The following is a 144,179-nucleotide window of genomic DNA, read 5'->3' on the forward strand; positions in this document are numbered from 1 at the left end:
ACAGTGTCCACATGAGAAGCAAAAACATTCACACATTTGCCGTAGCTTACAGGGGACACTCCTGACACTTGCACACGGAGTCTTCTGTTGGATGAGCTTCATCAATTATTCATCCCCACTTTACAGATGTCACACAAGACCTGTCCTTTCTCCGAGCGCAAACAGTGTCATCATAATTATTCACATGGGTTTGCAGAGAAAAGGCATCGATGTTTCACCCTCACCGGCCAGGAGCCCATATCCACTCTCACCTTCTGAAGTATTGTGTGATGATTCATAAAATGTTAGTCATTTTCTAACAAGCTCATTTCATTCTCTCCCCTCTCTCTATCTTCTGTTTTTTTCCCCCTCTCTTTTCATGTGCAGCATGGAGCCAGCTGAAAGCTCTGCCCCTAAAAGTCCTTTAGGACTTGGGGCAGGATTCTTCGATTCAACGCATCTCCTTGGTAAGTTTGAAAAGAAAAGATCCATACAATCTGTAGACAAGCTAGCAGTTTATGTACACTGTATATGCTTCCACAGAAGAGGGTGGCAATGATTTGATTTGATCACTCATTATTGCATTCTCCAGATTTGTCTGTAAAGTGTTATGATAAGTTTGCCACAGTAATTATGCTGTTCTCTTAACCAAGTGTTAGTCTCTTGGATGTGACCATTCATAGAGAACTTGCATACTGTATTGGTCAGTGAGAGAAGTAAATCAGGAAAAGAAATGTTTTCATATCAGCAGCTACTACACATAATCAGAGTGTGATCTCCATGGCCTGAAAATGAGCATGTACTTCAGGGGGGTATTTCATGAATCGTTTGGTCTGACAAATCTGTTGGAAAAATTAACTGTCAGCCAATCAGACTCAAGAATTTCTGTAGCTTATAACAGTTTGTCAGAAAAAATACCTAGGAAATCGCTTCATGAAATGTCCCCCAGATGCACTATGATATTACATGAAAGTTCAATTACACATTGTACATATATCGGTTTGGCCTGGTGCTGTATCTAGCTATCTGATGGCATACTATTTTTTTTCTTTTTTGTGTGTGGAGAATTTAATGAAATTTACAAAGAGAACCTACACTGTATGAGTGTACTGGTAGTTAAAAACATAGAAAAATCACAGTGCACTTCAGAAATGTTGTTCCAATTAGAAATTGCTATGAAACAGTCTGAAAGAAAGAAAAAATCTCTGTACAAATTAACTGGAAATTCAAATCATGCCTTACTGCTGTAAAATGAGTGAACAATAAAATGTTTTGTCAGTGAGATATTGCATGTTCCTTTCAGATTATTTTGTTATTGAAGTTGCTAATCTCTCATGTTTGTTTTATTGTATCTTTATGTATATTCTCCCAAAGTGTTTTCACTCAATGACATTTCGGTGGATAGATTCCAGAGTGTGTTATATTATATTGCATACTAAGTCAGCCATGCAATAATCATATTGGCCGTTAGAATGGAGTATTTGCTTTCAAGAAATAACACACGAGGTACATTGTATGTGTACATGCTCCATGGGATTTAAACTGCACAAACACAGCTCAGTGCATTTGACAAACCTTCAGTTCAGTTGCACATCAATTATTCTAATCTGCTGTCATCGGGAGTGTGCAGCCAAGAGCATATGTTCTTGACAGCTGTGACGCTGCAGTAATATTCCACGAGCAAGGTTACTTTGCTGGCTGACAGAATGATACCTCCTGTCTAATGAAATAAATTACACCCAAAAACCGCAGTGAATAGATATGATAGGCAGAGATGTGAACAGTGGCATAAAAAGCTCATAAGCCTGCCATTGCTATATGCAATGTTAATTGAAGTGGAAAGTGTATCAGCATACTGAATATACTGCTGCAGTAGCATACATGGTGTAGCACAACATAACACACACACACACACACACATCCACACACACCATACCACACACTCACATATACTGATAATCATACACATTAACCTATAGGACAATTAAACATAGGCCTACATGGCATTATTGAGTCAAATACATGGACTCGCGTTATATGTTTGTCATACACGTATGTGTGCAGGTGTGTATGATCTGAAGCAGATGCATTTATGTTGTAATGTACATGCCATACATCCATAGGTCAGCACTAAATGAGGATGCTGTATTGTATTTAAAAAAAAAAAAATTGTTGGTTGTAAATGTCAGCAGATGTAAAGTGTGCTCTGAAGATTCTGAAAACCTCTGCGGATGGCAGTGTGATTATTTGAAAAAACAAAATGTGACAAGAGAAAAATAGATTATTGGGTATCTCTCGCAAAATACCAGAATTAGCTTTAGTTTAATGGAAATTGTAAAAATTCATCCATTTGATTCATTCATTATGTCTCAAGTGCAAGGAGATTGAATTAATGAACTCTCTTGCTTTCCAATTGTGTATTAAAAAAAAGAAGGAATTGGCAATTGTAGATTTGTAAGATATGTAGGATTTGAAGTGCATTACAGGATATTCTGGTGAAGGCATGATAAAAAAGATATATTTTGTAATGTTTATGATACCAAAGTATGTTATGTAAGTGGAAATGATTTGCATTACAGGATATTCTGGTGAAGGCATGATAAAAAAGATATATTTTGTAATGTTTATGATACCAAAGTATGTTATATGTAAGTGGAAATGATATGCGGCACTCAACCAAAATTATGTTGCAAAATATTTTTGTCTTCAGAGGGGTGCTCACAAATGTCTTACAATGCCCTTTTGAGATGGTGCCACTATTGTAAGCAATGATTGCTGATGACCAATACCATAAGTAGATACAAACATGATGTTAGAAGAATGAGACATTTTGAGTCAGATGAGTCACATCAAATGCTTCACTCGCTTGAAGGAGTGGATTGTTTGTACTAACGAAAGAATTATCGAAATCCATCGCCTTGGCTCGTCTGGGTTCTCTCTTACGCAGAAAGACCCACTCCCGCATCCACTTGCCCCATCACACACCCCTCTCTCCCCCATTGTTGGAAGTGCAGAGGTGTTGTTCACGGGCAGGAGTGTTTGGATACGCAGGAGCATCCAGCCATCTTATTCTAAATACTTGTGTGAGCATGTCAGCGCAGTCCTCATTATACTGCTGTCATCCCACACCCTTCCCCACATTGGGAGAGACACACAAAAAGAAAACGAGAAGAAGAAAAAAAAAGCGGAACAGAAGAGATGATGGCGGGTCAGACAGACATGTTGCCCAATCAAGAGTCAGATAAACCTCGGTGCAGATGCCTCCTGGGAAGGGTCGCAAAATGAAGCAATCGTCTGCTCACTGGGCGTAGGATGATTTCGGTTCAGGAGTCCCTCCTGTATGTCAGACGATCATTTCTGATAGGTTTGCTCATAGACATTGATTGCACAATAGATGAGCCCTCGCAGGCTTTAACCACGGTGGGCTTGTAGGATGCTTGGTTTTACAGTGGATTTTGATGGATAGCTGACATTGTAAAGCTATATACTTCCAGATAGATCATCACTACTAAGCTCTACACAAATCTGTCATCTGTGATTGATAGTTTGCAGATGAAAATGAATCAGGAACGCTTCCTCCAATTTGGTCTTTTGATCATGGATAAGTTTTGCTTTGCCATTGACCAAAGAATGTCAATGAGAACAAAACTAAATTAAATTGTTGCCCTTGATCCAATGATTGGTACAATTCTCAGAGGTAATACGATGCCATGTATGTCATGTGATCAAAAGGCACACACCTCTTTACCATCTTGTAAGGGAAAAAAAAAATTGTATGTAGGGTAAGAGGCTATGCTCAAAATCCTTTACATGGGTGGCTGTCATCTGCCAAATCATTGTAAAACAGAAGTCAACTGCACACACAGTGGTAACCTGAATTGATGACTAATAATGAAAACATGTTACAGCAATCCATTCAGGGATATGCAGTGACAGTAAGCTGAGAAATTCACCATTTTTTAGTCTTCAGGCAATGAGAAGTTATCATAAGAATGCAAAGAAACTGAGAGAATATCAAGTAATGCTTCCAATTATTTGTCTGCCATGCCCTATGGTAATTTGAGTTAGTATTTTGGCACGTAAAACTGTCATATTTTCTGGTTGATAAAGAGGAAATAGAACTTGGTAGAAGTAGAGAAAGAGAGAGTGCGGGGGTAGTGTTTGCAAAAGTGTGCCATCGGTTTCTAGTACCAGGTGAACATCCATTCCAGAGACAGTTCCCAATGAATGGAATGTGAGCCAAACATCTGTTGGTATCTCTCAGAGCAACTTCCAGACTGATGGCAAAGATGCAGTGAATGTTTTATTCAGACCCAGCGATGGGAGAGTCGCAGTAGAGGCATCAGATATGAAAAGAAGGGACTTGTTTCATCGTATCAACATGTACGTGGACAATACAATTGCCACCAACCAGATGGATGTCTGTGCTTATCGTATTTTGGGCAGGGAAAGGAAGAGGATGTACCAGATGTTAAAAACATAGAAGCATTAGATTTATGCAATATATTACAAAAAAAAAACAACATTTTTAAAAAATGAAATCTGAAAAATGTGTGTTTTATTGTATTCAACATCCAGTGCAGAAATAGGACTTGGATGAAATGGTCAAGGTGATTTGTCTGGTGATACATATTTTGTATGTATGTATGTATGTAGAAGAACTCAAATAAGGTTGTCTCTGTTTTCTTCTTATTTGTATGTTTTTTTAAAGATATACACTGCATGGAAAACAAACTATATTTTACATTGTATGATTATATGATTACAAAGTAATTCTCGATTACATACACTGTACGTATCATTTGGACGAAACTTCCTTGGTGATTGACATGCAGGATTTTGTTGTTATTGAGCGCAATGTAATCTTTTGTGCGCTCACTCTTCGTCCTCCCCCTTCCAATTCTTCCATCTCCACCACAGCGCATCCCTTGTTTGCAGCAGCAGCGGCTGCCCACCCCTCCACCAGCCAGGACCAGTTCTCCATGACCCACATGCCCAGTGCCTTCTCCATGTTTGGGGCACATCCAGCCTATGCCTCCAGTCTCATGGGGACAGAGTTTGGTGGGCTGGGCTCCCTCAGGGCTGCGACTGCCCCCCTTGGTGCTTCCGCTCCAGGTGAGTGCACCTTTAATCCTCAAGTTGCTTCATTTCACTTTTGCGCTGTTCCTTTTCTCTCACTGTCAGTTTGTCTGTTGTCGCATTCATGTCATTCCTGATTTGTTTGGTTGTGTGAGTCACCTTGCTAAGAAGAAAATGCTTTTGATTTAAAGGGTGTGTACAGTTCTGGTTGAGGTGTAGATTTAGCTTTTAACATTTTGCAAGATATTTAGAAACCACTCTATGAGATGTAAGGGGGAATACAGTTCTAAGGGGTATCAAAAGTTTATTAGATGAAAATCGGTTTTGAAATGGCTGAGATATCCAAAAACAAGGTGAAACAAAGAGATCCTAATAAAGTTGTGGCATGTCGCTTTTTATTATTAGCACTTTTTGGGATATCTCAGCCATTTGAAAACCAATTTTCATCATATAAACGTTGAATCCTTCTTAAAATTACACGCTCTTTCATATTTCATAAGAGGCTTTTCATTATCTCACTTAGGAATGTTCAAAACATGAATCCCCACCACAACCAGTACTGTACAGTCCCTTTAACTGCTGTAGATATATGCATCATCAGACGTTCTTGATCTTAATTTGCTTTTGAACAATTTATAATAAAATGTTTTCATGTGATTTTCAAACATTAGGTGAGAGCATGTCATTTTCCTGTACCTGAAAGTGCAAAGCTTCCCGATAGTAATTGCCAAGTCAATATTGCCAGGCTGAATGTACCCTCCATAAATTATGTAAATGATTCATTGTTGCTCCTTTGGTATTGTTTGTGATCATGATATTATAAAAGATACAAACAATGAGACGAGGAATTAGGGGGGGGGGGGGGGGGTAATAGCGGAGATACAAACAGAGAGCTCAAGATATAATAAAAGAAGATCAAGATCAAAGATTGAATCAGAATAATGCATTTGGGCAAATAGTTATACTTTGATCTTGCACTAGGTTTCTTTTTTTGAGAGTGTCGAGAAGATGGCTTAAACAGTATTTTTGAAGGATTTAGAAAAGTTAATTGCACCACCTGCTGAAAGCCTGTGATTGGTTCAAAGTTTTTTGCTAACTTGGCTGCTTCATGCATATTCAGCACACCCTGCCGTGTGATTGGCACTGAGCCACAGAGCTGGGGGACCAATTGCTGCAAATAGCTTGGCTGGGAACTATGGCAACGAGTCTCTTCCCAACCCTCCTCTCCCCCCCCCCCCCCCCCCCCCCCCTCCTCTTTCTGTCATTTAGAATTCAGCTTGGAATACATTGGTGGTGGTGTAGGAGTTAAACTGTGTCTGCGTGTGGGTGGGTTCTGAGTTCATTGAACCCACCACACTGTCATTGAGGGAGAGAGAGAACAGTAAGGGTAGCAGCAGTAGTAGTGGCTGTGCGTGGTGAATGAGAGAAGCATGAATGAAATTGACTACCGCCATTCTGCCCCCAACAAAATTTACAAGCAGTACATAGTCTCTAGTCTCAGACCCAACTGACACATTGTAGATGTGGTTTGTATAAGGCTGTGAGCTTGGTACGGTTGTGTGCTTGTTTTAAGCAGATGGCATTTAGTTAATGTAAGACATTGATTTACACCATTTTTTTTTCCAAATGCATGGTGCCATTTTTGCTAGTATAAGAATTTGGTCTTTGCAGTTAGCAGTGTTAAAGATTAATCTATTCAATACTACTTCAATAATACTTTCAATAAATCCTTTACATGTCAATAGTGCTTTAAAAAATAGAATGAAAGCACACAATTTGATATTAAAAGGCCTTAGTAGTAATGAATTTGAATCAACCATATTTTACTTTGTAGTACAATGTAAATGTCTGTATGTTTACAAGAAACCATCATCACTGGTTGAACATGAACTCTCGGAGTGCTAGAGGTGCCTCCTTATGCCCATTGCAGTGGATTTGATAGTGTATGCTCAGTAGATTGAGCTAGTAGCTCCAATAGACAAACTGTATACGTCTGCTCTCAGATATGGCTTGGATTTCTTGAATCATGGGACTGAGAAAGACCAGAGAGATCTGATGATTAATTAAGATAAAAAAAGCATTCTTGTACCATAAAAATTGCAATACTGTACTATGCCATATGCAAAACATACATGTACGTATGCTGCATTTGAATACAAATAATGAGCTGTGGCAATGAATACTCTCTTAATCAAAGTAGAATGGTGAGGCACAGAGTTTGACAGTGATTAAGGGGAAAGGACCGAAAAGGATTATTTTCAGTGTTTCTCAGAGTAACAGTACAGTGTAAATCAAACCTCAGTGGCTTGCACGTTGGGCAAAAATATTCCCAACTTTAATAGCAAGAACTGTTTAAATATGATGCTAAAAGTGCTTACAAACAAAAGAGCAAGGAAAAATGATTAGAGAGTATGCTAGTGTTATGCGTCTGTAGCTGAATACTGTATACGCTATATATTTCGCGAATTTCGCGAGTCGGGAGCTATTCGCGAAATCAACAACGCGCGAAAATATTACCTTCCAAAATGAATCCCTTGCCTTGATGATACGAACATTTCAGTACTAGAATACCATGTCACGGCTTACCGAACAGACCATACTGGCTAAGCTTGCTTACGCACGTCCACGTCTACTTACGAATACACTGTACTAGTACTGTAGAGAGCCAATCCACTATCGCAAGGGGACCACTCGTCAGAAATCTAGCGCGATGGACTTAACCACTTCAAAAATGTTGAATTCTAACTTACTAGTTTGCAGAGTTTGGCAAGTCTTTTTCATGCAGTGTATAACTAGTATCATTCTTATATGCTAGTAAGTTGAAAATTCACACTTTCTTTGCCACTTCATATTTTCTCTGGTCACCCAATCGCGAATTTAACCACTCGCGAAAATGTGTGACATCGGCAATTCGCGAAAATCTATGTACGCGAAAATTATAGCGTATACAGTATACACTGTAACTGTGTTTTATTTATCAAGCATACATGTTTGAACAGGTGTAGTAGATTCCATAAGAAAACCATGTTTGATGAAAAATTCATCTGGACTTGTGTGAATATGAGTTGGGAGGGTGGCGCCACATTGCCATGTGGTCGTCAATTATCGTCATATCATTTCATCAGATTAAATATATTGTATTAATATTGCTTTCTTTTTGCGCTAACATAACTTCCTGTTTTGGTACATAATGCAAATAGTGGTCTGTGTAATGGTATGTGTTTAAATCTATGATCATATAATTTCTGTTATCCAGTTCTTCAGCAGAACATTACATGCAAACAAAACTTTTGTAAAAGATGTTCTATGTGTGCTTTATGAATCATGTGATACCACTCATACATGGGAAAACACATGCTGTTATGCCCTTAATTTTAATGCCAGCCGCTTTTCCAACTTTTAACAATTTGTTCACGATAAGAAACCCGCACTAATAATAAATGCGTCTAACATATTTGTATTCTTGTATGCCTAACCCATTGTTCAAGCGATTCATCTTTCATCCTTTTTTTCTCCCATTTTGTATCTTTTTGTGTTACTCTCTAATCGCAGGTTGGCCGTTCGAGGCCAGTGCTCAATTGTATAACCTGGCAAATTTAGGTGATTACATACAGACGTTTTTTTTTCATTCTAGATTTCACTTGGTATTATGCACTCCTTTCTGAATGTTGTAGAAGCTGATGATTTTCCCCAGTTTGTGTCCTTTTCTGTTAAAAGTTTGCTTTGTAGACTTGTTCTGGCTTGACTGGTTTCCTCTGGAAGAGTTTTTCAAACAGGTTGATCACTCTTTTGTGTAATTCTAGATCTTTTTGGTGTGTGTTTTTTTTTTAAGGTAGCCCCTAGCTACTTTTTCATTTCTGCTCTTTCTGTTTCTGGTTTGATACAAAAGTGACATAATGTATGGAATGAAAAACAATCTTCAAAAATTTTTGCTTTTTCTATGTCAGTGTCTAGTTCTCCTGTCTGCTGCTTGTTAGATGGAATTTGAAATTGCAAGGCTTCTTGCTGTCCCTCGCTTGCCTGGCTTCTGCAGTCTTGACCGTTTTGCTCTGCCTATGCTGCTAGTATTGTAGTACACCGCTTTGATTCTGCCTCCATCGCCAGCACACACTGCTCTAATTATTATTTTCATTTTCACACAGGCTCATTCACTCGAGTCTGTAAACCGTTCCTTTGGTCTATTCCTGGTCTGTGCACTCTTATAATAAAAAACTGCCCCAAGCTATGAAGTAGAGCCTCAAACACCACCTTTAAACCTGTTGGAAGACTAGTCATGAGTATACTTGGCCAGGTGTCAGTGGGAAATGCATGTTATAGCAAAATCAGCTCATTCTCAATGGGTTAAAGGGAACTCTCCCCTAAAATGTATTTTAATTCATGGAATGCAGAAATATTCAATAGCAGAACACACACCAGTGAAGTTTGAGGAAAATTAGGCAATTCATTCAAAAGTTATGAACTTTCAGAATTTTGGTTAAATCACTGTGACATCATGGCTTGATAAGAAGGTTACTACAATTGTAATGTCTCAACTATGGAATAATTTCAAAAAATTATGAAGGGAATTTCATATTTTTCATTTTTGTTTGTTTGCATTTCTTCTGCTTCAAAGTAAAAAAAAAAATAGAATTGATTGTTGTAAAGAATTGAACAAAACATAAGCAAAAGAAAATGATCTCATGTCATAGTACATCATAACTGTAGTAAAACATGTATGGTTGTATAAATCATAAAAGGCAGTATATTTGATCCAATATTGAAGTAGGAAGCATTTTCTGGCAAATTGAAAGGGAACTTGGCTTAAATACCCCCTTGAGAAGGTAAGGGGATGGGGGATAATATTACCCTAATGTCAGTAACAGTTTGAGGTAATGTGTACTCTTCATTTAAAAGAAAAAACAACTCACTGATTTTTGTCTTATTTTACATTCACTAGATGCACATATTTGTGGTAAATTCACCCTTTCAAACATTTCAGATGCAGATGTGCACTAATTTTCTGTTTATATTACTCTCTGTGGGACTTTTTTTATCCTGGGCTATATGAACCAATTGATAATTACAAAGCTTTTGCATATATGGTGTCCACCAGTACAGCAATACATAATATCTTGTGATAATTTTAGCACATAACCCTTTATGCAGGCCTACACACATCTATACACAGTTGAACTGGTAGATTGTGACTACTGATGAAACACAAGGCACTACATGCAAACTGCACAGCTAATCTTTCACTTGAATTAAAGCTCTATTCAAAGGGAAACTTTAACCCTGATGTAAGAATTTTCCTCAAAATTTATGTGGTGTTTAGTAAAGTTTAAATAGAATTCTGCAAATTAAAAAGTTTGTAGTGATGCTCTAATTGTTGCTGATTATGATTGATGATTGATGACACATTCTGCAGGAGCCCTCTGATTATTTGTTCTATGATATTTAGTTTATGGTTACATTTGAGAAATAATAATTCATAACATTGATAGGACCCTGCCATTAATTATTATGTGCATCAGTGTTACAAATAGATAAAAATATATCACAAATTTGTCAATTTTCTTAGCTGTTGATCACTGTTTCCTTAATAATATAGCCCTGATTCAGGACCAGTGCACAGTACATTGTACTGTAAGTAGATAATATCAGCTGACTGCATGTATGATGTATAATTGTAGTGCTACATGTACTCTTTCAAGGTTTGAAGAGTATTATATACTGCAGGGTAATTGCAATATCATACAAATGGAATAAAACACTGAATGTAAAAGCATGCATCCTTCATCCCTTGCTATCCTATTAATTATATCTATTTATAAAATACATAGATAGAAAGAGAAGACATGCACATATTCACAGACACACACACCCACAAGCACATATTTGTGCACACACAAGTGCACAGTCAACATAAGTTTTCCATTAATGGGTGTCCTGTCATATCTTCTTGTATGCGCATATAACAAATTTTCAATTTTACATCTTATATTTGTAGTCTATAATAGTGTCATGAACTATTGGTTATTACTCGCTCCTTTTAGCTGTAGCTTTAAAAAGTATGACAGTCATACTGTATTTCAGTTTCTGTGTTGTGTTTTTTTATTTGTGTGTTTTGATATTTTTCTCAGTCTTTAGTTTGTCATGTCTAGCCCTCTGTTTTTTTCTTTTTGTTTTAAATTCTGTTGAAGGCATGTTCATATTTGCCCTGCTAGCAAGACACATTTGTTTTTTGTCTCTTGAGGAATGTACATTTCTTTCCCCAACTACCATTACTATTTGACCAACTGTAAAATGAAATTTGAATTTAAATGCCGCTCAATGTTTCAAGTTTGCCATTAAAAAAAAAAAGACAAGTAAAATCAAGCAACCAGAATGGTAGACGGGATGTAAAAATGGGACAGAAGTAAAGAAAGTTTTTATATTTAAAGTTGATTGAAAAATAAATTTGATTGAAAAATTGATAGGTTACTGCCTGGATGAAAATCAGTTGGGGATGATATTTGTCTGTTTTCTTTCTCTTTCTGTCATGCTCACCATACCATCAAAATTCCAATTTGAAAATGGTATCATGCATATCCCATGCACGAGTAGACATGCATTTTCGTCCTACTCTGTGGAGATCTTGTCTTCTTCATCGATGTTTTTTTTTTTCTGTTTTCCCCTATTGAATGTCAATGCAGACTTGATTTTGATTTCTTCTTTGCATGATTATTGTAGATGCGTTAATTTTTCTGTACATCTTTTGATAGGTTATTCGGTTTGCTGATGATGAAGGCATGTTGCGAAAGATTAATTGCTTGACTTTGCTCATTTCTTTCCTGCACATGTTTTTGTGCCACAATAGTTCAAATAGTACCAGTTGATGCATTTGAAGCATGTGGATGCATGTGTTGCGATTGTGGTGTTTGTGACATTTTGTTTGTGTTTATGGGAGACTAGAAAAAGTCAGGAAGTATGTACATCTGAGTCCTGTTGTGATATCATTTATATGCGTGTGGATGTTCTAAAGTTAATTATTTAGACAAATATTAAGTGCAAGAATTTCATAATGATTAATGTTGTCATTTATTGATGTATTTGGCCACATTGTTTGTGTGGGGCTGGAAGACTGGGGCAAAGAGGATAAATATTTGTGCTGAATATTGTAATTAGAAGCGGAAAACAAGATTATTCTTTGAAGTTTGAGTGTAGCCTTTTTCTTCAGCATTTGATTGACATCTGAGGAGTAAGAGGCAACCAAGGAAATTCAAATTGGTTTTTGATATAATGTGCGTACTTGTATAAGTTTGCTGTTCAGATTAATGCATCATGTTGATAGAATTGAATATCTAAAGACCATTAGCAGTGCATCATTGAATATCATGCATCTCTATCTGCATGCGTGTGTATAATTTCTGGTTCATGTATTCTGTAGATATCCAACAGAGAACATGTAAATTATACAAGGCCTCAGGTACAGATGTCAATTACATTAATATTATTGTGGTTTTTTTTTCTAAAAAGCTGTAAATAGAATGGTAAAGATAACAGACTCTGTAGTACTAGAATGCCATGCAGCAGAATGTCAGAAAGGAAAATTGCTTGAGAAAATTATATATTAAGGAGATCAGGGTGGTGTGAGATCATTGATATGTTTTGATGGATATAAAATGTTCATTTGTTCTAAGACAACCCATTTCAGTGTTCATAATGCAGTGGGACACCACAGAACACAGTAGGTGATGGGGGGGGGGGGGGTTGATGGATAGAAAAAAAGGTTTGCTGAGTACTTTTTTTACTTCTGAAATAAAGAATCAGTGCCTTTGTCAGCTCCCGAGCTGCATGATCCAGTTGTCCGCCTGAAATATGACCAAGTCTCTAGGATTGTGAGTGACACCGTACAGGAGGCAGATACTCCTCTTGCTCTCGCATGGAGCGGGAGGATGCAGGGTACAAGTGAGCGGAATACGTTTTTGACTCTCTAAAGAAAGGAAAGGAGAAGAAGGGGAAGCTGTACCATGACTCATGGTATTACTATTTCCAACTTGCCATCTGTCACAAATGAATATAAGTTCCATCCTCTTCCATTTGCTTGAGAACCAATTGATAGTAGATTCTTTCTTCCCCTCCCTTCTGTTTTTTTCCTGTCTCCTCTCTCCCTCTCTGCCTCATTTTTGAGACCATGAAATGCATCGTTGCTTGCGATGGCTTCGCAACATGATGCTGACTGTAAATCTCTTATTATTGGCGAGATTGTGAGGATCAGCCTTCGTTGGAAATGATTCTTGATGGGAGTCGTTTCTCTCCCACTGCCCTACAAATGTATGCAGCTAAATGTCAAGTCATAGCAGATACAACTAGCAGTCATTGTGAAATGAATTTAGAATTGGATGCAATTCCCCTTTGCAGAAGGAAAAAACAGTCACATAAGGTGCTAAGATATGAATTTGATGATGAATCCAGCCATGTTTTGGAATCAAAATACAACCTTTGCTTCTGCTCAGCATTGTATGATGACAAACACTCTATTCAGGCTATGAGCCAATCATGTGTAAGTTTGTGGAACACTCTACCAAAGTGTGAAAAAAAAAGCTTATTTCTCTAAAAAAGAATGTCAAGAAACAAACAGCAAAGTACAGATATGTACTGTATCGTAAAGGTAAATGTGTATAGATGATAGATCGAAAAGCATAGTGTACTTTTCCGAGATGGTCCCTTAGGTAATAGAGGATGATCCCTGATATCCATGTGTATGATATATACCACAGCATTTCCTGTGCCATTATCTCACAATCTGCGATTCTGCTTACTGCAGGAGTTCTTCCAAGCACTCATTTAGAAGGGATGTCTCGAAATAGCCATCACTTCAGCCCTCCATATCATCTCTGTTAGGCCTCGGCCCTATGTGATTCGATGAAAAGGAAAGTGTATTGCTGCCAGACTTTAATGCATATTGTGTGGAAAAGCTGCACCCTGAAATCAAGTGACCAACCCACGATGCACCCTAATTCAAAATTACCCATATCAATTGCAATGTATGAATTGTTACCTGCAAGTGTTCTAGACTCCTTCTCGCGCAGACAGTGTCTGCTGTATCATTTTTTTTTTTCTGTTGAGTTGCATGTGGATGAGGGAGTTGTCAGCGATGCCGTGAGTGAGAGATGGGATTGGGCAAGCGACGCCACCGAAAATGGAGTGAGCGCACTAAATAAACAAACAGAGAGGTTCTGCAGACGAAGGTCTTCCTCTCTTTTCCTCCTGATTTTCCCCCTCTTGCGTCTACTCAATATAGCTCTTGTAAGCCATCTATCCCAAATGATGCTACCCGGTTCCGAGCACCGGACTCCATGTTGATGAAATGAACCCAAAAGGAAGATGATGTTCATCACAGTCATTATCGCCATAGTCACCATTGTCATGACACCCAGAGATACCGCATCCGTAGCCATTTCAGAAAAATAAAGATTAATCAATCCCTTTTTAATTTTTTTCCATGTTTATCTTCTTTTTTTTTTGGGGGGGGGGTCAGATGGATATGCCAGTAGAGAATTTTCCTTTTGTCGTGACGCACCATATGGGAATATACGATTTGAAAGTCTTTTGTATAAGATTAATGAGCGATGGTTATTAGTGTGGATGTTGCCAAGTAAGGTTGGCCTCCTACAACCTTGTGTAACTCTTTAATGCGGTGTGCATCTCTACAAAAATTCCTGCCATTACTGACTGATGTAAGGCTTTCTTTCTGCGTGTATAATGCATGCCCATCCTACCATGGAATTCAACCATGGAATTCAACCGAGAGCTCTGCAGCATGTGACTATAAAATTGATCCTTCGAACTCTGCTTCTGACTTTCGTATTATTTTTTGTTTGACCCAAGGTGCCTTGGAATCATAGAGGAGCTGGGATGGTTGTTTTCTATGGGAGTCCTTGTGTAGATAGGATTGTTGACTCATGTTTTCTGAGATTCCAAACTCTTGTTTTGGAACTTCATGGTCATGTAATAAGCATGGTGTAATAAGACATCCCCCCCTAACAAAAAATAAAAGAGGAAGGGGAAGAAAGAAAGTAAAGGGGTTAAAAGATATTTGCTTGTTCAGTGGCTGTACTTGCTAGCCATTAGACTAATTCTCATTTTACGATGGTTCAAATGACTCCCAACTTTTTAACTATTGAAATAAACAGTAGGAGAAGTCCTGATTCATGGTAAATTAGACTCATTAAATATGTGGCATTTACGTACAGTATCTTCTGGATAGAATTGACATGAATCATTAGTAAATGATAACCCTCCTTCTGAAGCAGTGGGCAGAATGGGTTCAACCATATTTACTTCCCTTTCTGATGTTGATGAGCATAACTAACAACATAAAGTCATGTACCCCTCCCCCCATTGTTTAATGTAGGGATTCAACCTCAATTGTATATCAGCATGAACCAGTAGGCCTACTCATTTTCTTTAACTACTGCAAGTGATTTGAATAACTCAAAGCTCACCAGAAGATTTCCTCTGGCTTGTTTGATTCAGTACTGATTGGTGATGTCATGCAAACTGCACTCTACCTGTATAAATGCAGTCACTTGGGTACAAAAAACCCCAACAGTAACTACAAAAGTGTTGTGGGATGACTTCCTTGCTTTGCAAATTGTGAATGAATTACAGAGGTGACTTGATGAGTCAGAAAGACAAAATGAAATGTCAAATCTGACTCCTACAATGCCGTTATATTACATGCGAATAATAATCCAGTCAATGTGTCGTAACATCTTTTGAAATGCATCATAAAATACTCAGTTCGTGCTGGAACCAAAAGAGTAGAATGTCATTGTGACGCTAGTGACATTTGATGACGACTGAAGGTTGGCATTTATTTGGAAAATATCTGTTAGTTGCCATGGAAACGTGCACTCAGAAGCCAAGAATGGTGCCTGTGTGTGTGAATCTAAGCCAATATTCCTCGATATGTTATGGAGATAAGCGCTGATGCATTATGGAGCAAATATATCATGTTTTATTTTTGTGTGCAAATGGAAATGGTGATGGGTCAGTCATAACTGCTGTTGTAGCTGGCATAAGAGATAACATAAATCAGTTTACTACTTGCAGAAAGAGCTGTTACAGTTGACTCTGTATGTTGGCGATACCAGTTTATGATGTATTCCTATAGATTGGTTGTGAATCGAATAAGCACTTCCTGTGAATCTGAGATAATTTTTGAGCTCGTAGTGGTTATCGTGTTCTACTCTGGTTAATTAGGAAAATATTTAAAAAAAACACTTCCAAGGACTCCCTGCAGTCAAGCAAAGAGTACCATCACCAGGATGGTTTCTCTATCAAGCATTTAATTTTGCTTCCCTGACCACATTTAAGTTTGTTTGTTGTTGTTTTCATGTTACTTGCTTTTTATAGAATAACTCGTGAAGTACACTATTGAATTAGCTTTGATTAAATAGGCCTAGTGAACAACAAGTATTACTGTATAAGTGGCAGGTATTACTCCAACAACAGATCTGTTTTTGGAACGTATGCAAGAGGAAAGACATGTTCAAGTAGTCATGCTGGCCTACCGTGACAAACAGCCCAGAAATGCATACTGCACAGGAAGATAAAAATGATCTATGCAGACACTGCCTGCTTTGTCCTTTGGAGAGAGAGAGAAAAAAAAATAATGTAGACCTCACGATCAAGGGTCATTGAAGTTCCTCTTACAACGTTTAGTTGTATGTTATTGAAACAGTACATGCCTTGACTCTCTTTTGACTGTGCACAAGGTGTGGCCAATTTGAGGAATGGCTGTACAATTTGTACTTGTGGTGGCATATTTGCAGCAAAGATTGCTCTGCCCTACACTTGTTCAAAGTAGGTCCTCTTTCTGTTGGTTTGTTCAGCCTGGTAATAGAATGAATTTGATTGATTGATTGATTTAATTTATTTGGTAATTTTTTGCTGATTTCTGATTCCAAGTGATATTCTGTAACTCAGCAAAGACAAAAATGGTTATGGAAAATTGTTGATCAGTGGTTAGAGCAAGTTGCTGAGCACTGAAAGCTTTCAGAGCTTTTATTGATTTCTTTGAATATTATGTATCATTGTCTTGATCACTAGCTTAGACTATTTTTCGTAATTCAGTCTGATGATGATATTTCACATTGTGGGTTGGCATTCATATAGAAGGGAGAGAGGGAAAGAAGTGATGATTTACAAACTCTATGCCAAACACTGGTCAATGCCCAAACTGTACATCTGTCAAAAGAGGTTTAAAAAAGACAGTTGAAGCATTTTGTAAGAAGAAAAGATATTCTTACAACTTTCCTTTTCATTTTTTTTTCATAGCAAATGGAGATATTGTCATTATTTGTTGTTATTTTCTGCAGCCTTTTTTTTTTTTCTTCTCCCATGCACCCCTCAGCAGTGTTCACGTTTGGCAAAGAGATTGATTGGAGAGCTAAGAGAGGAGCGATCAAAGTCGGGTTAATGGAGACCTCAGGTGCAATGGCTAGGAAAAATAGGAATGAGAGATATGCCCCAGATAGAGATACACGGTGGAATAACAAACTGATATGGGGCCATCAAAAAGAAGTATATGTGGGACTTAGGCTTTATGATCCCTTGTCACTAAATGCTATGGCTCTTTGATGAACCTGCAGAAATGAAATATGCTTTATCGTGGCTTGATTATCAGCCCTCGGGGAAGTCAGATGTAAGATAAAGCGCGGGGTTAGGTACCATGGAACAAGATCTGTTGTCTGCGGCGGTGGGTACAGGAGAAGAATGAAAATGTGTAATTTTAGTTTCATGTATTCACATGGTAGTGAGGTAATGTTAAGGAGACAATGGGACAGTTCAGAACAGAAACTCACAAGAGATCTGCATACATGTACGTAAGGAAAGTTGTGATGGGTGCATATATCAGAATATTGTCAATCATGATTCATTCATTCACTAGTCTTCTAATGAAATGAGATGATGGAAGCAAGTTATTTTTTCTCTCCTGCCCAGCTATTGTAAGAAGAACATAACCTGCTGCTGTGCACTATACTTCTCAAGCATGTCACTCTTAACTGTCATCATTATCATTATCATCATCATCATCATCATCATCATCATCATCATCATCATCATCATGTTTGTGTATGTTTTGGGGATAAATTTTATTCTCTTTGAAGCAAGAAATTATGCCATGTGACAAGCCTGTGTCACAGCGCATCTGCTGTGTCATAGATCATCAGTGGAATATGGAATAGTATAGTGTGTCCTCTTTTTTTTTTTTTTTGGTTTTTGTTTCTGTTTTTGAAGGAAAAGATCAAAAGTTGCCCCACGAACAGAATATTCACAGTTGATTCTCCGGTCACGCAGACATGCATTTATGATGAAAACATGAAAGCCATAAGATCCCGATATATGTCCCGCCCACATCCTGCCTTGACTGTTTGTAACCCTTCTGTGTGACAAAGGTTCGTCTGTTTGAGTTTGACTTTTTTTTTTTACTTCACTAGTGCACAACATAACAAAATATGGGACATTTTAAGACTTTTTTAAGTCCAAAAGAAAGTCACTTCTAACCAGAACAGTAAAACAACAGCAACAGTGCAGTTATAAAGATTAAAATATCAAAAATTAGACAAACAGTGCCAATTTTATAAAATATTTTAATGTTGGTATGAAACCAACTGGGATATTGTCCTGTTGGTTTTGCTGCTTCAGTTTGTGAATGTCACCTTCATAAGACCACATATTTATTCAGTCGAGACCAATAATTTTTATTTCTTCCAGAAATTAGATATCTCACTGTGAACTGAGCTGAAGATACAAGGACATATAATTGATAGTACCCTGCATGTCTCAAAAGACTGGGCTGGTAACCACACCCATTCAACAGTGAAAAAAAAAAGAGACAAAAAACAACATCTGGTAATTAGATTTTTCATGGATCTCATCATATTTGAAGCCTGCATTCAAACAGGAACAATTTTGTCTTAGGTTTGCCCTGATTTTTGTGCAATATTGGCTGCTTTTGTAACAAGGCTAAACACAGTGTTCTGAAAGAACAACTATTCATGAAGCATCCAAGTTTACCAAATGTATCATTGCTTATTGTTAGATCAAATCTCTTGAGATATTTGAAAGGAGCAAATGGTTTGTGTGACAGTATTTTGCAGTTTTCTGCATAATTAGGGCAGTGAGAACTTACCAGCTTTGAGTCCTGAATTATAGTTTTCTCACTACAAATTCCACTGGTCTATTACAGAGATTTTTGTTCTTTATTGATGAGGAAACCAAAACACACACCAAAAAACAAAACAACAACTGAGCAATGAATCTTAACTATGTGGTACAAATGTATGTTAGACATACTCCAGTAGAATATATAATATCAGTACTCTCGTTTGATCCATATATCATTAAATAGTACAGTGACTGTATAGTTTGCTTGCCAAGCTTTGAATTGAAAAAGGGGTTATTCTACTCTCTAAAAAAAATCGAGTGAAAATTTTTACTCTGAAAAGAGTGAATACAAAAAAGAGTGAATTTCGAGTGAAATTGGAGTGAATTTTGAGTGAAAATGCTAATTTTCACTCATTTTGGAGTGACGTCAGGGATCACTCGAAGATTTTGGAGTGATCCCTGACGTCACTCCAAAATGAGTGAAAATGAACATTTTCACTCAAAATTAACTCCAATTTCACTCGAAATTCACTCTTTTTTGTATTCACTCTTTTAAGAGTGAATATTTTCACTCGATATTTTTTAGAGAGTAAACCGTTCGCTTTAATAGCCAAACCTATACTCACAGACAACGTATTGGGCCTTGCACATTGATGGGAATCGGAGCTATTATAAAATTTGAATGTCCCGTGTTGGCCTTCTTTTTCATTGATGTTTTGTAAATGTTGCACTAAGAGTATCTACAGTTTAATGCAGGAGATACCTTTCTATGTGCTAACAATCAATTTCATGGTCCACTTGATATGTTCTGACTTGACGTGGTTTGGGAAAAAGAGAAAAAAGAAAAAAAAAAACAATAATATCTGATAATTTTGTAATTGTATGTCCTTCAATAGGGGACATGCAGCTGAAAAACTCACACATACAATGTATGTGTATTTATGTAATCCAAACCTCTTTGTTTCTGAGGATGGCTTTGTGTAGGTACTCCTTTTTATCTGAAATAAGATAGACTGGACAGCTATTTTCTTGCATTCCAAATCCTGTAAAGGAGGCAAACTTCTTTTGTGCTGCTCAATTGCCTTCCGTATGCCTAGATAATCATCAAAGTTCATTGTTCTCTATGCCTGTTTAGAAAGAGCTTCAGTTGATTATGAAATGAGAGCAAGCACATACAATGATACTTCCTCAACAAAATCCTGAAATACATGTAGGCCTATCATACTGTGGCAACGATAGATAGGGTTAATGGCTGGCTATACTGCCCAATCGTAGCCATTTACTTGTTTTTGTCAACTTCATTACATATAGGCCTACTTTCATTGTTTCTCGTCTGTATAGAAAGTCCTCTAGATGCTACCTACTGTAAGAAAGGGGCTCTTTGTGAATATTGCATCACCATTGTGCATCGTGTATGCATGCAAAATGTGTCATTACAATGTATACCGATTATTCAAAACGCAGAAACAGTGAGTATGCGAATGAATCACCCTCGTTATAATTCATACCTTCCTTTCGTCTACCTTTGAGCTGTGCTTATCAATCAGTAGAACAGATCAACTCCACTTTCTGGTACGAACATTACTCGAGCCACTGTGTGGAAGCTGCTGTTTTTTTTTTCTTCCTTCATTTCTTTACCCCCGCTCCCCTCTTCTTGCCATGAGCATGGTCATGATTCTAGACAGTGGTGAAGTGTGAATTGTGAGTCATTACGATATTTTTTTTCTTCTTAGCATTACTCAGCAACAAAATTATTCTCTGTAATTCATACTCTTAAATTGTCCTTCTTATCTTAGGAAGGTTAAAATGTTATACAAAGCAGTTATGGATTTTTTATTGTTTTTTTTCAACGTAGGACTAAATAATGTGATATCTTCAGATACCCCTTACCCCCCCCCCCCCCCCAAAAAAAAAAAAAAAAAAGAGAGAAAAAAGTAGAAGACCATCCATGAAAGTCAATTGTGTGACCTTTGGGTTGAGGAACATGTAGATAGCTGTTGTACAATTCAAACCTCAGCACAAAGGGTAGAAAAACAGGGAGACAGATGGCGATATGTTTGTGCTAGGGATCAATGCATTGTTGCGTTCAAGTTTGCATGGCTCAAAATTGTAGACAGAGCTTCTTGCCCACTCTGCACACTACAGTTTGTCCCCTCCCCCCCAAAAAAAAAAAAAAAAAAAAAAAAAATTACAATCAAATTTCTGCATTAATTACTGTCAGTATAATTAAATTGTCAGAATGCTATTTCAGGGTGTAAAGATATAACATCTTACCTATATTTTTGCAGAAAACCCTATTCAATATTGGTAAGTCGCCACAGAGAAATGTGGATTGCTGTAAAGCATATCTGTTTCTTCCACGTTTAGCACTTGAATGCTCTTGGAACTGCATGCTAATGTGTGAACACAATGGACAGAACTATAGAGGGAAGGGATTCCTGACGTGCTATACGAAGATCCTCATTTCTCTTTGACTACTGAAGCAAATCGGACGGGGTTTTCTGTAAGATGTGGGTAATAGTTTCATACCCTGAAATTGTATTTGGATTGATGCGCTATCTTTAAAGTTATCGTTGCGGAAGGTGCCATTGTAATTTTTTTTTTTTTTTTTTTTTTTTTTTGGGGGGGGGGGGGGATATACGGTACTGTACATCTTTCGACTGTTGATACTGGGGCAAACAAAAATGTACGTACATTACACCACCAGCTCTAATTGAATCCTAACTCAAATACATTTCTTTCGAAGATAGTGGTAACATTTCTCATGGATCAATTGGGATTCATCTCGATACTCTTCCAAGATAGATGAATGAACCGGAATGGAACAATCCCCAGTCCAACTGGTTATTTGAATTTCACAATAGTTTGTATCTTGGAACGCGGTGTACTTTGCACAGAGCCAGAATTGCAACATGTGAGGCAAAGATAGCTTTTTTTCTCATTACCTCTGCTGTGTGATAAAATGGATGGTATGTAGAATTGTGGATTTGTGAGTTTAAAGAGCCCTCTTCAGTCTCAAACCTGAAACAGGAAGTCTTTTGTTCCAAAATATCATGCAGATTGTGAGTATAAACTGGAAGTTAGCACTGCAGTCAAAGTTTATGGTTTTATCATCAGAACACCCGCGTTCAGAGTGATGTGTTCCCTCTGTTTTTCAATCAGACTGATACATGCCCAAATGTCAGAGAATTTTTTTTGGGGGGGTCTTTATTCTTTAATTCCAACAAAGACAGATGACTCTATACCAGCTCTTTTGACAAAATATAATTGTAATTTCTTAGCGTGTTTCTTACAAGGTCGTCAGATCACAGTTACCATGAACTTTCTACCCGGTGTATAAACAAAGAAGTAAAACCAAATGTTTTCTTTCCTGTAAATGGTGTTGATGAGTAGTGGTGTAGTAAATCTTGCCACACACAGTACATGGCTATACCAGGCGCGGCATACGGTGCAATTAACTTGCCAAAAGCATTTGACCTCGAAGCCTCATTTGCATAAAGTAAACAGCTTGTGTGCGTAAAACCGCTGGGGAAGTTTTGCAGGACAATCGCAATATCTCGCCTCAGATGCCATCAAATGATAAAACCGAAACAGCAAATTGAAGGAGAAACTATTCTCTAACTGGCAATGTTAGTTATTTTTTATTTCATTGACGATAAAGCTGTGAAAATAATGTTGAAACTTAGCCTCCAAACAAGAAAATTTGGTCTTTAAAGAAGTGTTCATTTTTCACATTTTCCTTTATTGCCCAAAAATGAGACTTTGGTGTATGACTTGTGGTAGTATGTCCATACTGCATGCCAAATATCTTTTCTGTAATATTTGTCGCACGGTTATGTCGGGGAAAAAATCGAGACCACTGTCATTTGTGACCCACGCAAAATCCATAGTGTAAGCGTTACGCAGTCCGATGTATCGGTTTTCGTGCTGCATGAAACAGTTGAAGCATATTGCAGGGTTCGTCTCTCACCCACTCACCACCGTGTGGACGGAAACCGAACCCTGCTGGCGTGCGCCAAACCTGACACCGCTAATTGGCTAAGCGTACACTAACCAATAGAGAATGCGTGAAAGGAGGATGATCTAGTTGTGCCTGTCCAGTATTTTTCCTAAAATTTGGTTGTCTTTTTCCTCTGATTTTAACCTAACTACCAATTGCGCAAACACGAAACTTCGCAGTTAGTGAGTCTTGGATATACAGACTAGCAATATGTTAATTAAATGCATATTCATGCTGTAGCAGAGTTGTGTCTGGAAATAATCGTAACCCTTAAAAATACAAATATCTCGAAAGATACATCAGCATATTCGCCCGAAATTCATATGAGGGATGACATATCCATACTAGATATGTGAAGTTTCAAGAGATTTGGTGGTAAAATAAGGGAGATACGAGGAGGTTAACTTTCAAGATTTTTTGTCCTTCTCTCTGCGAGTGCTTCAATGACCGTTGTGAATTCAAAAGCTTACGCCCCTTTTCGCGGAGTTAATTGCACCGTATCGCCGGGCCTGATACGTAAAACCTTCTCATTCTTAGGATGTATGAGTAACTGTGCATTTTGTTAGCAAATTTTAATCACCAAAGAAAGTTCTTGCCAAGTTTTGAAACTTTGTTTGTAATAGTGCCTACATGGAAAGATGGCTACAGCAGTCCTGAACATATAATGACTGGAAATCAATGTGTAGAGTGATACTGTCTTGTTCCATGTATCCATGCATAAAAAAGAAGTAATTTGATTAAAATTTTGTATGAGAGTTACTTGCTTATATGCAACATATTTCACAAATTAATGTGGACTTGTAAGACAGTTTTGTATAAGTGATTGACTTTTTGACCAAGAACCAAATTGATGGAATTAGAACTATCTCTCTTCGAGAGATACAGTATTGCACCTTGCAAACATACAACATATCAGTGTTACTTCAGACAATATTATTGCAAGTTATTGATCTTTGTTGACATTGATCCACTTGAGAAAATGAAAACAAAAACAAAAAGCAAAATATGATGGATTGAAAGTGTGGTCTGAAAGGAGCAGAAAGGTCACCAATAGAGGGCCTCAACCTCTGGTGGGGAATATATTCCAGAAGAAAAGTTGCTGTGAGTGAACGCCATAAATACAGAAACTCTATTCAGTTTTAAGAACGAGATCAGTCACAGTTACAGCATCAGTATCAGCAAACATTCTTTCCCAAAGAACACATGCATAAATGCCAAAAGTTACCATTTTAGTCATATGATAGTGTGACAGGATTTGTTTGTGTTATATTTGCGATGATCAGCAATGCAATTTCTATCTTGAGTTTGTGTGGTGATGACAAAGATGAAACCCTCCGCTATAGACAATGTGTCAAATAGTGGGAATCCAAAGATGTAGCTCAAGCAGAGATATCAAGAAAGTACTTCTTTTTTGGGGAAAATACCCCAGAACAACAGCCTTCAAGAAAAGTAATTTCAGTGGCATATCGATTTTATGCTATAGTTTTGAATGTGAGGATACAGCCGCATCACTGCAGGACTGAATATGAATCTTGGCTAACTGACATTGGCAATGATGCTACCTCAAATTTTATCCAATTTCGCTCCAATTTTTATTGCACAGGTGCTCTTGTACTGATGCCATCAAAAGTAATGTTGTCTTTAGGGAGCAGTTGCTCCTATAGCAGACTGAAATAAAAAGGAAGCACAATAATTGTTTCTAACTTTCATTTTGAGATCAGAAGGGGCTGCTTGTAACAAAGGATGGATAATTGTTCTGTTTTATAGGAAAATGTGGTCTGTAAACTGTTCAAACGATAAAATGGAAAGAGAAAGGAAGGAAATTGTTTTTCTGGTATCCAGGGGGGCATTTCATCAAGTGTTTTGTCAGATATTTTTTTTTCTGACAAATTTGCTGTCAGCCAATCAGATGCAAGGATTTCAGCAGCTTATAACAGCTTGTAGGAAAAAAATAATATCTGACAAAATGCTTGATGAAATGCTCTTCAGAAAAACAGGTAGTTTTTGACGCTGCATAATGTATGGACATGTACAAATTGTATAATGGGCTATAAAAATTGGGAATTAAAAAGGAGCCTTCCCCCCTACGGACGTCTAGTAGAAACATTCAGAAAGTAAAAGTGCAGAACAGTGCCTGAGATTCAAACTATGGCGTGTGGTCTTTGTTATACTCTGTGGAAATAATATTGAGGGGAAATATATATTATACCGTGGCACTTTGCAAAACTGGCTTTATAAAGGCAGGCACGATGTCTTTGTTCTGCTGTGAGCGGGATGATATGGTACGAGAAAGGGAGTGTAAAAGATGGTGGAGCAAAAAGAGCGGCATGGAGAGAGAGAGAGAGGGGAGAATAAAAAAAAAAATACAGGAGAGCTGGAAAAACAGGAGAATTGGAGGGGAAAGGGGAAATGGAGTAGATGTCTTCAATTTCTTGTGGTGGTGTTGGTTAGGCAGGACTGTGTGTGTGTGTCAAAAGAAAGAGAGGGAGATGTTAGAAGTAGGGCTTAGGAACAAAGGCCTTACAGAGGTCAAATGTTTACGATGGCTGCCTATACTAGTATGCACCCCTTTCTTTGATGGGGTCTTAATACTGGCAGGGAGGGATGCATTATCGTTATCTCTATACTACACAGTTATCTATTGCAGCTGTAGTACTGTATGTGCACACAATTACAGCCACAAAGAGTTTGTACAGCACAATTGAGTGTAGGGGAAAGCAGTTGATTCCAACAACATACATGTACAGTTTATGCAGGATAGTTCAGCAGTGCTAATTCTTCCTATGCCATTGCATAGCCATTTCTTGTTTTTAACATCCCTCATACAAAATGTGCATGGTGCATGGTTACTGTGTTTCTTTCTGTCACTGTTTTATACATTGTTTAGAGGGAGTGAGTCCTGAGGTCGCATGGATGGTATGTTCTTGAATATCGAGTGTTTTGCAACTGCAGAACCTTCAACATGCAATGATTATTATAGTTTGAAGGTTCATCATGCATACTGAATGTATGGTAGACAAGCACAAGGCAGCATGTTTCTGCTTTGTGATGCTAATTCTATTCATGGTACCTACCGTTCATTTACTCGACATTCTCCATTTTGGTAGAAGGACACTGGTAAGAAGTTGAAAGCATGGTCCTGAAGATTGTCAAATGATCCACATTAATTATGGGACAAAATGAGCTAAAAAAGAAAAAAGAAATTGTAATTCTTTGACTTTAAATTTAGGCACTTATAGCTGTAATCTTTGAAATGCACTCACAATCTATGTCATCTCTGGCTTTAAAGGGTCGAGGTAAAAATTTAGCTTTTAACGTTTTGTGAGATATTTAGAGAGCACACTATGAGATGTCAAAGAGCATGCAATTCTAAGAGGTATCAAAAGTTGATTTGATGAAAATCCGTTTTGAAATGGCTGAGATATCCAGAAACAAGGTAAAACAAAGAGATCCTAATAAAAGGTGTGGCCTGTCGCCTTTTATTATTATCACTTTTTTTGGATATCTCAGCCATTTGAAAACCAATTTTCATCAAATAAATGTTAAATCCTTCTTAAAATTACATGCTCTTTCATATCTCATAAGAGGTTTCTCATTATCTCACTTAGGAATGTTCAAAACATGAATCCCCACCTCAACCAGTACTGTACAGTCCCTTTAACCTTGATGACACGTATATATATCAAATGCACTCAGAATCATATGCTTTTGTGTTATCGGCTTTGATATCATGGTGTTTGCTCAATGACTTTGTATGTAGTCAGGTGGAAAAGTTCTATTCATATCTTTCCTTGTGTCCTTTCAGAAAGATGCATTACCAATACCATAAAGCTCGTATGAATGCAGACATATGTGCATAGTTAGTGTGAAACTGTTTTGATGAAGCATTATTGACACACTGGCATTGAGTGACTGCAGTGAATGATATATTTAAATACAACCATCGCAATTGAAAGCAATGCACACTCCACCATGCAGTTTTGAAACAGAACCCCAGTACACAGAGACATCGTGACCCGCTGGCACGTCACATGTTTTCATTGGCATGCTAAATCTGTGGCAATGTGTGCAAACTCACAAAGACAAAGAGTGCCTGCTGAAATATGATACCAGTGCAAGTACACAGTGTAGTCACAAAGCAAAAAACAACAACACAACAACAAGTAAAAAAGGGGTGTGGTATTGCGCCCTTCCCTGAGTCCCTGTTGGCATTTAACTCCGGCTTCTCTGAAAAACGTTTTCATCACGGTGCAATATTCCGCCAGAGCTAGGCAAAGCTTATGTTGGCGTAAATCATAGGCTCTCTCAAATACCCAACATAACAGTACCGATTGAATGTTCTCAGTGAAAGACAGCTCCATGTTTCTGTTCTTCAGGAGATAGAACTCGACACTGTGCTTTGAAATTTATGAACAAGTCTTGCATCTGCTTTTACATTGTAGGTAACACAGCACTTTTTAATGTCTCAAAGAGGAGCTTCGGTTCTTCTGAATCTCGCTCAACTGTACAATTCTTCGCCTTGTGTGTAATACAGAACACAAATCCATACTGCATCTATGAAATACAGTACGCGCAATAAGAAACGCCTCCGTCAATTTCGTTTTCCAACGAAAGTTCGTTATCGATCGAGTAGCAACGAAATTTGGACGAAATTTGGACGAAATTTCGTTATCGATCCAGTAGCAACGATTCTGACGCTTTGTGGACGCATTTCACGCACGACCGCCCGCTCAATTTCGTTCGGCAAATGCGTTGCTCGTTCGGAAAATGCGTGTTCGGAGCTCGGCAGTTTCGTCCAAATTTCGTTAAAAGCGTCCGTGATCCAAGGCGCACATGGAATACAGTACACACGTGTGTGTGTAGTGGCCACATCCACAGCCGCTAGCCGGCAAGAATCACGGCAAGATTAGACTCAACAAGTATACTAGTAGTAGCACAGCGGTCGGGAATGAGGACAGTAGACAGGCGTGGAATTCACCTGATTCACATAATACTATTAAGAATGGTAACATGTATACATACATCGATGCCGTTTTCATTGAAGCAATTTGTAAAAGTTTTAGTTTCCCTTACCCTAGCTGTAAGTACGGCACCGTTAGCAGATTATTCACTGCATTTGTAAGTCACCTGATACATCACATGTTGGTATGCGGGCTGCATGTAACCAGGGAATGTGCACGTGTGGGAAAGGCGAGTGCGCCGTATGTGCGTCGCAATTGCCATGGCATGGCTCGCTCGGCTGAACGAAACAGAGATGTACGATACATGACAAGACCCAGTATAAGGCCTACTAATTGTTCACGTGTTGTTTTTTGTTTTTTTACAAGCAGAAAATAAACAACTGTTGATCATGAAATAGACTAAATTACCAATCAGAGATCATTCGGGTTCATAGTATTTAAGAGAAATCACGCAATTTTGGCGAGGGTGAACCCACAGGAACCCACAGGAACCTTATCGTAGAATGCCGACCAAAAAGAAAATGGTTTCACTAAAATTGCGTGTACGTAAAATCCATTTGAGTATAGAAAGAAAATTAACCCCCAAAAAGAGGAAAAAAGAAATTAGAAGGATTTGTTCGCCGTTATTTGGTCATTAAATATATTTTCTTTCTTCAGCAATTGCGCGTTACATTGCCCGTTTTTTTATTGAATCAGGGCCCTGTTGCATAGAACCCTTACCGCTGGACTTACCGCTCCTTTCTATGCGGTAAGTCTTAAATCAGCGGTAAATTTTATAATCATTGATGCTGACGGTAGTTACTATTGAAATTCAATGGTAAGTTTTATGCAACGGGCCCCAGAAAAGCAAAAAAAAAAGTAATATTCAAAACAAGACAATAAGTTTAATTCTTAGTTTGATATCGTTTATTTCTTTATTGGACAGAGAGATAATTCAGACGGTACGTGGAATTTTCAAAGCGACTAATTCAGACTGATTCTTAGTTTGACTTGGCTCTTTCTTTCTTTCTTTTTTTATTTTATTTTTTTTTTGGGGGGGGGGGGGGTTTGAGGTTCATGTTCGTTGTACCCATGCACCCATAAGGTTCATTAGGACGAAAATGAAACATTCAGATACACGCGACTTCCCTACACGAAAAATAGATGTTCGTAAATGTGATAGTCAAATTATGATTCATAATTCGAAAATGCACGAATGTTTGTGATTGGATAGGTGCGTTATTGTCGGATTAGCAAACCTTCGGAGTACTGTAGTATCGAGCCTGTTGTATTCAAGGATAAACGAACTTTTGAAATAATGAATTTTATATTCAGAGTAAGACAATAAGTTTAATTCTTATATACCTGTAGTTTGACATCGTTTATTTCCTAGTTGTGAAGCGGGAAGCGAGAGATAATTCTGAAAAGAAGTATATATACAGTCATGCAGACGGAACGTGAAATATTCAAAGCAGCTATGAGATTAAATCTTAAGTTGTTTATTTGTTTGTTTGATTGCTTGTTTGTTGTTATGCTCAAGCGTTGGTGTAATTATATATACATTTTTTTTTTTTTTGGGGGGGGAGGCATTTTTGTAGTACCCAATGCACGTAAAGTTCGCTGATGCGAAAGTGATAAAATGTTCCGTAACACGCAAATTCCTTACACCTTGTAGATGTTCGTACCTAGTGTGAAAATAAAATGTATTACTATTATTTTGTTTCCCCCATTGTTCGATGGGTATAGCAAACCTTCGGAGTGTCAATCCTTTCGTTTTCGGATAAACGAACTTCCTTAACTCACAACACCATGTTTCAGAGTAACAAACTAGTCATTATTTTATTCGGGCATTGGGAATAGTTCAGGAATAAAATATAGAAGGGAGGAAAATCTTTAAGGCAAGAATTACGATGGATTCTTAGTTTGAAATCATTTATTCATTTCCGTGGTGTTCATTATTCCGAAAAAAAGAAAACGGGTGCGCTATTCCGATGGTTACGGCGTTGTTTCGAATCCGAAACACGCATATTCCTTGTGCCTATCCATGTTTGTTGATTCGAAAATGTAATCATGCTGCGGGTAATTGCTATAGGGGGCCATATATTGTTTTATTTCTGTCTATTGTTATATTATTATTATTATTATTATTATTATTATTATTATTATTATTATTATTATTATCATTATTTTTATTATTATTATTATTATCGTCTTTAACATTATTAACCAATGTTTTGATTAACGAGCATTTTGTGGGCTGTTTTTTTTTTGTTTTGTTTTGTTGTTTTTTTTTTTTGGGGGGGGGGGGGGCATTGCCCGATTAGCAAACCTTCGGAGTGTCAATCCTTTTGTTTTCGGACGAACGAACTTCCTTACCTCAGAAGAAGAAATCAGTGTAACAAACTAGTCATTATTTTATTCGGGCATTGGGAATAGTTCAGGAAAGAAATATAGAAGGGAGGAATCCGAAACACGCATATTCCGTGTGCTTATACGTCATGTTTATTGATATGCTGCGGCCAAGGGCCTATTGGAGGTCGTTATACCTTTCGTTTGGTGTACGATTTCTTTCGTGTCATATCACTTTATTTGTTCCTTTCATATTCTGAAATATTTAAAGGTAATCTTTCAATTGCCTCGCACTGTGTATATATATACATGCATTTTCGTAACGGCGATTTCGCGCTTTGCTGCAGTATTTCGAAGGGTGTTTGATGCCAGCCGCTTCGGTGTGCTCTGTGGTAATGTTTATGTGGTTGTCAGGGAGGTTGTTGATACTTTGTCTGTTGACATTTATTTTCGTACAGGCATGGGCGGATCCAGGAATTCTGTACAGGAGGGGGGAGGGGCGCAACTAATATTTCTGGTGCCACTTCCGGGTTTCACTTCTATTTTTTTTTCCACGATAAATAAAGGGGGCGTGCGCCTCATGCGCCCCCTCTGGATCTGCCACTGCTACGTGTTTATCTCGAGTGATGGTGATCGTGTTTCTAAATGTTTATAAAAAAAAAGGACAAAATTATCCGAGTGATGCCTGATGATAGTGCAAGTGATGATAATCAACGATGCTGATGTAAAAGACGGCTTGCTGTGGATGCTGAGCGTACGTGCCCTTCGTTTATTTAAATAAGTTTTCCCTCTTTTACTCTTCTTTCCCCTCCCAAGAATAATAAAAAAAGAAAATACCTACACCTCACAACAAAAGGAACCACGTGTGAACAACCATCGTTAAGTTCAATCGAAATGTTCATTATTAGCAAAGAATAAGGGGAAAACACGAGTGACGGAAAATGATAGAAGCGACGAGATTGTCTTCTTGTGTATAATGCGGTCTCTTGGGATTTGAAAAACCCCACCCTCTCCCTTTGTGGAAATTTCCACAAAACCAGGTGCGTGCCAGACCCCAGGTGCCAGACGAAAGAATGCGCGCATTTGGTGTAGTATATCGATCGAAGAACTCGCGGGTGAGTTGAGTTAAAGGAATCATTGCAAAGATGTTCTGATGTTCTGGTTCCCGAACTGTAAAAAGGAATTGATTAATCACTCAAAAATGCAATCACAGATTTATATGAAAAGTCTCATATGCCTAGACAAATTCACTGAGATGTCCTATGTGATGCAGCCACCACCCGATTAAACGGCAAAATCATGACAATAAAATTTCACGCTCATCAAAACTGCCTATTACTTTTCATATGAATTTTGGTTATCAACACTCGTTCGTGGATTTGTTTGTTTGCATGTTTTGTGTGTATTATTCCTCGATCCTGAAAGACGTAATAATTATTCGCATCGAACGTAAACTGTTTACCGTAACTAAGCCTATGGCGCATTCGATCCATTCAACTTGCAGTAACCTTTAAGGCAGTACAACTGTAAGTAGCACATGGTGCATTCTTTTGAACCACGTGTTTCGCATATCGGCACATCCAAACACATTAGCGATCGTCCTTATGGCAAACTTTCCGATTACAGTCAGGGGAGAAGAAATCGTAATACTGTACATGTACTTACGAAAGTGATTATGCTTAAGATCAAATAAAATGAAGAAGTTTGAAAACAACTTGGCAACACTCAATCAAGTTTTGCATTCTCTCACACAAAAGCTCTCTTGAGAAAATGAAAGCATTCCCTCTCCCCTGCTAGATAATGGAAGTTTTCATTACTAGCCCAGCAAGTTTTGGGAGTGTACATGAATGTTTTTAGGATAGAGTCAAAAGGGACCTAAGTTTTCGATCATAGCAGAATCTTCGTCAGAAGCAAAATGGCAAATAGGCAGAAAAAGCAACCACACACATGTAAAGCGACTTCACACAACAAGAACAGTCAGGAACAGGCAAGGGACAAGGAACAAAGAAAACAAAAGGAGAGGGTAGGATGTCATGGGCAAGGAGCCCAATAGGTAAAGGGAGGGGGATTAGAGCAGGAGGATGGACAGACAAAAGGCAGGGGAAGGTTAGTAATGGTCGTGAGGGCCAGGGGGCAACCATTGAAGGAAAAGGATGAATATGGAGGCAACATCAAACAAGATAAGGAACAACAGAGAGACAAAGAAAGGTAAAGAGTGAAATAGCAACAGCAAAGGGGGGGGGGGGGGTGAGCAAACAGCAAGCCCTAGAAAGGATCTGTACAAGTACCAAGAGGAGGCAACAAAATGAAAGTTAGAGTCAATCAACAAATGCAATTAACCATATCAAAGTATGGTAATATTAATACAGCAATAATGATGATATTGACAAAACAAATTAGAATAATCATTAAAGCACATAAAAAAAGGGGGGGGGACACAAAGTCCATGGGAGAGAAAATGTATACTTGCAAAGCAAGTATCAATAGGCAAATTAAATACGTTTCAAAGAGCTGGTTCATATGAAATCACCTTTGATTTATGATTTTACAAACAAGAATTTTCATCGCTTACTTATTTCTTTTATTACTTTAGTAATGTCATGATATTTCATGATGGTATGTGTTCTGTCTTTACATGGCAAGATAGGGGTTTTTTTTTCATCCAGGGTCAAAAGAAGAAAGTGATAGAAAGATAACTGAAAGGATAGAATGGAACACCTACAGAGACTCCAACTCTCCCGTTTTCGACGGGAGATCTCCCGCCGAAAACCCATTTTTGCACAATCTCCCGTTCTCCCGTTTGAGATTTGATTTCTCCCGCCCTGGCTCTGTGTCTCCCGGTGGAAATGATTTCTTACTTATTTTTATCGTATGTTGAAAAAATAAGCCTTAGATAGCACCAGAGAACATCTAGAATCCTAGGAACTTCGCGCTTCGCACAATCAACTTGGAGTCTCCCGTTTGCTAGGGGTTTCGGGCGGGAGAATCTCCAGATCAGAAGGTGCTTGGGGTTGGAGTCTCTGCACCTACTCAGCAGGCAACACTAAAACAGCCCCCAGGGCCAGGCCATGTCGTCAGTGTCACTCTCGTCTTAGATCATTACAGGCCTACATTGTACATGTATAGGCTACTCGTTTCGTACTCGTCATCGCCAACGTCATGATGGTCGGTCACACGAAATAAATTGCATCATCATAAGAGCTCTTATATCAACACCACTAGATAGTGTAGATTCATTATCATTATCACTATCATTCCAGTCGATCTCATCCACCGCGAAACCCTCAAAATCCTCAAAATCATCGTGGTTAATACTCTCACAAAACACATCTGTAAACGATTCAGACATCGCAGACCTAGCTACACATCTTGCACACAAAAATGAAATGGAGGTGGAAAACTACGATGAATACACAAAAAATATCGACGATGGCATTTTACCGTAGCAGAAAATACACAGAGTATCTTGCACCGGAAAAAAAAAATGGATGTGGAAAACTACGATGAGGAAAACTAGGGTGAAAACCCGATGCGTGAAGACGAACGATTAAGACACTTTAACGGTAAAAATACTTACACGGAAACAAACGAGTGGGTACGATATTCTCGCACACACGAAGATAATCGACACATCGTTCAATCGAAAAACTCAACAAACACTCGAACAAAAACTCACCCCAAATTGTGGCAAACACGGTAATCACTTAATAAATATGAGAAAAAATACTCTCTAAAGTATGATTGTACTCTGAAAAGAAAGGGATACAATGATACGAAAGCAAAAGAGAGAAAATGAGAGAAATGGACGGGAAACCTAGAGAACTTCGACGAAAGAAGAGCTAGCAATTCGCGATTAGAGCTAACTTTCCTGTGTGTGTGTGATCGCGTGTAAAGGGTTGAAAGCGTTGAAAGCGCTGAAAGCGTTGAATGCGTCCACAGCTTCGGAAAAGCGTTCGGGGATTTCGTTGAATTCGTTGAATTCGTCCAAAATCCGTCCATGAAGTCTGGACGCAAAAAGCGTTGAAAACGTCCCCGACGAAATCAACAACGAAAAAAGCGTTGGGACGAAATTTGGACGCACTTTCGTCGGGCGTTTTCTATTGCGCGTACTGTATGCTCAATCCATTAGATCAAGCAATTTTATATCAACTCCATTTGATATGAAAGGATGATAGGATGCTAAATGCATGTGGCATAGATTTGTTGCAGTATTTTATCACAACAAACTTGTATCAACATTTCCATTGGCTGCATGACATGATGAACAAACATATAACATGGTAAAAAAACAGTCCAGTTCATACTTGAAATATGTTGTATAGCTAATAAAGTTATTCATTTCACCCATTTGTAATCTGTCCCACCTCTCCCTTACCTCCCCCCCCCCTTAGTTTTAAGAAATAAATGATCGATGAATGAAGACAATGAAGAAAGCTTGCCAGCAATGGAAGAATGTGGAAAAGGAAGAAAAACTTAAAGAAGTTGGTCGTAAAGTCATTAGGCAGGAAATTAACAGTCATGAAAGGGAGAGAATAGAGGAAAATGTAGAGAGAAGAAGAAAAAAATCAAAATCATTGAATGTAGGCTAACTTAAGCAAAATGAGAATTTGAATGATTCGCAAAATGAAAGAAAAAAGACATACTGTCAGTACTGTTGTTCTTTGTGTCTGTAGCAGAAGTGGCGAGCGCAATCTCCGCCCAACTCTGCCCTCATTGACCCAGTAAGTACTTCCTGTATATGAATGTGACCCGCAGAATATTTCCGGCCCATCCACAGACTGGGTTTGGTCACTGAGCAGGTGCAACAGACTGTATGCAGTGCGGTTCATATGTAGCTAGTGCAGGAGATATTGTGGGGAAAAAAAAGTCTAGCGTGGCTACAGATGTACTATGTGCAGTGACTAAGCATCACAAAACTTTGTGACAAATAGAGAAAAGAAAATTATGTGTGCAAGTGCATGATTGAAATAATATGCATTTGTGTGTAACTATTATTTTGATTAGTTTTTATTACCTGCATATACATTTCCTAATCCGTAACATGGGGCCGCTATCAGTTAAGCTGGAAAGTGAAAGTATCTCTGACATAATTTGTATTGTCTCTTTCTATAGTGGTTCAATACATCTTCATGTTAAACAATTCCATTGTGAATCTTGGATTCCAAACTGCTGTCATGCTATATCATATACCTGTCCAGCTAGTATGTTATAGCCAGATATAGGATTTCACATCAGCCATGGTACAGGTTAAAAGGTTGAAGAGGTGCACACCAGGAACAACTTCTTTTAGTGCTGTAGATTAAATAAAACTCTCAAACATGGATGCTTGCAGCCTGTTGGACAAAGTTGCTGAAGGAAATGGCCTCATTTTCTTTCTTCTTTTTTTACAGTAATGAGTGGAATAAAATAAAAAAAGTAAAGAAAATATTTCATAAAAGTCAAATAAAGAAAATAAGGATGTGAGGTTTTGAAGTTTCTACATTACATTATATTCATGAAGTAGAGGTGCATGTATTGTATTCAAAATGAATATGTTACAAGTAACATGAGTACAATATAATTATTCCATGAAAGCATGTTAAATTTGAAAATTCTGTAGCCTTGGTTGATATACATACATGTATATATTTTTTTATGTGTTTAAAACTTACAAGTGCTGTTTAGTCAAGCGAAGTATGGGGTGGAGTTTTCGGGGGGGGGGGGGGGGTTAGGTTCCATGGGGCTGTATATGTCATGTTTCTGGTAAGGAGCAAAAGATAGAAAATGACGTGTGCACAAACATCTCCTCAGCTTTCATATGGCCATGGGCAGATTTGTTTCTGTGTTTTTTGTTTTGTTTTGTTTTGTTTTTTTTTTTCATTTTAGAATCATTGCTTCTATCTAATACTGAGCTGGAAGCTGAAATGACAGAAAAAATAGATTTGACTGTTTTCTACATGGTATTTTAAATTGAGAATTTGACAAGTATGGTACTGATGCTCAATGACAGCTGAAGAAGACATTTTATTGCTATATTGAAAGCTCTGAAATTGTTCTAGGAGCATAAGATGTCTCCAGACTTTCTTTATTTCTGAGATGATGTTCATCCAGGGTGCAAGGATAGTGCTCACAAAAGGTTACTAAGCTTCTCTCATCTTGAGTGAAAAAAAAAAAGAATGGTGTATTTTGGAAATCAAGACTGATTGGCATTTTAGAATATGTGCCAGAGCTACAAGGGGCTTTAGAATGAGTGCATAGTTTTTGAATAAATGTCTTGTGAGTGGTGTTCATGTGAACAGGTTATGAATCTCACATGACTGTCCCATGCTCCACTTCTTCAGACACAGTGGGTGTAATATCTTCTTCAGTTGACTGGTGATGCTCTCAAGCAAGATATAAGATAGGACAGTAACAGCTTGCAGTCATTCAGAATGTGCATTCCAACCTTGGAGAACCTTTCTAGAATTATTTTTTTATTAATCAGTAATAATATTGTCTATGCCATAAGTGCAGCAATTACTTATGGTATGATTATATCGATATAATTGGCCAAGTAAGAGTTGGCAGCACTGAAATCAGGACAAACATACTTGAGATACTTTGAACCTCAAAAATTAGTCCTTTCTACTGCTATGATGAATTGATGCAACCACATTGTGTATTACTTCTAGTATATAGTGCTGTTTCATTGTTGTTTCCTCTTCCACTAATCAAAGCTGTCACATTGTTATATCTCCTCCTAAACCCAACAAACTTAACCCTACTCAACCTCTGCATCCTATGAACCAATGATGCGGTGGTATCTTGGACAGGAGGGTCTTGGTGGCAGCAGACGGCCACCTCCCTGGACCGAGATCTCTTCGCTTCGACTCTCACAGGGGCCTCTCCCACTTTTAGCTTCAACCAAGAAGCGACGGCAGGTGTGACGGCGGGTGCACCGACGGCCCCTTCCCCGGGTGTGGCTACCTTCAATTCGCTATTTTCAGACCCTCTCAAGCAATGTACGTTGTCCTTGGTTGTCTCTGTACAGTTGTCTTAGAAGCCTCAGATCTGTCCCTCATTTATTCATATTTGTTTGTTCGTTTGTTTCTTTGTGTTCTGGCCCCTCCCATGTGAAAGTCTGTTACTACTGAGGAACATGCCTCATTGTTACAGCGCCTTGCCATCCAGTGTGTTGCAGAATATCTTCTGTCTGCATCTGATAGTTCTGCTTGATCATGTGATATGTTCCAAACCCTGCGCCCTCTGCTGATCCTTTCTATGTGTATCATTAGACCTAGCATTCATGTCTTAGTTTTCCTGATGTTTTTCGTCATGTCTGCAGGCAGACCCATGTCATGCTGTAGTTGTGGATTAATTTCAACTTAACCTTGTATGCTGCCTTGTTGTGAAGAGACTGAAATACTTCTAGGTTGAAGAAAGCTCCCTTTTCATTATGCTGTATATGTTTGTCCTCATCCGAAGCTTGCAATATCTCCCTTTACAGCCCTTTGATGTGTAACATTGTGTGTTGTTATTTTGCTTTATTTATCATTGCTCCCTGGGATTCATACTCCTTGTTGCCCAGCAAACATGCGATGTTGAATGATGCACAGTGTATCCACGAGTTATGATGTGAAAACGAACCGAAATGCGTCATTTTCAGGCATGATTTCTCAGCTGTGTTGTGAAGCGTGGCTTTTGGCTTCAGTCCTATTCAATATCTGTCGTATTCATCTTTTGCCAAATCCAAGAGGAAGTTTGGTGCTGGAGGCTCATATGAAAACCATTCAAGGCTTGATGGTTTTCCAGTATCCTACTGTTGTATCCCTGAGAACATCTATCAAGCTTTGGTGAATGCAAATCTGCATGAATGTATTCTTGCAGATGTTTGCGATGATGACAGGTTTCTTCTGTGAGCGATTGCTTGTGTAGATCGTATCCGTGTTTATCTATTGTATGTACCACTTCTGCAAGACCATTTTAGTTTTCTTTGCAGTAATTTAATTTTTTTTTTCCTGAAGGTATTTATATGAAACCAATTTGTTGATATCTTTCTTTTATTCCACAAGAATTGAAACTCGAGTCTTCCTGAATGGTGCCAAATGCAACATCACAGATTGCACTCTGCCAAAGGGAATGGATATGTGATGTTGAAATGACAAGACAAACCAGGAAAATGTTCTGCCTTTCGGAAGAATTAACCAACAACCCCTTTTTGCACAATATAAACATGCTAGCTGACATATGTACAATTAAGCAATGCCCTTATCAACCTGAGTTATCACTCAGAATTGAGCACAGTTTAAAATAAGTGATGAGCTTGATGAGGTGAAGTACAGCATAGAGTCTATCAAACAAACAAAACCATAATGTCCAAATTTGAAGTGAATCGTTGCTTGTGATCATTGTCCTGCTACAACCATGCCCTCTGTGTGCTTCTGTGTTTAGAATAGAAGTAACAGTGGATGCATTTTCATTTCATGACCAGTGTTTGGTCCTTCTCTGTAAGATATGATTTTGTCAGCATCACCTGTGATAGACAAATTCAGAGTTAATGATGAACGATATGAATCTGGTGTGGATTAGATAAAATTGCGTGTGAGTCACATAATGTCCTGCATCAGTTTGTGCCTACAGTTTCTAGAATGACAGTTTCCCCATATGCATGCTGTGTCTGTGTTGAGTGGTTCTTCATTCAAGTAAAGTGCACAAATCATCATTGATTTAGTTAGACGCAGAAGGTCATTTGCTCTGTTGTCTGAGAGTTTATGGAGGTCATACCCTTCATGCTTGCAGAGTACATGAAAGCTACATTGACTGGAAGTGACTTGTAGAACACTGGTAGATACTTGAACTCAGGGGGAAACAACACTGCCATGATACATTGCTACCTGTGTAGCCTTCTCTTTGTTGGGGTCACATTTTTCTTTTCTTTTTTAATACTCGGTAATTGATCCTTTCCTGTCCCTGCCTGCTCTCATTGTGTATAATGTATTTGAATATATATTCATATGTATTCATCAGTGTGTGTATGTGTATGCAGTGTTTCTGTCCATGTTATGCATGTGGCGTATAAGCCTATTTTCCTGACCCACAGCAAGAAATTTGTACAACACTAGAGAAAATGGTAGGAAATGAGGAAATGATAATGTAGTGCAGTGTGTGACTCACATGAAGGTGAAACTCATCGGTCTTTTTTTCCTCTCGTTTTGTTTTGTTCTTTCCTTTTGTTTGTTTGTCTGTTTTGTATGTTGCTGAGTAGCATGGATGGTTTTATGAGCTACCTCTGTGTTGTCTGGAGACTTTAGGGCTTTTTACACTTGTGTTTCTTAACCCCGGACTTTCTCTGACCCAGGACTATCGTTAGTCCCGTACCAGTTTTTTCAGCTTTTTACACTCGCCAATTAGTCCCGTACTATCTCTTGTCAGGGGCTAAGGAGAAAACTGACCTTTTTACACTCGTATTTCTTAGCCCCGGACTTTCCAAACCACATGAATATTCATAATTATGCTGTGTACTGTACACGTACACGCACGCACCGGCAGCACTTGATTACCTCGTTTCTGATTGGTCAGTGAGGGTCGGACTTCGTCTCCGTCGCTTAGCCCAGGATTATTTTTTCGTTCTGTTTACACTCACTTGCTTGGCACCGCAATTGCGGTGCTAACCCCTGCTATTTTGCAGGGCCAGATAGTACCGTACTATCGGTGGGGCTAGCCCACTTTGGCAAAAACGAGTGTAAACAGAAAGTGGGCTAAGGATAGTCCCGTACCAACGGTGGGGCTAAGGCCCCCCCTTAGCCCCACCGTTGGTCCGGGACTAAGCAAAATTTTACAAGTGTAAAAAGCCCTTATGTCCAGCTATGGACGAAGAGATCAAGTCTTGGGACTTGGCATCAGTTTATAACCCTGCATTCCTTCCATGCTTGTGTGATTACCGGCGGACTCAGGCCTTGCTCAACAATTCAGTCTGTTACAGTATAGGTTGAAATGGACTCTAGTGGCTAATCATTTCGTATCGTTTTGAAGAGTATGCAATGTAATGAAAGATCAAGTGTCATTTCATTGTTCTGCAATGTGATCTCAGTGTGGAAGTCTGAATGTCATGCATACATGTAGGTTTGTGCTTTGCATCAATATTTTCCTTTCCTTTGAGACTGCAGAGTGTTGCTGTAGTAACTTCAAGTGTGCCTTGCGTACATGAAATGATGTACCATAGTTACGTGGTAGATGTGTAAAATGTTTCTAGCATTCATGAAGTTACACTTACAGTGTACATGTTTGTAAGTTTTAGTTCTGTGCTTGCATCAGAGTTTTATTTGCATGGATTGAGCCTGTGTGCAAGTTGAATGTGCATTGCAGTGGTATTGCATGAAACCTGTCATGGTTACGGGTCAAGGGAAGCACTTCAAAACTTGGCCAAACCGATTTTTCTCTGATGACATCACAAGTATATTCTGAGCCTCATACTTTGATTTGCTTTAAAGACCCCCTGACAACCTGTTCCATGCTGACTTCTGCTGATGTACATAGGCCTTCAAATCATTGACCCTGGAACTTTTTGATCCAAATGTGTATCATAGATTTTGAATCATTTGAGTTATCTTTTTTTTTCCCCCTGTACCCACCAACTTTCTTTGCATTTCATTATGTCACTGACAGTAAAGTCAGCTAAAATAAGCATCACAATGACTGATACATACCTTATCTTTACTAATACATAAACTCATAATAGCAAGACAGGTCTCCTGAACTTTTTGATAAACAAAAAAATCATTTGATCCATATTCTTATCAAACTATTCCTGGATTTCACCTGACTGCCTAAAGTCATCATTGAGTGCCGGGATTTCACCGGAAAGCAGGAATTGCATGTCATTGGCCTTTAAGTGGTATTGGTACCCTCACTTGCTTTCTCTGTAGCATTCAGATAAAAACAAGCTGATGCAAGAATTCATTAATTTGAAAGTTGGGGACATGGGCAGCAAAAAATGGAAGAATCACTAATAAGCAGTGTTCCACACAATCCTTCACTGAAGGTCTCCGTTTTTTTTCTCCCCATGAACTCAAAAGAAAACATTAAATGTATTCCTTGCATCACGTGATTGTGGACTTATTATGTCTTGATGCATCATGGGAAGGGAAAGAAAATAATACATCCAGCACTACCTTCACTGAGGCTGCTGTATCATTTTATTGCAAGTAAAAGGGTTTAAAAATAACAGTGTGTACCAAACAGGTGTTGTTGGAGAGCGACATTAAATTTCCATACCTGCCTGAGATGGGGGCACTAGTATAATAGATGTTGCTGTCAGTGGTGCAGGAGTTTTATAATGCTGATGCGGTGAATTCCGGTCTGTCAAAAAAAGAAAAGAAAAAGAAAAAAAAAATCAGCAAGGGTACACAGATGCAGTGACGTGAAAAGCGATTCTGCTCCTCAACACTCATCAAAATTCTAATAAGTCAAAACTGATCAAAGCAAAAGGGCCTATTCTGGATATGTGATGCTCATCGTCAGCTACATCTATTTGCAATTCTCCTTTGATGAATTTCCTAGCAAGAGTTCAACACCCTGAAGTCGTAGGAAGGTTGTCGCAGCCAAGATGATTACAAGCGAATTTCCAACAGATTCTGCTTGTTGGTGTTTTTCTTCTTTTAGTTAATTATGCAAACACTGTGCAGTTATTTCTACCTGATGGAATGGATTTGACACATGAGAAAGAAAAAACTGAGAAATTACAACTGCAAGTTGAGACTTAGCTCCTTTTTATGGCACAAACAGAATAAGATAGAGAAGAGAGAAGAGAGAAAGTGAGGGGAATGGTAGAATGAGCTCAGGAGACAAACAACAAAAGTGGCTTGGGTCAAATTAATAGGCTTCCTCCTCATGAATGCTTCAAATCCTTTCCAGTTTCGTTATGATTCATAATACATGCATTTCCTTAGCATATCTCAATTTGCAGCTCTTTTGCAGATGATAAAGAAGGCGTACGGGAGGGGGAGAACAAGCACAATTTTCCATTTTTGTCTGTGCGATGTTTATTTTTAACCTCCCAAATGACACATGACAAATGCTCATATAGGTATTTGCAATCAAAGCATATTTTAAGAGATAGAGAGAGAGAAAAAAAAAGGATCATATATTGGCAATAGATTACCTGGATACCCTTAGTGTTGTGCAGTCTTCTGCAAAAACAGGAAAAAAAAGTTTATTCTGCACGGGGTATTCTCTGAACAAATATTCAAAGAAATATAAGATTCATATGAAGCCATAGTAAATGTTTCTTTTTTGTGCTTGCTTGTCAACAATTTTGGAAACTTCTGAAAAGAATAATTCAACTCTTTATGTCTTCATTTTCTAAATATATCGTTAAGAAATATGATATGTATTGCATGAGAGGGCAGGAAGGTCCTAAGCCCTCAAATTAAAGAATTGTTTAAGTGTGTCTCCCCTTGAACCAGATATGATAGAGCTAAGATGGTGCTATGAGTTTGAAGTTTGTTCATAGTGGATGGGGGGGGGGGGGGGGGGGGAGGGGGATGTCCCCCTCAGGATCTTTTTCAGGGAATTAAAAATGAGGACAAGTCACATTTTTATCTCAATATATGCTCAACATGCTTTCCATATTTTACCTGTATTATAATGGAAAATTTACCTCAAAGTGACTTTCAAAGTGACAAAGTTAAAAAAAAAATGATGACATTGAATCAACAACCCAGTGAAAATTTGAATAGAGCATTACTGAATTGTGAAAGTTACGAGAATTTGAAAGCCTGTATAGGCCATCTATTGACTTTGAAAAGAACTTAAAAAAAAAAGAAATGCTGCCATTGTGAGGCACATAACAATTACGTGGCCTAGAAATTCTCATTCATTAAAAAAACCCAAAAAGATGGTTCAATGCCTTGACTTCAAAAAACAAAATGTGGTGAAACCGACTTCCTCACTGTGTGAGGATGTGTCATTCAATCAATCAATCAATCAATCAATCAATCAATCAATCATTCATTCATTCATTCATTCATTCATTCATTCATTCATTCATTCATTCATTCATTCATTCATTCATTCATTCATTCATTCATTCATTCATTCATTCATTCATTCATTCATTCATTCATTCATTCATTCATTCATTCATTCATTCATTCATTCATTCATTCATTCATTCATTCATTCATTCATTCATTCATTCATTCATATCTTTCATTCATTCATAGTCTTTCCTTGGGGTACATTTTCCTGCCATTATAACCTGATCACGAGCGTGACTGGTTGTGTCCTGCAGGGTTTGTGCATGATGCTTAGCGAGTATGCACTGAAGCATGAGATATGATAATGATGATACAAGACTCCTGCTGTTTGAAATGGAAGAAGTGTAATCATTAGATGGAGAGCAGTTTACAAGATAGGTTTACAAAGTGTTTATTTTTTTCCATCTTTTTCTGTGCTCTTTGTTGGTCTGTTTTGCTTTCTATCGCAGTAGCTATACACACAGCTATGTAGCGGTATAAACCTGAACTAGAAATTACTTGTCATCTGCATGAAGCTACTAATTTGTGTCTACAGTGTAGGTCTTCTTCATTTGAGTGGTTTCTGCAAGCACTAATACTGTTTTTTCCTTTCTTTCTCTTTCTTAGAAGAATATGGAATGCCTCCCTTTTACATTTCATACTGCTTTAGTATCTACATGAAAGCTTCTGTAGCATTTTCTTAAGGGTTCTGATTTGATTGATTATTCCTGTCATTAAGTATCTATTCCCACAGGTAAATAAACAGGATTTGTTCTGATGGACCTGCACGTGCATGTGATTGTCACCAATTTAACCCCTCCCCCCATGCAAATACAACTCAAGTCCATCTGGCACTGTAAGGCATTTTGAAAGTATTAAATTTTGCGTGCGTGATATCCGTTCTTGCCTGTTAGTATGGATGGTTCTTATCCTCAGCTGAAACCATCCATTAAATCTGCTTTTCCCTGCATCTTCTTTGTTTTGTGTTCATTGTCACTGGGATACAGGAATGGTAGTCATAGAGACCAACCACAAAGCAAAAAGTAAAATCATTGAAGAAGTTTTTCTTTGGTGCTGATTATTTGGCCAGATGGAAAAGTACAATCTCTTAAAGTCTTCTGCTGTTATGTTGACAGGTGGAGGGAAAGTTGGCAGAGGAAGAGGCAGAGGCCGAGGAAGAGGGCGTGGCAGGGGGCGGGGTTCCTCCTCTTCCTTGCTGAGCCGGAGCAGCGCCACCACTGGCAGCAGTTCCAGCACCAGCGCCAGTGCTTCCAGTGGCCGAGGGCGGCGTGGTAGACCCAGGAGGGTGGAGTATGCGCCCCAGCACCTGTTTGGGGATCCCGCCGCCCTCATGATGGGGCTCAATGTGAACGGGTCACCCCTGTCAGCGGGAACCAGCCTGGGAACCACATCCCCACTCACCCTTCTTGGTGGCAAGGATGGTGTGTCCGTCATCAAGGAAGCACCTGTGAGTAACATTGCTGGTATCAAAGGACTTTCCAGAAAAAAAGGCTGCTGTCTTTTTGAATTTTGGTATTTGAATACTTACATCAAAATGGTCAGTGTGGATTTCAAAGGATCTGAATCAATTCTTTAAATTAGGTGTTTGGGACTCATACGAGTGACCCAATGACACATGGGCTGTCAAACCTGTTTTGTAGCAGGCTGGCCAAAATCAGCCAAGTATGGTTTTCTATTGACCAGTAATATTGGGGCATTATTAGTCAAATTGATGAGACAAACTGTCAGAGGGATCTTGTGCTGTGAGGTCAAGACTCTCTTTATATATTATATCTCCTTTCTTTTTCTGAGATGGAAGGCAGCTTTAAGCAACAGTGGCAAGACTTGTGTTTCATTCTTTATCTGAATGAGAATTGTGACCTAAACTTCACCTAGTTCTCTATTAGACTCCATTTGAACCATGTTCTGAAACCAATTCATACTTTCGCATAAGCTCATTGAACATGAGTTCTCTGTAATTTACAACATATTCTTGGATTAGTGTGCACTTGGTTTGGTGTTTAATGTTGTATGTGCAAAAAGCAATCATCTCTTTGCATTTTTAATGTCAATAAAGTTAACAAAACACTCTGTGGAGCATTACACAAAGACAGATATCTTAGTATAATGGTAGCTGAGTATCATAAAAGACATACTTCACTGAGTTCATTGCTTTTCAAGTACAATTGAGTAGGTGATTCTAGACTGCAGAGCTTTTGTTCTTAATGAAACTAAGCATGACATATTGTCAATTCTAACGCTAGATAAAGGAATAACCTTTTCAGGAAAAATTCAGCTTCTACAGAAGCATATTCGAAAGGAAAGAGAAATGATGAGCATCGCAAGTATACTGTAGCTTCTTTTTCATCTCTTCCTCCTACTTTGTACAGAGTTCGGTTCTCAAAACTCCTCCACTGACGCTAAGCCTCGAGAAGTCCAGCCCGTCTCCTTCCTCCAAGTACAGCAATAGCCACACGCTCTCCTCCTCCTCCTCTTCTTCTTTGGCGCATAAAGTCAAGCAGTCCAAAGAGACGACAGCCAGCAAGGATGGGGAGGGAGCCCTTAGCGACAGCGATGGCAGCATCCTGGATCTCGAAGGGGGCAACATCAGCTCCGGGAGTCACCTCGAGAGCAGCAGCGGGGGCTCCATGTCAGATTCCGACTCGGATGACAAGGAGATGGCAGCAATAATGGAGGTAAGTGACCTCAAGACATTGATCTTTATTTAGGGGGATGGGGAACGTGGACAGAGGGAGCAAAAAGGGGATCGAGAGTAAATTAATTGGGACTGGTGATGAAAGTGATAGAATGCCCTTTATGGAAGTAGCTTCAATGGCGATGATGATTATGCTGTGACTTTGCTGAAATGACAATTGCATCAGTTGAAACAGCATCAGCCATGTTCAGATTGTTATTCATGGTGAATTGTTGATAAAGAAAAGTGATGAATATTATATCAGCAATATTCGTTGTGGATGATCTCACCCTACAAAACTCTAGAAAATGGACAGAATATTGACAACCAACTTTTACTTTTGAGTACTATGATGTTTAAAGGAATTTCATTGTGTTAAAAACCTCTTGATTCACCTTGCTCTATCAATAGAAAATATTTCCTTCAGTATTTCAGTACGTTATATGCTGTGGATTCGGAGCATTTAAAGTCATTGTCAGTGTGTGTTTGTCTGTTCTCTCACCAGACCAAGAAGCAGCTAGAGGCCAAGCAAAGGGAACTCCTCCAACAGCAGGAGCAGCTGAAGAAACAGCAGCAGAAAGCCCAACACAAAAAACAGAAGGTGAGACCAGGAATCTGTGATAAAAGCTCCTATAATCGACACACAAACCTCCTTCATCCACACATTGGTCCTTGACTCCATATGAAGTGTAGATATGCAATCGATTAAAGAGATTGATAAAGCCAATCAACATATTTGAGCAACCTTGCAATAGTTTGAAACCCCTGTAAAGGCATTGCTCTAAAGGTAAATTATACACCTGCTGTAGAATGTCAGTATCTCGATTATACACCCCTCTCACCCACTGACTGTACTTTATAGTTCTTTGTGTGTGTAGAGATACAATTCTTGGAATGTACTTCAAAACACACTGGTAGAAGACATTCAGAAAATCTTTTGTTAGTGGAAAATTGAGCAAAGAAAATGGGATTCCATCAGGATCTGTAACACAATAATCACTCTAACAGTAATTGTGCTATCAAATTCCATTGTACCATTCCCCTTTCACGAAATACAATGCTTTCTAGGCAGTCACATTCACAGTCTTGTTTGATCAAAGAAAGAATACCGCACCTCTTCTAAAGAACTAATAAAAAAAACCCACCAAAATTATTCATGACTGTGGTGTCGAAGTGTTTGGAACAGTGTGAAATTTTTCCCATAAACACCAGAATATTGTGGATGGTATTCATGAACTACTGTATAAGAAATAATTTGGTTAATAAAGTACAACAATATTTCATTGTAAAAGAACATAAATCATGATACTACAAAACAGGAAGAAAAAAAAAACCTTTGAAAATGGCTGTGCTTTGGTAGAACTACATTTTTTCTGCATTGAAGAGAAAGACCATTTGGTGAGAGAAACAAAATGAAAAAAAAAAAAAGAATTGGCATGCTCTTTAAATAAAACTCATTTGAAATAAGGGCTTTCTGAGGTTTTGGCGAGAAATCGCTGCAATGGGTTTTGTTGGACTTGAACCTGAGGCATTCATGGACTTGAACAAATTAATAATTGTACCCTCTTAGTGCAGCCTGGCCTCTGAATGAGCTGATGCCCAGTTTATTCAGACACTATTAAGCTTTTAAAACTGTGGTGTGTTGCCGACAGATGCTCAGTAGAAAGTGAGAATTGTAGCTGCTTAATCATATTTTAGCCAGTGAATAAAGAACTGTCTGGTATTGAGGACATTGCACTATGCATATTATTCGAAGTTCTTCAATTACTGTATACGCTATAATTTTCGCGTACATAAATTTTCGCGAATTGCCGCTGTCACACATTTTCGCGAGTGGTTAAATTCGCGATGGGGGGACCAGAGAAAATATGAAGTGGCACAGAAAGTGTGAATTTTCAACTTACTTAGCAAATAAGAATGATACTAGTTATATACTGCATGAAAAAAACTTACCAAACTCTGCGAACTAGTAAGTTAGAATTCAACATTTTTGAAGTGGTTAAGTCCATCGCGCTAGATTTCTGACGAGTGGTCCCCTTACGATAATGGATTGGCTCTCTAACGTTACAGTATTCGTAAGTAGACGTGGACGTGCGTAAACAAGCTTAGCCAGTATGGTCTGTTCGGTAAGCCGTGACATGGTATACTAGTACTGAAATACAAGTTCTGTATCATCAAGGCAAGGGATTCATTTTGGAAGGTAATATTTTCGCGTGTTGTTAATTTCGCGAATAGCTCCCGACTCGCGAAATTCGCGAAAATAAAACCCCCGCGAAATATATAGCGTATACAGTATAAGGCAGTTAGATGACAATACAAGACTAGTATGTGAGAATATAAGATGCAATGGAGACAGGGTGTGGTCTAATGACACAATCAATGGGAAATATATTCGCAAACTGCTAGGAAAATTTAAAGGGATGGTATAGTTTTGGTTGAGATGGGAATTCAGATTTCAACAATGTGCAAGATGATATAAGCAACCACTTGTAAAATATGAAAGAGCATACAAATCTTAGAGGAATTCAAAGTTTATTTGATGAAATCAATTTTGAAATGGCTGAGATATCACAAAACAAAGTTAAACAAAGTGATCTTATAATAACAGGTGAATCCTACCTTTTGAGGCCCTCTGTGTTTTTTGGATATCTCAGCCATTTTAAAACCAATTTTCATCAAATAAACTATGAATTCCTCTTAGAGTTGTATGCTCTTGAATATTTCATAAGAGGCTTCTCATTATCTCACAAAAAAAGTTGGAAACCTGAAGCCCAATTTCATCCAGCACTATACCATTCCTTTAACAATCTGAAAAGAAGATGGTTATAGCATTTCATTTCCAACATCATTATACCATATTGACGGATGCACACAGATCATTGTAAGGCATGTGACAATTGACATAAAGTCTTATCCCTACATGCGTACAGCACTTTGCTGAGCATCATACAACCAATCCAGGAAAAAAAAAAGTCTGTGTTTTTTGTTGTTGTTATAATTGTATTCCTTGCCAGACAAAGTTTGAAAGGGGCAAACAAGAGTTAGTGTGTGGTTTGTCAATTACTCACAAAGCCTTACAGAGTGAACTACAGTACTTCCATAGTTTTCGAGCAGTTTGAATGTTTGTTGTGGTGCACATTGCAGCCTAAAGGTATAAGTGTGACAAGACATGTTTGTTCATGTTTATATTTTAGCTGTGTGTATTTGTGTGTGTATGTGTGTGTGTGTGTGTGTGTGTGTATGAGACCAATTCATTGTCATGGAAACCACATTTTTGTGTTTCGTTAACTGCTGAGAAGATGCAATTTGGAAGGAAGGGAAAAGGAGGATTATGCATGTTCTCTTATTCAACTGTCCAATATGTATGTACATTGTTCACATTCCATTTGGTACCCTGGGCACGTTGCTTGTTTTACATAAAACTGTGTCATAGCGGTGAATAGAGTGAGATTTGCAGAAGATGGTCTGAAGAGAGAACCTCAGGGGTAGTATTGACCTAGATGGAGGAATATTTTTACAAGTAGAATCAGCTTCTCTGGCTGCAGTCTCCCTAATCAAGAAAAGCGGTCTCCGAAATGTCAACTTTGTACCACCATCATTTAATGGGGCAGGTTCAGACATCTGCAGGGCTCTCGAATACCAGTGTGAATTAATGTGCCATAATTCCAGTACCATTGGATTTTTGTTTTAATAATTTTAATTTAACTTGCTCAAATACAAGTGCTGTACTCAGCAAATTGCATGTATACAATCAGTTGTGACATTTATGTAGTTCACCCTATCCACATAAACACGCAGCGTGCATTTAGAAAATTATGATCAAAAGAAAATTGTTAGTGCTGACATATATACTCTTACAGAAAAAGCGAATCAAAGCATGATTATGACGTAGAGCAGCACCTACATGTGTAATATGTAAGATGTATTCTGCTCTAGATTTCAATTTCAAATCATTGTCTCTCACATTTCTCAACATAAAACAGATAAAAGCATTCTAACCATGCAATAAACATATCATCACTAGTTTTTTATTGAAAAGAAAAGAGATGTGTAGGCATTATCATACAAGCGCAATATGTTGATATGTGGTAACATAGCAAGCAAATGTGTATGTGTGTGTGTGTGTGTGTGTGTGTGTGTGTGAATGTATGTGTATTTGAGAATGTGACTGTTTAAATGAGCTTGACATGAGAAATAGCACTTTTTTCTGATTTTAAGTTCTTGGTGCATACTAAACCAGGTTTTCTGAAAAGATTTATATTGCTTTTTCAAAATCACTTGTTTCTGATTAATTGGCTCTGTGGTTGACTAGTTTGCTTTATGAGAATAGATCAGGCACTTCATGAGATGTGTTTTTGTCACAGTGCAACTGAAAACCCACTCAGTTAGGATATCACTGCATCCAAACAGGGCGTTGATTTCTGTCGAAACACTTTCAAAATGTATGTGTACATGATTTGCCAGATCTTTCTTGAAGATGAAGTCTGTGATTGTTCCTCAACAGCACTTGAGGTGATCTTATTCAATATCTTCTGCTATGTAATGATCTGTACACCCACCCGTTTTCTGTTAAATCAAATTCAATGAATGAAAATGTAACCTGTGCTTCTCATGTAGATAACATGTCTTTCCTAGTGGAGCTGAACATAGTGTGCTGTAGTACATATATGTGTGTGTGATTAATGATTCCGGGAGTACTTTCAAAGCTGTTCCTCTCGCCTAATTAATCACCATCATTCCCACCTATCTCATAACAGGTGGTAGGTTGTAAGTTAACAGCAAACATGTACATGGAAGGGAAGGGTGGGGTGTGGTGTGGGGACGATGGATAGAATCGCGGAAGACGAGAGCCCAATCAAATGATACGTTGTACCCTGTCATATTCACGAGGTGATATTTTGCTATCCCAGCAGCTTAGCTTATCTGACGAGAGGTAGAAATTGATTAGGAAGTGAGAATGATTCACTTGGGAGTAGATGTAGCATAGCGTTAAGGGAAGCAAAACGCAGACAAGATAAGTTTTTATTGACGACTCACAGGCAGTAGGAAGCATCAGGCTTTAGTGCGCAGATTTGCAGCTGCAGTTTTCACTGTGAGTTCAGAAGCATGCAGCTGGAAACATGGTGGATATTTAATCCTCATATTGGCTTCAGGAAACTACTGCTTTTGAGGACAAAAAAAAAGGAGAGAAAAGAATAAACTGTTTGCTAAGCATTCAGGAACCATACTTTACAGTTGCTATAGTTTCATTAATAAAAATTCCTTGTAACACACACTTCATACACATATTACTTTATGTAGGATTGCCTGTTAGATAAATGATAGAAATGGAGAAGTTTGATATAATCTAGGTTTTGTCTTATCTGTATTATACAAATGCTATTTGATAAATTTTGGATGAAAGTGGGTTTTTCAATGCAGTGTAATGCCTTCAAACCATACCTTTACAGGTTTTCAACAATCCCAATTTCTAATCAGTCCAGAGGATTACATAATAGCTTCGACTGTTTTTTTTTCTACTTTTCAGTCACAGATAAGATCTTCTATTCTTTCAGTTTCAAATTCCTACTCATGCTACATACATGAGATCGCATGATTTTTGCTGCAAATAGGGGAGATATCATGATGCACCTTTGTGTTCATTCTTGAAACGTAAAGTGTTGCTTTTGAATTGGAAAAGCTTGGTTTGCAGATGAAGTTAAGAGTTTGACAGATGTGCTCGATAAAAGTGAGATGAAGTTATCTGTACTCTGGAAGTGTCCATAATAGTCATTTTATGGCATTGTGGGCTGACTGTCTCCTTTAATTCATCAGCATGACTCTACATTTATGGCCTGTTGACTGTGGGGAATGTAAGCAGAGGCGTCATCAGCATGTGACCTAGATTTTTTATTATGAATGATTTGATGGAAAGTAGAACGCTATTTCAGTTCTCGTATTTACATAGCAAAATATGCACAGGCAAGCCACTGTATGGTGTACACCAGCACCCTTCAGAATTGTATATGTACAGTACATGACAGTGTGGGTGTATTTGTGTGATATGTGACTTTGTGTGAATTTTATGTGACATTGAGCTGTTGTGTATTTGAAAGAGATGACAAAATGACTGCCATGACTGGAAGTCAGAGTCTGTTATTTCTGTCAATGTGTGCTTGATGCTTGGTACGTTGTACGTATGTCAACTTCAGAATAATCACAGTTTCATTGGAGTGCTGAACTGTGATGAAGATACTTCATTTTGGTTTGACTTCTTGGTGGGATCTAATGTTGCAAAGCTCTATTCTTCTTTATGATGTATTCTTTTCTGTTCTCAAGTTTGCTTTTTCAAGGGGATGGGGGGGGGGGGAATAGAGATGAGATAGAAATGAGTAAACTATGACTTGAATGGAAGCTAGTGTGGTTACGTGTCCAGGCATTTAATAGAGGCACCTTTCTGTCTCAGGCTAGTGAAATTCAATTTCAATTTCAATTTCAATTAATTTTCATATTTCTCGATGAAAAAATACATCAAATATAGTAAAATTAAATGAAATACATGATGTCCAGCTGGAGACATACATAGAATATTGTAAATATATAAAACATATAGTGGTCAATCTATGAAGTTTGGAATCTGTGAATGAATGCTAAAGAAATACGAAGGAACCAACTTAAAAGCGAGCTTGTTGAGCATAGGTCTTGATTAAAACAATGACCGAAACATAGAGAAGAACAAAATGAAATGAACTCGTCAACAAAGCCATGAAATATTTTAATTTCTTTCTGCTCAAAATGTTGTGCAGACTGAGTGGAAATTTCATTCATCCTCTTAATGATCTTTCAAATAACTATAGTCAGGAGAAATTCAAATCATATAATTTCTATTCTCAATGCTCTGTCATGTAATGCCTGTTGTTTTGCCTGTTATTTTGTTTTTCTTAAATAATAAATAAGCAAGAAATGAAAGGTGTATCTAGTGGATAAGATTGCATGTGAATTTTGAGAGATGGAAGTCTGAGCAATTCAGATGCTAGTGAATGATAGAGTACATCCCTGTTGGCCCTTGGAATTGTCATCCTAGTCTTACAAATAATGTACACCTGTTAGACAAACCAAATTAGCAATGCATACTAATCAATGGCATAGCAGGCTGTAATAGATCAATGCAAGCAGAAGTTGGTGATCCTAACGTTTCTATTAAGTCATCAAGTATCCAGTGAGCACCTAAAGGAGATTCATTGTGGTCATGTGATGACATCCCCACATATTTCATCTTAAGTTGCTTTATATTTTACATGCCAGCAACTTTTGATTTATTGAAGATGTGTTTCATGACCTATCTGAACATAATCAAGGCTGATGTAGTTTTATGTCCTTTCACCCAACAAAGAACAGGAAGTCAGTTCTTGCATTACAGATTCAAGAAATTTATGATCGCATTTCTTTGCATGTATATGAAGTGAAGATATCTCAATGCAAGTGACGTCATAGTCATTTGATATTGTCATGTTTTAGCAGGCTATGTAGAATAATTCACTGACACTCATGTTTGCTATCCTTTCACATTACTGTGTGATTTCATCTATCTTTTCTTGTTCTGTTGATTTTATCACATTGATTTCATCGAAAAGAACTGTGTATTTTGTGTGATATTCCCTCTGATGTCACTTCTGTTATTAACATCATAATGGCTCACTCATGAATTATCTAGAGGTCAAATATCCCTTTTGCAATTGTCACAAAATTTTGCATTGCTGAAGGATAATGTGTCTCCCAATTTCATGAATGAAAATCTTACAGTATTTAAATAAACCTCAGAGATTTTGAAAAAAAAAATGAAAAACTAACCCCATGTCACTTTTGAATACGCTTCCCTGTTGTACTGAGAATAATGCTAGGATTGTTTTCGGGGTCCAAATAAATGTCCTGGAAATCTATAGTGTTGTTTCCCCAACATCAGAAAGAAGTTTCTAGTGTTATCTTTCTGAAGAAAGATCCGAATTTCCTACCTCTGCAATATACCAGCTCATGAAAGGAATCTAATGGTCAGGGTTGCAAAAGGGATGCATGAACTTCAAAAGACACAAATTGAACAGAGATGTAATATTATTCCATTTCTTGTTTTTGTTGTGCGGACACCCTATCCTCTGTCTTGGCAGAAGTGATGGAATATGATATGGTTTTAATATGCGGTGGGCAAAGCAGTCCATTTGTATAAGATGTCGTTTTGGCTGACCGCCTAACATTAGAATGATGTTTGTAATTCACATATCATTTGTTGAATTTTGTTAGAGGTCTGTCGTTTGTCTCCTCTGAACATGACGCTAACGTCTCTCATCTTTCTTCGATCTAAAACGCTCATAACTCACCTTGTCATTCTATCCCAGTAAAGGCGTGCTAACGCTCTGTATCTGTGACCCGTACTGTAGAGCTCAACACTCATTCGTTGTTCGCTTTGCAGGGGAAATCACACTTGATATCAATTACCCATGTTCGTGTTTTGTCACCTGTCGATTCTTTCCCTCACCTTTCTAATCCTCCCCTATAGGACGGAGAAGATGATAATGACTCAGACACACCAGAGGTGATTCATCAATGTCTATGTGTTTTATCAAATTTTTTTTTGGTGGAAAAAAGCAAAGAAATGATGGCCCTGCTAGTAGAAATTACATGGTACTTGCATGAAATTTGAGTCCACTGCTGTTTGTGTCTGTGCATTGTTCTTTTTGCTCGTGCTAGTGAAGTATGTTTCTGTTGGTTTGATTTAGTTTGTGATGCAGTTAGACAGGACTTGCAGTTTAAGGGAAAGTAAACCCAAAGAGCAATGTGGATTGAGTGAAAGCAGTAACATTAGTAGAACACATCAGTGAAAGTTTGAAGGAAATCGGGCAATCGATGCAAAAGTTATGAATTTTTAAAGTTTTGGTGTTGGAACTGCTGGATAAGGAGACTAATAGAGGTTATGACGTATGAGAGGACTACAACATGAAGAAAATATAAAGGGAATTCAATAGAAATTCATTTTTCATGAAAATTACACATTCCATCAACTTGATACTGACATATGTTAGGGGTAGCACTTATTCCCCTGTTTTCTGAAAGCGGTTAGTCAAGTACTCTTTCATTTTGCTATAAAAGTGATTTTTTTGTGGAATTCCTTTTATATTTTCTTTGTATTGTTGTCCACTCATACGTCATAACCTCTAGTAGTCTCCTCATCCAGCGGTTCCAGCACCAAAACTTTAAAAATTCATAACTTCTGCATCGATTGTCCGATTTTCCTCAAACTTTCACTGATGTGTTCTATTAATATTAATGCTTTTACTCAATCCACATTGCTCTTTGGGTTTGCGTTCCCTTTAAGTCAAGAGATAGTTACAACGAAAGTTCATTTGGTGCCAACAACCAGAATAATGATAGTCCAACAATTTATAACACAGATACAATCAGTACTCTATTTCTACCCATTTTTGTAGATGAATTATACTTGCTCTGTTCATTACACAAATTGAACAATTTGAAAAATTTGTTTCCATGGCAACCATTGTCTTTGACAATATGATGTGTCAAAAGAACTTGAACTTTCTTCATTTTTGTTCAGAATGGAAAGAGTCAAATACTCATTATGATATATCAAGAGACAGAATGACAAACATAGTACCATATGTTTTATCCATGTATGTACATAAATCCATTTGTTGGAAGATAACATATACAAAGAAGTAATTCATATAAAAAAAAAAGGAAGCCCCAAAGCCCTGTGTTCTCACAATTGAGTCTACTCTTTGTTCAAGTGGGTCTAACAATAGAATGTAGCTATCACCAGTGTTCTCGTTGTTCGCTTCTGCACCGTGTAATTTGTGTGCATTTATGTGGCTTTCCCTGTCTGTCAAAGTGTTGTATTATGTCCATGTTGTTTTGCTATTCTGCTTTGTCATTGGATTGATATGATTCAGAGCTCGGGCAGATTGACACGTTTAGTTTATTTGCCGATAACGAGCCCCGTGTCGCGCCCTTGAGGCAGACGTATGTTTCCACAGCGTGCTACAACTGCAGAGTAGCATGCTGTGTTTTGTTTTGTTTTGTTTATTTTTTTTAGCATACAAATGTGTGCAAATGTGTATCAAACTGTAGTAGTGTGTGTGCCTATTTTGTTCCCCCACGTTGCTCATTAATCTATTTTACAGTGTACATGTGTGCCTTCGTGCATGTTCAGACCATGACCATTTCAATATATTGAGTTATGTCATGAAGTGATGCGTAGATGTGTTTACGAGTGTGCTCCCTCCATCCCTGTAGCCTTTGTGTGATAGAGCAGGAGAACGACAGATTACAAAAGCGTGAGATGAAATACAGCAGACAAGCTATTATCCCTGCGACCATCCTTTGACATTTAAAATCCACACTGCTAATAGGCTCGACGAAACTGATAAATTGGATTTGATAGGCGATCATAGATATTTGTTTTCTTCTACAGTTGCGATGTGACATCCTTGCCATTTTCGTGTACGGTACACTTTGGTTTCGTTAGAATACTTACAGGTTTTCTTTCATAGCAAAATACCCTTCACCCTTGTAGCAGTGATGTTGTTTTTTTCTTTTGAGTTCTTATATATTTCAAGTGATCAGATGCATGCGATGTGAATTGACATCTGTGGGGCATTTGAAAATGTTTGAATACTCTTAGTTATATATGGAAGCTTTATACACAAACTCTTTGTTGTTGCGACTCTGTAAACTGGGAACTTTCTTTAATAACAGTTGACAGTTATTAGATGGAATCTGGATAGAAGCTATGTATAAGCTTACAGATACATTGTATCTGTATGTGTACAGATAGGCAATTTCCAATCCAGTGTTTTCAGAGCTGCCAATTTGTGAATTTTTGTCATATTTGGCAATTTTTTTCCTTATCCACAACAAAAACAGATGTGATAAAAATGAATTTGGCTAATGTACAACATTGATTTAGCACACTTTATATAGATCTGCGATTCTCCATTCTTAAACCAAATTGTGTCTTATTTTTCTTTCAAAGTATGAGTATGCATTTGTTTGTTTGTTTGTTTGTTTGTTGTTTTTTTCTGCTACATATGTACTGTTTGTTTATAGTGGTTAGTTTTAGTTGTTTTTCCTGCAGAGGTTGACAACTTTTTTTTTCTTTTGCTTTGCTGTTGTATATGATAGAAACTTGCCAATATGTACAGGGCTTAACATTTGCGGTTGCCTGGGGCCACTAAAAATTGATGTCTGGCAACCAGATTTTCAGAAAGGCTATCTATAGTGGCCAGATCAGACACTTAAAAGTCAAATGGATTGTTATGTTTCCTTTTATTTGGGGTCACTACATTTTCTTTTTTTCTTTTTTTTTAGGCACAACAGTTTCAGTTTAAGAGATTTGAGAGATGTTCAATTTTTTTTGGTATTTTTGTATTACTTTGGATTAAGTATTGATTTTCCGGTAAACTGTGCGCTTTAATAGATATATCTGTGTTCAGCGCCTAATAAATGTATTGTATTATTATTATTTAAAGGGCCCAAATGGGCCAACAGAGAAAAACATTTAGTGTCAAGCCCTAACATAGTGCCTGGGTTATATTGAAAAGTGTTTTGTGATAACAGTGAACGTGGTTCTCAACTCTTCTTTTCCTAAACTATTAAGTTTGAATGGTCTTCATTGCAGTTTGTAGCATCCTGTTGAATACTACAACTTTAAGGCATGGGTTTCTTTGTATTTTTGTTTTTTTTAAATGATTGTAGCTTTATGTAAGATTATGGCAATATCTTCAGTTATATTTGGAAATATGAATATATTTGGAAATATGGATATAAACCTAAGACAGGCAAGTGTTATCTTGTTACTTTACCAGCATGTGCAACCTTTGCATGGCGTGTTTTTGTGGCATTGTTTTTATTCACATGTTGAGTCTATTCAGTTGTCTGCTGTTAATACTAGAATATTTAGGGATACAAAGGTGACATTTGCATTGGCTGTGCATCTGCCAGCCAATTCAGAATGCTTGCAGACATTGTATGCAAATTGAAGATAATGTTTTGATTTCATTGTGTATTTATGACTTCCCCTTTGGGAACGTGAATCCTCTTCGTATGCACAGCCGGTGTTTGTGCTGAAAGCTTGTAGCCATGCAAGGGTGGACAAATCTTGTGTGCAGAATAGAAAGATATACCTGCAGTTGAAGAGATTTGACCTTTTATACAAATTGTGCATAACAACATGCTAAAAACAGCCCAATGATAATTCCACTGCCGGTTTTTTGTCCCCTTGGATTGATGTTTATCTTCTGAAAGTAACAGACCTCAACAAGGCACAATTTGCAGGTCTAAATGTCAGCATTGAAATGCTTTTGTGGCAGTAGTTGAATGTGTAGATCAGTGTGGCGTGCAGTAGCCACTCTGCCCCCCCTTTACAGTCTTTGAGGGAATGAAATTGTTACTATGGAAACAACATCACTCTGGCTAATTCTTTGTCAAGCATGTCCTCAAAACAGTCACACTGATGAAGGTTATATTGGGAAAATGAGCAGCTGGGTGCCCATCCCAGCAGTGTTTAGTGCTTGATTCAACTATTCATGCTCACTCATTCCCTTGTAACGACAACAGCATGTAAGAATTAAAATGGATGAGGGCTCGTCAAAAGCCTCATGAATTGTAACCTCTACACAGAGCCCAGCGTAGTTAAGATATTTGAGCATGATATATTGATATGAATGGTTGATAATGCAGTCTAGGTTCATATAATATTATCATCATTATTATTCATTTATAGTGTTGGCTAGCAAACTGAGATATTAGAAATTTACACAGGGTTGTGCAATCTATAAAAAAAACCCTCATACTAATAATGATATATTATCATTCTACAGAAATCAGTATAACCACACCTCGTACTGTTACAACAATATTTCATTACAACATTATGTACTCAAATCAATTTTCAAGTTTGATGCAAATTTTCCAAACAAAAAATAAGTGTTACCTTACATATTCATGTAGAACGTACATTTGTAGGCACATAGCCACAAAAGATACAGAATGTGTGTATGAATGAATATTAAGAGTTCAAATTACATTTTGGGCTATTCCTGTTTTGTAACAGAGAAACTTCCATGTACATGTACATGAAGTACACAAATAACAAACAATCTTTGTACAAACTGCAGTGCTATATATTATTCTACTTGAAATGCTTGGGTACCATTTGAGTATTTTCTTGAAAATTCAGTTTGTACTTGGATTGCAACGCATGTCCATGTGCATACAGTTTTGAGTACTTAACATTTGCATTGCTAAACTCTGGATGTCGTAAAAATTGTATTCCTCGTTTTAAGTATCAGTGTACATGAATGTACTGTATGATGTGAAGTTTTATTGTAAGGACCAGTAACTCATCTTCTGTTGTCATGTCCTCTGTGATTGGGTCTCTCTCTCTTCTCTGGGCAGGAGCGAGCCATGAAGGAGCAAAATCTTCGTGAGCAGCACCTACGCGAGGAGGAGCAGCGGCGGAGAGTGATGGCGCTGACGGCCCAGTTCGAGCAGCAGATCAAGGCTCAGCAGCAACAGCTGCGGCTCCAGAAGCGGGCGCGGGCCGAGCGCCAGGCGGCCATGATGCAGGAGAAGGAGGCCCGCCAGACGGCCTCCAACGCGGCCGCTGCAGCCGCGGCAGCAGCAGCGGCCCGCATGGCAGCCCAGAAGGCCCAGTCGGTGACTGAGGGGTCCATTGATGGAGACTCGGACCAGCCCCAGGATCTCAGTCTGAACAGCTCAAGGAGGCATGCCAAGAATGAGGAAGAGAGGAACAAGGAGAGGAAAAAGAGGGTAGGTACCAAAAATGAAGCACACTATAACCATCGAATGTCAAAGACTGAGTGAACAGTCAGATATACTTTCGTCTATATTTCAAGGGTATTCTAGTATTTAACTTTAAAGTTATGTGCGGAACAATGGAAGACTTGTTGGATGAAGATTTTATCATCACCCCTTATTTGAAGAATGATGATTCTCACAGACATTACTAGTTTGTGAAAACATGTGGATCTTAAAAATGCCATGTGGGATATAACTTTCACTAGTCTGTTTGTTTTACAAAATCAACTGAGATACAGAGTGAAAGTTTGCTTTAATCCACCTCTTTCTTGTATTATCTTTGGCTTGAATACCTTTGGAAACTATGTATCCTGCATATGGTCTCAGTTTGTTGTCTAGAGTGTTTTTATTGGTGCCTTTAAGAGTACAAGATCCACAGGGACTTTTTTTTTAACCTCTGCCAGAATTTTATGTTTTTGTCGGCATTGATTTGTTTGTTTGTCTGTTTGCAAAAAAGTCAAAAAGTTGTGAATAAATTTGGATGAAACTTATTGGAAAAGTTGATAATGACAGAAGGAACAAATGACTGGATCTTTTTGTAGTGATCTGGGAATTTTATGAGTTTTTGAAAGATTTTTTATCTTTTGGCAAATAGGGTCAATGAACTTGGGCATTCAAGCTGCGCGTATTTGAGGTTTGCATACACGCACTAAAGCGCGTGCTGTGCTCGAGGCGCTGCGCAGCATGAAGGAAGTTGATGAGGTAAATAAACATAGGGCTTCTTCATCATTGGGAAAGTGGACGATTATCAACATGTGTGTATGGGTGGAGATGAGCTGCTTGGCGGAGATCTGCGCTGTCTGAGTGCTTTTCTGTTTTTTTATGCAAAAAACAAAGAAGGAATACATGTACCTTACATAATTGGAAAACGTTTTTTTCTTTGTTTAGCTATCCTTTCAAAGCATTCATTAATTGACATAAAAAGATTATTCATAGAGAATGAATGCAATGCAGATTCGTGTGTGTATGTGTGTATGTGCGTGTCTGTGAGTATGTGTGTGTCAAGTCATGAATCTGAAATTGCCGTTGATATTACATATATCCCAGCAAATAGCCTATACTACTGGCAGTTACTGAATAACACATCAAGTCATTAGGTTAAACAAAAGAAGTGTAATTATGCATAGGACTTTTTTCTTTGTTGAAAATGATGGAAATTATATCACCAGCCAGGTCCTTTACTTATCATTGCGACAATGCAGTGGCATATTGGAAAGCACACCCATTGTGACATGTTGTGTGTATGTTCAATTTCATTCGTGTGCAGAATCTTCTCTGTCACACTTACGACCTTATGCAGCCAGTTTAGCTGGAAGCCATGTTAGTGGGAAGCCATCTATGAAAACTGTATTTCCAATGTCTTGCAGAATGACCGAACCATTTTAAAGCTCTTTGCTTTAATATTATAGAGTGCTGTTTTATATGAGGATTTTTCTTTCCTCTACTTATAGTATGTTAGTTTTACATCTGTTTTATGCTTAATTCTATGCCAGATGATAAAGTGGTAGTTAGAAAATGTATTTGTGCTGTATGTGTTTAATCTTTATGTGGATCCTACAATGTGCTTAGTCTTTCGCGTACTTACATATTTTGACAAAGGAATGAGCACATCAATTGAGCCAAACCTACTAGGTCTTGTTACTGCAGAATTTTCACAGTGGAGAGAGTTCAAATTGTCAAGATTCTTTACGTTTTAAAGTCTCTGCAGCTCTGATACTTCAATTACCTCTGCAAGGCCAATGGGCTTGTTAGCAGGGAGGAGAGAATAGCACTAATTTAGTGCTTTGCCAGCCAGAGGTTGGAGCAACCTTTGTATGGTTGCAGGTGGCACTAAGAAATATTTTTGTGGAACACTAACCATGTCCAGCATTTGTGTGATGCGAGTTATTGACTCTTTTTCTGGTTTGTGTGTGTGTGTGTGTGTGTGTGTGTGTGTGTGTGTGTGTGTGTGTGTGTGTGTGTGTGCATGTGTTGTGTTGCTATGAATATGATGTGCATGTATGTGCGCATCCATAAATGGCTTCAAATATGAACACTTGGTGACTGTAAGTGTCCTTGGTACATTAGGTTTTCTTTGAAATGTATGAAACTGGATGGGTTTGTTTTTTACACATATAATGTACATCTCTGTATATATATTGCACAAAGGCAAGTTCAGAAAGCTCAGAAGCTTCCATGTGTGTGTGTGTGTGTGTGTGTGTGTGTTCTCTTGTGTATATGTGTATCTTTCTCTGTGTATACAGTTTTAGGCAGGAGAAAATGTATAGAAATGTTAACTTTTGTCAAAACCTGTTGCAACATTGCCAAAGGTTTTTATTTTTGCTCAGTGTTGACCATCTAAAAGAACACTTAATATCTGCTATGATAAGAGTGTAGGAAAAAGGATATTACAATTGCAATTACTGTTCTCGTGTGCAATATGTTATAGTGACTTGCAGGGGATCATTGAATCAATACAAAATTCAAACGTTTTTTATCATTTATGTGGCAAAAATGATACAAAAGCAGTAGTACTAAATGCATGCTAAAATCATATGAGACAAATGCTGCATTACTGGGGTAAACTTTCACTCTGTTATGGCAGGCAATGAGTGATCAGAAACCGTGTTGTACTGGGATGAAATACCGTGCATGCTGGTTTGAAAAGTTGGTAGGTGATATGCTGCTGAAGACTGGGCAGTGTTACTTGAAATGTGAAAAAAAAAGATACTTAGACAAGCATTTTTGGTAAATATTCCCTTCATCCCTTTACTCGGTTCTCATTAGAGTTCTATTGTCATTATGATTATTATTATTGTTGTTGTTGTTATCCTTCTCTTCCTCCTCATCATCATCATCACCCTCATCATCCTCCTAACCATCATCATCATCATTAATCCTTTCACTGTTTGCCTCTGCAGAGGAAGCTTGCAGCCATCATCTCCAACCTGTCCAGCCAGTCCAGCCAGTCCAACTTCTGCACCTCTCCCCTCTCCGCCCTGGAGGCCGTCACCCGCTCCAGTACCGTCACCTCGATGATGCAGGGCCACATGGGTGAGGGCTTTGGCGGGAGTGAGCAGGGCTCTATCAGAGATGAAAGTGAGCGAGGTACTCCCTCCTCCCTCATAAACGGCATGGAGCATGGTGAGATGGCAGGTATGAGCGTCAGCTACTGTCAAAACTGTTACTTTCGCGAGGTTACATTTTTTGTGCAGATTTCGCAAATCACTGTTGAACTGCAAATTTACTAACATGCGAAAATATTGCCATGTACAGTAAAGTGGTTTGCACTAACGATAGCCCAGCGTCGTATCATGAAAACAACATCTTGTTAGAATATCTGTAACCTCCTCATTCGCGAAAATATTTGTACGCAAAAATAACAGCTTCTACAGAACTCCAAACCAATCATGCAATACTATCACCTCATCAGGAGTGGTCCTTTTAATCTACCCTGTCTGCCTAGATTGTGCTTTTACTGATCCCCTTGCCCCCACCCCTTCCATTTATAGGACTCTGACCAAATGAATAAAAGAGACTATGATCAATGAATGCCCTGTTTCAGGGAACAGTTCTGCGTAAGTCGGAATATCATAATTATTCTGCAATTACGAGTATCGGCCAAACAAGTTTGGCACGAACCCTGATTGTGCTAGCAAAATGAAAAGGAGAACATTCCCCTATCTTGTTTCTGCCCCCACTCCACGTACAAAGCAGCTGATATCATTTGTAAGATCAACGTATATTCCTATTTGCCGTACTACAATGTGCAGTATGATTAAAGCTTGGTACATGTACAGGCTGCATTTAAATGTGGATTCTGTTGTTTTATTTCATAAAGTAGTCAATAAACTGCTTAATAGCTTCACTCATGATTGGAAAAGAATATCAAACTTAACCATATGATAATTATTAATGGTTTTGAATACTGGCCTACGTATGATAATACCAGGGCTAGAAAAACCAAGAGCTGACATGGATGTTGTAGGTAACCGTGATGTTGAGACCATGCTTGCAACATTGTACGACCTGAGATGCGTGACTTGCATTCTGTGGTTGATGCAGGTTTTTCAGAGTCTGTGGACAGCGAGCTGGAGGAGGAACGAAATGGCAACAGCAGCACCGTGGACAGTGAGTCTATGACCCTTGACTCGGGGAGCAGCACACCGGTCCCCATCCGAATGACCCTTAAGCGGCCTGCTGACATGGTCCCCCTCCTCACCCAGATGCGTGAGTGCACCTCAAAACTTGCAAAGACAAAGACAACAAGTTGTAAAGACAGGATGAAGCGAAGCAAAACAAAGAAAACAGCTAAACTCCCCCCCCAAAAAGGCATTCTTGTCATATCTTTCACATCTGTTTGTGTGTTTCAATAATATTAAGATTCAACAGAAATTACAAACAAACAAAAATTAAGAAATCAATGTATTTACCAACTCTTGTCACTTATCAAAGAGCCAACATGGTTTTAATAATGCACCAGTTCTGGGAATACATTTTAACCATAGTGGTTTTGTGGAGCTGTGTTTGTAAACTGATGTCATAAATTCTGGATTCATCCAGAAAGACCCTAGATCAAGTGAAAATTGCATTTTACTTATTGGTATAGCCATTCTCTTTTCATTCAATTCCTCTACACACACACACAGCTGCCCTAAAGCGAAAACGTCTGCGTGTCACTGACGAGAGGGCGGTGCGATGGCCTCTGGCCAACGGTTGGCGGCGGCAGACAATCATCCGTCAACTGGGGCCGGGAGATCGGCTGAAAGGAGACGTGCTCTACTATGCACCGTGCGGCAAGAAGCTCCGTACCTACCCCGAAGTGGTGCGTTACATCGACCGTCGCGGCATCCACTGCGTTGGCCGCGAGCACTTCAGCTTCAGTGCCAAGATGCGTATCGGCGAATTCCTGAATCCCAAACCCGATGGAGATGGGGTATGACACCATATTCTATACTCTTTTCATTCTTCCTATCAAGAGAAAATGCCATGGGAATGAATTTGTTATCATTTGTACGTTAAATTGCCATGACGACAATGATGATGCCGATGATGACAACATCAATTCTCACGGTTGTCCATATGTTTCCCTTCGTAATATTGTGTCTTTGTATTGTAAATAATTGATAGGTATGATATTTCATATTTTATGGTTGTAGATTCTTTGGCTGTGAGAAAGTGTAAGGAAAAATGAAGAAAGCAAGAACAAAGGCAAACATGTTGACTCATCTGTGACAATAGGCTTTGTTAAAGCAGAGAAAGAGAGATCGCGGGGAGAAGGATATATTACTAGATGCCAGCTGTTTGCGATACATTTGATGAATGCATGTTCTTCCTTTCGTTCCACACTCAGGGAATCATCTTTGAGAAGTTGACGGAGGACGAACTCTACGACCGCATGCACTACGGCCATCGGCGCAGCAAGGTGGCCCGCATGCAGCGCCAGGCGGAGAAGAGACGCATCGCCCAGGAGCTGGCCCGGCGGGCTAACGAGGCAAAGGAACGCCGTAGGCTGGAGCAGCAGGGTGAGTCACAAGGAAAAGATCTAAAAACAAAAATCCAATATTAGCACCGCATTTTAATGCAGCCTCCACAGACATTGTCCTTCATTTGTGCTCCCAAAAAAAAATATCAGACTTGATGCAAAGCTTTGGCAGTATCCGTCTTTTACTGTCCAAAAATGTCTCCTTTTTTTTGTATTTTCAAAAAAAAATTCAAGCTAAATCCACGCAGAACTGTAATACAGTCATTGCTTTGCATTCATCTTTGAAAAAACAACAACAACAGACAGACACACACAATAGAGATGATTATGATTTTCACCTCACACAATGAATTTTAAATATGCTATGCTGACTTCATATCTGGTCCTCTTTATGTCAATAGATCCATATCTGCTTGTGAGGGTTGTTGTCTTTGAGTTCATGTTTGATCATACACACAATCTGACTGAAATCTTTGTTTGTCATGTGGAGATGGTAGCTTTCAATCACCAATCAGGTGATTAGCTTCACATTGTGGCAGTCGTGCACATGGTCCATGCAACCAGAAAAAGAACCAATCCAGAACTTGATCGAGCATCCCAGCTCCTTGACATGTGTTTCAAAGATGATTTTGACATTTGAGGAGAGCAAATGATTAGAGAAAAAAGGAAGTTTCCAACACTTTCACAGCATAAGGGAAGGCAAATAATGGAAAGTCCAACAAAACAATAACAGATACAAATCATCCCTCCCCCACCCAAAGGGAAAAGATAAAAATTAAATGAAAATGACAGTGAGAAAAGTGCTGTTTAGGTTTTCTTACCTATTAAACATATAAACATGACTTGTATTTCCTTGCTCGTACTTCTGTATGGTAGGTCTATGATTTTTTGTTATTGCCTTACCAGAAATAGAGAACATGAGAATGGTTTTACCTGATGTGAAGCTTCCCGGAACTTTCCCATCCGGACATGAGTAATTCAAAGTACTGTATAGTTACCAGACTTCATGTACTGGTTATTTGCTGAAGTCATTATGATAGGGGGTTGACATAAAATCAAAGGCTTCTACACTGCAAGTAAAGTGGTCACACTTGTCACATTGCATATTTTGAGTAATTTTATTTTGTTCATTTTGTAGTCACATCACCACCATCTCTAACAATTCGCATAATAAATTCTTAACGCTCCATCAGTCACAGTACCCTTATCAGATGATTTGTCGGTTTACACGCACATTTTATGGAAAGCTTTTGCATGTCCAGTTATTTTTTGCCGCTTTTTTGCAATGTTTGTTTCCCCACAAATTTTGCTCAAATGTCACTCATGTAAAGAGAGGAGGCTGAAAGTACTTTAATAGAATAAGCAACAAAATAAGGAACTAGTTTTTGGAAAGGGCTTTGTTAGGATCCACTGTTTTCTACCATTTGTATTGAGGGTTAACATGAATAGTACCATGTTGCAGTCTGGAGTAGAATGAAAGCTGATGTTTGGGAAGAAGGTATTTAAGTTACTTCATTCATAGTGACATTTCCATTTTGATATATTACTTTTACAAGAGATTATTAACTCATTAATGTGTACTGTCATTAACTTTAAACTGTGTTTGATGGATAGATAAATGGATAGATTTATTGACAGAGATAGATGGAGATGTGTAATAGAGTGAGAGATAGTAAGATAGAGAGAAAGAGAGATAGTTAGAATTAAAGGGATTGTTCTAAGTAAGGAGGGCAGAGACAGAGGAGGAGAAGGTGAGCATTTTTTTGAGTACGGAGAACTGGGACAGTGTTCCTTCGTGTTTAAATGGCAGAAATGGCGAGGCGGGTTAATGAGGCAAAAATGAGGCGTAAGCTGGAGAGGCAGGCTCAGCTAGACGCGGCCCGAGAGACCCGCAGACACCAGGGTAAGTCCGCCGGTTCGTCCGTCTATCTGTCTGTGTGTTCCATGGGGAAGGGAAGGAGGGTGCACTTTAGTGCTATAACACTGGGGCAACGCAGCATGGGTTTTGGGGGGGAATTATCCTCCCAGCTTTCTATCGTATAGTGTATTTTTTGTGAGATCACATGTTTGTGTGTATGTGTGTGTAGTTTGTGTTAGTAGTTTCGGGCTTGTAATGCCCCCTGGGGCGCGGGTTGACATGCCAAGCACAATTACTAATACTTTGATTGCTTATTTTTTTCGGTATCATTTTTCTCTTTTTTCAAAAAGCAATTTTACATCATAAGGAAAATCTGTAAACTCTGCACTTTGAATTAACTACAATCACCATACATGTATTGATAGATTTGAAGTACAGTGTAGGCCATAGTCTTCTACTTACTCTTGTACCCTTCTAAGCGTATTCATTAGAAATGCTGTAACATATCCCAAATTCCCACAAATTTTTTGCGTTGATAGAAGGATATTGTACAGACAAACTATAAGAAAGGTGGAGATTCTATGGTTTATAAATGCACGGCTTACTGAGCTGTAAACAATTTATGTACAATGTAGGCCATCTGAGACAAAGTTAAGTGCTTGTCTTTAGAATGGTAGACCAGTCAAAAGGCCAGCAAAATCCTGTTAATGTGAAAATCTGACTTCTTAGATACAAGAATTTCTAACCATCATCATTTTACAGTCATTCTTTTTTTCTCCTTTTTTTTTGGGGGGGGGGGGGGGAGGGAGGATAATGGGAAGATAATAATGCTAATAATAGATGCTGTTTATACAAGAAAACTAGAAAGCACAATAACATAAAGACAATGCAAAACCAAAATAACAGTAACGAAAAGAATAAGTGGAAAAACAATACATGTGATGCAGTGATGTAATAATTAATAACTGACTGTGTATCCCTCCACAAAAAAAAAAAAAAAAGATTGAAGAGAAATCCTCTTATTTTTAACAGATTGGAAAGATTTTGAACATAACTTTTTTTTTCTTTTAATTCTGTCAGGTGACTGCTCATCTCCCTAATCTATTTCAGCAAATAATCTACACTGTCCAATTGCATTGTGTATGGCATGCCCAGTTTACTTGTGTCAGTTTTTTTTTTTTTTTTTTTTTTTTTTTTTTTTTGGGGGGGGGGGGGGGGAAGGGGGTTGGATATATACACAAAAAGTCATGGCTTGAATGTTTATGACTCAATGTTGGATGATTTGTGTAGCAGACCAGTGGCTGTAAGCTGTTCAGTATCAAGCTACATGTGTAAAGTTACTGGGTCACCACATTGCATTGATGCTGTATTTCTAAAGCTAGCTACATGCATCAGGCTTTTTTCAGTATTGTTTGGATTAGTCTGTAGAAATGAGAAACCTTATTAAAGTGTGCCAAGCATGTATAGAGTTCTGTGGATGGAACTTGGGATCAGGAATGGCAGACCATTGTGTACTTCCATGATATGGTTTTCTACATTTACCTCTCTATCAAAGGTTTAGGCAAGTTCAAGCAAAGCGTTTCCTAATTTCCAATGGATGAAGTACGAGAGAGGAATTAAAAAAATAAAATACACTTTTTTATTTGTTCAGCCAGCATTCCTGGTAACATTCATTTCAAGGGTATTACCTTCCAAGAATTCTGCCGCCTTGCACCCTAGTTATTTTACGATGTTAAGATCCAAGACTTTGCCCAAGAAGTATTTTACTATAATTGTTTGTCTCAATGTCTGTCCTTTGTGTTTTTCTTGGGAAAACTAATAGTGTGTTTGATTTACAGCCCATTGTAAATGCTAGGCCTTTCATTTTCTTGTTAATGTTTTGCTGGTTATGAATCTAACTTATGAATGAATATGTAGAGAATCTAATGCTGTGTTGAAGCTACTCACGTGGAAACTAAATCTTCGTACTGAGGCAGAGCTATGTAGGACTTTGAGATTGCAGTAGAGATATTGTGCAAAGAAAAGGAAAAGGAAATTTTACAAAACGAGAGATTGAACAACCCAAGCAATTTCTGTGTTAATGCATGCCGAATGTGAGTATGATCACGAATCCAAAATATGGCAAGGAAATGCATTCTTTTGTGTGTTTCCAAGCCAAGGCATGGAGGATGCGGGCTGCATCAGTATCAAATTGAAAGGAAAACAGTATAAAACATCTTAAAACTATAAACAAGGATGTGGTAACCTAAGATTTGTTTTAAGGAATTAATGTAAAGAAAGGGAGAGAGTGAGAGGCCAAACACAGATCAGTGTTTTTGTAGTAGAATTAATCATATGGGAAATATATGGAAGGATATTTTCATGTTGTCACAAACTGTGTGTTAATACTAATGATGCCTGACATATACAGAAAATGATTCATTGTATTTTTTTTTTTTTGTGCACATGTCCTATTTAATGCCTGGAATTACACTTTACATCACATCAGCTTTCCTTTTTTCTCTTTGGTTTTTATTTTTACTCAACATGACTAAAAGGAAGTTTGCCAGCTGTTAGTGCTGTTTTTAAAATATGAAAAACAACTGCTGTACAGCAAAGAATAGATATCTGAAGTGCAGGAAATGCAAGTACATGTGGACAGTGATTATCATCATACTTGTTTGTAGCCTTACAGATATAACTCTATAGTAACAGCAGCTACAAAAACACATGCTGTAAAGCTGTAACATATTATCCCCACATCACGTTGGCACCTGTAGAATCAACATTATAGGAGTATGATCGTTATAGTACACATGGTTCCAAATAAATTTATATTTGAAGGTTGCATGGATAGTGAATGTTACATACAGTAGCTTGGCCATTCCTGTTTACGTCTATTTTTGTTTCTAAACCCTTTTCTGTTTGTATGGTTACTTGAATATGAGTGCTTTTATTTTATTTATTTATTTTTTTTTTAAACAAAGATCAAACACTCTGGGGGTTTCATTTTTTTGGGATAATGAAGTAAACATGAAAATTGCAGATGAGCCTTGATATGAGGATTCTAATCAGTTGGAAGCAAATTTTTATTTATTTTTCTGTGAAGTTTTACATGTGAAGAATAAATGTTTTAATGTGACATTGTTACCAAGAGGATTAGTCAGTTTTTCAACAGTACTATTAAATGTATGTGGTCAACATTCCAAATTCAGACCATTTAAATATTTGGTAAATGGAATGTTGATGTAAAGTAAGAAAAAAAAAATTCAATTGACTTTCAAGATTACTACAGTGCTGTTGCTACGTCAGAGTAAGGGTTTGTAAGTAGTGGTTTTTAGTTTGTGTGTTTTTATCTTTTTTTAAACTGAGATTTGCATTTGTTTTGTAAGAGGCTTTCACAGAATTCCCCACTCAATTTTGTAAATATTTCTGATTCAATTTATTTATTTTTTCTCCAGGTAGTTCAGCTTTTAGTAATGATTTTTTTTTTAATTTGTTGCCATGTTTGCATGCTAACATTGTATTTCATTTGCACTGTGCACTTTGTGAATTTCATGTTTGTTTTGCTTTCTTGTGTTTTAGCATTCTATTTTATTTTACTTGTCGTTGTAAGGTGTAAGATTTTCCTGTTTGTCATTTGGCCTCAATGGACTGCATTTTATGCAACAACCTCTTGCCTTTCATTGTGTCATAAAAGAAAAGATTTTTTTTTCTTCTAAATTCATATCTTGGTATGCTTTAAAAAGACATTTTTCAGCTGGTACACGTATGTCTGCAACATGTACATGTATTGAGGCAAACATTGATACCACATTCACACGACAATACAAATGTTGTGCCCCGCACCTTTGCAAGCATCACATTCTTGTATAGAATGCCAACTGACTAAGTAAAAACATATTAATACATCACATTCACATTCCTTTGTTTTCCTCTTTTTTTTTAATTTGTTTTTTTGCCTGTTTTTATGTGCAAAAAAAGAAAAAAAGATTCAATGTGATCCAATGTCATTTTGTCCTGTCTGGTTGATGTCAAGGGTTTTGCCCTTTCTGTTGCACTCCGCAATCTTCACATTCCGTCATGAGCTTTGAGAAGGGGCTCAATTCACAATTTTATTGTCTGCATTCTTCTCATTCAAATGCATATCTATTCTGCCTCTTCCTGGTTTTTTTTTTTCCTTCTTGTATTTTGTATTTATGTCAAATGTTCTATTTAGGCGTTCTCACATCAGCCCGATGTTTCGAAATAGCGCGATATTTTCTGACTTGGGAAATTAACCCGATCACGAAATAGCACGATATTTGGTAATGTGAACACAAATTACCGTGCTAATTGTATCGCTCTGGTCGAGAAAATTTCTCGAGTCCAACTCGGGAAATTTCTGAAAAAGTGAGATAATTGGCGAACTAGCGCGCTATTTGATAATGTGAAAACGCCTCAAGAAATAAGCGCGATGCATCCCATCATGTCTAGCATGTGTGACCCGATCGATTGAGGCAAACTGCACACAAAGCACAAGAAATTTTTGAAAGTGCACACATTACTGATGCTGTTTGCACATGCTCAGCTGTCGAATTAGCTCGAAAAAATTTCGGGCTAATTCTCTTCGGGCTGATGTGAATAAGAAATGAAATAGCGCGATAATTCGCAATCGCGAAAAATATCTCGAGCTTGGATTTTTATCGGGCTGATGTGAAAACGCCTTTTTTGGCTGGTCAATCAGTGCATAATTTGCTTATTTTGGGGCTGATCAATCAATGCATGCAATTGTGTAATGCAGAAAAAGTTGCCTGTACTGAAACACTTTATTGAAAAGCTCATTCAAATAAATCTCACGTGTCTTCTTATTGATCCCCCTTCATTCATTCATTTTCTATCTTAAACTCTGGCACGCTATCAAGACATTATTTGCTGAGTGTAGTGAATTGTATGTATGCTTGCTTGTTGCTGTTTTTTGTGTGTGTGTGTGTCCTTTTTGCCAGAGTTTGTTTTGCAGTTAAAAGTTCTTGCCTCTTCAATGTGCTGTAAAGAGAGCAAAACAAAACCATTTTCTGCTGCTTCCTTCCAAGCCAGTATTGTTATCCAGATTGCTTTGTTATGAAAAGACTATTCATCATCAAAGAATCATGTGTCTTGATATCAATTCATGTGGCAGATATTTGAATATCATGATACGAATATGTTTGTGATATCATTGACCTGAGCATAATCTGAAATGGCTGCAAATACACTTTTTAAGTCACTACTCCCAAACTGTTCTTTATTTTGCACCCAAAAATGCCTCAAATCTTCATTAGGGTGCCAATCAATTCATGAAAATATGGATAGTTTATTATGATGAAAATATTAGGAATATGACTCTTTGCTGATTTTAAAATAAGAGTGCAGACATTATTGCTCCTCAGATATGTTTCCTGTCGGGCATTTTCAATATGATGACTGTCAATTTCAAGGAAATATATCTTTCAGTCTGCAAAATACTCAGTTATACTTCAGTTATTTTCTTGGTTGGTATGCTCTGCTCATTAGGCTGTGATCTCTCAGTCTGTGAGAGCTCAGAGCCAAACACTAAAACTCTCCCCCCCCCTCTCCCCTCTCCCCCATCTTTCTTGTCCCCCCTGCAGCCCTACAACTTGCCGAGGAGAAGAGGCGGGACAAGGAGCAGCGGCTGTTCATGCGGCAGCAGCAGAAGATTGCCCGGATGCAGCAGATGAGACTGGAGAGGGAAGTGCGCACCCAGCAACTCATTGAGGTACCCCTCCACCACCTGCCATCCCCTCCTCTCTATTCCTTTCCCTATCTTCTTTTTCCTCTCCTGTCCCGCCCTCATTTTCTGCCTGGAAAATGCCTGTATCATTTTGTCATATGTCCGTACTTTCCTAAAATATGAATGAGCTCTGTTTTACATGAATTAATTCTAAACAACGACTGTAAACAATGACAACAAAATGAAGGGCGACAGAAATTATTTTCTGTATTGATCTTTAATATCTATTCTTGTTTAATTTTTTTTTTCAGTGTTTGTGCTTTGGTCAGAGAAGTGAGAATTAATGAAGCTTTGTAAAAATTCTTCTGTTGTTACCATTAGTAACCAGAGCAACTATTTTATGTTGTTACTCAAACTTGAGATCATGTGATCTGTTCAAGTGTGTACAACGCTTGAGATATCTCATTATCATCTAGATGAAGTTTGAGTGAAACTTTCTGAGAACAGTGAATATAGTTGTAAACAAAGTTGTGATGATGGATTCAATCGCCTGATTTACAGAGTAAGAGCAATGTTGTGTGATGTAGATAAAGTTTAGTCTGCAAAGGTGCTAGCATTCTGCAATTAAGTAACTCAAAATGCTTTGATCTGTTTTGTCTTCTCTGAATTGTTCTGTCTGTCCATTTGTCCATCTGTCTGTCATGTCTGTCTGTGTGCATACGGGTCTTTCTTTTGATTCTTTCTGTTTGGTGATCAAAGAGAATATGTATATCAGTTCATAATGAAATATTCAAATTTATAATGTGATATCAGTGTGGGTATTATATAATGCTGGTTTGTCACAGTGACATTTTGAATGCCTACACAAATTGTGACATACCACTTTGATGTAGAATTCATTCTAACTGGGATATATTGATCAGTTTTTAGCACAATTGACTCATAAATTATGTTTCAATGGCATGCCCAGCTGGCTTCTTGCACTAGTTTGCATGCTACCTACTCACAATTAGTTTAGTGGTAGTGCTTGATATGCTTGACATCAGTGTCCAGTGAGCTTGAGTGTGTAGTCAAAGCGGCTTCTCAGAGTGCACTGCATGGGTGGTGATTCTTCAGGAGTAATTCTGTTTTGCTCTCTAGATAGCCAGGAGTAATCAGTCATATTAGGATCTGCTCTGATGCGAGACGGGTAAAGCAGCCAAGGTTTCAAGCTAGAACATTTGTATACACTCCCAATTAGAATGACCTCTATCTCCCATAGACACCCATGACAAAACAAAACCCTAAAACGCTTTAAAAAGACACACACCCTTAAATTAAAGATAGAATGAGGCATCTCCTCCTCTACACTGTATCAATCTTTCCTCTTGCCCATTTTGTATCATACCCCTTCCTTGTGCCATGCCTATTCCACTGTTACCCATCTATGCCCCAAACTCGCCTCCCCCCATCATATCTGTAGCCCACTCTCACTGCTGAACATTTCCGGTATCCACCCCACATCCCTCTATCATCCCCGTTCCTCTCCATGCCCAACTTGTACTCATGAAACCCAGTGTTGGCATTGCAGTAAAACCCTTCTTCGAGGCTATATACCATACTCATCTTCTATTTACTGTACAAAGTAAGGAAGAGGTGTGCCTCATTGCTATCCTCTCGGGTAGATAAGCATCGATCATCATAAAACTTCTTTATATCCTCGCCATGACTAACCTTTGTATGTTTCTTACCCATCCCTGTTGGGGCGAGAAAAAAGTCCTTTGTACCGTTTCAGTCAAAGATGATGGTACCCTCCAATTATTGTATGATGATGGAGTGAAAAACATGTAGTGAATGAAACAAAACACTACAATGACGTTTCCTTTTTGTACGACCAGGAGCGCAGAAAACGAAAAGAAGAGGAAGCTACCCAGAAAACCATGGAAACACTTAGACGAGCCAAGGTTTGTTTGAAGAGATAGCGATGGCCGTGCAAAAAAAAAAGGGAAAAAAAAGGAAAAAAATTGAGCAGCAGTTTCGGATTGCGTGTTTAGAAATGAAAACATACAAAAAATTAGAGTGAAATAGATACCTCAACTGACTGCTTTGAATTCGTACCAACTGTGGTTTATGAAATTGAGAAATTAACATGCGGAAGTGGAAACAAGATTCCAACGTGTACTAGAGTTTAAGGTCTTTGGGTGGTCTGTTGGTCGCTGAAAGTGATAATGATTTGGAGTTACGGGTATATGATACTTGGCTGCAGTTAATGAAAAGAACGGGCTGATTGTCGAGGGCGTTGACTTTATGAACAGCCAGGTTCTCTACCGTGGAGACAAAATGGAAAGACAGAATTTGAGCTTTACTCTTTCTTTCATGAGAAATGGGGTTATTGTGTTCGCATCATTCTACTACTCAAAGCAGCTTTATATGTGCTGTATCTAACAGCTGCCATATTATCTTATAAATGTGCATCTATCAAGGGCAAGTATACCACAAGTATGTATTCCAGCATTCATTCAGTGATATAACTTGTGTAACACAGATAATAGTAAATTCTAATCAAGGACTATTTCCTCTATGTTGTGTGTTCAAGTATCATACATCTTTTCTCTGACGATGATATTAGGGGACGAAGATATAAGCCATATGTAGATTGTTAGTATCAACATTGTATATTTACATTTTTCATCTATTATTGGCATCATACATTAATAATCTGAAGTTACTCTCTGGCAATATGTAGGCTAGTGATGATTTTCTGTATTGAAACAATCTTCAGAAAACAAAACAACACAAGGCAAAGTAAGCAGATAAATTTTACTTATGCCAAGATTAATAAAATGCTCTGGGTTCAGATTCGTGGGAGGGAAAAGATTTAATTGTGCCATCTGCCGAGAACACGTGAAGTGTGTTCAAAACTTGACTAACTAAGGTAAATACTGTTTTATTCAGGAGAGAGAAATAAGGAGACAGCATGCAGTTCTTCTTAAACACCAGGTCAGTCGTGGACCAACTCGTTTTTTCTACTTTATCTTTTGAGGTGGTGGTGGTGATATAATGAGTGTGTGTCCATCCTTGCATCATCTTTTTATAAGATTTGCTCTTTGTGGCTCTCTGCTGAAAGTGCATGTGTATCACAGCCATCATATGTATGAACATCACTGCGCCATTTGAATACAGCGACGTTTCTGGGGGAAAAAAAATTGATATGTCATTTTCTCGCATTCTCAAACAACAACACTGTCTCTCAGCTGGGCATTTCAACCGCCTGACATCCAAAGTTCTGCATTTAATCATTTCATACGAAACAACGATGGAGATTGAGAGGTGTTGTATCCTAAATGTCATTTCCTCTGGGATCATTGATATTGCTGAAGTGATGTAGAATTGATCAGCCATGAGTTATGAATTGATAAGTCCAACTCTGTCTCGATTCAAAGAGGGTACTGAAGTTAATACAGAATCGCTGGGCTTATTTAGTACGCAAATCTTTAATTCAAATTTTGGCGTGTATACACAGCAGTGTTCACATGGAAGAGATTTGACCATTAACAAGTGTGGTGTTGTCCAACTTCTTACTCTACATTTGGTGTGGAGTGCATTGTGTTCTGATTCCTAACACATAGTGTTTTGTGCTGTTTTCATACATATCTTCCTTCATTGCGTTTCTAATATTTGGGCAAAAGTTTCTTTGATCTTTCTCTTGTCTTTGGATTACTCATTTTTTTGTTTTGTTTTGGCTGGGGAAACTCTGATAGTCTCTTGATTTTCTATTTCTCCCAGTGGCCAATCATATCATTAACAGATTTAATGTACTTTTTTTTTTTATAAAGAATAATTCTTTGTCATGTCAGCTCTTTAGACATGACATCAACAAACAAAATGCAGCAGATATATTTATAAGATGATATACATCTACAGGGTAATGATGATCTGTCACAGTGAAAAAAAAAGGAAGTGGAAGTAGAAAATGATTTTGTAGATAGGTAACCTTGGGAAATTTTGATAACTTCAGGGCATTCTTTCGTATTCATTTTGGATGATTTTCTGGGATTCCCAAATATCAGGGCAAAAAATCAGTGACAAAAAATAGAACCCCCCCCCCCCTTTGCCAAGATATTCATGGTGGCAAGGCTGCTATACTTTTGAAAGGCAAATGCATAATCATTTTACTTGTCAAAAGATAAAACAGAACGAACAAAAAGTGGTATTTTTTTCTTAGTCTTGAGCAATTGGGCAGGTGAGTTTTTATCATCCTGCCCAGATGAGAGGTACTGTACGAGTGGATATTTTTGTGTGAGTAGTTTTTCGTGCTAGGCCAAGTAAGATGAGTTTCGCATGTTTTTAATTTCTAGGAATCAAGACATTAAATAAAGAAACATATGGCAAGCAAAAATGTTCGCTGGTTTTTATTTTTGCGCTAGTTTCTGGTTGCGCGAAATGCACAAAATTTCAACACTGCGAAAATTTCAACTTTTACAGTAATGCTTTTTGAGACCTGCAAAGACCTCCATAGCAGCACTAGAAAACAACAGACACCGGCCCAACTCTCTCAAGCGGCAAAGAGACTTGTCTTGGCGTATCTCCGTGGCTGTTGAGACTTGTAATGATACCTGTATGGTATTGAGTTTTTTGCGGTGTTAACATTATTTCAAAGTTAAAGGGGATGGCTAGTAACTGATCAGTGGGAATCAGTGGGAATGCCGGAGGATGATTGTTCCCATCCTTGTGGGATTCATTTAAGAGTACATTATGTATCTATTGTTGTGTGAAAATTATTTGCTTCAGAATGGTCTCATATTCAAGTAATGTGGAGTTTAATGTTTCCAGGTTAGCGTGCCTGGTCAGTGACGGGGCATTAATCTGCACATTACTTGAATATAAGACTGTTCTGAAGCAAATAATTTTCACACAACAGTAGATATATAATGTACTCTTAAATGAATCCCCCAAGGATTGGAACAATCATCCCTCAGCATTCCCACTGATTCCCACTGATCGGTTACTAGCCATCCCCTTTAAAACAGTACTCAGAAGGTAACAAAATTCATCTTCCACAGTATAGAATTTGCTTGCGATATATATTGCAAGGCTCTGCCCCAAAACTTGTCTGGTTGATGCAGTTTGCTAGGATAGTGAGTTCTTATAGATTATTTTGAGATAAAAAGTGTGAAGTGATTAAAATTGGTGTGCCCCACTTTCATTCCTGAGGCGCCATTCCCGTTCAGTAGTGAGTATGTGTAGAATGCCTCAAGTACATGATAATTGTATTGTGTCCCGGCAGTAGTACTGAATTGCGTACAGCTAACAAAGTGCATGCAATTCACTCTTGCTCAGTGGATACTACTATGGCCCGATATAATGTAATTAATGTAATTGAGTATGAAAAATCACATAGCAATTACAATTGGGTATGCTCTGATAATTACATTTTTCTGGTGTAACCTTTTGGGTGATATTCCGCATTTTCATCATTACCCAAATGAAATCGTGTTATTGCAGTATTGTTTCGCAAATTTTTTATCCATATTTGTTCGTTTAGAGCAAAAATGGACAGTTTCTGCAGTTAAATGGGTAGTGAGTTTTACCTTTAAGGAGCAGACTGAGTGTCTGTTGATAAAGATATCATTACAGTCATGTAATGAACCCTGTAACCAGGAAAAGCAGATTTAGCATACATGTGACTGTAAAAGTACACTGTTATATGTACATGTACTTGAACTAATAGCTTTAATGCAGTTAATGTACAATTGACCTTGATTGTTATTGCTTTGTTGTGATTTTCCTCTGTGATGTGATGAATTTCCACTCAGGAAATAATTATTGTTGTTATTAATATGTAGTGAGAGTTGAGTATGGACATCCGTTAGTATGCATATTTGTGTTGGTTATAACATGTGAAGTAAAGGAACTTGATGTACATTGTACATTAGGCATGATCTAGGTCCTGGTGTTTTAAGTACATGTATTAAGGGTTAGAGGTTGTTGTCATATCTGACTCATTACAAAAGTTACTAAAATTTATGATGGTCATCTTTACTCTTGCCAAACGATAATGCTATCCATTCAGTGATTGCCAATAACTTTTATTTATCTGAGACAAATGGTCACCTTTTAGTAAAGAAGTGACAACAAAAGGGTCTGTAAAGAATTGATTATTGAGCGGGCTGTTTCTTTTTACATCTAGAACATTTGGTGCCAATGTGACATATTTATAACTCAATCTTGATGTTGCTGCTGTACCTTGTTAGTAAACATATCATCACTCAGTGAAGTGCTTAAACTACAATGTGCTTCCCTGAAAACATTGAGTCTATGCTGTGCTTGATACGTTTTGTAATGCATCAGAGAACACGAACCGTGATTTCAGTACGGATGCTGTTAGTTTGTGGCCATCCTGTACATGGATTCATCAGCTTTGGCTTGTAAAAGTGAGGAACTATTGCAGGAGAATGCCAACTTTGCGCTCAATTCCATCAGCCTTGATGATAAAACACATATTTGTTACAAGCTAGATGTGATAATGTGAAGGATGAAATCCTGTGTGAGGTTTTATTATTATTTTTTCAATGCACAAGTCGGTTTTTTTGTTTTTTGTTTTGGTCAGTGCACTCTGCTACCATTACTGTTGCCTCATATAACCATACAGCTGCTTGCACGATTATCCTGAACTAACTTGCCGCAGAGCTAACTACAATTGCCATGTGTTTGTGTTTTCTGTTTTTAACCAAACAACACACTTTTACTCGTATTCAACAGGAAAACAACAGGGTTTACTTGTTTTGATATTAGGGAACTTTCATAAAAAATAGTAGCACAGATATTTGTTTTGTGTAATTTTAAGTGGAGATGTTGTTTCTTTTGATATCTGTAAATCCACCAACATGTCGGGGGGGGGGGGGGGGGGAGGTAATCATGTGGTTATAATGTAACTCTGGAAAAGTTTTATGTGAGAAAACAAAGGTCAATTTTGTTTAGAATACAAATCACAAGTTCTAAGAACATCATATCGTAGTCATGTCATCAAGATAGCTCATGGATATTATGTGAGAGATATATCACTGATATTCAGACTGCTGTAATTTCTTCATACTTGTCACCAACTTTCAAATCTTTGATTGTTTCTGCTGCGTTTATTCTCATATCTATCATTTGAAATCATATTCTCCTTGTGGTCGCATTCTCCTTTAACCGTATATCCTCTTCATAACACTATGCCTTGTCTGCATGACTGCATGTGTGCCTGTGTTTACATTGGGCCCTGAGTAGTTGTAGTCACGTTTGATGCATGCTTCTAATTTTGCCCATTTTGCTAATTAAGAGAGCTTGATCTGAAACTAATGTCTGTGCATTTGTGCTTTAGTAACAAAGATGGCTTAACTCTTCCAAAATTGTATTCTTTAAAAGTTGAAAATGTGTTGGGTGGGTATTAGATATGAAGGTCTGCATACCTGGTTTCGAGCAGCATCAGTGTATGTGGAACAAGAAATTCCGCAGAGGGTAAGTTGTCTGCGCAGCTGTATGACAATGCCTATAAATTCTCTCACTTACAGGAACGTGAGCGGAGAAAACAGCACATGCTCCTGGTCAGAGCCCTGGAGGCAAGAAAGAAGGCTGAGGTATTTATTGATCTGTAGTAGTTTCTGAATATTCATATCTATTTCGTTGTGTGCACCGTGTGTTTATGTGAACGAGGGGTCTGTGGTGTAGATGTATGATGAAACTGATGCATGGATTTATCTTTATGTTTTAGTATAGAATGAAGATTATACCACTACTATGCCACAGATTAAAGTAAACGTTTCTTGTCCCAGTAAGCGGGATGGAGAATGTCACCTAGATCAAACCATCACTCATAAATCATGCTTTACTCTCTTCAATTACTATTTGGTTTAGATTCTATTCATTACAAGATGCTTTGCATGTATAATATGTTGTGACCAATGTTGGGATAATAATAGCTTAAGAGCTGTTTTTTAGACTATAAAGTGTAAATGAGTTACTTGTACATGTAGCTGATGATACAATATGTTGAATACAAGTTTACAATTTTACTGAATCAATTCATTGCTTCACTCACAATGTGATCATACTCACAGTAGAGTTGAGCATGTCGTCTTGGGGATGACAAGGCCTTGTTTCTCAAAAATCATGAAGTTTCAAGAGAATGAAAAGACTTCAGCATTTTTGCAAAATGACATCAATTTTGATGTCAAATAATGTAGAAACATTGTTTTGCATAATTATATTAATGATTGTAATGTTTTAAAACTATCTAATCATTTATTTTGATATTCAAAATTGAGTTGAGCTGTTTTTGAATGTGTGCCAAATAAGATACGAAGTCTTGCCACCACAGGGACACGATATGGCACTCGGAGCTTGATGGCAATGTACAATATACATGTAGATGGTGAATTGGTGTGATTGAGATTAGTGGGTTGAGAGATGTAAAATTGATGGCATTTGGTTAGAGACTGAGAAGAGTTGTAGGGGTATTGGGTCACATGGATTGATTTCAGGTTAGCAGCGATTGGATGATGGTATTATGGGTAGATGCATCCCAAATACAGATGTAGGTGTGTTGGTATTCTTATGAAGTGATCTCTGAGTCTGTTATCAAATAAAGTGAAACTGGAAGTATTAGGATATGCTGGTAAGAAAATAAATGCTGTGTCATGTGTACTTGTGTATATTTCATACATATGAATGTGATGAGCAGAAATTTTAGCTGCAGTGCATTATTATGATTAATACCTGGTTGGAACTGTTAGATGATACATCTAGGAAGAAGTTGATACATCGAGGAAGAAGTCAGCAAACAATTAGAAGAGAATTCTGTTTCATTTCTTGATTGTCTGTAGGCCTTGCCAGAACTCCAGCGCCTGAAAGGTATCACCATCTCTGGAACAGCATTAGCTGACTGCCTCATGGTCATCGAATTCCTTCATACATTCGGCGATGCCCTTGGTCTTGGTAAGAATCTTTCCTCTACTTCTGCATGCTCTGCACTTGGCATTAACTTACTTATCTATGAAAACAGTTGAAAATAGAACAAGATATGCAAAAAAGAAAAAGCAGCTTATAACCAACTGCTGCAAAGATGAACTTTTCGAGATAATGCATGTCATTTAACAGTATGTAATGGGAACATATGTCATGGGAGGCTTCCTCCAGCATAAATTTGGCTGTTGATTTATAAAAACATTTACCTTGCCATTTTACCTTTCAAAAAAGAAAGAATATAGTGCTCATCCACATGGAAATGTGAAGATGTTTGACAATGATTATAAAAAGATCCAGCAGTTTTTTTTTTTTCATGTTGCTTGTTTCATGCACTGCACCCAAGATATTTTGGTGTCAGTATACTGCACATAAAATTAAGAGAGTGGCAACCACCTGTAAGAAAAGTGCAGCAATCGAGATGACCACAGCCAATGCAATGAATTTTGCAGTGAATTTCAAAGTTTTTCGTCTAGTATCTACTAATTTCTCAACAATACATCAAATAAGTGCACCTTCTCTTTAGTGATTGCACCAATGTAATTCAAGAAAAATTAAAACATTTCTTAGATTAGTTGAATGCCCAGTAAAGAAGGTGTTAGAGATGGGAGCAGATAGAGGGAGAGAAAGAGAGAGATGGGAGCACAAGACAAAAGATTCAGAAATGGGAAAAGCATTTTATGTTTCCTCCTGAGTGATGCCATTTACAATGTATCTCATCATTCCTAACTGTGCTCTTCTTTCCCCCTAATGATTTGCTCCATAGATGTTGAGGATGACATCCCCACCATGCCTGTCCTCCAGGGAGCCCTCACGAACGAGGAGGAGCACGTCCCCGCCCTTGTTACCTTGGCAATGAAGCTTGTCAACAGTGCAATGGAAGACCCGGGTCTGCCGGATGATGACAAAACACCAGATGTAAGTGTCAATGGAGTGTGACAAAGAGAAAGATAAACAAGCAGTCGGATGGCATCAGTTTTAACTTTCTGCCTAAGAAGATCAGAGACTCCAACCCCAAGCATCTTCTGATCTGGAGATTCTCCTGCCTGAAACCTCTAGCAAATGGGAAAATCCAACGTGATGTGCACCTCGCGCACAGTGCGTGTCACGTGTACGCACCAAAGGTTATAAAAGCGTACGGAGGCACCGTGTCGATCCCGTGTGTACATACCGGCACTCTGTGCATGCGTTTTATGATCTACGTAATTGTATGTATGTATGTAGGGGGGGGGGGGGTGGTGGTAGGTAGAGCATCTATACATAGCTCGCTCTTCAATCACAGCATTGACGCTGGACCAAAGAGGTTCTTATTGCGCTCGACCTTGGATCCTTTGGATATATGAAAATCTAATTCCAGGTTTTGAAAATGGTGTTTGGGCGGGAGAAAGATCATTTCAAGCGGGAGAACGGGAGATTTTGTGAAAATTGGCTTTTGACGGGAGATCTCCCGTCAAAAGTGGGAGAGTTTAGTCTCTGGAAGATGCCGCTTCCATCCTTTTGCTGTTGCCATGGTGATGGCTGTTTCCATATAAGTGGACAACCAGTAGTATTGGGTGTGAGTTGATGCTGTTCTTGAAGTTGTTTGTATTATTGACCTTCAGATGAGATGATGATATTGATGATGTGATGATATTGATAATGGTGATGATGATTTGACACTGCTCTCAAGTAAGGATTAGCTGTTCATTGCTTAAGTGATGTTACCGTGTGATTTTTTGTGCCGATTGTAAAGATGATAACTGTCCTTGAATATGATTTATTGCTGATGATGCTGGTGATAGTGGTGGTGATGATGAAGAGGGTTATGTTGATAATGGTATTTTTCTTGCTCTTGCTTTACTATTGATGTTCCCAATGATTGCAGTAATTTTCCTCTTGTTGTCTATATTACCATCTCGGTAATATTTTCACAGAACAAGTAAAAAGAAAAGATAACATCATTAAGGAGAGGTGAGATATAGTCATAATATCAAAAGTTACGGGTGATGCAGCTAGCCTTTTTCCTTCTGTCCCTTTCAACCAACAGGCAATGACAGCTGGTGGCCAACGTCTTCTAGAGATCGACGTCACTCAGGAGAACCTATCTGAAGTACTCAGCTGCTACCTCAAGGCAATGAAAGGAAACAACGATGAGGTACCCCCCCCTTCACTCATTTGACTTCTCTCCACTAACTTAAATATAGATTTGGCTGTGTTGCTGATCCCTTTAAGATCTATTTGTTTTGTTTATCAGCAACAGGTATTGATCATTCTTTCTTTTTTTTTTGTGTGTGTGTGCAAGGCTGAATGGTATGTACTTTGTAAACTGTAACCAAAGCAATTATGTAGCCTTTTTCAAATTTCAGGGAACTTACAAAGAGACATTTCAAAGAAATATTACTTTCGAGCTTCTGAGAATAGTCATTAAATTTGCTTTCCATGTGCCAGAAGAAAGTATTCACATTCTATTGACTGATGTATATCTTCCACAGAAAGACATATTATCATGGCAGGTATTGCCTACTATATATCAACATACTACCAGTCTATTATAAACCAATCACTGCCTCTGTTTTGACACAGCTTGCAGTCAAGCTGCAGACGGTGCCATTCCTGGCCCTGAACCCCACCCACAAGGCCAGTATTCTGGGCTACCTGGTCAACCAGCTGGTCTGCAGTGACCGGGTCGTGGCCTGCATCGACAGTAGCATGGAGAATCTGTCCAACCTGCGCCGGGACAAGTGGGTCGTTGAGGGCAAGATACGCAAGTAGGTTACACCACATAATTTTAGTTGGTATCATAGTGAACTTAGCCGCAGTAAGTTCTTGGGCATATATTCTTTGCAATGGCACAAATCCTGATCAGTCTTTATCAGTTGATTTGTTATGAAAATAATGTCAGTTCTGTGTTTTTCATAAATTGATGAACATGATTGGTTCTCGTGGATAGGAGGCAAATACCCTAACTTAGGGCAGATTTGATCCATACACAGGGAATATGAAATCATGAAAGGCATGAAGATGCTTTAAACTCACCAAATAAAACACCAATGAAGGATGATTGATTTAGGAAACTGCTAAAGTGTCTGGAAGGAGAGGATTTTGCAGAAATGTCTTTATTTCTTTTTGTTGTATTTGTTCTTTCATGTACACGTTGGTTATCACGTTTTGGCATCATCTGTCACATCTACAGGCTGTTTTCATCAATTTCAGGTCTGATTGTAAGTGCTCGAAATTTTCCTTGCAGATTACGAGTCCAACAGGAGAAGCGCTTTGGCAAGGCCAATGAGACTGCAAAACGCAAACGGGGGCGCCCTCCCAAAAATCCCGAGGAGGAAGGTGAGGAGAAGGAAGAAGAGGAGAGCAAAGATGTTGCGGAGAAGGAACCAGAGGATGGAGAGAAGGTGGAACAGGTGGTGGAAGCAGATGAATCCAAGGATGGAGATCCCATCGAGGATGATAAAGGGAAGGACAAGGATGGAAAGAGTCCGAGCAAAGAGCAGTTGGAAAAAAAGATCGAAAAATTAACCAAGGTTTGTTTTCCTTTGAGATGCTTGAGTTAGAATAAATTTGATTCACATCTCAATGTTGTCAAAGCTGCAGATTTTTCATGCATTGTAAAGGTACTGGATATATTCAATTTGAAGCATTTCTCAGTGAACTAGAGGAGAAGATGACATTGTATGTGGTCTTCAGTAAGTCATAATTTAAACAATTTTGTCATATATACTTAATTTCAGTAGATAATTATCTTCAATCACTTGCTTTCTCACTGTGGAATCTACTGGTGTCATGTAGAAATGTGCACCTTTGTCAGAGGTACAATGCATCCTTACATGTCCTACCATGAAAAATACAATGTGTCCTAACTTACATTGGATGTACTCATGTGGAGTCCTCTTTGATTTGATATTCAAAATCATTGCAGCAACACGGCCAGTTCAGAAACAAGATATTTGACGCCTCCCACTCCCTGCGAGCGATGACCTTCGGCATGGATCGCTTCAACCGACGCTACTGGGTGCTGCCACACTCTGGGGGGATCCTAGTGGAAGGGATGGAAAGTGCTGCCCCTGAGGAGTATGAGGCAGCGCAGTCTGCTGTGGAAACAACAAACTCTGATGAGGCCAAAGAGCCAACTGATACCAAAGAAGACATCATAAAGTCTGAAAACCAAGACAGTACAGTGCCATCTGAACCTGCAATAAAACAAGAACAAGAAGTACCTAAGCAAATAAAAGAGGAGTGCGAAAGGACGCTTGAGTGCAAACAAGAAGTTAAGGATGAGAAAACTGAGGACCAGGCTTTAGATTTCAGTGCTAAGGCAGAGGACGCGATGCAGACCTTTGAACAGAGTGAAAAGCAGCAGCAAGGAGCGGAGGATGCAAAGCATGCCGAGGATCAGAGTGAGACCAAGATGGAGTTTTGCAATGGATCGAGTGAGAGCAAGGAGGAGAGAAACGAGGAGAATCTCTTCCTCCAGAAACCTGATTCCTCAGCGTACATGGGTGTCTTCCAGAGCAAGGCAGTAACAGAGGAGGAGGAGAGGTCCTCAGAGAATGGAAGGGACAGGATAATAGAAGTTGTGCAGGATATTGTAGAGGATATTGTTAGGGGTGTCCTGGACAAAGAAGAGATGTGTGAGAAAAACAACTCCCAAGAGAATGGTGACTGCAAGGACAGTGTGGACAGGAGAGAAGGTACGAGTGAAACCTCCTCTGAGGACAAAGCTGACCTAAAGCCAGGGTTTGTAAACCTTGAAGGATTCGTTCCACGCTCAGAGACTAAATCGCCACTCATCAAGCCATACAATGGAGGTGAGCTCATCACCGCGGATCAGCTGGGCAAGCTGCCAACTTCCAAGCTCAACGGTGTATCCGACTCAGCCAACACCTGGTTCAGCATTCTCCCCCGCCTTCCCTGCGATGAGAACTCCATCACCAAACCTGAGAGTGACACGCAGGAGGGCACGTCTCGGTCAGAGGCTGCCACCTCCCAGTCACTGACCGACATCAGCCAGGTGACGGCCGCTGCCACTGCCGCCACTGCATTTCCGGCGGCGTTCACCTTCAACCCCTACATCTACCACGTGCCGATCCCACTGATGCCTGTCAGTCAGATGAATTCCTTCCTGGGTGCCTACGCCTTCCCCCAGATGGCCATCCCGATGCAGCCAGTGGGGCCCACCATGAACGGGCCCCAAGAGGAGTCCCAGCACTCGCTCAGTCTGGAGTCCATCTCTCAACCAACCTTCAAGCAGGAGAAGTCGGAGGAGACGGAGGAGGAGGAGGAGGGTAACCGTGCCATCCAGCAGATGAAAGCTGTCCTGGCTAAGATTGAGGCAACCAAAGTGGAGCCCATCCCGAAGGGTGAGTTTCGTCTCCATGAGAGATCAGGGAAATAATCTTGTGCCATGTAAACTATTTTTTATTCAGTTTGCTCTCCCTTTTGCCTTTGAAAAACTTTGCCCTCTGAAAACTTTGAGTGAAGGAGTAAAGTAGAAGCATGAAGACCTATCAGCAAAATATTCATCTGTTCTCATGAGTCTGTTGGTAAATGGGTAGATGAGCTTCATTTAAACCCTGTATGAAGTTTAGAACGTCGAGCATGAAGTTATCCTTATCTACGTTTGTGATTTTTTGTGTGTGTCTAGGTCTCCGGCACGGCTGGTGGTTTGTGACGGATGCTGAGCAGGTTGCTGAGATTTCCCGCTGTGCGTACCCCCGTGGCATTCGGGAGCGCAGTCTTCAGAAGGCACTTCAGAAATACGACGAGTTCTGCAACAAGGCGTGCACCAAGGGACTGCACAAAAGTGAGTTTATGGCTGTAGGCAGCCTTGTACCTGGGATACACTGATACTCTATGTCATTTATTTAGTTCTGCTCATAACATGAAAGGGCTTGCTTCTATATGATGTAGATGCCTGTATCTTTACTTTGGATATGATTCCTGACAAGCAGAAAACTAAGTGGACATGTACCCAATGTAGCACCAACAAGCACATGTAAGCCAGACTTCTTTGATGTATAAACCAGATGTATTAGATAACTCATTGCTAGGTTCTCAGTGGAAAAAAGACCCACTCAAAACAAAAAACCACCCAAAACAAAACAAAACATCCATTTATAAGAGTGCATTAGTATACCAGTCCACAGTAAAGAGTCTTGAATTCAGTAATATGAAAGTGTGGGTAAACTTATAACCTCTGCAAGCAAAGCTTGATCTAAGACTCTGAACTACACTTGTCTTCACTCCAACCCAGCCCTGAAGATGCCCGAAAACCCTGCCATTAAGGAGACTGGTTACGTAATCCCAGACCCTCCACACAGCTGGAACGAGGAGCTGGCCTTCGCCATCGAGAAGGAAATGATCATGGTGATAGAAAACATGGAGGACAAGCTTGCAGCGGGATGCATGCAAGTCAAGGTGAGCCATCTAGCCTCCTATCCAGCCTTCTAGAAAGAATGGTGCAAAGTGGAGAAAACACTTCCAGAGAGTGGAGCAGACAAAGGAGAATTATGGATATTTGGTTTTAAGAAGTGGTAATGAAAAGATCTGCGTATCAGTAGGAAAGGGATGTTGTCAGCTTTGCGACAATGTTCTTAATTCAGGTGTGAGATTATTCCCCCCCCCCCCCCAAAAAAAAAAAAAAAAAAAAAAATGATTTGCTAGATCCATAGATGATCTACTTCAACAAGCAGGCATGACTGAATTCTTTATGTCACTGTATCATTTTAATCATTTTATTTATCAATTCTGTCTTTAAAAAAGAGTGGTAGCCATGAAGTATCTGGGATTGTTCTATAAAAGTCTTAAAGAAGTGAAATAAAATTGCCTGAAAGTTTATGTTATTCCTGTCATGTCTGTGTTCCCCCCCCCCCCCCCCCCCCCAATTTGGCAACCTTTCACTATGATTTTCACCTGAATCACATTCAGGGCTGGGTCCTGCCTGAGAAGGCGACTGATAGCCCGGAGCTGGAGTCCTGCCAGACTGCAAAGGATGCTGGGATTGACCTGGTAGACTTTGCCATCCAGAGATTGCAGAGCTTTGAGCGAGGCATTGAGAGGAGGTACCTGAAGCCACCCCTGGGGTTCAGGTAAGGATTTTGACTTTTAAGTTTCATGTTTACTTTTGAAAGGTCTTTTTCAGTATCATCATGCAATGATTGACACTCCAAAGGACAAGTTCACATACATGCATGTAGATATGTCAATCTCTTCTTCTAGTAGACTTTTGTGAACCCTTATGATTGAGTATATTGTTTATTTATTTTTCTGTACTGTCTAATAATCTCTTGTTTTTCCAAAAGAGGCAGCATTTCTCTATGCTCAAGGAATGAGGGTCAGACCTTATTGTAAGAGTTCCAGTGACATTTTATGATCTTTTCTGTGGCTCTGCTGAAATGTTAACCAGCTTTTGTCCTCAGTGACACAATATGTGGCTGAGAAATATACTTTTAACCCCATCAATGTGCCAATTTGCCAACATTATACTCAAATAATTGTGTCACCAACCACGAAGCACTTGCAGCGTTGTGTTTGAAATCCCATATCATGTCTTGTGTTAAAATAGCATTGTTCATAAGAAGAAAGATAGCTTTGGTCAAACCAAGTGCAGCCATCATTTCTCTTTCTGTGCATGTTTAGTTGTGTATATTTTTCGTCATCTAGCCATGAAAATTTTCTTAGCCTTGATGCTCTACAATTTTCTCTGTATCCTTGTAATGAAAAGGTATGAAAATGACAGCTTTCATCACACTGTCCTCTCTGTTTTTGTTCTACAGGGATTACACAACTTTCTCAGTAGATGCTGCAATAAGGTATTTGCTCACTACCCCCCCCCCCCTCCATCATTTGCTCTTGTAACAATTTTCAAGGTTTACCTACCTCAAACATTTCTCAGCATGCTCTTCAGTAGGCAAAGTCAGATGATTAATGGTCACTAAAGCCTTCAATATCAAGCATCATGACAACATTACATCAGGCAGTTGGAAACTGATTGAGAAGGGTTCCCCACTTGTTTTTAGCCTTCACTTTTAATATGATTGAAGAGCTTTATTTTTCTTTCCCTAAAGCAGTTACACAACTGTCTGACATTTTGGCAGTTACAACTCTCTTTGACACTCTTTTGATCCTGCTCAAATTCTCTGATTGGTTCATCTCTATAGATTTCATTGCATACTGCTTATGTATTGAAATAAAACTTGTTGTAAATGTCTAGAATAGTTGTTCGTCGATAAGTCAGGTGTGTATATCATGATGCTAACATTAAGAACGGAAAGGGATCATTCACAAGGCTTTGACTATACTGACTTTCTTTTGCCTTTGTAACACCAAATTTCTTTGCCAGTCTTGTCAGGTGAATTTACGGTGGTATTGACTGTGTTTTGTGCATTGCTTTCATAAAACAGCAAAGAGGAAAAGAAGAGGGAGAAGGAGAGAAAAGAGCGAGAGCGGCTGGAGAGGGACAGACGAGAAAAGCTTCGGGAGGAGGCGCGGCTCAAACGGGACCAGGAGGAATACCAGATGCGGGTGGCCCTCCAGACGGGAGCCAACCCAGCGGCAGGTGGAGAGGAGGATACCAGAGAGGATGCAGGAACCGGAAACGGGGATGTGGATGCAGATGGACAGAAAGAGGAGGAGAAGAACAATGAGAGTGGGGAAATGGCGGAGAGGAACAGTGATGAAACCCCAATGGAAAGTGTGGAGGACGAGACCAAGAAGCTTGTGGTTGACGAGGTCCCCACCGAAGCACCCAAAGAGACCCCTTCCTCCAGCAAAGAGGAGGAGGAGAACGCCGAGGAGAAGGTTGATGAGGAGGAGAAGAAGGAAGATGAGAAGAGCATCCATGATGAGCTGGACGAAGAGGAGGGGGGTGATGGATTCATCCGGTCTGACATCCCACGTGGTATGTCTCGCTGGAGGCGGGCTGTTGCCGACTGCTCCTCCGCCGCTCAACTCTACATTTGCATCAACCTGCTTGACAGGTGTATAGCGTGGGACAAGTCCATCATGAAAGCTGTGAGTCTACAAGAGATGCAGAAAGCTGTCTTCTTCCTTACTCCTTGCCTCTGTATGGTGTGCCTTGTCATTCACACATTGATGATGATGATGATGACGATGATGATGATGATTACGGATGATGATGATGATGATGATGATGATGATGATTACGGTGATGATGATGATGATGATAACGATGATGATGACGATGATGAACGGACTTCGGGGGAATGATGGCAACAAAATAAAATCAAGCATCAATCAGAGAGAATTCGGGATAGTCTCATTACAGTGTAGATTTGGAAGAAAAGTAGAAACCAACTCGTAAAGTTTTAGGTGGTATGAATATTTTAAGCGAAATGCCTACTTCAAAGTAAATTTGATTGACAGGGACCTTGAGTTAATTATTAGATTTTTGCTGAGAAAATTGTAATACATTTATGTACAAACCAAAGAGAGAGTTGTGAAATTATGGCATCATCGCTGACTGCATACTTCTGTTTGTCTTTTTCAGTTAAAGTGAAACACTTCACAATTCACTATATTTTATTTCATTCTTTGTAGGTAAAGTCAACTAGAATAAAGAGTTGCCATCCACTCTACAGTGGAGATGGACATAAACATTGTCATCTGGTTTGGGTTGAATTCAAAGAGTATGCTGTAGATGATTGGCTGTCATAAAGCATTATCTTAATCTCAAATAGACATGGGATATTTGTGGTCTGTGATAATGTCTCACCACATGAACTCACAATAAAGTGTATGTTCTGAGAAGAAAATCTACTGTCCTAAAACAGATAAAATGTCAGAATGCTAGAGGGCTGATAGTAGACAGAAAGATGTCATAGTTATTGTGGGAGTATGGATTAAAAAAAAGAAAAGAAAACACACACACACACAAAGCAGTGACATTTTGTTTGCCAAGCAAGAAAAATTCTCGATTCATACTGTGACATTATCCAACTGAAAGAAAAAGAGATCAACCATATTTTCTCTACCATGAAAGGTAGTGACAAAGTGGGTATTTTTTTTTTTTGTAATTTCACAATGTTAGGTCAGTTCAGGCATATTCACACATTAGCATAGTACTTGTTTACTACATTTGCATGATTCCGTGTAGAATAGCTCAAAGTTGTTGTATTTTTTCATCAAGAGAGAGTAGTTGTGCCAAGAAGTCACATTCCAGACTACCAGGAAGCCATGGCGATCCTCTGAACTATTTTACGTTGCTCTTAGTGTTCTGGCTCAAATGGTGTTTGGTTTCTTTGCCATTATTTTCGTCTTTTTGTCAAATTGTTCATCTGTCACTGGTGTAGTCAGCATTCTTTGAAATACATGTAGCGGTTAAAAGTTTAGTAGAGTGGTAGTCGGCATCTATAGGCATCATTTTATGTTTTTGTATGTATTCCGTCTCCCGTAGTTCCTTTTGACCATCGTTACAAATGATTTTTGTGTTGTTTTTTATTGTGAGAGGGTGGTAAAGACTAGTGATCATTCCCTCAAGCCTCTTGCCACAAGATGCTTGATCCATACATTTGTAATGTGAGTTGCTTTCCGTGCCTGAAAAGCCAGACATTTAATGCGGAGTGGTTAAAATGCAAAGTCAGTTGTCAATTCTGTTATCACAATGAATATTTACACTCACATCCCTACAATGTTTTCATCTAGTGAGTAGAATTTCTTTCCTTTTTCCCCAGTGCATGTGTTTTTTTTTTCTTTTAATCCATGATCACTTTACTTTTCATAATGATTAGTTGTGTAGACTTTGGCGCCCAGCCTGATTGACCACCCCTCCCTCCCTCCTTCCCTTGCATGCAGTGTTGTAAGGTGTGTCGGCGCTCCTGCGATGAGGCTAAGCTGCTACTGTGCGACTGGTGCGACCGAGGCTACCATTTGTATTGCCTCACTCCCAAATTATCTGAGGTGCCAGAGGGTGACTGGTTTTGCGACAATTGCGTCCAAAAGGTAGAGCCATTGTCACTGATGAGGAAAAAGACCACAAACTTGTATCAAGTGGGAAGATATAAGAGCTTTACAGAAGGATGAGATACAGTCCAAGATGCCTTGGCGCATTTGGAATTTAATAGAGTTTGAAATAGTTTTTACGTAATTTTTCTTTTTAACTTTTTTGAAGCTTTTTGTTTTTCAACCAAGACAAAGTAACCTATGACAACACTAACAGTTAGACAAGAAATGAAAATTACTTTGAAACCTTATCCTCTATTTATTTATTCAGTTGTTTGTTTTTCATTCTTTTTTTTTCCTCTATAGCTATAGTAGAAATATTTGAAAAGCCAGGTTAAGTGTGTACTTTTCATTTTTCAAAGTTTGAGTCTAATGCCAGTCTATACTCCTCTGGTGTGAACCAACAGTTTACAGTTGGTTTGCAATTTTCATTTCGAGTGAGTAACTCCTCTAATATTTTCCAAGACTAACATTCCCCTAGTGCAAAACATGCCAAAGCCTAATACAAAATGAAGAATGGACAGAGAATTTCACAGAAGAAGAATAAAGTGAGGATGGTTCTTATTGACTTCAGCCACCACCTTACCTTTGACCTCTAACCTGTCAATACACTGTCTTTTTTTGCTATGTCATCCTATCTACACATGCTAACCTTTGACCTGTGCCTGCTGTTTACTACTCCATTGCAGTTTCAGTCTCATGTAGTACTCATTTCAGTAGTAGTAGAATCTTTGATCATTCATTAGGACATTAGTTGGCTTTGCCTTGGTTGTAGTCATTGTTACTGCCCACTTTCAGCTTTTTTCCATTACCACATCGCAAATACATTGTGAGTTTATGTATGGAGGCATATTGTGTTATTCTAATATCCCAGCTAATACTTCTTGTAGTGCATTTGAAATCTTTTTTATTGCAGCCAGGAGCTAGTAAATTTTCTGATTGGGTTTTATCTCTCTTGTTCATATTATCTGAGTTATCTATAGAGAAGCACGTATACTGATACTCTGTATATGTATGTGTATATTTTCACTGGAAGTATACGAGGGTGTTACCCCTGTAAACTGTGCACAGCGTTGAAGGAGGCCTCTGAATGATTTTGAGACCTTTGAACATTCTCTAAATTGCTTATACTAGGTACAGAGTTTCAGAATGTATAGTGACTGGGATGAGGAATAAGAATGTTTTCAAAATTTGTCACAAATCACGATGAATGAGGATGATGACATACAGCTTCACATAAGAACGCACAATTGGATGCTCAATGAAGCTGAACAAAATACAGAAGCATGCTTAGATTTTACACAGGTGAAGTTGTTGAGCGGTGGTATTTTAATGAAATTACATTACACTACATCTACATCATGCTACATTACACTGGACGCCCGTTATAACAAAGTCCTTGGGACCAGCAGTTTTCTTTTGTTACATCAAAATTTCTTTATAAATGAACAAGTAAACAATAAGAATACATAGAGTGGATAATGTTGCGGCCAGAATTTTTACTTCATTATAACCAGAATTCAGTCATAACCGTGTTCGTTATAACGGGAGTGCACTGTACTGGAATATGTGAACCTCGTGTGTCATCATCCTTGTTCAGTGTAATATTTCATGTGTTTTTCAGAGTATTGGTTAACTGCACTAGGACCACAATAAATTCTACAAATCTATACATGGCTTTATCGATTTATGTATAAAATGATGTGAAATTATAAAAATCATCTGGAATGTCCCTTTAACACCTTTCTACAAACATTTTCATGTATACTGTAGTTGTTATCAAAAGAGTGTGTGGTTTCATGGTGTATCAAGTAACAACTGTCTCAAAGTCTGTGAGTGTGCCAGTGTATTTTTTCTCTACTCCAAAAAGGCCACCAAATGAATATGCACAAGAAGGGAGGATTATCATCTGGGATCTGTCATGTCAAATTGGTTTGTTGCGAGGGGGATAGCAGACTATATTGACTAACTAAAGCACATACTAACGAAATGTATCAGTCAAACAATATCACATTAAAAAAAGACCTCTATGTTCTGACCATACGGAGTGTAAATCTAAAACAAAACAAAACCGTCATAACTAACAGTCAGTATATTGAGTGTTTTTTTTAGGTGAAGGTATTGTCTAATAGTACAAAATATTCTGCATATATCTACAATGTAATGAAGTATCAATTGTGAGTTTGAATCTATGATAATCAACACCCTCAGTCAAATTTTATTATTTTTTAATCATCTTGATTTCTCCCATAATGTAGGCCAAGAAGAAGACACCTACAGACAAGAAAAAGAAGAGCAAGTCCAAGAAATCTGAGTCGGGTCGCAACACTCCTATCATGGATGGGGCAAGTAGCCCCGCTCCTTCTCGAGACGACACTGACAAGAAGTCTGAGAAAAAGTCAGAAAAGAAGTCGGAGAAGAAGTCAGACAAGAAGTCGGACAAGAAATCTTCCAAGAAGTCTTCAATACCCAAAGAGTTAATGCCCTGCAAGTAAGTTGATGATGGGAACTTGTCGCATAGCATTCCTATTCCCTATCCAGTTCTTCTGGGAGTCGACCATTGTGATGCACAAATGGTCTGTATTCTTGTTTGTAAGTTACTGCATGTAATACCATGACAGTAAAGTTGATTCTGGTCTGTTGTTCAGTCATTTAAATGTGTACTGTACAGGTTTTCTTTGACCCTTTGAGGACAGACTGATTTTGCTACACCACACATTTCCCATAGACGCCTGCCCGGGTATTCTCGGGACTCGTCTTCAATGGGTTAAGCAGACACACAAACCTGACATGCTGCTCTAAACCTGTTTTGCTGTGTGTCAACTTGCAGGCAAATCCTGAGTGAGATTGAGAGGGAGGAGGACTCGTGGCCATTCATGGCACCGGTCAACACCAAGCAGATCCCCCAGTACCGCAAGGTCATCAAACAGCCCATGGACTTCGGCACGATGAAGACGAAGCTGAGAGAGGGAAAGTGAGTAGACCACTTCTTGTCATGTATCCTCTTCATTCCCATCCACTCTCTTGACTTGATTGAATTTGATTAGATTGTATACACACATACACACACACACACACACACACACACAAAAGATAATAGATCATTTCAATTCATGTGACATGTGTGAAATCACATCTGTCAAAGCAACCTCAGGGATAGAGCAACCATCGTCCCATAATTGCCACATATTTTTTGTCCTGCCAAATTCCTTGATCGTTGTCATGCATGTCGGTCAGTCACAAAATGATAATTCCTTATCTTAAGTTTGTGACTATCAGCATGATTTGTTGTAATTATGTACCAGCTTGTACACATTGCAGAGATAACATTTTTAGTATTGTGTCCCATTGTCAGAGGGGGCTTAATGGGATGGTGTAGTTTCGGTTGAGATGGGTCTTCAGGCTTCCAACTTGTTTTGCAAAATTTTCATCAGATAAACTGATGAAATCCTCGTAGAAGTGTATGCTCTTTAACACTTCATAAAGTGGTTTCTAAGTATGAGGGATGGGTTTATAAGAACGTTCAAAATCACATCCTTCATTGCCGTTCCTCTCAAAGTGTGTAACTCCATTTCTCAGTCTGTCGTCATGGTATTTTGGTTTTTTCCTGCCCTCTGTCGCCACTAGGTACAAGATGCTGGAAGAATTTGCTGCAGACGCCCGACTAATCTTTGATAACTGCGAGACATTCAACGAAGATGAGTCAGAAGTGGGTCGAGCGGGACACGCCATGCGGTCGTTCTTCGAAACGCGCTGGATGGAAATCACGGAAGCATCGTAACATTTGCAAGCAAGACGTCATGACAGTCGATAATTGTAACAACAAAACTTTTGCAATGTCCTCCATTTAGCAGCAAGCAGAAGACAAAATGAATTTCTACAGATGTATTTGGTAATAATTTAAGATAATTATTTTGGATAATATATGCTCATTATGTCATTGTATTCAGTGTTTCAATTCTTTTTCCTCTGAACCTCGATGAAGATATTGTGCTTTTGTGTCAAAACAATCATACAAATGTGTACAGTTGCTGATGTAGTGTTCGTTTTCGGTAGATCGGTAGAGTCGAGTGTAGTTAGTGTCTAAGTTGCAGCTGCCTTTGTCAAATTTTTGTGTTCCCTCTCCTCGTATCTTCCTTGAAAGAAAGTTCAAACTATGTGTAGTCTAAGTACAGGCTTCAATCTAGGAATGCGGCACGGCATGGTTAAGCCAGCATGGAGCACCGCTGTATTATCCTACCTCACTGTTTTAGAGCGACAGGGCATAAGTATCGTATCACAATGTCCCAAGAGCATGTTAGCTGGCCAAAGCTGGTACCAATGTAGACCAGGTGTCTCAGATGATGCGCATGAATATAAAGTACTCTTAGAAGATGTTCAAATAAGTATCTTGTGTCCTCATATGTCCTTTGCATAATGCAGTGAGTACACCATGATGCCGTCATTTTTTTTTTTTTCATTCAAATTTGTGAGGTATTGTAGCACATTTTATGCAAGATAGTTTGAGAATCATGATGAAGTGATATATTGCTACACATGGACGAAGATGGGAGTGTGTTTTTTTTTCTTCTCACACTCTTCCCAGACTAGGGCATTGATGTTAGAATTGTCAAGAGCACAGGGCAGCATTGAACTAAGCCAGATTGGTCTTGTTTACCAGAGTGTTCCTCCCATAAAGTTGAAACTTTTCCAAACATCCTCAAAAAATCTGTGTTTGCCCCTCTTGGTCGTTCTCTGATGCATTGTAGAAGTCTACCATAGCGCCCTCATGTTAAGAAGGACCTTGCTTCATGGTTTGCGGCAAGCCTACCAATGTGTATTTATTTATTCAATATTGCCTGGTAGTAGGTAGACAAACTGTGTGTATGGTAGACTATTAATGCGCAGAAATATTTATTTGCAATTCCATTAAGCCAGATTGGAATCTGATATACCTGTGCTCAAAACAAAAGAAGCGATCTTATCTATCTTTATGTGCTGGAGTGAAAAAATCAATCATTCAGGTAGGCATTTATTGCCTGCTGTTATTTGGTTAATTTCAAAGTATGTGTCAAATTTATTTCTTGTTTTCCTCCTCTTTTTCCCCCCTTTTTTTCTGAGAATGTGGAGAATTTGATTCAGGTCATAGTCAGTCGAATATGTGATTTTTTATTACTCTGTGTGCGTAGGTGAGTAAGTGTGTGTGTGTGTGTGTGTGTGTGTGTGTGTGTGTGTGTGTGTAGAAGGATACCTGTGCATGCGGAGTAATGTTTATGTGTGTGTGAGAGAGAGAGTGTGTGTATGCATGGGTGTGTGTGTGTGTGTGTGTGTGTGTGTGTTTGGATAGGTGGGTTATTGTACGGCCCTACATACATCAGATCGCTATGATAATCAAAGGTATCTACTAAATGTCACCTGCATTGTGTAGCGTCATTTGAAGAAGGCAAATCCAAGAATACCGAATATTTGCACACCTTTGGTATATGGTAGGCGTAACAGCTGTGTCACGAAGTCATACGTAGTACAAGTTTAGTGGGTGGGGGCTATTTTTGAAAGTCTGTCAGAATGTACCAGCAGCACATAAGCCGTGAGACACTGCATTGCTGTTTTGTTAAACTAATACGTTTGATGTGTATGCCACAAACTTGGACAATGCTCTACTACAGAGCCTTACGTGCAGAGATGGCAGACAGAGCCAGATAAAAGCACTCTTGTAGGTACTTGTTCTATTCGGTGGCCTTTCATCAGATGTGGGTTAGTCTTTCATTATTTCTGTGTCTCTCTAAAAATAAAACCCGGCAGAAAGATACAATGAAGACATTTAAAAGAAACTTGTTGGCATCTCCATTTTGTAGCTTCCTTTTGTCCTTTCTCTTCCTGTCAACATTGAAAAAAAAATAGAAACAAAACAAAAAAAAAATCAGATATCTTTATTCTCATATAAGAGAAATATAAATAGTACTTTGTGAGTAGTAAAGAGCCATCTGTGATGTGGCGATTTAGTGAATTTGACTTGACAATAATGATGCTTAAACATTGGACCAAGTATTCCTTGTAATATACTGCACATATCATGTGAGATATACAGAATTGTGTCTTGTGTAGCTAAGTTGAATAGAGGTGAAGTTTTTTTTTTTTTTTTTCTGTGCATGAATGTTTGGATGCATCGTTTTAGATTCATGTGACTGTTTTTCGATGGGTTTAAAAAGAGAAGAAAGATGTAATTAGTGTTGTGGAGAATCAAATGCCAGTGATGTGCACTTTGTAAAGAATTGTTCAAAGGCAGTTCGGTACAATGTACATTCTCAGTCAGACTGTGGTTGACCTCACGAAAGATACTATTGTTGTTTACATGTATAAGGGCATTGAACTTCCCCCGAAGTTGTAGATTCAAAAATTCAGAGGATCTGATTAGTAAGCAAGAAATCTAGTACAGGAATGACCAAATGGTCAGAGTCAGGAGCTGGTTCACAGTGGAAAACTTTGTGCAGATGGAGGACTGTTTGAATTGTCTTTTTGTTTTAAGGAAGAAAGGAACGAATAAAGAGAAGGTAATATTTTGGAAAAGATGCTCAATTGTAATGTAAGAGATTGTAGTAAAAATCTCTCTAGTTTTCGGTGTGCATACAACTACTTTTGTGGCATAGATAACTTTTAAGTTGTGCAATTCTAGCCAATTGGAGGCCTCTTTCAATAAGCTGATAGAAAAAAAAATCAACAACAGGCCTTTAACGTGTACGATACAGTGTTTACTATGAAGAGCATAAATCTTCATCTATTCTTGATGTCTTCGTGAATTATGTACCATCTTTGTACAGAATGTCTTGTAAGTTAATGGAAAGAAAAATGTAAGTTATTTTTTTCTCTTCTGTAGATGTGGATATGACAATAATGTGGCAACCAGGATCTCTTTGCAAAAGGTCCAACCGTGAGAAAAATGAAGTAATCATGCAGAGTGTATCATCATGTCTCTACACCTTTTAATTTGCTGCAAAAACAGATGATAATAATGTCACTAATTTGTATACACAAAGGCCACTCAGCTTTGACAGATATCTTTCTTGTTCTGGATCTAGAGCAACAGCACTCTATATAAGTATCTGAAGAACAGGATCATTTTGCTCCTTCTCTCTCTCTCTCTCTCTCTGAACATTTATCTGTCATTTCGGAAGTTGTGCTTTTGGACTCGCAAGACTCAAGGGTAGACGGGGAAAAAAACAGAAAAGTTACTTTGGTAACACATACAGTTGACAGGCATGTGTAATACGGAGGGACCAGGAGCTGAAATTTCTGCCAAATTAATTTTATGGAGCAAGCTTGGCTTCCACTGTTCTGTCAATTCATTTTAGCTCGAAGTAAACCAAGTACATAACTTCTTTCCAGCACTTCTAGTTCACTTAGAAACCCAGTTTACACTGAAAGTGTGACTGAAGTAGTCACCACAGGATCTCAGAGCTTACCTCACAATTTCAGAATTCAAACAGTAATAACTGGTTATGAGAACAGTTGTACCATGTCCATATATCTTGCATCCATTTTCTTTTGCCATAAAATTTGAGCAGAGTATCTCTTTTTATGAAATCAGTGGAACAGCAAGAAAAACATCTTTTCCAAACAAATTACTCTGTAAACAGAAGCTTTGTTGTACAGTCATGAAGAGCCTTGAATGAGTCTATTTTGTTTGTAGTTCATACATTGCCTGTATTTTTCATTGTCCGTGTCATAGGTGCAAGCAATGTCTACAGATTGCATTATTTTGTTGTTTGTCTTTGATGTCATTTTTTTTTCTTCTCCTTCTCCATTGATGTTCATGTACAGTATGAGTGGTAGTTGTTGTCGTCTAGAAACTTGTGAACAGTTTTTGTAGTTGAAAAGAAAAAAAAATCATTGAATAAAAGTGTCTTGTGAAAAAAAAAAATAAAATGTTAGACTGAGACCAAAAACTAATGAGATGACTCTCCTTTGATTCTTTCAAGTTTTTCCATCAGTGTAACAGTTGGGATGTGTCTGATTTGGAATGTGATGGTGAAAAATACAGAGTTCCATCCCTTCTCTTTATCTTACTGATTTGGGTCCAATTTCATAAAATGTTGCTTTGATAGCAACTCTTGCTGGAATGGTAATTGCCATGGTAATGACAAAAATCAAGCTTCTTGATTGGCTGTTGCTATGTGAAGTTGCCACTCTAGCTAGAGTTACTATCCTATGTAACATCTGTTATGAAATGAATGGGGCCCTGTAGTTCGCATTGCACGTCTGGAATTGGAGAATCTTGTCCAAATCATAATCAGGAATGAATAACATAGAAACATGTCATTTTCACATTTCATATTCCAACTGATTGTAAGCTGAACGAATTCAAAATCTCAGTGCCCAAAAATGTTGTGATACACAAAGTTAGGCAGTAATCACAAGTGTCTGAGCTTGATTTACGGCTTTATTGTCCTCATATACATGTAAAATTGCATAAAATGCCTTAGGCATTACTCTATTCAATTTACAGGTGCACACAAATACATAATAATTACACAAGTAATTGGAACGAGAACATAAATGAATCATGTTCCTCTCTCACTCTTGGTAATGACGTCTCTTCATTCCAACAATTTTTATCCACCCAAGAAGAGATTTGAGCAATGACGGCGAGACCAAAATACTTCAGAGATCAATGTAACACTTGAACAGATACAGATTTCAGCAAAAGTGACTGGACTCGTAAGATGATATTAGTAAAATCAAACACCTAGTGACTGAAAATAGTACTCGCATGGTATGAAACTTTAGAGAAATGTGTATGATGGCAGCCAAAAAAATAAAGGACGAGTTATTTTGTCAGAGTGAAATGGATAGTACGATAACTCAGAATTCTTGGTATGACACAAGTTTACAATTGACATTTGAAGAAAAAAAAAAGGCAAACACCAAGCAATGTCTCATCTGCATATCGCAATTTGTGATTATAGTAATCTTTCTTTGTAAGTTCATTGACCTTTTGACCTTTGACCTTTTCTGACTTCACCAATATTCAAACTTGACCAGCATCTTCAGGTGACGTAGCAATGGTGTGAATCTTTTTTATGGTCAAATGTAGCTCAAAGCTGTGGAAGGCTATTGAGAGCACACAATAGAGGGTGCTTAATCAGGGAAAGCTCATTGACAGTTTGACCTTTGACCTTCCCCAACTTCATCAATATTCAAACTTAACTGGCATTTTTAGGTTATGTACAAGTGGTGTGAGTTTGGTGGTCATAGTTCAAAGCTGTGGAAAGTTTGAGTACGCCAAATTATTGACGACGACGCCTCTACTGCCGATGACGGAATAGTGACGCCCCATGTCTTGCTTCTGCTATGTGGTCAAGACAAAAATAAAGTTCTTGAAGTAATGTGCAGCTTGAATAGCCTGCTGCAAGAATGTCATATCATACATTGTACTTGTCACAATATGTGAAAAACGGTTGGTTTGATTTCAGAAGCATCACCGTTATAAAGTCGTAATGGCAGAAAACAGGAATACATTCTTCCCACTCATCTGAATAGAGCACACCACATGCGTAGCATGTTGCATTCTGGCATACATCATTGTTATCTAGGGGGTTACCCCTCGCTTCCTTTCTCTCTCTTGCCCTCTCGCCCTCTCACTCTCTCTCTCTCTCTCTTTCTATCACATCTTTGAGGCAAACATTTCATGAAAAGCGATTCAACCAATCATTCATAACATGATTGCCACCACAAGTTATCCCTTTACGTAGGTAATCATGAAGGCATAACCTCAGCAGATTGTATGCACAATGATGATAACGTACCCGAAAATCTAAAATGTTAGTTGGTGATGCAAACTTCTACTGAAAACAAAAATAAACACAAGTTAATGGATGCAAGAGACTTGGACAACAGATTGAAACACTACACATTGCATAAAGAATGGATGAATGAATGACCAACTTCACAAATAATTGTATAACCCACAACACTTCCGTACTATACCTTCCCCAAGATAAAAGAAACAAACAAACAAACAAACAAAAAACTGAAATAAAGAAAAGATTTCATTATTTTTTTCCCAGTTTTTTCCACATGGCTGGAATGAGAGAAAAGTGGTGGGGCATAATACTGTGGGATCATGTAAAAAAATGCTTGATCTTAGAGTTGAACACAAATATTTGTAGATGCAACCATATTTCACAATATCTCATCAATATGACCTGAAATGACTCCTCTATTTATGCGGCAAGTATTTTGAGGCGTGGAATGGTCTCAAATTCTTACAGTGAAAACCTTGCTTCTTTGTTCTCACATTACAAGACACATTTGTGTACATCTTATCTTATGAGACTTATGAGAGACTTTCCCCTCATACGACACACTTATGAGAGACTTCAGGAAATGAACTTTACCTCTCTTCGAAAGTCTCTCATATATAGCTACATATGAGTGACGTTGGTCATTCTGCACTTTTATTCGCAAAGCCAAGATTCACGAAATTAAAATGCATGTGAAAGTTGTCTACACTGTAAGCATCGAATGCAAGTGGCAATTTGTGAAAATTTCATGCCACGAAATTAGCTTGCTTTACAGTATGATGTGGAACACCACCAAAATGTTATCTCCTTATCTCCTGGTACCACCATGACCCTACCCTAAAAATCTTGTTAAAATCCCTTCATCACTTTTTTCAGGCATATTGCTTTCAAACAAACTAAAAAACAAATAATTGGCTCTCCTGTATTTTATCTTAAAATACAGTTCACCAAACAACTACTTTACGATGATGTTATTCAAAATTTCTAAGATAACAGTGATTAATTGGTAAAATGAATGAATCAAATTGCATCTGCATGTGCCAGAAATAGCCACAGGATTCTGGTTATGAGTATAATTCAACGCTCGAGTGATCTTATTAGTAACCATGGGTAAAACAAGTTGCTTTTGGGCAGAAATCAAAATGGCAACATCACCATCAAATATGCAAACAAAGAGAATAAAGTTTTACAGAAGCGCTTCGAAAAACGGGTGGCTACCATAATCAGGTAACACTGAACACAAACAACTATATCTCTGAAGAATCTGCAGCACATTTCACAGGTTTAAAGTTGGCTTTTTTCTAAGTTTTGATGCTCATAATTATCCAGGCTTATCTTATGGTCAAAACATTTAATAAATTCCACAAGTCTCTAGAGAGATGAACAGACTCAAAATCTGTTTTCTCATTTCTGGCAAAGATACTCACAGTCAACACAATACATAGTGTAGATATAAATCCAATGAATTTCTGTCTACTGGTGTTATCACGACTGATTCTCCCCAGACCAAGAGGATGACGACTTGCTCATAAATGGGTCTCTTCACAGGCACTGTCATTTACGTTGCACATCATGATTGACACAAAAACATACATTGATTCACACCACAAATTGAGCACTTCATCCCATTCTGTAAACCAACCACTTTTTTTCTTTTTTTTTTCACGAACCCGAACACGAGCATAGCTGATATCATCACAAATGTGTGTGTCTTTCCTTCTCATGAGTTAGCACAACACTATTTCTTTCTCTTCTTCTAGGGATAGACTTTTGGCAAATCACATGAAGATGATACACTTGTTAATTGGATGTGGTCGTCATGACGAAAGCCTGTAGATGCAGTCAGGGGCGCCGGCGGCCCCGCCTGTGTCTGGCCAAGAAGCGAAGGACCCAGTGGACGATGACCGGCCAGACCAATAGGATGACTACAGTCCTGACAGGCAGGGTGGGGAATGGCCACCACCAGGGAGCCGTGGGCTTGGGTGTGGTCCTGGGGTGTAGACTGCCTGCTGATAAGGGAGACCCTTCAGTCATGTATGCCTGCTGAGTCTCCATCTAATGCGAATGGGGAGAAAGAAGTTGGCAACAAATGTGATTTTGTTCTGCATGCCACGCACGTAACTCTCCAAGCATAAGGTGCATTGGACCAGTTGTGATGTTGCTGTTTACACATTTCTTTGTTTGCTGTTTTTTTTTTTATCATGAAAAAATCACAGTTATCAATTTTGGGAACTCCCACAAATAAAGGCGGATGATCTTGACAATTCATGGTTTGTCCTGCATGGCCAGTTAACATCAGCAAATAATATAACCCTGTACCAATGTCCTAGGAGAGAAGAAGAAAAAGAAGAAGAGGAGGAGGCAGAAGATTGAGGAAGAGGGAAAAGGCAAAGGATGAAGATAACATAAAGGAAAAAGATGTAATGAAGATAAAGAGAGGAAAAAGAAGAAAGATGAATGAGGAATGAAGAGACATAAAAAACTAGAAATGTCGCTACAGCGACTGGTTATACCCCCGCCAAACAACATTTCATAAGCTTTGGTCAAAACAACATTTCATAAGCTTTGGTCAAAAAACTGAGGAAGTAGTTAAATCCGCAAGATCTTTCCTTGATCTTCTGCCATTAATATGCCGTTACCATGGCAACGTACTTTCGGGTACTGTCGAAAAATGCGTCTTGCACATCTACAACCAAAGGCACACATCTGTACCAAGTTTCATGGAAATTGGGGAAAAACTGAGGAAGTAGTTTGCAACACAAAATTTTCCATCATTTTGGCTCATAATATGTGAGCTGTTACCATGGCAACATACTTTTTGTCACTGTCAAGAAATGTGTCATGCTGACCTATATCCTAAGACAAACATTCAATATGAATTCCATGAGAATTGGAAGAACACTGATGAAGCAGTTTTGCCATGAAGCATTTTGCCCTATATTTTACCAATAACATGCCGTTACCATGGCAACGCACTTTTTGCCACTGCGGAAATATGTGTCTTGCACATTAACATATTCAGATGAACATCTGTACCTAATTTCATAAAAATTGATCAAAAACTGTGGGAGGAGTTCGCGACGCAAGATTTGTACCCATTTTTGCCCATAATATGCCGTTACCATGGCAACGTACTTTTGGGTACTGTCAAAAAATACGTCTTGCACATCTACAACCCAGTTTTATGGGAATCGGTTGAAAACTGAGGAAGTAGTTCGCGACGCAAGATTTGCAACGGACCGACCGCCCGACCGCCCGACCGCCCGACCGACCGCCCGACCGACCGTCCGCTGATTCCTATATACCCCCTTCAAACTTCGTTTGGCGGGGGTATAAAAAGGTACAGGCAACAGAAATACATGTATGTTGACTCTCATGTCATTTTCTAGTTCTCCTTCTCCAGACAGATACTTATGGGGGTGTTTGTCTCACCTGATGCCTAGAAATGGCGATGGTCTCTAGTGTGTTCAGCCTCACCAGCACACTGTTCATGTCTCGCTGCAGCCTCTCTAGGGACACAGTGATCTGTTCCACCACAGGGTCAGGGATGGGGGCACCGGGGTTACTGCCATGCCCACCACCTGGTAGTCTGCCCCCCTCCTGCCCTCCTAAGGCCCTATCCACTCCAGCGTCGGAGTGGCTCAGGTGTGCGGCCGCTCGGCTGTGGCTTGCAGATAGACTTCCTGTCATAAACAAGAAAGCATATTACCTGTACCATTTTGTCAGTTTGAAACCAACAATGTAATGTTGTACAATGCAAGCAACGTTCTTGGTTCTAAATCAACATAGCTATGTCTTTCATAAATTGTTGATAGGTATACAACCTTGGAGAATTCAGCCACATGAATGTGGGAATAATTTACAATAATCTCATCATGACAAATGTAAGGAGATCTTATTCATGAATATTTTTTCTCTTTGATGGTAGGTTTATTCTTCCAGCCAAACTTCACATAACACATATTAATTTACACAATAGCACAAAACATAGCTTTGTTACCCACAGAAATTTATCAACAGTTCAATTCCATGGCACTCACAGTGCATATTATCTCTTTGCTAACTGTTTAGTATTTTTCTATTTCACCAACATTTAAAAGAGCAAATTTAAGTGTAGGGATGGTTCTGGCAAACGACATAAACTTTGAATAACACTGCTATTTCTCTTTTCCCGTTTTTTTTCTTTAAAATTATCCACAAAACAGCAATATCAATATTGTATGAGGAACACGCATCAAGTGTATGCACATGAGAGTTCATTGACAGGTTTTGTCTTGAAAGCTTATAACAGTGATATGGATAGGCGGGGCAACACATTTTATGAAAGGGTTTAGTATGTATGTTTGTTTTGTTACCTGGCTTATAAAATCCCCTCAGTAGTATGAAAACAGAAATTTCAATTACAATCAGCATTTGCATGACTGGTAAAGAGACCAACGAGCATTATAGTCTTTATTATTATTAATGTTAAATCAAAATGGGATGCCTAGCAAAAATGTTCATGTGGGTTCCCTAAACGAGAGCACAGGTTCGACAAAGAGCACCCATGGAGTCATACACTATAACCGTCTTACCCCTGGATAAGTTGTGTCCCGCCAGGCCCTGAGATTGCCTGCTACCCCTTGCACCCTGCCCCTTGGACCCTTCAGACATGTCCCCGCCCCCTAGGAGGGACGGTCTGAAGGTGTGGCTGGGACTGCTGGTGTGAGGCACTATCACTGCATCAACATTATCTGAGACAAAAACACAGATAGTTCATATTTGAATTCTATCTCTCTCTCTCTCTCTCTCTAAAAAAAAAGAAGCAAATTGGCTACTGCTTGAAAAAAAAAAAAATCGAAACACAACATTACTTCATAGATACTAGCAAATTTATAGTACATTTTAAATTCAGTTAGACTATAGTTATTCAACAGCCTATAATAATACAAGCATTACTATCATTATCATAACATCATTATAAAAGCTTTACATATATTATACAAGCTTTAATACATATTACATTCTGAACCCCTGAGCAGGTACCAAGTCTCTGACTGGGTAGGTGCAAAAGATCATCAGTTCCTGGAACTTTGAACAAGCTTACTCAGCTCTTGTTAGTTACCCACAGAGAATACAGTCAGCACTTCTAAGGACTATCATATGGGGACACTGAACACTCAAATCTGTTCACGCATGGACACACCTCACCATGCAAACCCACACATTCAAACAACACATATTACATGCTTACTGTGCACAACTGCTTCCGTAACTAGGGCGTTGTCACCATTGAATGGCGTTGATAGCGTTTGGTGCGTAGATTCTCTCTCTTCCTCACTAATTGGATGCATGTGTGATGTCCCAGATATGTGGTCTACTTTGATCTGCAAGATAAGTTTTTAAAAGGAAGGAAAACAGTTTGGTGGTAGTGCTAAACAAAACACCAAGTGAAACAATCTGGTATATATCCAGGATCATTTAACCCAATAACAATATATTTGATATGGCATGCATGTACATGGTTTCCAATTTTTCTTTCTGTCATCAGATAAATATGCATTCTGCACCAACAAATTCAATCACCTGTCTCACCTGCAAATATAAATTTGTATACAACAGACAAGAGATGAAATTTATTCTCAAAATTTTAAAAGGCCATCCTGTCTTTGCTTGCTCTCATGAAATTAAACTCCATGATGATGACACATTCATCATAGTACCTTACCCCTTTATTTTTGCTGATTATAGTTGGTATGTCGATGATGGCATATGGTTCATGATACACATGGTATTACATACCCATGGACAAAATCTATCATCAAGTGTGTTGTCTGAATTCATGTGACAACGCAAGAGTCAGCAACAGGTGTAAACAGCTCACTGCTGATTCGTCATTTGCATGCAGTTTTCAGGTTTGTTTTGTTTTGCTGTTTTAGTCTGCCCATAACAAAATAATGGACAATCGAAAGATCAAGATATCATGGAATATGCCTTCTCACAAGATAGAATAAATAGCATATGTGCAGCTGTTTATTTTGTCATGAGGAGTATACCAAGCCACGAGTGATGAGTATCAGGTGTAATTCCTTCTCAAAGGAACTCACTTTATCCATAAGTGGTTCATCCACAGAGTCACAGAACTCGTCCCCATCCGATTCACTCTCACTGCCTGCAGCCAAATGTTCTCTCCCGGCCTCCAGTTGGCTCTTAGAAATCAGGATCGGTGGCTCAGCTCCACTGCATCTGATATGGAAGGGAAACATCCGCTCAGGTTAATCTAACTTTCTCTTATTCTTCTTTTTTTTATTTGCCAAAACGACCCAAGCTTCCCTTCATTTATGCTATTACTTTACAGAGCAACCAATGACCTTAGAAAGTTATGCCACAATCAACTCTTAATGAGTCACAGACTTTGATTTTTGTTTTATTAATCCTATCTATTTCCAGCTTTCTAGATTAGAGATGACATTCACAAAACATCAACTTGATGGAATAAAATATTTGACTCAGGACATGTTGCTTGACCGGAGATGGTCTAGTATATACTCAGTTGCCCATCTCCCCCACCCCTTCATAGTAAATAAAAGCCATTCATTTACTTGTTACAAAACACGTTTTTGGATGATGCATCTTCTCTAATTTGTTATTTGAATAGCACAGCAGTTGGGATAGCATTTGCAGCATGGAAGGATTTCTCACTGCTGAAATAAAGGACCCACTGGTGTATTTCTTAATCTTCATGGAACATGCTTTATGAAAGACATAAGGAGATTTAGGCCATCATATAGATTCTGTCAAGAAAAAAAAAAAAATTTCTGGCCCACACATGCAATGCAAAATGGTTCAAAATTGATTATGAATATCCGAGTAACAAAAACTCTCGAAGAAAAATCCTCTACTGTTGGAAAAAAACTTCAAGACAAACACACTCTTTAACTTTGGCATATCTTTATGAAAATTTGTGAAGGCTCGATTCAAGTACTACTCAACCAGGGCTTGCACAGTGCATGTTGAATTCTGCTGGCAGGTACTACCAACTTGAGCACTAATCATGAACATATGGCAGTTTTCAATCACGTTATCTATTTGCCCATGTCTTGTGAACACACTTGCTCCAACTGGCTTGACGAGTGTTACACATGTTAAATCAATTCACTATCTTTTTATAATATTTCTGTTTTGTACTGCTTGCTGCTAATCATTGTCCATGCTTATACCTGACTGACAGCAATGGGTTGACATGCACCAACTCGCATGTTTTACTTGCAAAGTAATTAGAATAAAATGAGATGTCTCTCCTCTCTGGTCTTTGCATTTAATACACTCATCAGTTTACAAGCTGTATGTATGTTATCTGTATGTATTCTGCACTATTGTAACTGCAGGACTGTCCTGGAGGAATAATGAATTCTTGAAGATGTCATTGCCACATTTGAATACTGTAATCCCTCGATAGCAGTGTTAATAAGTTTATATTTCATGAGGCTCTACTGCAAACTACATGAACAAATAAACGCACATGGCAATGTGATATCTCTTGTCTTAACGTGGAAAATATTTATTTATGAATCTTTGAACAGCTGTGATGCTATTTGGCTATTTAAATCCTTTTAATAATCTTCCTGAAATCTTTCAGTACCAATGTTTTTTCCTGCGGTAATTTTTCACCACCCTCCCCCCCCCCCCCCCCAAAAAAAAAGTACCTGGCTTACCTATGGAGAAGATATGCGCAGTGCATAATGTACACTGGGATAAACAAAGTTCTGTGCAATTTAAGTGGCAACATATTGAGACCCTTCAGGAAAGGTTGCATTCATTCAATTTGCAGCAGTTAGCAGTACCTTCTCAATAGTCTGAAATTCTGTCCAGCTGCAAAATGTGCAGAACAGGTAGAGGGTTTGTAAGTGGTGACTTCACACACGGCGGGAAATAGCAAGAGTGGAGATACATTGGCATTTATCATCCACCTGCAAGTATTCAATAAAGTCTGTGTGATTGGATGTGACGTGTGATGTAGACTCCATTTTCTTACCCTCTTCATTTCGCGCAGTCTCCACCATGACAAGACTGTCATCCCTTCCCTCTGAGCCAACGCCACACTCTTTCGCTTGGTCATCCGTTCTGTCCATCTCTCCGTTTCTCACCTCCTCCTTCTCTTCCTCTTCCTTCCCCTCCTCGTTCCCTGTCTCTCCATCCACATGCTGAGTGTTGTCATGGAGACCGTTGGGAAGCTCAAGATGACCATTCTGCTCCCCGTTCATGACTCCATTATAATGATCACCTGCAGGTGTTGGAGTTGTACCACACAAGCAAAACTGACAGATTACTGAACTACAAATACAATCATAGTGGCTTCATGAATTACATGTACAATTTTACCACTCAAAAGATGCATGGAACAAAAGCAACGAATGAATTACAAATTTCAATTGTTCCTAATCGGCAGAATAAAGTATCTGGATATGTTAGCAGAGGTCGCCAAACAGTACACATTCCAGCTGCTTGACTTAATCCCAGTGGGTTTACAGGACTTCAGTCAATCTAATGCACTTAAGGCCATGACCAAGGAAAAGCCCTCTGGTTTGCCTTGAGGCCCTCTTATGAAATAGAACATTACTGAAGGCCCTTCTTGCACTTCTTAATGGTGCTGATTAAACACAACATGGCCTTGCCCTTAAAAAATCTCACTTTAAACCATGATGATACATCAAGCAAGCTCAGCACTTAATTTCAAAATGTCTTCATCATTGAAAATAGTTTGCACTGTTGTACATATTGTCACTTTGTCAAATGTCGACAGAATGGCAGCTCATGGTACATACGTAATTGTACAATTGAAATCAATGTTTGAAGAGTCATTTGATTGGTCAGTAATACACAACTGTACATTGTGAGCTTTGCATTCTGGCTGCATGTACTCAAGAGAACAGAAGAAAAGAAAAGTGTGGGGGGGGGGGGGGGGTAAAAGAGAAATGAGCTATAAACTACAATTCACATGACCTACCATGATCACTGACTCCATTTTCCCTCATCTTGACTTTGCCATTAGCATAGTTGGTGACCTTTGCACTCTTTGGAGTAGAGGTGGCCATCTCCTCTTCCTTTGCAGCATCCTCCACAGACACAAACTCAAAGAATGGTCCCATGGCCTTCAGGAAGCCAACAACTTCATCTGTCTGTGGCATGGTTTCCACAATCTTCAGTGGGCAATACAAGAACCAAATCATACTCAGGACATCACAATTCGAAGTCTTTTGTCATCGTAGCCAACTCCACACTCAAACCCGACATTGCTAAGGCAGGAAGACTTGTGCTTTTAACAAAGTCTACTGTATCACATCATGAGCACACATTGTAATTCTACTATCTTCAAGAAGTTGAAATATATCTATTAATTTCATCCAAAACTAGGGCAAAATATGTGTTTTCTATTTGTATAGCATTCAGGTATATAATTTTAATTCATGCAGGTTAAAAAATTGATGAAAAATATTGCACAAGATGGGATTCCTCTATTAATTTCGACAACAATTATGTTTTCTTTTTGTATAGCATTCAGGTATATTGTTTTAACTCATGCAGGTTAAAAGATTGATGAAAAATATTGCACAAGATAGGATTCCTTTTCAAAATAATGTGTGTTAAGAGATTATTGTGAAATGCTAGAAGAGCCTCTGTACAGTAGTTACAGCAAGAAATGACAATCTATACATGAAAAGGAAGATGCATACAATCTGACATAGCTATCAGATTTAAATACAGAGTCACAACAGTTCACAAGTTTGGTGCTGTAACCCATAATCTCAGGTAAAATAAGAGAGCAGCTTGTCATTTTCATTATTTGTTGAAATACATTGTCCGTCAAAAGATTGCAATTGGTTACCTTTAAGAGTCAAGATAATACTGAAAATTTGTGAATTGCATTATGACTATTGAGTACATACAGAAGTAAATTGAGATGTATGAAATAAAAGATCCATATAAGGAAATGCATTTTGAGGCACATTTGTCTCATATCATAATCATTATTTTCTTTTTGTATTGAACATTATCATAATGTCTTTTGTAGTTCTTGACGTAAGAATATACAAGCATCTGAGCAGAGTACCTAGACACACTTGTTAGTGGGTTATATAAAAAACATCTCTTTAATAGACAAACATGCATAGTTAAGTTATTAAAAGATGGCACAAAACTGTTCTAAAAGACATTACTCATGCAATATTACACAACCCATACATTACATGTATGTACATCACAAAGTGCACACAGGAAATGAACATGCATCACCATTTGCCCTGACAAACAATCCTTTTAAAAAGAATTCACAAGACTGAACAGCCATTAAATCCAATGTATAAACACAAACAAACAAACAAACAAACAAACAAACAAACAAACAAACAAACAAACACATTATTTGATGAATGCCAGATAAGAACAGGAAAAGAACAAGAAGACAGAAATATGATTTAAAAAAAAAAAACAAGTTAGAGGTGGGACCCTCCTTTGTTTTTGTTTATTTTTTGGATATCTCAGTCATTTCAAAACCAATTTCCATCAAATTAACTTTGAATTCCTCTTAGAATTGTTTGCTCTCTCATATTTTCACAATTGGTTACTACAGTAATTATCTCATTAAAATCTGAAACCCCATCTGAAACAAAACTATACCATCACTTTAAGCAGAGGAAACCTAGTGTAGAAAATGCAGTGCATGTTCCCACATAATTAATATAATGGTGTGATTTAGTCTAAGTGGGCTGCATCCTGCTGAGCAAATATTTGTTTGGTTTTGATCTTGTACATGTGAATATTCTATCAAGTCTTTCCTGAAAGCTTTCTGCAAGAATCTGTTCATCTACTCACAGCAAAAAAAAGGGGAAGAGAAATGCCATTAAGTTCTCCATATGAGTTCAGATAAATGATGATCCTGTGATAAACATTGAACAGTGTTGTGTTTGTTTTTGAACGCATGATGGTCCAAACAAATGAATGGCGAACCAGGTTTTATGATTAATATACAATATGTTGAGTTTCAATACAGGGGCAGTGTCACTTGTGCAATTTCAATACTGTACAGTGAATACCAGTTTCCATGCCATCAAAGTGGTCTCCTTTGTAAAGTTTGAGAGTGACTGAGAAGTGTATGAAGATACCATGGCAACAGAGAAACATAAACTCACTTGATAGAGGTGAGGAAGGTCTTTAGCCTGGAATCTATCGAAGATTATCTACCAGACAGAAACATAGACAGTGATGATATGTAAGAAGTCTGGGGTGTTATAATCTAGAGTGATAAGAGGCTAAAAATAGTATTTGCATATTGTTCATGTTTACCCAGAATCATGGTTTATGAGTCTTCTCTTGAGAGCCACCAACCATTCAATAACGAGGTGATGAATGATAATTAGCAAAAGGAAAAGGTGGTGTGGCAATACTGTTAGTGTCAAAACTGGATGATTTGCACAAGGCATTACAGGAAAATATATGTAGATTGTATACAGTCAGAGAGATGATGTGTAATCAGAATGAATGCCATTGCATCTATAACATTAGATTGTGCAGGGCAATGGTATTACTTTATACATGTATATCACTTAGGCTATCTTGTTTTCTTTTCTTTTCTTTTCTTTTTGAGACTCACTTGTCGAAGATGGGGGATGTCTCTGGCGTTGGCATTTTCCAAAATAATCTATCAAACAGAAAGTGAAATTTAGCAGGGTAAGAATTTGATGAGAAGAGTGTGTCGTATGGGGAGTGCAGACAATAACTAATACACAGCATGCATTGATAGACAGTTGTCAATCCTGGAATAATGTACATAAAATCATAGAAGTAAAGAAATAAAACGAAGGCAGCAATGTGCATGTATTTATAAACCTCAGTAGAGGTATCATAATATTCTATGTAAAGATACTCATTACCGGGTATATATTTACTAATAAACAAACTAGTGTTCTTGGATGCTTTTACAATGAAAACATTTATCAAAAGAATATTAGTGCAACTTGGGTACTTGATTCAGAATGCTAGCTTTGCATGTACCACTGATTTTGACAACAGTGAACTAGTAATTTTTGAGCTTTTCATCACCACTTTGGGCAAACAAAAAACTGAACAGATTTCTATTTAATACAATGTACAATTGTATATCATTCCATCATTAAGCAAATGTATGCTCAGCACATGTATCGACAACATTGCATTATTACAGTGGGTTTAACACAGAGAAAGCAAAAGGCACATACTTATTAAAAAAACAAAAGTTCTGACAAGTAAAACAAGGTAAACAGGTACACCAGATACTAGAAGGTATTGTCAAATTATAAAGCTGCGAACACACCTTTAGGTTAATCTCTCTGGGGGAAAAACAAACAAAACTAAACTAAAAGAAAACAGCAGCAATCACAAAAAGAGCATTCCGACATGCAGCATTTTGACACCCGTATGGAGTCACTCAATTTTCAAACTCGGTGATAGAGTAAGCACAAAGTACATGTAAGACCAAGTCAACATTCACACTGACCACACATGCAAAATAAAGTGACATAAAAAAGCAGGCTGTAAAACTTGCACTGCAAAAATCTGAAACGCAAGTGAATGCTCTCTACATGTACCTTTAGGAGTTCATCTACATATAGTGTCTTTGCCGCATCACTGTCCATATCTTCTAAAGCCGTCCAAGCTTGCCTGTATACAAAATGTAATTGATTAGCATTTAATGGACACACATCAATCAACTGCAGCGTTATTACTGCTTCAAGTATTAAAAATAATGTCTCAAACATTAATACTGATATATGAGGCATCACCATCATTGCTAAATAAAGGTCTGCACATATTATTATCGGTTGTTGATACTGGTCAATTCCATTGTGACTTATGGGACAAAGTGACAATTTTCGGCAATGTCAAACAAGTATTTTGAGAAAATAGTTGCATCAAATGCATTTTTCTCAGTTCATGGTTAGATCCATCATATCACAGTTTATGAAAACACCATACTTAGTTTGAAAAGTATCATTGCAATACGTACAGCAACAAAAAATTGCTGTCGTGACTTATGGGACATTAGAGGACCACCGTTTTTCACATGGGAAAGTAAGTTCTGAAATATTCTTACACACAGAGTCTCTGGAAAGATATTTTCTTTCCTGAATGTAGCAAAGGGTTGGTGCTTACCCTGAGCCAAGTGGTATGAATATCTACTCATTGGTACAGTAGCAGGATAGGGAAAACCAGTGTGACTGATGGGACACAAAAACGTGACTTATGGGACGCTATCAACTACCACATTTTGAGATTGAGAGAATAATATTTATTGATGCCGAAACAAGTTCTAGAACATCATAAAACCAATCTATGACCAAAGAACATTCAGAAAATAAGCCATCTGAGAATTACACAAGCTGTATTATGGTCATAATAGTGTATCAGAAATGATACATAAATTCTGCAAAAATTGGCAATTTTCATGAAAAATGAAGGTTTTTCGGACATAACTCCACTCCACGTTCACCGATGTTCACAAATGAGGTACCAAAATATCCGTTGTGAAAGGCTGCTTTGAGTAAACAATACCAGATCATCTGATTAAGCTTCATTAATCATTTATACTCAATAGTTTGATTTTCATAAAATGCAACCTTTGCATGGAATTGACCTACTGTACATACACGTACGTCCTACATGATTAAAAAACCATGCGCTATGGTCTTAATGTTATCCATGATAAATACCAGAGCATCAATCCATACTGTATTTGTTACTTCTGATTTTCAAGACATGGATGTAAAGAAAGTATACATTTAGTCTTTATCCTGTAGCCACATAAACCTAAAGGTGGTATAGCAGCTAATAGCAGCTATCAAAATAGACTTTTGACATTTCAGTGTCACAAAAGTTGAAACATATCATTTCATGCTGTAGACTAGATCACTTGTATTCTTTATGGGGTAGGACTTGCAATTAAGACAATTGGAACACCTGAATAACTGCATCTTTTTTGTATTCTGATGTTTTCCACTAAATGACAATGTACATGTTGATGCACTTGAGGTTTAAACCTTAGAACTGCAAACATCAGACCTGCTAATGATGTTGAACAGCTAGAGGTCACCAAGATAATATCAGAGTTACTAATATAGAATATAGTGTTTGTCATAATTTGTTTTCCCTTTTGCTTTCATACACTGTATTTTTGGAGTTCTACAACTAGATGTGACTGAAGACATATAGTCCAATGAGCATTACAAAGTCTGTATGTACTATTCGAAGTTGGCACATTAGAAGTTCTATCTTTATCTTCATTATCTTATGGAACATTTTTTGAAAGTCACACCTGTGACTAATTACAAAGAGTGATCAACTAATCAAAATCATTTTCTTGTTTCATTAACTTCTGATCAGTTTGTTAATTGCCTTTGACAAAATGTAGCAAAGAGTTGTCATACATAGTGTATATCATTTCAAACACACACTACCTTACATTTCATTTCAATTTTTAGAAACTTCAATCTGGAAACAATATGATGTATGATAATAATCCTAAAAATGTAGAGTGTACACTGTATGGATAGCTCATGCTTGGAAGAAATCCTCACAGTGCACAGAAAAAAAAAACAACGAAAATAAATACAAATGCATTGCAGCTCCTTTAGACACATTGGCCCTTTAATTGCTACCTTGTGATGAGCGCAGTGTCTGAGTTGGTACAGTGGTACATTAAACTGTTGGCTCATATGATTGTACTTTGAAATGCATTCTCCATTTATATGTTGTTCATAGGCCGAAAGAAGCCACTAGACTCATGATTCCTTAGATATATACACGAACACATGTGTTTGTTTACCGGTACTTATTTCTCAGTTCTAATATTTGTTTTACAATTTGTCCTTCAGTCACGCCTACTACAACCTGTGTGATTTCTACACTATAAATAACGACTGCATGGATTTTGCCACAAGATCCATGGATTCTGTGTAGTTCTGTGTAGTGTATCAATCAGATTAATGGGCAGAGCATTAAAATACACAATATCTGATAGTAAAATTTGAACAATGAAAAATAATGCTTAGAACTGACCAACTCATTTGAACAGCCAATGCACACTATTATTTTGCTTCTTACATTACATAGACAGCACTGCCTGGAACAATACACACAATAATTTGACAAAAAATGCAATTCAAAATGAATCAATTTTTACAGATCTGTACAATTGTAGGATGGTTATAAGTGATGATATAATACATACCGATACTAGTAATTCTAATGCATTTTATAGTTGGCTATTGATTACATTGTTGTCTCATACCAATCTCCTGGCCCTATGTTTTCAGCAATTTTCCTTACCATTTTTGAGTTGCAACCACATTCCAAAACGCAGGCTTGGCTTGAGTGCATGGTCCCTCTGTAGCCTGCTTGTACAGACCGTAGAAGCGTTTCATCATTTCGTAGGATGGTTGAAATGGCCCTGAAATTAAGTATGGGAATAGTTCAGTGAGCTGAGTCTGCTTTTGTTCTTTTCAATAAGCATGGGAATTCACACATGAAACTAACATTACACAGACAAAAAAGCAAAACATCAGCTCTCAAATCTATTCTTGTATAAAGGGTACAGAAAATCTTTATTCTAAATAGAAACCTGCTCCATGTAAAAACTGAATTTACAGACAACTAAAAAGTTCTGCAATGCAGTCAAGGTTAAATCCGTAGTCTGAATATACTTTAAGTCTGTCTATTTGGGAATAAAAATTGTACTTTTAGTTGTACTTTGATGTTAGAGCTTAATAATTCATAACTGTGACCAGCCCCAATGCTACGAGTTGGGGCTCCCGCAGTATAACTGTGTACAAGGAGCACCCAGGGGTTAAACAATTCCCTAATCTCGACCACTTTAACAGCAAAGGAAGATCATCGATGTGTGATGTCTATAACTAACGTTACTCCTCATGGAGTCATGCCTCAAGTTACTCCTGAGCAGAGGCTACCCTGAGTTGAGGCAGTCCACCGACACTGTGCTGCATCTAAATAGGCACAAGGTATTAATAAAGCAAGCTGCCCATTGACCATAATGTTGTCTAAAATTCGACCGCCAGCTACGTGTTCAGTAAAAAAACACCCATGATGCTTTTCCGAGTGGCCAAAGTTTGGCAAGGGAGGTCGAACCTTTGTGCGGGTTTTTTAATGTTCTCCAGGCATTCTCCGGAGGCTACCCAGTTCATCCAAGTTCTATGGTCTGTCTCTCTTTGCGTCCTTGATCAAGACACAAATCAAAGCAAGCTCATTTTATTCATTTGACATTGTCTGTTACAAGTGTCAAGTAACTTGGTTGGCGAGACGTTGAGGACTTGCAGTAAAAACTATCCCGTGCAGATGCTGTAGTGAGTGTAGTTTCTGCTTTGTTTGCATCAAAGAGGTATTCTACTACTAGCTCGCATAGCATAGTAGAAGATCTACACTTGTAGGCTCTACCTCCTACTACATGTACTCCACCCTCCACTCTCTCTCCAGGCAGGCTTGCTAGAATCCGAACAGAAGCTCTTGAGTCTACCGCATGCCAGTCACAGTCACAACACAAGGACACAACACCGCTTGACATGAGCAGTCATCACACGCAGAGCAGGGTACGCATTCGCAATCATGATAAAGCCTTTTTAGTGTATGGTGTAGAACGCTAGTTTAATCTTACCATTTTTGGGGAGATTTCTTATCACTGAAACAGCTTTCTCGAATTTCTCAGTGGTTTCATCCATCGTGGTATTAGGCTATCGTTGTTGATTCCTCTATCATTATTTTACATAGCCTCCAGCAGTCATGAACATCACCTCTCTAGACTCTTGTTGGCTGGTTGCGCATAAAGCACCGGACCACACAGTACACTAGTAGTTACCGCTGTGTGAATGCGAGGCAGCATGGATCGCAGAGTCAGTGCCACAGCGCAGCGTTGTGAAGTCTTCCGAGTGAGTGTACATAGTGCAGGGATTGTGATTGTTTACAGTCAGCTGACGGATTCGGTTTACCTAGGTGCAGTCGGATATACATGTACATGTATTGGCGAATCGGATATTATACTAGTAGTATAGAAAGTAGGCTCTGGGGCAATCTTTTTTTCTTGAGGGGGAGGGGGGGGGGGGATGGCAGGAGGTCGTTTGTTTGTTTGCTTGTTTGTTTTTCGTGTCTCATGAAATATGAAAGAGCATATAATTTTAAAACGGATATAACGTTTATTTGATGAAAATTGGTTTTCAAATGGCTGAGATATAAAAAAAAAAGTGATAATAATAAAAGGCGACAGGCACGCCTAGCTCTTATTAGGATCTCACTTGTTTCACCTTGTTTTTGGATATCTCAGTTATTTCAAAACCGATTTTCATCAAATAAACTTTTGATACACCTTAGAATTGCATGCTCTTTGACATCTCATGTTTCTGAATATCTTGCAAAATGTTAAAAGCTAAATCCTCACCTCAACCATAACTGTAAACACCCTTTAATATAGGCCTATATGATAAAAGTTTTCAAAGAGGGTATGACTGCACTTGAAATTGGAACATGTGTCATTACACATCCCACAGTGGCATCACAACTGCATCATCGATGGCTAATGACTTTCAAACATGTCTCATCACATATCTAGCTGATGAATTTACAGGCTGCTTGCCCTGGCGTCACAAGAACCACTGGACACACAAAAATATCCGCTGCACAGTTATATCACCCTCCTCGATCACTGACAAGTGTAGATATTAAGGAAGATAATTTTTATGTTGTGAAGTCTACAAGGTAGCCTAGTGCTACAATGTTCTTTTCTTTTGTTGTTGTAATAATAAGCCATGGCTATCTAGGGCTACACAAAATGTGGGAGATTGAGAATTAGCATAAATTGAGTGCATACTTGGCCGTCATTTCAGTATAATGTGAAGAAAGTCCAAATCTTAATTGATGTGTGTATCAATCATTACATAAAATGCATGCATAAGAAAAAAAAAATCAACAATAGGTTCTCTAGCAATGTCCCATCATTAAAAAAAAAAATGAATTATTCCATTATTCCATTCCAATCCCATCAATCGGCAATGGCAGTTTACTGTTGAATATGCATCATAATGCATCTAACATTTCTAGAAATTTAATAATATATATTTAAATACAATGTGGTTCATTATTGCTATTATTATTATGATGATGATGATGATCATTATAATTATAATTATTATCTTTGTTATTATAATTATTATCATTATTATTATTATTATTATAATCATTATTATAATTACAATTATCATTGTTGTTATTATTATTATTATTATTATTAGTAGTAGTAGTAGTAGTAGTAGTAGTAGTAGTGGTTATTGATCATGCCTAAATTGCATTCAACTCTTGCTAACTCAAATCGTAATATCAACACTACGACAATTCACAATAATCACAATATCTGTAGATCTTCTCTAATTTAAGCCATCATCCTTAATTAAAGCAATACCATTACAAGCTTAAGTTGAATGCAATAACTTATCACCAGCTTCCCTGGGCTTATCATTCAAGGTACACCGATACACGAGTATGTGTTTCCTCTACAAGTGAACTTTGATCTTATTAACAGAGATAAACTGTTAGCATATATATAGTTGCCTTCCTGACAAGTTTGCATTGCACTATTGGTGAATTCACAAAGTTAATTAACAGTTTACCATCTTCACAAACTTCCAATTAAAGCTTTCATCAGTAGAAATCTCAAGAATATGCAAAGTACAACTGATATGATAGTGAAGATATGCATGATGGAAAATGCAACACATGCATACCACACGAACAATTAAACACACAGAAAGAAAAACTACGGAACTGACAAGAATTGATCTCAACACACACACACACACACACACACACACACACACACTCACATGCAAACATTTTTAAAAGCACAAATAAAGAAAATGCATGGAACATCCATGATAAGATATTCCTCCCCACATGGTGGTGTTTGTGTATTTCTTGTTGGAAAGTACAAAAGGTGTACAAAACTATGTCACCAGGGCCCCGTTTCATAAAAGATGTTAGGATGTCAACTCTTGCTGGAATGACAACTTCCTATAGTAACAGCCAATCAGGAAGCTGCATCATGTCGTTACCATGACAATTGACATTCCAGCAAGAGTTGTTATCATATCAACTTTTTATGAAACGGGGCCCAGGTGTTTCATACACATACATGTATAAGATATGTTGATGTCGTACACATCACTTCAGCTTAAATTGCACATATATACACAACTGGGCATGTTTGTAAAATGGAACATTAAAAGATATGCAAAATAATAAACTTTAAACTACACTTCTGATTACTAGATTGGTTTTCTTTTCTTTTTTTCTTTAAAAAAAAATATCAATAGAATTGTTGGAGATGCGATACCATTCAGTAAATGCATAATATCTCGGTTAATCGATAGGATAGCCTGATATATGATGTCTCAAGAGATTATGTATGAAAGCATGATATAGGAAACAAATAAAGCTCCTTGGTGGATACAAAAATAGTTGTTGTTGTTTTTTTCCAATGGAGACAAGGATTCAGTTACTGTAACACAATACAGATAGGAAACAATGTTCATAGATGACACCAGTGTCATCAAAATGTGTCATATCTGATTTACTTAAGGTGATAGCAATCAAGCAATCAAAATTGATATTATCTATATCACTGGCTATGAGTTTTATCTGGAAAACATAAATAACCCTATAGGAAGCACAGACAATGTACTACATAACTGAACCAACATAACTTGATGCTTTAATCAATTTACACTTCTTTCAAAGTGATGGTGTGAATGTTATTCCTTTTCCTCACAAATAGTGTATCAAAATATGCATGCATTGATCCAACATATCTACTGAAAGATGAAACACCTGCGTAACTAAAAAGAAAAAAAAAAATCTGCAAACTTAATTACTAATGCCATATACACAATAACATATCTGCAGTCAGAAATCTAAATGGAATAATGTGTTTCTCCAAGCTCTCAGGGGAGCTTACAAACGTAAGTTATATTCACTACACATCTACTTCCTACTTTTTTAATGTGAAAAAAACAAGTTATTGCACTTTGTTGCACAAAAATCTGCTCAACTGATCCTAAAAGGAAAATCACTCTTACTTTTGTCAGCATGATCGGCACTGGCATGTGCATCGAGTGACTTGGTAAAGCAAAGACAGAGTATGGAATAATTTGCATAGTAATAACAAAATATACATCAATACTACACTTTGAGACAATAAGTCTGTTAACAAAAACCAAGTATCACTGCTTTAATACAACAACATTGTTTGAAAACATACAGTAATTTCTAGGCTACAAATTTTTTACTAGTGATATTGCTGAACTTTCTTCTTGAAAGCTTTGCACATTACTAGATGAAAAAAAAAAAAAAACCTGTGCATTTTGAGTTTATTTCTGCAATTTAAGCCTTGGCATCTTTAAATCAAATTCCAGAAGGAATAAAAAACAAACTTATCAGACACAGCTAAAATAACATCGAACTTTGGTCACATGACATCCTTAGCATTGTGATCATCTTTTTTCTCTTTTTAATTAATTTTATATTAATCAATTTTATATCAATTATGACACGTAGGCCCCAGTCTTACTAAGCTTTTGGAAAATCACATTAAAAACAATTTTGCAATCAAACTTTGACTGGACTCTGTTGTGGAAGCCATCTGCTATTTACAGAAGCAGTGAATATGCTTACTCACTTTGGTAAATGTCACATAAAAACGTTTCAGTTAAAAAACTGTCAACTTCACCTTGCAATGAAATTTGTTATTTCATTGACAAATATTTATATCAGTATTAAATGCTCTTTTATACACTGTACATGGCAGTGTTAGTGCTACTGCAGTTTGTGTTACTTTGCGATGACAAATGCTTACAAGGCAAGGCATACATTCCTACCTGTACATAACTAGTAATTATGAGTCAGTTGGTTACCCCTGTAAATGCTGTTAAACTCAATTTATGTATAGCACATCTTTTGCTCTTCTTGACCAAATTGTAACAAGAGCTTGCCTCTAAAAGATAACATACAACAATATTTCTGTTTGTGTTTTTTTATTCTTCAGTAGCCTCATAAAACATAAGATTTTAGAGGCAAGTCTTCTCCTATACTCGATTCATGTGAAGCACATCTTTTTCTCTCCTTGACCAAATTGTAATAATAGCTTGCCTGCTGTCACAAAAGATAACATGCAACAATATATATACATACATTTTTTAATCGTCATTACCCTCACAAAACAAAAGATTTTTGAGGCGAGTCTTCTAACATATGACCAGAATTTCCTTTGTCAGCCAGAAGTTGACATCACCTCACGTGTCACAGGTTGGTGGAATATAGTATTCTGCTCCTCTCATAGTCCCGCTAGAGCAGGATGCTGGTAGTCCACTGAATTTAAGTACATGTCAAGAACAGGAGTCTCTCTGTCTCTCTCCTTCAGTTGTTGTTTTTTTTTTGTGCAATTCACAGAATAATAATACATATGATATGATAATATAACTTCAGGAGTTGCAAGCACAGGCCTGGGCCCTGTTTCACAAAGCTGTTTGTAAAGTTACGAAAAATTTGCGAGTTACTGGTGATCAGTTCTGATGTGCTATACTTATCAGGATTTCCATGATTCAGCACAAGAACTGATCACCAGTCGCTCGTATGTCGTTCGTAACTTTACGAACAGCTTTATGAAACACCCCCATGGTGTTCAATGACAGGAGTTTGAATTCAAGATCCCCGTCCCAGCTCACATGACGGTGCACTGCTCCTTTCCGCCTGCCGCTGTTTTCTTGTTGCCGTATTTCTCCTCCCAGAGCGCAATCTCTTCCAAGTAGGAGACAGGTGGCCAGCGCTTCTCGTTGACGTACTCGAGATTTTCCCCCTCAAGCTGCCCAAACTCTGAGCGCTTCTCGAAGGCGAGGTAATTGCTGGAGATGAAGTGAAGACACCAGTCCGCCAGCTGCTTGGCATTGTGGAACTGGGGACAGAAGGAGAGAGTATGGAATCATGATTGCCATATGTTTTTTTTTTTATTAAAGTGGACATCTTCTTTGGTAGCTTTGTAGCTATGAACCTACTCAGTAGCTAGATCATGTCTTCTAGTGTTACATAAACATGAATGTATGATACCTAATGGTATATAGTACAGTGCACTCTTGTTATAACAAACATGGTTATAACGGAATTCCACTTACAACGAAGCAAAAATTCAGGCCTAAACGTTATTTGTTCCATGGGTTTTATAGTGTACTTGTTTGGTTGAAGCAAAATTTCAACACAACAAAAGAAAACTGCTGGTGCTGAGGACTTTTCCATAACAGGAGTTGACTGAAATGTCTGAAATCTGGTACAGATATAAAAAAATTAAATCGGAAACCTTTTATCTTTTGCAATAATCCTCTGCTCATAATTTCTACTGTAAAGAGGAACTGCAAATAGATACACCTACTTAACAAAGTAAAATAAATGATGAATGATTCAGAAATGGTAAAAAATGATGATTGTCAATAAACACAGAATTACATACATTAATGTCGAAGAGTTAGAACATACCTGTGATGTGAGAAGCAAGCCGATGACATCGATGTCTGCCTTCTCGATGCAGTCAGTGACGCTGCGATCGACCTCCTTGGTGATGTAGAGCTCACACAGGTTCTTGAGTCGAGTCTGGTCGAAGCGCTCAGCTGCCACCAGGATACCCACAGCATCCCCCTCCTCAATCGGGGAGTGGTCGGTGTAGAGGTATTCCATCACAGCCATGAAGCACTCCATACTAGTCTCAAGTATTGGGATCTGGTGAGAGTGTGGAAAACAATACTTGTGTGAAAAAGATTTCATAATAAATCAGGATGGGAAATAGGGATAAATACAATGGATTTGGATGTGGTTTGAACACACACAAGAAAAAATTTGATACATCTTGAGCAGAGATCATTTCTGTGTCACTTGAAGAAAAGTATACGATAACATTATCACAATCCTCTTGCATTATACTTGAATGCTTTTAGGATTTCTCAAAAACGACAGCCAAGAATCAGGGTAAAGGAAACATAGCATAGGAACTCTTGAGTCACTCTCCAGTTCTTAACGTCTGTGCCTTTGCTCTCTTCACCCCTGTGAAAACACCAATCACATTTGGCATATTTGTAGCACACTGAATTTGATTCACTGTTTGCCATGCAGACAAACCCCTGACTGCTAGCATATTACTGGGGGCAGCAAAAATGTGCAGTGTGCAGGAGCATGATTAGTTTTTGATGGCTTAAGTTTTTGCTTGAAAAAAAAGGGACAAAAACCAAACACACACACAAAAAAATGCCATCTTAAATATTACAGCATCTCAACGTCTCTTGAAAAGGGCTTCACGCCAGGCTTTGCATAGAGTGGCATAGTGTTGATGCAGAGTATGATGTGCAGTGACTACGCAAGCCATACAACTATATGCTGTGAGTACGCAACTCTACATAACAGTATGCCGAGGGACGCAAAATATGTATGCAAGATGTACGAAAAAAAAAAATTAAACACACTAGATTTTACTTTCTCTTTTTTGTATACATCTAACATACCTATTTGTGTCCCTCGGTGTACTGTTACAAAGAGTTGCGTCTCTTGGCATACCCTGCAAAGCCTGGTGTGAAACCCCCTTAAAATATACTGCACTTGCACTTTGTCTGGCCAAAACTCACCTTAGACGATGTAGAGCTCTCTGCAAACACTCCACTGAACATTCCGGCCATGACTGTGCATCGTGCTTTCAAGAAAACCTTGTGTGCTGGGACTATCTGACCTGCGTGGGTGAGAGAGACATAATATTGTTTTAGTCATGGAGGATTTCTTGGTGCCAAATAGGTCTATTCTGCGATGCACATTAATCAACAGAAAGTTTTGAACCTTTGGCCAGAACTTTGCATGCCTACATGACAACCATTCAAAATTTCTGGCAATGGTAAAATCAAGCCCAGATAAAACGTCAAAACATCTTTACAATTTATGATGGCGTGACAGCGAAGCCAAATGACCAATCCTTGTTTACAGTCATTTCACCGGTCACACACACAAAATACAGTGTAAATGTACGCAATTTACAGCTAAGTTACTACACTTCTTTCAGTGGCACTAGATTCCATTTTCCTTTGTGGCATTCATTAATCCAGGATATTGTTTTTAGGCATTCAAGTGGGATGGCAAAGAAACCTCTCTGCCATAGATTATGTACAAATAGTTGCACAACTATTTCTCTCTATAAACTACTTTCAACTACTAACCATAAAATCATGCAGGGAGCATTACCTGCCTGAAATGTAATGCTTGATGTAATTTGATTCATTGTATATGATATATCATACACAATAATCATTCAAACCATCAAAACCCATTCTTCAATGTATACAATGTGTCTCTATAGTACAACCGCTATTCATAGAAAAACCATTTCACGCCCTTCTCACATTCTTTGTGCGTTATATGTGACCATGCATCACGAAACGAACAAAAAGTCGCACCCCTTGATTTTACGTAAGGACTCAAAAAAAGGTGAAACAGGTCAGCCGAGTCAATCTTTAGTCTTTCATATTATCTGAAAGAGCTTTTCTTCTTCTAAGTTGGGGATCATAGAATGAATGGGAAAGTGTGTTTTCAGTGGTTTGTCTACTTTTTACCCCTTTTGTGGTGTAGTCTGCTAAGGTATGTCTTATAGAGGTCCCTTTTCATATTCTTGGCACGCTCTTCACTTTCAACTTGATAACTATTGAAAGGATAATACTACTGCTTTGAAAGTTGGCATTTATCATGGACAGAATGTGTTACTACAGCATGCTCACTTTCAGCTTAATCTGATAATCCTTTCATTGTGGTTGCTCCTGTGGTTTACATCCTGTTTTTTGTCCCATTCATCACACAGCTAGCACAGCTTGATAAGGATTAAGCGCTTGAATAGACCCTGTACTTCAGAGCCTTTTTCTCAGTTCACACTTTTCCAGAGTGTGGGCTTTCTTTCCAAGATTTTGATTGGTTAGGAGAGTCCATTTGAATTGAGTTATACACCATTTTAAAGCTTAGAGTCTGCTCTTTCAGAATCTGCCCTTAACTAAAACTTCATGTCTGGCAACTTTTTGTTGGTTTTGTGACGCACAGTCACATACTGAATTCTGAAACCATAGTAACTACTTCATCTGCCAGACACAAATACATCACTGAAAGAAATGCAATCTGTGAAATGTCTGTAAATAGATATAGTAATTAAGTATATCATTGGATGAGTAGTAAAAACCACACCATCATGACAAGATTACACAGATGGCAGAATGTACTCACCTTCCACTTCAAACTGCACGTCTGAAAAGGTCGGCTTGTTGAAGAAGAGCTCCTTTGCCCTCTGACCCAGGAGGTCATTCAGGAAGGTGCCGATGCTCGGGTTCAGGAACTCCTCACCCTTCTGGATGTTGGTAACAACCTCCCGTAGTCTTGGCAGGAAGAAGGTGTCGGCTGCCTTCAGCAGTGCTGTGAGCTCACTCTCATTGGTGTCTTCATCGACGTTGGGTAGACCTATACACAGCAAATATGTTCTTTTTTTTACAGTACATCCTTAACAAATGTCCATAGAAGAGGTTGAAATGATTGTGTAAATTTCAGGGAAAGGTGACCGTACCACTCTCTACTTGGATGATTGGGGTAGTGACAGTTTTTTTGTCTTTTCTCCCACAAATTCATTGAGGGCTGCTATTTGTTTGTTTGTTTGTTTGTGTTTTTAAGGGAAGGGGTTAACAGTCATACTGCACTAAACTGCAGAAAACATTGATTGCAAATAATTTCCTTCTGCTTGTACTTTCAAAATCAAGCATATTCCTTCACCTCCTACATCTAATTCTGAATCGTTTAAAAAATACAATGGACATATTTTTAACATAAAGCTTTCATTTTTAAAAACCTATCCTACAGTTTCTCTGCACATTAATATGTCTAACATCCTCACACAAGAAGTGTAATTTCCATATATAACACCCTTTGTTCTTTGCCTAATGGCTTTAAAACCATATAGTTTAGCAGCATACTTTGAATTGAAGTTTATGTCCTCCCTGTGGAAAGTGGAGTAAATGATATGAAAACTATTAGCGCAATAAAAACCAATTGCAAGTAGCATGTGCTGACAGTCACTCACCCCTGTAGAGGAACTCCAAGACATGTTTGAACGTCTCTACGGTGATGTCTGCAGAAAGACAGATGTCGATGCGGTGACTGGCCTCTTCTCCCGCCTCTTGAATGCTGGAAAGGCCTGCCACAGCACCACTGTTGATCTCTTCCCATGAGAAGGCAGGGACGCGCACCGGTCTATTTTCCTGCTGATCCTGTTATAAAGCAAAAATTGCAGGAGAAAATGTTGGGATGCTTGGCAACACATTAGCATGATCAAGGGCAAATTCAGCCTCATGACAGAGTTAATTCAACTGAAGCATCTGAGTAAAGGCAAGATATCGATGAAGCGTTGAGCAAAATCAGACAATTCAAAGGGAATTTAGAGGGATTTGAGCATAAATAGATTAGCAGCTGACATACACGACCCCTATCATAGCCATCATGATTACATGACTTTGACTACTGTGACATCTATATGTCAAAGAAGATGACTGTATTGCGATGACTTTGCCAGAACAAAAATGCGGAAATAGTTCATGGTAAAAGCTTACTTTGAATCATGACTTGTCTGGTCAAGACAACTTTCTTTTAGGTTTAAAAAGGAAAGAAATAAAGAGAGAGAGAGAGACAGAAAAATGAAAACGAAAGAGAAAAACACAAAACATGTCGGACATTCTTCTTTAAATCTTTGCTGCTATTGTTTCATGTGTACACTAATACCTTTGGCAGCTTCTGTTCAAACACTCTGCAGAAGAAGTCTGAGGCACTGCATAGCACCACCCGGTGAGCAGACACGTCCTTTCCATCCTCAAGATGAAAGATAACATCCGCTTCCAAGGTGTCCTCAAGGCTACGCCCGATGTCCTCGCCCATCGTGGATGTCGTGATTTCTATCCACGGGGCAAGACCTGGTAGATTTTGGGTTGGTGGGTAAGAAATTGCTGATCAAGTACTGATACATAATTACAGCTATACACAGATAGAAAGTCAATCTTAACTCCTTCATACTGTACACTCTTGTGAGCAGAGGACAGCGCTTTCATTAACCCTAACTAGGACGGGCTATTTTGGTAGATGATAGAACGGGGCCCAGATCTCAGCCGTCGACCACATGAACGCGACGAAAATTAGCACGCACATTGCCTGTGATGTAATCTAAAAACAGTTTACTTTTCAAAAAATTATGATTTATGCTAAATTATGCCAATTTATGTATAATGATGCATGAATATCAGACTTTTTTCTATAAATCACTAAATAAAACTCAAAACAGGCACATTTTTTGTGTAGATATTCTTTTCAGTGTCCTCAGCAAATGTAGATGAAAAAAATTGTGCCATAAATTTTTACAGCATTTTATTGCTTTTTTAAAATTTCTTATGTACTTCTTTGTCTTTTGTCTTTTTGTTTTTCATTTTTTTTCGCAGAAATTTGTCCGCGTCATTGTTCCGCACAAAAATGTGCTGTTTGATTTTAATTGATTTTAATCTCTAAAACCCCAAAATAATTATGCTTAAATTATGAAATTTGTCTGTAAGCACAGTTTGCACTGAAATTGTACAAGAATTCACGTTTATAAGCAATTTTTGGTCAGACATGCATTACATATTTATGCGTAACTTTGGAACCGCATGCTTGGGCGTCGCAAATTTGGTGTCAAAAGTTGCGGGAGACTTGAAAGAAAAAAGTTATGAAACATTGCAGCGATGGCTTTTTGCAATGCTGATACATCGTGCGGAATGTCGAGGGGGGGGGCCTTTGAGGTCTAGTTAGGGTTAAAACATGTTGATATCAGAAATGAAATGACATGACCAATCACAACACAATAACAGTCATGATCATTCATAATTTAGACTGATTTTGAAGCATACACATAGACCAGATAAATATCACATATGTGACCCACGACAACGGTTTCAGGCAAAAGTCGCAAGAGCAAATTCCCTCCTGAGCGGGGTACAAAGATTTTGACCATTATTATTGTCGATTGTGTTTTTTTGCAGAAATTGAATCTTTGATATGTTTTCTACATCTATGCCAAATTCTATATCACAAGACCAAGTTTTTCCTATCGAAAATGGAATTTTAAACACCCTATGTTGGATCGCACATGTCAGTTTCGAGCTTCTTTCGAACGCCACGCCAATATGTCCAGTGTTGCTACGGCGCAGGGTCTCGCATACGACTGGCTGGTGCATTGTACGCATTTACATAGTTCGGCTTTCGGAGACACGTCTTGAGCGTTTCGGGCATGTTTTGTCCACGCTACGGGTGCATACATTATGCTCCATTGTTCTTGCAGCTTGCTACAATAGATACGCTCGCTCTGTAGTGTATGCTGTTAGGTTGGCTTTCTATCCGCGCTTCACTACCGCAATGTTCGACAACGGCAGTGAAACAAAAAGTGAACAGCAATGCTAACTTTCAACGTGAAAACAGATTCACAGGGAACATGGTTTGATCACATCAGAAGTCGCGAATCACCACACAAATCGTGCAACATGCGACGGCAAACTCATCTGTCAATTGCTGCAATAATATGACATAACTGTCTTAAAAGAAAACTTGCACCACATGCATGGATTGAAAACAAAACAAAACTGGAAGCGTAACCCTTTGCCAGCTCTAGCAATTTTTCTGCATTCGACACGTCCCCAATGATTTCAAGACAAATCAACCATACTTAAAGATAATAAAAAGTTTTGGTACCTCAAAAGTGTCCTTGAATTTCCTTGTCTTAGTTTGTGTTTCAGGTTAAAGTACCTTTCATATAACTAACACTGTGAGACTTACTCGCCCCAAAGTGCTCTCATGTCTTAGTAATCATGCAATTAACTGCGATCAGCAGCCCCATACGCATAGCGACCAGCAGTCCCATACGCATAGCGTAATCGGGCTTCGCATAGTAGCATTCAGGATCATGACAGATTTAGTATCGCAGGGTAAATGTCAACTTAAAATCCCATAAATTCTTCAATTTGAAGACTTACCAATTAAGTTGACGTATTGAAAACAGGCTTCGGGCAACGTTTGGTTCTGCCTATAGTCCCTTTCTGTTCGAATTGATGACTGAATGTGACTCGGTCGATACGACCTTAGGAGAGCTATATACAGTACAATGAATACTAGTATACAGCCAGTGCATGCGAACACATCACATGCACACAAATTTCAAATCCATGAACGGATAAGATGTTTGTGTGCGCATGCGCTGGCCATGGTATCCAGTGTATAGCTCTCCCAAGGTCCTCTCGACCGAGTCACATTCAGTCATCAATTCGAACAGAAAGGGACTATTGGCAGAACCAAACGTTGTTCGAAGCCTGTTTTCAATACTTCAACTTAATTGGTAAGTCTTCAAATCGAAGAAATTTTTGGATTTTAAGTTGACATTTACCCGCGATACTAATTCTGTCATGATCCTGAATGCTACAATGCGAAGCCCCATTACGCTATGCGTATGGGGCTGCTGGTCGCAGTTAGCTATGCGTACAATGGGCTGCACGCTGCTGGTCGCAGTCAGAGGTTTCGTACAATATTTATCGACGTTGTACAGCGTCGGCTCTGGTACGAAACCATTATTGCATGATTACTAAGACATGAGAGCACTTTGGGGCGAGTAATTCTCACAGACAATGTACTTTAACCTGAAACACAAACCACGACAAGGAAATTCAGGGAAGCTTTAGAGGTACCAAAACTTTTTATTATCTCTAAAACGTGATTTGTAAAGATGTAGATATGGATTCGCCACCCGCTCAGTTACGTTTACACACGGGCATGGCGTGTTGAAGCAATTGGGTAATGCATGCACCAATACACACGCACACCATTAGGCTTCAATGCATGCGATTATCGTATCCGCCATCTTTTGGCACCATCTTACGGATGGGTGATTATAACCTCACATCGCCGTTCGGACATTGTGTTTGAGAAAGAGGTGAATCTTCAAAGCCTGTTTTCTTGTAATTTTGTCAGGCTAACAACTTAAAAAAGTGCATTACATTTTCTTTTTATGCCCACTTACGGTGTTGGAGAATACAGGTGTTTTATATCACTGGAACGCTTAGGAAATGGGCAATGTGATTCAATGAAAAAGTGAATTTTCAAAATTCCTGACTTTTGCCTGAAACCGTTGTCGCCGGTCACATATATTAGTTGAACACTGACAAAAAGACAGACCATGATGTTAATCTTCCACACAGGTGATGGCAATGGGGTGAGGGGCTATTTACCTCAGTGACAGTTAAACGATTTACCTACAGAAATACTCACCAGCAGGGGGCATGACAGGTGGAAGGGGTACCACCTTCTTCTTATTCTTTCCTCCCCAAAACCGGAAGACTCCTTTCTTTGAGCTTTCCATCGTTGAGTGGCTCAACCCTAGTTCCAGCTGTCAAAGAAGATACAGGTAAAGGCATTACATCACTATGAGCACACATCACATACAAAACAGTCATCTTTGTTCTTCTTCTGATTGCATCAAAGTGAAGTAAAGTTGCTGCATTTGGACTAGAGAGTCCTCCATTTGTGCTCGTACTGAGAATTTCACTTTAACATGAGAATAACATGCACTGCACTGTCTGCACAATAATGATTTGTTCCTGCATTTGAATGTCACATGCGAATTGAAGAGGTCAGGGATGTACAAAATGTAGCTAGAGGAAACGGTATGCTGCTGATGAACTGATCTAAATGCTGGATACAGTAGCTATTGCTCCTTCTTTTCTATGTGATAGTAAGCAAATAATCAATGTTGGTGAAGGTGACTTCTGAGGCAATTTGGATGTACATGTAGCTATCTTTCCGAAGCGCAGCTGAGGAAAGATAGCGTACACATTCAGATCGCTGAGGAAGTGATAGTTTGTCTCATTGCCTGAAACTAAAAGTTGATTATTTGCTTTATATTCCACATCTAGGGTCCTAGATATTCCCATTTTATTCCACACCTGAAACCATTTTAGCTGTCTTACGGTATCCTCAGGGCTTAGGCTACGTAGTTTACTTTAGACGTATGCGCGTAGATGACAAAACAACAAATTTGCTCTGCGCCCCGCACGTGGCACCAAAATAAAAGTGCGTACTCAAAATTGTAAGTTATATCATGCGTTAGGAATGTGTGGACTAAGAGATCAGCGAAACAAAATGACTATCATCACAGAGTGTAACAAACTTTTCTTCTCAGGTGATGTGATGGGCAAAACTACGCTTTATCACGTGATCAGCTCTTGAACAATCCTACAGCAAGATTCTCAGTATGTGGAATATAACATGACATACATCAAACGAATCGATGGTGTGATCTGAAAGTAGGTGTTGATCAAATATCAAAGAAGAAAAAGATGAAGAAGAAGAAAAGATTCTCAAGATTGTGGCATCACATCACTTTATTTATATAAAGTATGTCACATTATCAGTGTCATTTCATGAGTGTGCACTGCTAATGGTCTTTGTCTAGTCAATGCATTTCCCATACCACTGCGCAAAAGATTCATAGCATAACTGCGGTGCGTTTGCCAGAAAATCAGAAGTTTGCCCAATTTTTTTTTTAAGCAAAGGCTAGTCAAACTCGGTGAGTGTTGCATTATTTGCCCTATAATCTGTGAAGATGGGGCAACTTATAAAATACATGGAATGAAGAGAGTCTATATTCGTACTGTTGCAATTTACCATTTTAAATAATGATCTTAAAAAAGAAATGATGAAAAAAAATCACTGTCACAGTATATGAACAACTACAGAATTCAGATATTATGTATCATATCATAGGCTATTAAATCATATCATCATCAAAGACAACTCATCACCTTATAAATTCTGTCATGGTTTGTCTATGTGCTGTGTTGAGATGTATTTTGATATCACTTAAAGAGAATTGAACTTCAAAAAAAAAAAGAAGTATTACATCAAAGAGCACTTACTGCCTTATCAAAGCACTCTTTCAAGCCAGAGTGAGTGAGGGAACTTGTTTCTACAAAGGTCAAATTCAGATTCCTTGCAAGCGCCGCTCCCTCATTAAAGGACACAGTCCTATTCTGGTTTGACGGCGTCCTGAGATCTGCATTGTGTGGCGAAATGAGAGGAAATTTACCTTGCATACCATTGACTAAAACATCAATAGTTGGTGAAGGTGAAATAAATTACTGCACTGATCATAATTCTGAATATCTCGTATCTGAGAGAAAGAGGTAATACTGGCATGCGGGAAAGAATGACATAATGACATACTGCAACTCCGATCAGATACAAACACATCAGCTTGTGAACTTAGGAAGTCGTAACAAATCATGTATTAAGGGCATGGCACACATGAACTACATAATAAACCAAATTTCCTGCACAATCTGACACTACAGGCTTTGACAGAAACAAACGAAAATCAAAATGATTTATTGGACAATTTTTTGTTCCATGCTGAAGGAAGCTTCCTGGGCATTTGCACTTTCCTGTCAACATTTGCTACATTAAAATGCAATACCAGTATCGGGAACATTTGAAGCACTGTGAAAGTCGGCATACATGTATGTCCTTGGATGAAGATCCAAGGGCCCAGTCCTTGACTAGCTTTGAATATCTCTTCTTCAACCTTACCCTGCTGATAACTTCACATCCTACATTGAACCCATCACAAATGACACACACACACACACACACACACATACACACACACATAATAGGGCCTACATGTATTGTCCATTCATAGACATAGCAGGTAGTTAACTTCCTTGTCAGTCTTGATAAGCATATCGTCCCTGCCCTCATTCTACACCAAACAATTTAGAGAAATTACCTGTTTTCATGGCGACAAGAAGAATGGGAACATTTGGACAAAAGTGCATGACTTCTGGGTACCACTTTGATGAAATGTTCTCAAATGATGACCGGCTATCCACAGAGTAGCAAATCAAAAAGATGTCAGTCTGAGGATATGACAATGGACGCAGCCGATCATAATCCTCCTGCAAGAGTTGAAACAAAATAGTTAAAAAGATGAAGTATAAATGTCAAGGTTCTGATGACATCTCCAAGGACCTTACCTTGTGAAGCCATCGGAAGAGTACTATGGAGCACATCATGAAAGTAATTACTAATACTATTACATGTACTATTATTATTACTACTATTACTATTACTATTACTATCACTGTCAATATCATCATACAATTATTAAGAATAACAGCTAGCAAGATAAGTGAAAATGGTTATTTGTGTTTGTAAAATGTTATTGGTTGCAATGGTGGGGTGCACTTGGTCTACAATTTCCCTGTTCAAACAATGTGATGTATAATTAATAAATTTTTATATTCTCTCTTTACAGCTAAGGATATGTCAAAAAGGTATACATATTGTATAATGCAAATGCTGCAAATAAGGTATTATTTGATATAAATTCAATAATCAGAATTATTACAAAATCACTCATAGGAAATCTTATGGATCATACAATTATGTAGAGAGACTTCGCAAGGAATGATGTCAAAATATTTATTTCGACTTTTTGCTTACGTTGCTACATGTGTAGGACAAAATACTACGTTGTACATCTATTTCTATATCATTCTGAATTCATTGTAGAAAGTGCATTGTACCAAGAAAAAATTTCATTCACACTAAAATAACTGTTTCATTTCATACTTCAGTATTGCACCATTACACTCAATGCAGCACAGATGTAATACAACGTATTAACTTACCTGACCTGCTGTGTCCCACAGTGCCAGGCAGCATGGACTGCCATTAAACATTACGTTGGCAGCATAGTTGTCAAAGACCGTGGGAACATACTCGCTTGGAAAGTTATTTGTGGTGTATGTAATGAGGAGACAACTTTTCCCCACACCACCATCACCAATAATGACAAGCTTGATGGTATTCATGTTCAAGCCTTTGCAGAACCACCAGCTCCAGACAAGATTAGAATAGTCCCAGTTGCTTCACAGTCCCTATTGGGCAAAACAAACAGACAAACACTAAACAAATGCAATACCCATCAAATTCAAAAGCTTCGCCAAAACTAAAACACGCATCATGTGTATGATTTTCACTTTCTTATGTCTCTGCTCTTAACTTTCAAGAATTTTTCAGTCAAGATTAAACATATAATTCTAATCATTGTATATTTGGACTTAAACATGGCCACAAAAATAACTGCTCCAATCTTCACAGGGGTTTCCATAAAAAAATTAAAAAAAATCAGATGCAGGCCGTAGGCTTGAGATTGCTGAAAGGCAAGTATTATAAGCAAACTGGGTAGCTATCCCACAGATATTAGGAAGACAACTGGTTCATGCATCATTGCATTGAATGACCAGCCACTATTTACAGGTCTTTCTGATAGTAATTATTTTCACCATTCCTTCTTATAAAAAAGTATGTTGTACATACTGGAAAGATATGGGGAAGCACAAACAGAAATCACGCAAGGATCGATGGATGAAATAAAAATAAAAATTACTCCACTTCACATGTCTTTACACTAATCTGACATATAAATGAACAAAGAACCGTACTTAAAGATTATCTTGCATACTCCACATATTTAGCGAGTCTAAATTTTTGTGAATTGGGACTTCCTGACGATTTCGCGAGTGATTAAATTCGTGATCGTAGAGTACCATGTACTGTACCGAACGGAGAAGTGGGTTACGTGTGCATCACATTCATATCAGAATCAGAGTAATTATTTTTGCATGTCTTTTATTTTGCAAATAACACCTGGCTCATGAAATTTTTCGGCCCATACAGTACCATAAATCACTTTTGTCTGTTGGAAGTGATTAGAAAAATGACAAATCAGCTTTGCAGCGAGGGTACAGTTTCAAATACTGACACAGCATATCATACAGCTCAGTTTTACAATTTTGCACACTAAATATTTCTGGATGAGAGTTACTTTTGTTTCATATGCTTTTGATATCATTAGGTGAAATTTTATTTAATTTAGTAAATGAATTTAGCAAATAATATACAGTACTCTCCGCGTAATCGGGTCTCCGTTCAATTGGGTAGTAATGTCAGAGTCAGTTCCAATGCACATTAAAATTACCTGATAATCGGGTTGCCTTTCCGCATAAACGGCTAAATAATTCTCTTCTAATCTAATTTCTACCCGAGTATTTTATCGCATATAACACTTTAAGAAATCATGCATATCAAATTTTCCACAGCTAATCGCATTCTTTGCTTAATTTACAAAGAAAACCGATCATTCGGGGAGTGATTAAACATGAATACACATGTACATGTACCGACTTGCCACACGTAAACGAACATTACACATGTAGCTGGCACTCACAATTGCATAGACAGACAGGAGTTGAACACACTAGCACTCCTGTCTTGCTCCGCAACAACATTCACAATATGAAAAGTTTGCAACGAAAATCAGGCCATTCACCAGCTCCATAATTTTGCTTTTCCCCAGTCGATTCTCGAAAAAGTAACCCGACGTTCTAGACTTCTACGTTACTAGTGCACGCAAAGAGACATGTTCATTTCGGGAAACCCCTGCGTGATGGCGAAGAGTCTATACTAAGTCAAACGACAAAGTTTTCTGAAGACATATTTGTCCATAAAAAAAGTGTAAATTATTGCTCGTGACTGAGCAAGTGTATGTAATGTGCAATGCAAGCACGCGTGTTAAGCATACAGTGTATGTGTTTGGTGCAGTGTACAATGCATAAATACACATTGTGTGTGTGTCCATCGTGAATGAGAGGCATGTTCTTCTGTTAATCGGGTACTCCGCTTAATCGGGTAGGAAACGCTGTGCCCGAGCCTACCCGATTATGCGGAGAGTACTACTGTATAACTGACATTATAAGGGCATATCTTACTGGAGGAGACTTGTGTGACTCAAGAGACCAAAAATGGCTTGCGTTCTCACCAAGGAAACTCCAGGGCAAATTCAGAAACACCTCCAAATATAAAGATGATAGTATATTTGTTTGGAAGTCTCGCAGACATCACTGCAACATCTCTGAGACATTTAAATTTAAAAGCAATATCTCTGGTATGTCACAATGGATATTTGCAAAGTCACTGTGATGTCTCAGAGACCTTCAAATGAAATTACTCCTTGCGACCAGCTGGAGACTCTAGTAAGAGTCTCAAAAAAAAAAAAAAATTAAACACAATATTAAATGACTCGGAGACGTCTCCACGACCACTCTATGACCAGAACAGGAAGACTTGAGTTGCCACAGGTTGCCAACAAGAATAGTCTCCAGCCAAATGAGATAATTACCCACTTCAGTGTTCATAATAAATCCTGAGATTCAAGATTGCTCTAAAATATGGCAGCATCAAACCAGGTTCAATCATGAAAACAGATGTAGGGCCTACCGGAGCTGGGAAATTCTTTGTGTACATACAGAAAACTGGCAGCTGTTGACTAATTTGCTGCCTGTTATTTGTACTACAGCCAGATTAATACTCAAATAACAGAACTCCAGCTCTGAAACCTCCATGTGATAGATATGACTTTGGTATGAGGCAGTTTAAATATTCATTCTCTGACTTTGTAAGCAGGCATTTTTAGACATTTCGAAGCATTGAAACTAGTGAAAGTGCAGTGGTCAATACAGGGTCAAGTGTATTGCAGGCTTAACAACAGTTAAAAATTTACATGTAGGATTTACAATTAAGTACAAACTTAAGTTGTACCACGGTAACTTACAAGTGTGACTGTGTGAGTGTAATTTATATATGCAACTGGAGAAGAATCTGATAATTTGAAACAATGGGCTAGGTTATGTATTGACACTTCCAGTCTTACTATCTCAGTCCGGGAAACCCGCTCATGAGGACCGCCCCCGCGTACGAGGACTGTCCCTCCTCATGAGGACCTCCCCCCCCCCCCCCGCCTCATGAGGCCCCCCGGGGAACGCCTCATGAGGACCCCCATTCACTTCTTATTCATCTCACATCTGACGTATAAATTGTCGCAACTTTGCACGGTGATTTTTTGTTACACACACATGTCCACTATCCATGATGAAAAGAAGAAAAAATCCTGTCTGTTTTTTTTTTCAAAAATCGAGTTTTAATCAACCGATGCAGAGCGCCCATCAAAACACAGGCACCAGCACGTTCGCACAATGCAAGACTGCCGCACCTTGCTTGTAGCGGCCTGATCCGACTAAATATTTTTGATGCTTTTTTCTGCGGCTCTCACCTCTCCGCGCACGAATCAGCCTCGTGAAGCTGAAGTCTGACATCTTTTTACACAAATTCGTAACGAGAAAAATTGAATCAAGAAACCTGATCTTGTCCATATATTACAAATTACTATTCCACACTGATAGAGTAGGTGGGTAGATGACATACTCCAGTTTGTTAGCAAAATAATCACTTTGTAGGTATGACGAGTTCACTTTCTTCGTCAATTCCGCCCACGATTCCGCCGTTTGGGCGCTTTTTCTGGAATCATCCCGCGACGCGACGTACGTCGCATCACATCACGCATCCAGCACATACCAGACTGGTATGCGATTAGCTGTGGAAAATAGCTGTGGAAAATTTGACGAAGAAAGTGAACTCGTCATACCTACAAAGTGATTATTTTGCTAACAAACTGGAGTATGTCATCTACCCACCTACTCTATTAGTGTGGAATAGTAATTTGGAATATATGGACAAGATCAGGTTAGTACTGATTTAATTTTTCTCGTTACGAATTTGTGTAAAAAGATGTCAGACTTCAGCTTCACGAGGCTGATTCGTGCGCGGAGAGGTGAGAGCCGCAGAAAAAAGCATTGAAAATATTTAGTCGGATCAGGCCGCTAGGTGCGGCAGTCTTGCATTGTGCGAACGCGCTGGCGCCTGTGTTTTGATGGGCGCTCTGCATCGGTTGATTAAAACTTGATTTTTGAAAAAAAAACCAGACAGGATTTTTTCTTCTTTTCATCATGGATAGTGGACATGTGTGTGTAACAAAAAAATCACCGTGCAAAGTTGCGACAATTTATACGTCAGATGTGAGATGAATAAGAAGTGAATGGGGGGCCTCATGAGGCGGGGGGAGGTCCGGGTTTCCCGGACTGATCTTGACGAGGTCTAGCCCCGGAGACCGCGCCGCTATTTTGGCGCTATGATGATGCGGCGCTGCACGTTGGGGCTGGTCGCAGTTAGATGAGGTCTAACAAGTTAGAGCTAACAGTAACACTAGAACGTCGTTAGTCATCGAATGCGAATTCATATTCAAGATGAATAGAACGAGACAACTTTAGACAAAAACAAGATTGAAGAGTGACATCCATCATTAATGTGACAATGTCATGATCATCAACCTCAACTCCGTCAAGGTGCACCACTGCCACCAACCAGGTCTGGGCCCCGTTGCTAGAAACTTTGCGTTTAAACGCAACTTGCAACTGATTGTCACTGGCCAATCAAAATCATTGTTGCATGCATGTCTTCTTAATAGGGCAGACCCTGAGCCGATCAGAATGGTTGTTTCAAAATTAGCAATTATTTGCAATTGATTGCAACTTTCTTGCAACGGGTCCCAGGTGTGTGTAATATGTTAGAATCTAAAGTTTATTTTTAGTGGCATGTCATGTGCTGTGTCCGAGGCGAGGAAGACTGACATTGCCGTGGCCTTTCATAGAGAAAAATTAAATCGGTTAATTTACTCTTCAAACTTCCATGCATTAATAATACTTACCAAAGTTGAAAATCAGGCGGTCGTGAAAACATTCGATGTAACGACGTTACTTCGTTAGCTAGATCTGCACTGTGTTGTTTTGTGTGTGTTTTTCATGTACAGTAAATTATGACGGTCGGCACCGGTTCGGTTCTTCCGCACTCGTTTCGTGTACTAGATCTAGTATAAATTCCTCCTTCACCCGGGATGTACAATCACAGCTCTGCTCAGCTCAGCAGCTATAGCACAGCGAGTATGCTGGTGCGGATGTGTACTTTTACCGTACAGAGTTGACATGTATACACAGGGAGCTTGTCCGTATGTGCTTCCGCCTGGCTCTCGAACTCCTTGCCCAACCCTTCGGTAATCTCGTATTTATTGCTCGCTAAGTTTGTACACTACACTGAGCACAGTCAGTCCACTCGTAGATTTTTTCAAGCACTCTTTATCTATTTACCACAACTCTGTTGAAGAAACTTTCCAGAAAGTAAACAAATTAACATATTTTTGACTACATGATACCTTTCTAAATATTTAATAACTAAATAAAATAATTGTAATGTGATAATATACGTTTTTATCCAATTCTAGAAATTTGTTGAAACCAATATATTTTTCTTTACCTGGTAATAAAGTCAAACCGCATAAACAAGGGCGTCTGCTACACGCACGTTGTCGAAGATACAGAAATAGAACATGACATCGTGTTTATTTTCAGACCGTGCGGAGAAAATATATAGGCCTTGCAGCAAGGCAGAACATGTTACAACCAGCAGGTTTACAGAAGTGATGTATGATAGCCAAAAGATAATGTTACCTTCTTGAAAGGAAAAGAACAAATCAAGGCAAACAAGAGACCCGCGGGTCTAGCGCTCACCTGAGTATCGCAAGTTCACCTTTCACGCAGTCACTAATCTAAATTAGAATTTGACCAGGCATTCTCAAGTAGAAGATGAAAATGTACAATAAGGGCCCAATTTTTTAAAGATTCCTTAATTTGGGGGGATTGGGGCCCCCTGGGGCCCTCTGGGTGGGGCATGGTGCCCATTTTGATAAATTGAGATCCTGACCCCCTAGGGATGCTACCTGCCAAGTTTGACAAAAATCCATCATGAGGTTTTCAGGAAGAAGATGAAAATGTACAATTCAGGCCCCCATTTGGACCCTTCCAACCACCCGCCCCCCCCCCCCCCCTACCCAAGAGGGGCACCCCTGGATCTCCTATGAACAAACTTCAAACTACAGTCATTAATGTACTCACTCATAATATTATCTCAGCTCTATAACTTCTGATTCTAGAGAAGATTTATAAAGATTCCTTCATTTGGGGGGTTTGGGACCCCTGGGGGCCCCCTGGGTTGGGCATGGTGCCCATTTTAACAAATTGAGATCCTAACCCCCTAGGGATGCTACCTGCCAAGTTTGGTGAAAATGGGTCATGGGGTTTTCAAGAATAAGATAAAAATGTACAATTTAGGCCCCATTAGGACCCCTCCTCACCCCCTCCCCTGGGTCCCAAGGGGGGCACCCCTGATTCTGCCATGAACAAACTTGAAACTACAGTCATCAATGTACTAACTCATAGTATTAACTTAGCTCTATCACTTCTGGTTCTAGAGAAGAAGATTTTTGCGGATTCCTTAATTTTGGGGGGTTTGGGCCCCCTGGGGGCCCCCTAGGTGGGGCATGGTGCCCATTTTAACAAATTGAGTTCCTAACCCCCTAGGGATGCTACCTGCCAAGTTTGGTGAAAATGGGTCATGGGGTTCTCAAGAAGAAGATGGAAATGTACAATTTAGGCCCCATTAGAACCCTTCCCCACCCCCCTCCCCTGGGTCCCAAGGGGGGCACCCCTGATTCTGCCATGAACAAACTTGAAACTACAGTCATCAATGTACTAACTCATAGTATTAACTTAGCTCTATCACTTCTGGTTCTAGAGAAGAAGATTTTTACAGATTCCTTAATTTTGGGGGGTTTGGGCCCCCCTGGGGGCCCCCTGGGTGGGGCATGGTGCCCATTTTAACAAATTGAGTTCCTAACCCCCTAGGGATGCTACCCGCCAAGTTTGATGAAAATCGGTCTTGGGGTTTTCAAGAAGAAGATGAAAATGTAAAAAGTTTACGCACGACGCACGACGGACGACGGACGACGGACGACGGACGACGGACGACGGACGACGGACGACGCACGACGCACGACGGACGCCGGACGAAGGGCGATCGCAATAGCTCACTTGAGCCTTTGGCTCAGGTGAGCTAAAAAGGGTCAAATTTTGAGAAAATGGACTTACATTTATAAGTATAGAATGTTTTGGAAAACATAGTCCTGTGTGTCACATTGTTTTGCAGTGGCGGATCCAGAAGGGGGCGCATGCACCGGGTGTGTGCCCCCTCTTTATTCGTTGTTAAAACAAAAATAAAAATAAAAAAAATTAGATGAAACCCAGAGGTAGAACCAGAAATATTGTTTGTGCCCCCCCCCCCCTTTACAGAATTCCTGGATCCGCCCCTGTTTTGCAGGAACACAGCTTTTAAGATATTTATATATTTGTGCAAAAACCTCCTTGGGGCAGATCATTCCAGCAAAGAGAGGAGACTACTTATGGGGAGCTAGGG

At 38.5% G+C, this 144,179-nt stretch overlaps 3 protein-coding genes across 3 annotated transcripts; 1 reads left to right on the top strand and 2 right to left on the bottom strand.

The window, feature by feature from the left end:
- The first annotated feature begins 358 nt into the window (after window positions 1–358).
- On the top strand, window positions 359–97,648 carry LOC139709562 (bromodomain adjacent to zinc finger domain protein 2B-like). The gene is made up of 31 exons (XM_071621522.1): window positions 359–446; window positions 4,900–5,094; window positions 8,611–8,658; window positions 44,597–44,928; window positions 45,851–46,156; window positions 46,661–46,756; window positions 59,599–59,973; window positions 62,922–63,156; window positions 64,066–64,230; window positions 64,650–64,936; window positions 65,354–65,525; window positions 67,296–67,388; window positions 72,950–73,077; window positions 74,910–74,975; window positions 75,967–76,011; window positions 80,568–80,633; window positions 81,879–81,990; window positions 82,784–82,935; window positions 84,044–84,151; window positions 84,580–84,764; window positions 85,244–85,529; window positions 85,925–87,365; window positions 87,650–87,808; window positions 88,259–88,422; window positions 88,933–89,093; window positions 89,781–89,816; window positions 90,408–91,017; window positions 92,818–92,964; window positions 95,223–95,455; window positions 95,795–95,938; window positions 96,592–97,648. The coding sequence occupies exons 1-31, from the start codon at window positions 359–361 to the stop codon at window positions 96,743–96,745; spliced, it is 6,789 nt and encodes a 2,262-aa protein (XP_071477623.1). The 3' UTR covers window positions 96,746–97,648.
- Window positions 97,649–104,585: 6,937 nt separating this feature from the next.
- LOC139709563 (acyl-CoA-binding domain-containing protein 5-like) lies at window positions 104,586–119,560 on the bottom strand. Its single transcript, XM_071621523.1, has 12 exons — window positions 119,422–119,560; window positions 118,083–118,203; window positions 115,346–115,418; window positions 114,373–114,420; window positions 111,730–111,922; window positions 110,758–111,006; window positions 110,567–110,594; window positions 108,830–108,968; window positions 107,977–108,109; window positions 107,318–107,476; window positions 106,176–106,426; window positions 104,586–104,798 (listed from the first exon to the last, which is right to left on the bottom strand). The coding sequence occupies exons 1-12, from the start codon at window positions 119,483–119,485 to the stop codon at window positions 104,586–104,588; spliced, it is 1,671 nt and encodes a 556-aa protein (XP_071477624.1). The 5' UTR covers window positions 119,486–119,560.
- Window positions 119,561–124,521: 4,961 nt separating this feature from the next.
- LOC139709568 (rho-related protein racA-like) lies at window positions 124,522–136,844 on the bottom strand. Its single transcript, XM_071621526.1, has 10 exons — window positions 136,610–136,844; window positions 135,706–135,874; window positions 134,837–134,973; window positions 133,191–133,308; window positions 129,636–129,823; window positions 128,941–129,127; window positions 128,097–128,327; window positions 126,470–126,570; window positions 125,334–125,573; window positions 124,522–124,758 (listed from the first exon to the last, which is right to left on the bottom strand). Exons 1-10 carry the CDS (start codon window positions 136,790–136,792, stop codon window positions 124,528–124,530), a joined length of 1,785 nt encoding a protein of 594 aa, XP_071477627.1. The 5' UTR covers window positions 136,793–136,844; the 3' UTR covers window positions 124,522–124,527.
- Between the last annotated feature and the right edge of the window lie 7,335 nt (window positions 136,845–144,179).

Source organism: Diadema antillarum, unplaced genomic scaffold, assembly GCF_040938485.1.
Source record: "Diadema antillarum isolate AM-2024a unplaced genomic scaffold, OU_Dant_1.0 seq00001450_RagTag, whole genome shotgun sequence".
Taxonomy (NCBI): Eukaryota; Metazoa; Echinodermata; class Echinoidea; order Diadematoida; family Diadematidae; genus Diadema; species Diadema antillarum.

Excerpts from the sequence above, each read along its gene's own strand:
- LOC139709568 (XM_071621526.1), bottom strand. The coding sequence starts at position 136,792 with ATGAATACCATCAAGCTTGTCATTATTGGTGATGGTGGTGTGGGGAAA. Across the intron at positions 126,571-128,096 it reads CGTGCAGTTTGAAGTGGAAG|GTCAGATAGTCCCAGCACAC; the intron begins GTGAGTACATTC and ends TCACCCACGCAG. Across the intron at positions 124,759-125,333 it reads GCTTGCTTCTCACATCACAG|TTCCACAATGCCAAGCAGCT; the intron begins GTATGTTCTAAC and ends TTCTGTCCCCAG.
- LOC139709562 (XM_071621522.1), top strand. The coding sequence starts at position 359 with ATGTGCAGCATGGAGCCAGCTGAAAGCTCTGCCCCTAAAAGTCCTTTA. Across the intron at positions 64,231-64,649 it reads CCCCCTCCTCACCCAGATGC|CTGCCCTAAAGCGAAAACGT; the intron begins GTGAGTGCACCT and ends ACACACACACAG. Across the intron at positions 73,078-74,909 it reads GCACCCAGCAACTCATTGAG|GAGCGCAGAAAACGAAAAGA; the intron begins GTACCCCTCCAC and ends TTGTACGACCAG.
- LOC139709563 (XM_071621523.1), bottom strand. The coding sequence starts at position 119,485 with ATGGATGAAACCACTGAGAAATTCGAGAAAGCTGTTTCAGTGATAAGA. Across the intron at positions 111,007-111,729 it reads AAATGGAGTCAGTGATCATG|GTGATCATTATAATGGAGTC; the intron begins GTAGGTCATGTG and ends CAACACCTGCAG. Across the intron at positions 106,427-107,317 it reads GGGACACAACTTATCCAGGG|GAAGTCTATCTGCAAGCCAC; the intron begins GTAAGACGGTTA and ends TGTTTATGACAG.